We start from the raw sequence: 144,179 nt of genomic DNA, 5'->3' as shown, positions 1-144,179 counted from the left end.
TAAACTGAATAATAAATTGGAGAGAATGGCTTTTGAGCTTTCATTTTAATGTTCTAAGCTTCTTTTTAGCACACAAGGATAATGGCATTTATTTATAGAATTTAATTTTGTTAGATTTTAATATCTACAAATTGTAACTTAAAAGGGAGGCTTTGTTTATGGAATTTATAATTTCTTCCTAGGACTATGATCATTGAAAAATGTTATATTTGTGAAATCTCTAAGTTGTTGAAATTGTACTAGTGGAATTTCTATGCATTTTATTATTGGAATGTCTTGATGGTAGTATTTGATCTCTGAAATGACCTGGGACACCATGTAGGTTGGGAAATAGAATAGGAAATGAACACTCAGCCTTGGATCCAAACTGGCTTTGAAAGTAGTTGAATTAATCTATTTCTCTGACCCACTTCAGAGCTTTCTGCATCAAAACTACCCTACTCACTGGAAGTCCCAGAGGGGTCCTTGGTGGAGGGATGCTTGATATTAGGAGTGACCCCATAAAAGAGGGAGCAGGATTGTCCCTGGAGGGGGGGCAGCCACACTCCTGGCTGCCCGTGGATTCAATGGTGATTTCAGTGGATTGAGAGAACTAAGACCCAGGAAAGACTAGGAAGGAACTCTCTCCACATCAATGACATTTCTTTCCATGTTGAAGTTGCTCCACTAATAGAGGAGCAGTCCTGGCTTTTCTGCCCCTCCTCAACCTCCCCCCATCCAAGTTTTCCAAGGAAGGGTGACTTACCTAATTGGTAAATTTGAGAAGAATAAATTTGGTACATTCACCAGACTTGTCTGCTCACTGATAACCCTTTGGGAGGCCCAGCCCAATGCAGAACTATCTTGACTTGGAACCGGGTAGAAAAGTCTACCCAATTCTACGGTTCATATTAAGAAGTCCATGGGGCTTTAATGCCAACTGATAGTCTTTGTCAGTAATAAAGGTGATATTTGGGCCCCTTAATGTTTGTCTTATATCTCAGTTGACTCAGAACCTAGGCATGAAAGAGTGATGCTATTTGCTGGGCCCCTGAAAGATCCCACCAACGGAGAGAAAGAAGTGTTCTTTCTGCTGGAGTTACTAAATTAACAGATTAGAAACCCGGAGCTGCTGGTAGACATCTCATCATTGTATTTGGGAGTGTGGGAAGTTCTTCCTGAAAACAAGCCCATTTGAAGAAGACAGAGTCAGGAGTGTTGGAAAAAGAGGGATCCTGATGCCCCATACTATGTGTATGTATCCAGCTGGGTCTGATGCCTGTCAACTTTTCAGTTATAGGAGCCAACACATTCCCTCTTTTACTAGGGCCAGTTAGATTGTGGACCCTTGCATCAAAAGAGACTTGACCAATACTGTTTAGGGATGGGCTGTTTTTCTTGACTCACAGTTATGAAAACATCTGTCTTTTAATTTATTTCTGAATTAGATAAAATGTAAATTAAAAAGTTGTAAACCATTAGCATGAGCTTAAGAGGTTAATGGGAACAGAGTGAAATGTGATAGAAAAATTAAATATGCTTCCTTAAAGAAGGTGTCAGAAGAAAAGGCACATTAATTAGAAATTACCAGCATTAAGAGTTTCAAACTGATCTCATGTTTGTCTCATTAGTGTTTTAGGTGTACAAATATGCCTATCATCGTAGAAAAGCTTCCTAATGACTCTCTTATCGAGACTCAATTGTAACACTCAGAATATTTCTCTGGGCAAAAGAAAATCATGTGGAACAGCAGAGGATGGAGATTCTACTAGAGATGTTCTCCACCAGCATCAGAGCCATTGGGTCATAGCTCTGAAATGGCAAACCCACTGCAGTACATGATTTGGTGATCACAAGGGAAGAAAAAAATAGGCCTTAAGAGACCAACAGGATATCTAAACACAGACAACTCACTTAACTGTGAAATTGGTTGCATAATTGTTGGTCTGTCTACATCCACATGTAATCATGCATAGGAACGGGAAGAATAAACAAAAGATGGGGGTGAGAAATAGGCTACCCTTATGCCCAAATTTAGGAAAAGAAACCATGTGTAAATCAGATAACTCCTAGCATTCATAATTAGTTATGTGCTTTATTAGGTTTTCTTTCTTTCCTTTAAATTCAATGGATTCTTAAGGCTATTTAAACATGGTTAACACCACCTCTGAAAGTCACAGGGTGCCTGGGTGGCTCAATTGGTTAAGCATCCAGGTCATGATCTCACAGTTCCTGAGCTGGAGCCCCACGTTGGGCTCTGTGCTGATAACTCAGAGCCCGGAGTCTGCTTCGGATTCTGTGTCTCCCTCTCTTTCTGCCCCTCCCCTGCTCATGCTCTGTCTCTCTCTTTCTCTCTCTCTCTCACAAAAGTAAATAAACATAAAAATAATAAAATCACTGTCAAAATTGAATGGCTTTATTTCATTAATTTTCATTAAATCTTTTCATGAATATCCATAGTAAGAGATTTTTGTAGGGAAGCTGTCATCTCAGTCTTGAATTGGATAAAATGGAAAGTTAATCTACTGAAGTAACACAGGTTGATAAGAAATTCTTTATTTTATCCCTTATCACAGGAACTAGAAAAAATTCACGCAAAACAAAAAAGAAACATGATATTGTGTACCTGACACTAACATAACGTTGTATGTCAACTATACTTCAACAATAAAAATGCTTCAATTAAAAAATTAAATGCTACAAGCAATAAAGAAAAGAAGCCAAGTAAAATCACATTATTTACCCTGGGGAGAAAGTCTAGCTAACTTGGGTTCAATCCATACCTATCAAATGTTAACTGATGTAAAACTGTCAATATTAACATTAAAAATTAGATTCCAAGATACTCAGGGAAAAAAATCCTTAATGTCTATAAAAATGAGACAAAAATTTTGATTGCTTTTTAACTTTATGTCCAATAGATGTGACTTGATATGTCAGAACAGATATTTCTTTAATAACATTCAGGCATAGTGTTAACACTGTAATTTTTTTCTACATAATCTGTATTTTTTACAACTTTAATTCACAATGACAATGAATATAATCCATTTTAAGGAGACTATTTCACATTTCATTTTTTCCCTGAAGAACACGCATGTATAATCATTAAACTGGGCACAGAGGCCTTGCAGTTCAGGCTGCTCAACACGCTTCCAAAAGGGATGCAGAATCAATAAACTCTGACCATTTTGCTGTGTCTTTATTCGGTAAATTAAACTGAATTTGTATCTTGTGTGTGTGAATTGATGTCATCCTCACTGTTACTTGCATACTATCACATTAGTTTGGGTTCTTCACTGCAAGCAGCAGAAACCAACTCAGGCTATTGTAGACCAAAAGGAATGTATTGAAAGAATATCAGGGCTTCCTAGAATCAGCATGAAATTGAAAAACTGGGTTTGGGGTCAGAATCTTCTTTGAGCTCTAGACCTATAACATCTACAAGTGGATTTCTTTTCTTTTCTTTTTTTTTTTTTAATGTTCATTTATTTTTGAGAGAGAGAGACAGAGAGTGAGCAGGAAAGAGACAGAGAGAGAGGGAGACACAGAATACAAAGCAGGCTCCACACTGAGCTATTAGCACAGAGCCCAATGCAGGGCTTGAACTCATGAGCCAAGAGATCGTGACCTGAGCTGCAGACACTTAACCGACTGAGTCACCCAGACGCCTCAACAAATGGATTTCTTAAAGGCATCTCTGAATCACTTCCTCCCCTTTCCAGACAAACTTCTATCCTGCTTAAAACCCTTCTATGGTTCTCCACTGCCCCCAGTATAGTTGGGTATCCTCAACAAGACGTCTGTGACTTTATTGACCTTGAATGTGTTGCTCACACTAAATTCCCCGTCCCATTTCCCAGTCACCTCCCAGTCCTCTCCAGTCCTACCCCTCTCTATTTTGTCGGCGTCCATTCATGCCAAACTTCCCAACTGGTTTGCCAAAGTCCAAAGCGCTTCTGCAAATTGATTGCAGATATGCCAAGATGTTGAGCCTTTGGACTGCCAGAGGCACAAACTGGTCCATCGACTTGCATGCAATGGTGTGAAAACTACCAGGAAACACTGCTGAATTCCAGCCATGCTGATCTCCCTTCAAGTCCACAAATGCATCAGTCTCTCTTCCACTTCAGGGCTTTTACTTTTCCCCAACCCTTCACCCAACTTTTGCATCAGTTCTAGGCCTTCCCTGACTGCCCACATTTGGTTAGCACACCCTATCATTCAGTCCCACAGAACTTTTTCCTCCTCCTTTTGAAATATTTGTGGCACTTAAAATGAAATCACTTTCCTCAATGTCTGAGTTCCCCCTCTATACCAAGTAAAGCAGAGATGCAATCTGGTTCACTACTAAATCCCCAGCAGCAAGAACAATTTATGGAATAGATATTCAATAAACTTTGTGGCTGAATGATTGTTGGCAATCTTGATTTCCCAGATTTATGTAAATAAAAAGAATAGCAATTACTGTCTTATATGTGTGTGCTCTTTTAAAATTGGTTTTATGATTAAAATGCTATCTTATTTGGAAATAAAAAAAAGTGAAGCATTGAAAACAAAAAATTGGCAACATGCCTAAGTGCAACCCACCAGTGGGTGATCAGTAGTGAGAACTTGGGTTTCTTGCCTTTCCTCTGTGTTACTTAAAGGTTGGGAAAACTTTGGGCACATCTGTGACTTTTTAAACCTGAAATTCTGTAAGCAACTAGGATTCTTTTTTCAGAAAACAAACATGTTTCCACAGACAGACTTTTTTGGTAGCATGATGTGTTGGCCTGACAAAGTATACCAGTCACCACATGCTCATATCACTTCCTGCTAGTCTGTCTGAAGTTTCAAGAATTTAGGAGAGATTTGTTATGAAAATTCTTGATTTTCCGTTATCTATCAATCTTGTGTTTGATTTAAAAAATACACCTCAAATGTGTTAATTAATTAGATGGAGGGATCTCTGCATAATGAATACGTAGATCAAATTGCCATGATGTACACTTAAATATCTTGCATTTTATTTGCCAATTGTACTTCAATAAAGCTGCAATTAAAACACAAATAAATAAATGTGATAGGCAAAGTTCTTCTGAAAACTTTAATTCATTCATTAAAAGGGGAAATAATGCATTCAAAAAGATAAAGAGCTTCAAAAATATGCTATTGTGATGGTTAGACAAAGAATTCTTTTTTTTCTCTACAATTTTAGGACATTGCTGGCTCTCCACTTGGGCTTTTTTCTAATGATTCCTCACAATTTACAGAGGTAACCTGCAGGGAAAACCTTCTGGTAAGAAATATAAGGAGGTAAATGATAACAATGATGCATAATTCTGATTTCTTTTCAGTGGATCATGTGACATTTCTGATTATAAATATACAGCAGACGAACACTGGTATGAAGAAATGTACTGTTATGTAATGCATGACAATATGTCAGATGGAAAATGTGAGTCTTTTACTGGAAAGTGAGTTATCTGTTCTTTCCTTTTGTGTTTATCTTCAAAGCCTAAATTAAAAGCAGAAGATGTACTGTATGCATTGAAGATCTGAAAGCCTCTGCGGTGCTCCAGAAATCTCTCGGCAATGTAAAGGAGAGCCTACTCAGCTGGCCAGACAGACTCTTATATTTATTCTCTAGTATTGTTGTGGCACGTTGAGATGACAGGGTGAAGGAAAAATGTACCCTGAAATGAGAATTTCCAACTTCTAAATATTCAACAAGAACCCTAGGGCCAGACAGGGATTATTTTAGACTGTTCACAATGCCCTGGGAGGCGCATCGTGCTGAAAGTTTTCTCATTCAGAAAATATTTCAGTCTTTCATGGTTTTGCAGTGCCTATATGAAAGAGGACTTGATATACGGAGAAATGATCTCCTATATGGCCGCTTGAAATGTATTTATTTTATTTTCATATCACCTGAATAATTTATGTGATGTATTTTGCTACTCACAGAGATGAGGAACTCAAAGGCAATTTTTTAGAGCTAAGAAAGCTTTTTTCTCCCATAAACATCAAGCTACTACTCAGAATGTCCTTATGAGCAATATAATAAAATAAAAGATGAATATTTAATGTATAAGTAGAAATAGAAAAATTCACACTTACATTATTCCCATACACCTCAATGAATAAAAGAATTACAAACCGTGAAACTAAATGTCAAGATGACAAAACCTCCAAAAGGAAGTCGTTCCAATGGCCAAGAATGTATAAATTATTTCTACTTTCAATACTGGAATAGAAAATTGTACCGCACTTTTTAAATTTGGAAACTAGGAACTAATTTTAAGGTAGCATATGTGATGATAACAATGGGGAATATGAAGTGCTTACCATGCTCCCCAGCCCCTCCCACACGTAATTGTCATACTAGCCTTCCTACAAAGCACAGTTCTGAACATATTGCTCCCCAGGTTACAAATATTCAAAAGTTTCTCTTATCTATAGAAGAGTTAAAAACCTTTTTTCTTTAGAGATATATAGGAAATATTTATAGAAAATTAATGGTATGACTGAGATTTGCTTCAAAATAATCTGGGAGCATGGAAAGGTGGGAGGAGTTGGAGACACAGATGGACTAAAACTGGCCATGAGTTGATCATAACAGAAAATGGGTGATAACTGCATGGGCTTCATTATCAGATTTTACCCACTTTCGTATGTTTTATAAAGTTTAAAAGAAAAGAAAGAAAAACTCTTTACATTGACTCAGAAAATTTTCTATAACTGCGACTTAATAATTTACCTTTCCTAAGTTTACAGTCAACTTCCTCAGCATCGGAAGCCATGTTCAAATTCATTGTCAAAAATGTTTTCCCTGCAGCACCTGGGTGGCTCAGTCAGTTGAGTCCAGTTCTTGGTCTCAGCTTGGGTCATGATCTCAAGTTCGTGGGATCAAGCCCCACATTGGGCTCTGCACTCATAGCGCAGAACCTACTTGAAATTCTCTCTTTCCCTCTCTCTCTGACCCTCTCCTGCTCATTCTCTATCTCTCACAATAAATAAATTTAAAAAATAGTTTTCAAAAATGTTGTCCCTGAGTGTAATTTTTCTCAACCCAGTGTCTTTGTTCTAGTTGTTTTTCCTTCCTAGAATGTTCTTCTCTTTTAGCTTCACTTATTTTCTGAGCCTGGGTACCCTCTTCTGTAAAATAATGCTGTTAGACCAGATGACTTCCAACATCTCTTCTACCCTATGATGACTGAGCTTGGTTGACCACTCAATCCTAAAGAAAAAAATTTACTTAGGAATAAAGGCTATATACTTAGGAACCAACTAGCCACAGTCTGATTTAGAACCGATGAGCACCTCCAATATCAAGTTGTTTGGGGATTTTTGATAACATTAGGTTTCCCCCCTTTTTTTATATTTCATAATTATTAACTTCTTAGAAACATATCCCAAATGAAAGCTGTTCCAAATAGTCTCTAATGTCTACTTAACAAGACATCAGATGATTTCATGGAATGAGTGTGCCTTAGGGAGAGAAGTAGTTAGAGACAGAACAGATCACAGGGACTGCCAATAGGAATTTGGCTAAAGAGCATGAGACTATGAAGCATGGAAAGGAAAAATGCCTAACCCGATTTTGGCTGTCTACATATCATCCCAGCACTGTTCCCCTTGTTTCAAATGACTTAAAGGAAACATTTTTGCTGCATGGATTTCCATTATTAAATGTTAACTAAAATTATTTGAAGAATAAAAACTCCTAACAGCCACTGAATTTAACAAAAGAGCAAGATTTTTTCCCCTTTTCAAATAAATGTTCTTATACTCTGATTATAAAAGTCACACACATTTTACTTGTTATAGTTTTATGATAATTAGAGGAAATTCTCTTTTATAATTATTCTTTTCCAAAATGTTCTTAGAGATTGAAACCAAAGGACTTTTGGTACATATCTCCATCCCTCTTTGATGAAAGTACCTCTCTTCACCTCACCTACTGGGGTAAGCATCAACAACAGGCATGTTTGGGCTCTGTGAGTTTATCTGATACTAAATACAGTTGATTGGACTAGGAGTTAGAGATTCTGTCCACCAGGATTCTATAATTGGGACTGAATTTAATTAATCTGGATGGGTAATGCCCAATATTAAATCTGAATTAGAACACATTTGGTTGATAGTAACAGAAATAAAAATTCAAATGTGTTTATACAACATATAAATAACTTATTGGCTCATAAACTTAGAAGTCTAGAGGGATTTTAACTGCTTTGCTGGATATAGGTGTTCAAATGACACCTTCAAGACTGAGTGTCTCCATTTCTGAGTTTGTTTTCTTTGGGCTGTCTTCTTTCCCAGGCAACCTCTTTCCCTATGGAGAATGTTACCCACCAGTAGCTTTACACCTACGTTCTACTATTTTAGCAGCCCTAAAAGAAAGTACAATTATTAATTAATTGTATAAAAATTCTCAGGAAAGATTTAATTGGCCTAGTTTGGATTGTGAGTCCATGAACCAAGAGCAAAGGCTAAGGCATTTCAATGCTCTGATTACCCAGAGTCAAGTCAAAATCCCACATCTGAGGTCATCTATGCCTAAAAATCATAGATGGAAAGTGGAGAAGGAATGGTTCTTCAGGGGAAAGTCAAGGTGTTTATCTCATCATGGGATCATATATTGAAAAAAGAGATGATTGCTTTGGTTAATTGGCTCTTGGTTAATTAGTCTGTGGACTGGCCATGTAGGGCCAGTCTTAGATTAGTCTGTTCTTGGATAGGAAATATATAAACAAAAGTTATTAGCAGAATGGGCTAACCAGATGGCTATGAACCCAGGCTTTTTGTGACCTAAATGGCTATGATGCTTTCCCATTCTTCTGACTGGAGGTTGAGGCTTAAGCAATGGTCATTGTTCATCTTGGCTTGGGTTATGTTGGAAGGTAGTGACTAAGGCATTTGTACCAATCAACTGATGATGAAAAAGCATACATAGTACTCCTGGGTAGTCGAGATAAATATTGAAAGTTCGTTTACCAATTTCCTGGGTTAAATCTCATACATCAGGAACGAGCCTGCTTATCCAATATAACACAGTGTCCTATTATTCCAGTGGGCCTTACTGGTTTGTTTGCTTGTTGCTATGGTCTGAATGCTTGTGTTCTCCCAGAACTCATATGCTTAAATCCTAATGCCCAAAGTGATGGTATTAGGAGAGGGGAACTTTGTGAGGTGATTAAGCTGCACCCTCATGAATGAGATGAATTTTTTATGAGACCAGAGAGAGCTCCTCAGCCCCTTCCATCACTGTGAGGACACAATAAGAAATTGGCAGTCTGCAATGCAGAAGAGGGCTTTCACCAGAATCCAACAACACTGGCACTCTGATCTTAGACTTCCAGGCTCCAGAACTGTGAGAAATAAATTCTTTTGTTTATGAATCATCCAGTCTGTGGTATTTTGTTATAGCAGCCTGAATGGACTAGGCACTTGTTTACTTATCTTTGAAGAAAATGAAATTATACAGACCTAGTATTTGCCAACAGGCAGAATATGTGGATTCAGTGTCCAAAGAAGCAGATATAATCAGTTTCTTATTGCTACAAAATGAACACTTTTTTGTGAATTTGAAATAATTTAGAAAATAATTTCTCCTCAACAACAATTGCAGTTGACCCTTGAATAACATGGGGGTTAGGGGTGCCAACCCCCCACATAGTCAAAAATCCACATGTAACTTTTGACTCCCCCAAAACTTTCCAAATAGCCTCCTATTGATGAGATGCCTTCTCGGTAACATAAATAGTCAATTACAATATATTGCATGTGTTACATATATACTGTATTCTTACAATAAAGTAAGCTAGAGAAGAAAAATTTTTGTTTATTTATTTATTTTGAGAGAAAGTTCAAATGGGAGAGGACAGAGACAGAGAGAAAGAGAGAATCCCAAGCAGGCTCCACACTGTCAGCCCAGAGCTTGATGCAGGGCTCAATCTCACCAACAGTGAGATCATGACCTGAGACGAAATCGAGTCAGATGCCCAACCTATTGAGCCACCCAGGTGCTCCAAGTAAAGAAAATGTTTTTAAGATAACCATAAGGAAACAATAAGGAAAAAAAAGAGACTCCTAACTATAGAGAACAAACTGAGGGTTGATGGAGGGTGGGGGTGGGGGATAGGCTACCTGGGTGATGGGAATTAAATAGGGCACTTGTGATGAGCACTGGGTATTATATGTAAATGATGAGTCACTAAATTCTATACCTGAAATCAATTTTACCATATATGTTAACTAACTAAATTTTAAATAAAAACTTTAAATAAAAAAAAGAAATCATAAGGAAGATAAAATACATTTACAGTACTGTACTATATTTATGAAAAAAATCCACATATAAGTGGGCCCACCCAGTTCAACCTTATGTTGTCATGTTCAAGGATCAACTGTATAAAAATTCAATTTAATTTCATTCAAGTCAAGTTTCATCTCCTTTATAAGTCCTTTCTTGATCACTCTGCCTGTATCAATTTCCTTCCACTTTTTCTTCCATCTTCTTTTCCTCCAAAAATATTATTTATTAAGTTTATTTATTTATTTTGAAAGAGAGAGAGAGAGAAAGAGCATGAGTGGGAGAGGGGCAGAGATAAGAGGGAGAGAGAGAATCTCAAGCAGACTCCATGCTAGCTATCAGAGCAGAGCTCGACTTGGGGCTTGAACTCACGAACCATGAAATTATGACCTGAGCTGAAATCAAGAGTTATATGCTTAAATGACTGAGCCTCCCAGGTGCCCCTCCTCAATAATTTATTAAATGTGTTACTCACTGAGCAATTGCTATGTACCAGGCAGGCACTGTGCTAATAATTTTCATAGATTATCTAATCCATTCAACAAGTAGGATACTGAAGGTGATGCTTGTTTCACAGAACCACAAAGAGGCTAAAAAACCTTGTCCAGTATCATATAATTAGTGAATAAGCATAGCTTTGAACCCAGACAGCTTGATTGCTGAGCCCACATCTTCAGCCACTTCCCAGCTCAACCTCTCACAGCACTTTAGTCTGGACCATTTATTTATACCACAGTGCCTGGCACATAATAAGCAGTCAGTAAATGGTGGTCATTGATTTCTTTATTATTACATTGCAATATTAGGTTCTCAAAAAAATGTCCTGTATTTTCTTCTCCCCGTAGCACAGCCCCCTACAACTTGTTGGGCATGCATAACACTTAATGTGTCCTTGGATTTAATCTATCAAATAGACCAGAAGTGGAAACATTCTAAATATCACTGTCTATTAGCAAGAGTAATGCACACTTTTTTCAAATTTAAAAAGGAGAGGTCGTTTGTAATTTCTTCAGTTCATAAATGTATTAATTATTTCAACTCTTAACTATTTTTTTGCCGTTAGACTTGCTGTTATTTATTGCATACATGTTACCTCCCTTGCTTGACTATTCCAGTTCTTTTTTTTTTAAGTTTTTATTTAAATTCCAGTTAGTTAGCATACAATGTAATATTAGTTTCATGTATAGAATATGGTGATTCAACACTTCCATACAACACATGGTGCCACAAGTGCCCTCCTTAATCCCCATTACCTATATCACCCATCCTCTCACCCACCTCCCCTCCAGTAACCCTCAGTGTGTTCTCTGTAGTTAAGAGTCTGTTTCTTGGTTTGCCTCTTTCTTTCCCCCGCTATGTTCATTTATTTGTTTTGTTTCTTAAATTCCACATGAGTGAAATCACATGGTATTTTCATTTTCTGGTGACATTTCACTTAGCATAATATTCTCAAGCTCTGTCCATGTCATTGCAAATGGCAAGATTTATTCTTTTTTATGACTGAGTATTATCCTTGGCTATTATTTTTAAAGTGGTGCCAGGTAAAAAATGTACCATGGATTCTCTGGAATACATTCTCAGATTCTTACCAGATTTATAATATTTCATTTTATTTTGTTTCCAGCTTTATTGAGATATATTTAACATACAACGCTGCATAAGTTTAAGGGGTATAAGGTAATGATTTGATACACATATATATTGCAAAATGAGATTAATTTTATAACATTTTCCAACTATTTTTAATATTGACTCATGGAATAATGAGTATTATTTTATAATTTAGAATAGAACTAAGGTTAAAATTTAAATGTGTTAGGAGAACACTGACTACATTTAACACATTAGAAAAATTCTCCAAGGGTTGCCATTTCCAAAAATACACCCCATCCTCTAGTGGACATCTTGTACCTGGAGAAAGATCCCAAGTCATGGATAACACAGTTATGATAATTGAGGATTTTACATCCAAGATATTTGGGATCATGTTTAATATATGTGGTAGACAAAATTCTAAAATAGTCCCTTAAGATTTCTCACTCTAATATGATGAACTATCAAGCCCAGATTAGTTACATTATATAGCAAAAGGGATTTTGCTGGTGTAACTAAGGTCACCAATCAGGTGTCTTTGGGTTAATCAAAATGATTATCTGGACAGGCCTAATCAATCACATGAGTCCTTTAAAAGAGAGTGCTTTCTCAGGCTTGCGGCAGAAGAAGTCAGAGATTTGAAGCACAAGGATTCAACATATCCTTGCTGGCTTGAAGATGGAGGGGGCCACATCGAGGACCAAAGAGGAGCTTTGAGCTCCTGGCAACAACCACAAGGAACTAAATTCTACCAATAATCTGACTGAGCTTGGATCTCTGCCCCACCTTGATTTGGGGCTTGTAAGACCCCAACCAGAGAATCCAGGCAAGTACGCCCAGGCTTCTGATATACTGAACTGTGAAATAATACTTAAGTCTTATTTTAAGCTGTCAAATTTGTGGCAATTTGTATACAGCAATAGAAAACTGAGGTAGGATTTTTTTTTAATTGTTATTGATTTACACATATGACATTGCCAGTATTCACTGTTCATCTATAGAAATAACGATTTCATTTCATTCAAAGTAATATTATTTGGATGTGTTCAATCTGTTATTATTTGGCTGATGGGTTCTCATAACTTTGGCATCATAGGAACATAGCCAAAAAAAAAAAAAAATGTTTACCCACTCCCTTATCTTTTACTCTCCAAGATGCACACATCAAAAAAAAAAATGCATATATGTTTATCATCTCATCAGTCTTACACCAGAGAAAATGTCTCCTACCTCTAATTATGTTGTTTCTAACTACTGTTATTACCAATTTTGAGCCATATTAAAGCTTTTGTCTTTTCTCAAATGTAATCTTGAAGTATTTGAGGTCAGAAACTATGTTTATTTCCAATATAATTTTTTTTTACATAAAACTCTCTTAATAAATGAACATTGCAGGGGTGTCTGGGTGGCTCAGTTAGTTGAGCATCTGGCTCCTGATCTTGGCTCATGTCATAATCTCAGGTTCATGGGATCAAACCTCACATCAGGCTCTGTGCTTACAGCGCAGAGCCTGCTTGAGATTCTCTCTCTCTCTCTCTCTCTCTCTGCCCCTCCCAGTTTTTCTCTCTCTCTCAAAATAAGTTAATAAACTTAAACAAACACTGCAATGTTTAGGTTTCCAATGGTGACCTTTTGAAATTCAAAGAGTATATGATTCAGTTATGCAGAGTGATGTGGGGGATTTTGTTTTGGCATGATGACAGTGGGGGTGGGGTGGGGAGGGATGTTTTACAGTTGAAACTGTAGATTGAAACATTTTTTTCCTACAAAGTAAAAAAGCATTTGAGAAGTGTGGTAAGTTCCTATGCACAGAAACAGGACTCCAAGAGCTGATGATTGAGCTGAGAATTTAACAAGCCATCTTTTCAAAACAATTCATGAAAACCTTTAAGAACAAAAAGGAGCAGAAGAATCTTCATTGGCATAAATAATACCAGCAATCGTGTTTTCTTTACAAAACATGTAATTTTTTGTACTCTACATATGTGAACCAAAAGACTCAAAAAGTGAACTCAGTGTAAGTAGGCACGTTTTGATGCCACAGTGAGGATTTTGAGACAAAGACCAAACAGCTCCTCCTAGTTGTCATTGAGGGTGAGGCATTTACTATCAAATCAGGAAATGTGTTTCTGGTGAAGCTTAACTCTGGGATGCAATAAAGAAATTAGTCATGTGTTTTGACCACTGTTGCCTCGATAATGCTAAATCAGTGTAACTCCATCCATCTGGATAAAAAGAAGCTGTGGCTAATTTATTAGAAAAGTTATAGCCAAGACAGTAGAATCCATCTACATATCAAATCTTCAAGACCATGCTTCCAAATTAATAGTGTCCATTCTTTGGGCAGCTTTTGTTCATGAGTTTCCTCTCATAAATTTTAGAATTTGCCAAGTGATTTCACCAACAAAATTTCGATCATTTACAGCATTATTTTAGGAGTAATACATAGAAACTATTTTCAGAAGTAATAAAGGAATACTAATAGTGTAAAATACTTCACACTTGCAATAATCTTTTAATCTTGTTAGAAAATAGATATTGTTCTCAATACTTTAATTTGCAAAAATTCATTTCCAATGGTCCTCTTCTTCCACTTAGCCGATTTTAAATGTTCCTGATTCTTTTTTGTTATTGTAAGCAGAGGCATGATGGTTAGTTTTAGTATATTGTATTAACTAACATAAAAGGGAAAAAAAAACTTTGAAAGAGTTGACATCATTACATATTTCAATAGCTCTTACAGAATATTAGGATTGGAAGAGAATTTGGAAGTCAACCAATAGAATACAAGCATGAATGATTCTCCTTCAAGTACCATCACCAAGTGATCATACAGCCTTTTTGTAACTAAGGCAGCCCATTTCAGTCTTGGATAGCTCTTACCATGAAGAAGTTCATCCTTAGGTCAAAATAAAATCTCTACCTCCCTATTATTTCTATCCATTGTCATGAAGGTCAAAGTGTACTTAAGATTGTAGCTATTTTGTTCTTATCTTGCTAGTTATTATTTCATTATAGATCTTTATCTAGTCACTGAAAATTCTGCCAACATATTCATTCTATCAAGCCATATCCTACATTGTACACTGACATATATTTCCATAGAAGCAATTCCCACAAGTAGGATTTTAATTTCCAAGTGACATACTCTTAAACATTGTCTCAGAAGCCATTTCATTCTTTAAATTCATGGACAGCCATTCTGAAACACTTATGAAACACTCACATGAACTCCAAATTGTGAAAATGAGTTATATTGCCTTTGAAGTCAAAGGTATTTTAATTCCTCCAAATAGAAATGTTAAAACTAAAATGTCAGAGTAAGCAATAGTAATGCTAACACAGTTAATACTGAAGATAAATGTTAAACATGTGCACACATTTCTTTGCAAAGAGCATCTGCAAATGTAGAACCAAGAGTGGTTTCATTATGGACGAATCTACCTGAGAAGTTATATTAGATTGCTTTACATACCATATCTTGGCATTCTCTAAAATTTAAAAAAAATTCACAAAGGTTTATTTCCGGAGAACATAGCCGGTAATGACTATGACCGTACGTTTAGAAAAGAAGCATCTTTACCCTCTTCCTGATGATTTTCCATAAGCACAGTCCTGGTAATTCTCCTTGACCTTTATCTCATTTTGTCTCATCTCTGGAGAAGTGAAGTGAGTTACTGAATTGGTAAATTTGGGAAGAATAACCAGACAAGCCAGCTGAACTCTGCACTCCTTTTTCCCCCTAGGTATGGAGGCTGGTCACTGAAATCTTTTTTGCCTCTCTGCTCCTCCATGCATCTGGCCTTGCTAGGACAGTCATGTGCCCTCCGTGGGTCACTCCAGTCCAGTGGGGCCTTCAACTGGCAGAGGAGCCTCCCTAATTCCGGGCACAGTTAGCAGGTCCATCGTGAATCACTACCTCCATCCTAGCCCTCATTGGCCGTCTCTTTAGGATGCAGGCAGGGAAGAGATGCCTGTTTTGTGAACTGCACTGCCCACCTCCAGGGACCCCAAAAGAGGAAACCATGAGGTAGAGTAACAAAGATTTTCTGATGACTTAAACAGAGGGGAGAAACACAGTTTTTACTCTTGCTAGAGATAAAGCTTTATCTCTTCAACTTTTCTCTTAAAACAAAGCAAGTTCAGATACAAACCCATATTCCTTGCTAAAATATGTATTTCAATTTTCTGGGTATAGACAAAATACGTACATGAATGGTTAACAAGTGTAAATGTGTCATTATTTTATATTCAGCCATTTTTGAAAGTGAAGTTTAAAAATTGCAAGTGATAAGAGCTGTTTTATAATGACGTAATTTTTTTTGCCCAGAAATAATATAATTCAACATACCTGTTTTGCACATAAGGAAACTGAGGCACAAGTGGTTTTTTTTTAAGCATAATCAAGGTGACACAGATGTATGTACTGATAAAGCAAGGACCAGAGTGCCAGTTATATAAAACTGCTAATTGATAAATATGAAGCCAAAAGCTGCTGTAAATGCCACTCTGCAGACCACTCTTTGCAATATACTAATGATGTGGAGATGTAGACAGGTATAATTTTATCCAGTTTTCTTAAAAAGAGGGTGAAAAAATAAGTACTTTCCCTGAAATCATAAGGCAAATGAAGAATAAAATCAATAACCTAATTTTTGTTAGTGTTTCTTATATCAGAGTACACATATTTAACGTTTGACAATTAATTATACATTGAGCAATTATACGTTGCAGTATATACTTTGTCTGTATACAAAACTTTTGGTTAATTGGCAACCCAAAAGCATCTTTGTCTTAGGGTAATAAGGACCCTTAGACTAGGCTGCTCTACTACAGATTTTTAATCATATTCCTGAGTAAATAAAAGTGAAAATAGTTGAGGCAAGAATTATGCAAATTACATATAACGATTGGCCTTCAAGGCAGCTTTGTTATTGTTGTCGATATTAATGACATCTTATAACTCAAGTTTTCGGCAGCGTGCAGCAAACTCTCCCATCTCACCAAAACTGAGCAAGCTTTCCACTGCGTCCTCCTCTTTGTCAGGAACAATAAATAATGTGCCCATTTTCAGTCACATTGTTTTATGCGCTATGAAGTCGTTTGAACCTTACGGCCTTCTTTCACATCAGCGATTCTGACAGGAGGCTTTTCTTTGAATGCTGCTGCTTAGGCAAGAGTCCAACATCGAGGCGGTAGATGAGAAAGCATAAAAATGAATCAGGAAAGCTGAAGTGTCATTTGGGAGAATGGCAAAAAAGAAATACAGCGTCACAAATCAAAACAGATTGAGGGCCTAAAATCCGTGGTTGAGCAGACCTGTCTGTGTGACTCTGAGAACTGACTTACCCCAGGCATTGTCACCTCTGGCTTGTGGAAGCTTCACTATCTAACCTCCCATCGGGACACTAACTGAACGTTTGTGGCGCGTTCCATTCAGCATCCCGTGCTTGGGGAAAGGATACGAGAGAAATGTGAAGATGACCCCCTGCCCTTATGGGGTTCATACTTTAGTTGGGACGAGAATGCCAAACAGCGGAAATAACCAGACTACAATTTCGAAGTAAAATCTCTTAAACAACTTCCACTCCATCCATGCACCGTATTGGCCTGTGCTCTGCTTTCTGTCCATGGAACATAACAGTGATGCCACGCATCCTCAAAGCCATGGTCCTGTCCACATGTCAATCAATGCTCTTCTGCTCCAGTCAGTTGGGTTTACCAGGGCTCAGTTCTTGGCTACCAAACTGTTTATTCCATTTCTACTTGTTTTCATAATCATGCAATTTAATTAAATATTTTTGAACCTTTGAGGTACAGAAGTGTGAAAAGAGCGTTTTCTTTGAAAATTAATTTGAATTACTCTGAAAAGACATGATAAAGTGCAGAATGTAAAGTATTGCTTTGGAATTGGGTGTGAACAAGGCAACTAAAAAGAAGATTAGAAGAAATATTATAGTCATCTGGAAAGATACTTCACTCGGATGGTCAACAAACTTTTTCCTAAAGGGACAAATAGTAAATATTTTCAGTTTTGTGGTCATGTGGTCTCTCTCACTATATAACTCTGACACTGTAGCAAGAAAGCAGCCAAAGGCAATATGCTACAAAATGGGCATGGTGGTATTCCAGTAAAATGTCATTTGTGAACACCAAAATTTGAATTTTATATAATTTTCTCATGTCATAAAGTATTATTCTTTTGGTTTTAAAAATATATGGGGCGCCTGGGTGGCTCAGTCAGTTAAGCATCAGACTTCGGCTTAAGGTCATGATCTCATGGTGTGTGGGTTCGAGTCTCCCGTTGGGCACTGTGCTGATAGCTCAGAGCCTGGAGCCTGCTTCCGATTCTAGGTCTCCCTCTCTGTCTCTTCACCTCCCTGCTTGCACTCTGTCTCTCCCTCTCAAAAATACATAAACATTAAATTTTTTTTTAAATTAAAAATAAAAATATAAAATCTGTTCTTAGATCACAGCCTGCATAAAAAAATGATGGGCTAGATTTGGCTTCTAAATTTGCCGATCTGTGGGTTAGGTTAGGTATCTTTAAAAAAAAAAAAAAAAAAAAAAAAGACAGGAATTTGGGATCGCTGTATTGAAAGGCATGTGCATTTTGTTTCCAGTGCTTATTTAATTTCATTTAATGCAATATAGCCCTGGTATAATTTTGAATATTTTTAATAGGTATACATTAGATCATCAACACATTCTAAAAATAATAATGAACCCTCCCTACAGATTTCTGATCTAGTGTCTATGACAGAGATTGGTTAGGTAGACTAGAGGAGAGATGAAGAAATTGTCAAGTGCCTCGTTGTTCAAATGTCCTCTTGGTCAGGATGTGTCAAGGTATCTGAGCTCTAGGAACAAGACTTTTTCTTCCTTCCCAAAGAGTTGAAATAAATCTTGTTTGCCAAAGACAGCTTGGGTAGTGGATTCTCTCGCTTGTCCTGGCCTCTCATCGTCCTTCCAATTTGGAAAGCTACTGAATGAGAGAAAAGTACAATATCTATCTCCAATACTAGAATTAATACAAATATTCAGTTTAAATCAAGTGTTTTGATAGTTCTTTTTCTTTATTATTTTGCTTTTTTATAATTTTATTCTATTTTTATCAAAAGATAATGAGTAAAATTTCTTTTGAAGTTTATTTGTTTATTTTGAGAGAGAGAGAGAGAGAGAGAGAGAGAGAGAGAGTGGGGGAGGGGCAGAGAGAGAGAATCCCAAGCAGGCTCACACAGTTAGTGTGGAGCCCCACGCGGGGCTTAGATTAACACCATGAGATCACCACCTGAGCCGAAGTCTGACACTTAACCAACTGAGCCACCCAGGTTCCCCATTAGTGCAAAGTTTTTTTATGAAAAACAGCTGTTCTTACCCCACCCCTCCCCATCTTTCCTCCATTACCTTACCCACCCCCTGTAAAGACACTTCCCAATTCCACCATAATATCTAATAAAATCAATATTCAGAGTTTCTGCTGCCCTATTTTTTTTTTAATTTGTGAGTTATTTCTTGCTCCCTGAATGCCCATACATATATAGATTACTAATGTTTTTTTATTCATACAATAAATCTCTTCTCTCTCTACAGTCACTGATTTTCGAGTTTTCATTTATTTGTTTTTCATTTTCTCCTATTTCTTCCATTGTCGCTCATTCAAATCTTTTATTTTGTCTTCTGTGTAAGTCCATTCTGCTCTTTCTTCATGTAAGAGGTTTTCCTCAGATGTTTGGTGACCGTTAGCTGTCTATTGAGATTGAGAATTGAGGCACCAAAGATCTGACTGGAAACTCTGCGCACATGATGAAGCCTAATGACCGACTGACATCACTATAGGTGATTGGGGTTGACATCTGGCTGTTTCACTGTATCTACATATCACTCTCTCCAAAGATACTTAATCCAGAGAGAAATTCTCCCATCTGCCACATGGAGAGTAAGCGTGTCAACTTTCAGTCAATCCTCCTGTTTCAGCACTGGGTTTCCCTTCTACCACTCTTCCTGCTACTGCATTTGGTATTTCTGGGCCATCTATTCAGTAAGCCATATTCCTAGCTCCTGCTTCATGAGGTGAGGATGTAGTGAGTTGGCCCTTGGTTAGGTAGACTAGAGGAGAGATGAAGAAATTGTCAAGTTCCTGCTTATAGAGAGACATTCAAGTACTTCTCAGTCCTTCATTTCTTCCCTACCTTTAGAGGTACCCGGTGCCTCCAATTACTTGTTTTATTATTTCTTTAACATTTGTTCACTTTTAAAAGACAGAGAGAAAGCATGAGTGGGGGAGGGGCAGAGAGAGAGGGAGACACAGACTCTGAAGCAGACTCCACGCTCTGGAGCTGTCAGCACAGAGCCCAACACCGGGCTCAAACCCATGAATGGCGAGATCATAACCTGAGCTGAAGTCGGCCACTTAACCGACTGAGCCACCCTGGCACCCTTCTGGGGCCTCCAATTATTGACAAGAGACATGGCAACGGGGCATCTAAGGAAGACTGAGATAGACCCCCACTGTTGGTTAATGTGAAAGCTGGGCTGCTATAAAAAAAAAAGATGATCAACAACACAAAGGCTTACAGCATAAAGGAGTGTACTTCTTTCTTATGCAATTGTCCCAGAATGAATGGTCCAGGTCAATGGTGAAGCTGTGCTCTGCTCACATGAATAGCAGAGTCAGGTCCCAACCTGTTTCCAAGACATTTTCATCATCTGCAGGGTAAAAGCTGGATGCTTTCCAATCTTGCGTGGTTTCAGCTGGTGGGAAGGAATAAAAGAATCTGGAGGAGGTATGCCCATTGAATTAAGTCCCAGACCCACGGTAGAGACACATCACTTCTCACATTCCATTGGTGAGAACTATTTCCACTGCAACTTCTAACCGCAGAGGAGGCTGTGAGATGTAGTCTCGCTGTGCACAAAGCAACTAACTGTGGAAGAAGAGAATGGATCTGGTTGGACAGTCTCCACCGTATTCCTTACAAAACCTCAAATAATAGAAAATTTAAAAGACTTTCTAGTAGGAGTGAATTCAGTGCTTACCACCAAAGAGTTTACAGTGCTATTGAAGAGAAAAGAATACATGCAGATTTTTTTTCAAGAAGCCATAGAAATATGCCAGTGTATGTAGAAAAGAATGTAAGTGTAATCAAAATAAGAAAAATATCAGATTGGGCCAGAATAATCAGAGAAGGCCTATAATTGTTATCATTGCCACTAATAATCATAATTTTCCTATTGATTTTCTGACTTGCAAGCAGAGATAACAATCAATAACAACTTCACACAGAACACAAGTTATGTCACCTTATTTACATACTAATCATATTAAATGATAATAGATTCCAGGACTATCTATCAATTAGCTTAATAACCATTTAATTCAACACCTAGAGAAGCCCCATGGCTATAACATTTATTTCCTGTGGTGTCTTTTCCATGGATTTGAGCTTAGACTTTCTTCCAATTTCAGTCTTTGACATCATGTTCCAAGAGAAATAAAATTTATTGTCAAAGAGTAAAGTGATAGAAAAGGACATAATGCTTTATTAGCTAAAAGGAAATATGAAGACAATAGTAAAAAAAATCTATGTAATAAAATACTGTCAAAAGTAATATTTTTTATTGGGCACAAAATAAAAGAGACACAAAACTATCTAAAAATGCATATGTAATACATATAACTCCAAGTTACATTTGAAATAAGGCATAGTATTTTTTCAAGTTACTGATTAATATATTTAAAATCTCTGAAAACTGAAGAGCAGTCCCACTCTCAGCTAAGATAGGATCATAGGAAACAAATTTACAATCTCACCCGAAACAACTTTTTAAAAAAGTGGGGGGGAGAGAGAGAGATTGAGAGAAAGAGAGAAAGAAAAAGTGTATGAAACCATGATCTTCAAGACACTGGGTATCAGGCAACAAGGGACAGTGATCCTTAAGAGACTCAAAACAAATGGCATAAGAAAAAAACTGTAAACTGTACTTGATCAAATTAGAAAAGTTTACTCTTCAAAAGATACCATTGTAGAAAAAAAAAAAAGACAAGCTATTCATCAGGAGAAAATATTTTCAAAGCATATATCTGATAACTTGTATCTAGAATATATAAAAAGTTCTCAAAACTCAATACAAAAAAAAAAAAAACAAAAAATGAGAAAAAGGTTTGAATAGCCACTTTACAAGAGATGTATAAATGGATAAGCACTTTGAATGATCCTTAACATCACCAGTCATTAAGAAAATACAAATTAAAATCACAAAGACATCACTACATACTTATTTAAATGGCTAAAATATAAAGGATGGATCATAGTAAGTGTTGTCAAGGATGTTAAGAAAGTATAGTCCTCATACATTGCTGGTGGGGATGTAAAATGGCACAACTAGTTTGGAAAACCATCTGGACTTTTCTTAAGATGTTAAAAAATATATACCTATGATATGGTCCAGCCATTCCACTCCTAAACGTTTACCCACAAGAAAAGAAAGTATATGTTCAAACACTTACATGCAAATATTTCTTGCGGTTTTTATTTCTAGCCATCAAAAACTACTCATATGTCCATCAACAGATCAATAGATGAATATATGGTGGTAAAACTATTTAATTGAATACTATTTAGCAATAGAAAGAATGAACTATCCATAAAAGCAACAGCATAGATGAATCTCAAAATAATTACACTGAGTCAAAAAAGTCAGGTACTGATGAATATATACTGTATGGTTCTATTTATATAAAACTCTAGAATGTGCAAATTAACCCATAGTGACAGAAAACAGCTTAGTGGTCACCTGGGGATAGACAAGACAGGAGGGTGGAAACAAGGAAACCTTTGAAGGTGATGGATAGGTCCACTATCTTAATTGTGGTGATCACTTCTTGGGTGTACACATATACCAACATTTATCAGATTGTACACTTTAAGTATGTGCAATTTATTACATGTTAATTATACCATTAAACAGTTAAAGAATCTTAAGGGAACATTTTAGAGAAAACAGTATGTCCCTGTTTTTTAAATTTTAAAAACTTCTTTAAATACAGCTTTCTCTAAATAATCTGTTATTATTTGGGAATAACCAAAAACACAATTTGATGGAATATTAGAGCTGGCTGTCTAGATTATAACTTTAAGCAATTTTAATTTACCCACAATTAAACAAATTTGGTAAAGAACAGAGAATGAAAAGATAAAGATTTTCACAAGTAAAGGAGAATACTTACCTTCTAATTTCATATTATGTGTGCCTAAATTGAAAAAACTTGGGGCACCTGGATGGATCAGTGGGTTAAGTGTCTGACTTCGGCTCAGGTCATGATCTCTGGGTTTGTGAGTTTGAGCCCCGTGTTGGGCTCTGTGCTGACAGCTCAGGGCCTGGAGCCTGCTTCGGATTCTGGGTCTCCCCCCCTCTCTACCCTTCCCCGGATCATGCTATGTCTCTCTCTGTCTCTCAAAAATAAATAAACATTAAAAAAATTTAAAAAATAAAGATAACTTCCTCAGAGAGGTTAGATAGTATCAGAGCAAATTTAATGCTCTAATCATAATTTATGCTTAGTATTTCTCTCTTCCAAACTGAAATGAGTTTATACTTTAGGGTCTGTAAAAATTTGTATTATTTTGCTTCAAAACTTAATTGGACAAAGCAAATGGGAAGATTAATTAAATGGGTAAGTTGTTAAAGTACCAGGAATCTTTCAAGAATTTTGTACAAATTGACAAAAATGTGACCACTGTGCTGTAAAAAACAGAGAATAAATTATCAAGTATCTTTAGGATGAGCTACAACTGATCACACAGAACTGACAAAGATGTGATACATATTTTGATTTCCAAATTAACAAAAATAAATAGATTCTCTAGGTTTTTTTAATTTTTTATTTTAATGTTTATGTTTTTTGAGAAAGAGAGACAGACACAGAGCACAAGCGGGGGAGGGGCAGAGAGAGGGAGACAGAATCCAAAGCTGGGTCCAGGCTCTGAGCTGTCAGCACAGAGCCTGATGGGGGGCTTGAACTCATAAACCACAAGATCATGACCTGAGCCCAAGACAGAAGCCTAACCTACTGAGCCACCCAGGCACCCTTGGATTCTCTAGTTTTCAAAAGATGATGAAGAGTCTCCAAAAGGTATAAATGATTAGTGATGCATCAGGTCTGTCTAAGAAAGTTTGTTTCTGCATAAGGAATTTATCTACACGAATTTTGGTAAGACCTTGGTATTTACTGCTCACAGGAGTAGAGCAATCCAAACAAGCTTTCCTTGACTTTACAAGCTCTCAGCTAAATTATTTCAGTATCTGAAATGACTTAAAAAGCAAAGCTCATCTTTACACATATGAAAAATGTATAAAAACTTTAGCTTTTCCATACATGCCATTTGTAGATTTATGAGGGATTTTTAAAGATAAATTTCCATTTTTGATGTGGTAAGTCTCTTGATCCCATATTCTTTGTATGAACCAAATTGCTTGGTGGATAAATCAAATTATTTCCAAGGGAGTTAGGAAGTTACAACATATATACTTAAAAATAAAATCTTGTTTTGTTTTCTTTTCTTTATAATTTATAATCATTAGGTCATGTGCTCCTATCATCAGAGCATTTTACTCTGGGAAAGATATAATATTTGAGGGGCACATATTCAGCAGAGAAAAGGAAAACATAAAGGCCAAGACGTGGGAAAAGCAAGAAGAAATCACTGACTGAGTCATATTAGTTGCTAAGTTTGGAAAAGAATTCATGTGTCCTAAATCTATTTGGCTAAAATTTACAACTTAAACCATAGCTTATGTGAACTATTCATGTTATCCTTAGAAACTGTTGGAATCTGTATTGTTAGAGTTCAGCAGGAAATAGAATTCAAATGACTTCCTCTGAGACACTTTGGTGAAGGCCTGTTAAAGAGGTATGGGCATAGCCAAGGGATAAAGAAGAAGGGATGTTTGAGGCTCCCAGGGACCAGGGAGGTATGAAGTTTTATTACTTCTAGGTCTGTCATCATAGGAGGGAGCCAGTGAGGGCTGGAGTATCAGAGAACTGTCTGGCAGGAGACGTCGCTCCAGAGCAGAGTTCCTCCCCATTTCTTTTTAGTTATCCCCACTTCAACTGCCCCCACTCCAAAAATTAAATCTAACTCAAATTTTACCTAACGAAATAAATTAACAACAAAGGAATAAGATTTTATCAGGTAGGGGTGTAGGGGTGAGTTGTTTGGGTTCTTTTTTTTAACCCCCACTCACTTCTCAAGAACCAGTTTTACCCTCTTGGGGGCAATATTGCTCCCTCTGAGAAAGAACGCATGTTCTAGAGACAGGCAGCTGCCCCCCAGAACTGCGGCCCTGAAACAGGAAACAGACTTCAAAAGAAGCACCCTGACCTCTTTGTCCTCCTGCCCTCCAGCAAGCAGAGATTTCTGCCATACAGTCCAAGGGGTCAGCCCCCAGGTCAGAGCAAGGCAGTGAAAAGCAGAGCATGAAGATCTGCGAGGAACCAAAAAAAGTAACCATCAAAGAATTTTTCCAAATTTCTTAACACTTATAGGGAACAGATCTCTTTGGGGGAAGCCTCGTACGCCTTGGCAAAGAACATGGATTTTGTGTCAGGAAGAACTTGATTGAAGTTCCAGCTTTGTCCCTCTCTCACTACACCAGCTTAAGGACCATCTTTAATCTCTGGAGGCTCAGAGAGAAAAATGAGGCTATTTATATCTATTTCTGGCAATTGCTTTGACAATAAACTATAATAACAGAGGCAGAGCACTTAGTAATGTGACCGGCTGGATAAATAATCACTGAGTGTGAATTTGAGAGTGCCTATCGTGTGTCCTTCTTTTCTTTCATTCATAGGTGCCAAGTACTTACCCAATAGTGCCCTGTGTCCAGTACTGGGCAGGCAGAGTAAACAAGACAGAGACTCTGCCCCACCATGCTTGTAGTCTACTGGAGTCAGGTAATGGTCTTCTACATGAGATTCACAATATCAGAACATAGGCTGTTGGAAGGAAATTGGTTCACAAAAGAATGGCCCCAGATACCACAGGTGACAACTAGTAACATATCAGGTAACAGAGATCTGTGTGACATCTTCTGAATAAATTAGTCTTCTGTTGACTAAATCACCCACTAAATTCTTTAGCCAATTGCTTTGCCTATATATTTGTTCCAGAGGAAGATCATTAAGTGATACCACAATTTCAATAGGACTGGCAATTCAGAAAACATCCTTCGAGTTACTTTTCTAAACCTCAGACCCTTATCTGTAAAAGTAAGTGAATAGAGAATAGTATTTACTTCAGAGGGTTGCTGATGGTTGAATGAAAAAAAAAATGCGTGTAAAGCACTTAGTATCAGGTCTGTCTCAGAGTTAAGTGCTTAAAAAAATCTAGCTATTTAATTTATTTCTCTTTTGGTGCTAGAATCTTTAAGACCTGATGCAGATACTTAAACTTGCCTTAGTTTCCCATGTTTGACACAGTAATGATTTTAGATTTTTTTTTAAGATTTTATTTTTGGGGCACCTTGGTGGCTCAGTGGGTTAAGTGTCCAACTTTGGCCAGTTCATGATCTCATGGTTCATGAGTTCGAGCCATGCTTCGAGCTCTGGGGCTGACAGCTCTGAGCCTGGAGCCTGCTTCAGATTCCGTGTCTCCCTGTCTCTCTGCCCCTCCCCTCTCTTTCTCAAAAAAATGAATAAACATTAAATTTTTTTAAAAGATTTTATTTTTAAGTAATCTCTACACCCAACATGGGGCTTAAACTCCCAACCCCAAGATCAAGAGTCACACATTCTTCCAACTGAGCCAGCCAGGAGCCCCAACACAGTAATGATTTTAAATGTTTATTGCATCTCAGTAAAATTTTTATAGTTAATGAGAGAGTATCTTAAATTTATCTAGAAAATGGTTCAGCAAAGATTTAGAGATAAATATATTTATGCTTTCACTTTTATAATTGATTTGAATGTCTTTAATTTATTGTAACTAATTAATCATTTAAAAAAGTTGGTAGAAAGAGTGTCTACTGACCACCTATATGACAATAGCCTTTTGTTGGCTTGAAAATTTATTTAAGAAATAATGTGTATTTTTAAGCATCTGACACAACCTTCATGATCAGCTGCATATCAGAAACTGAAAGTATGTAAATGTAAAAGGATATAAAATAATTTAAATAGTGGAAATCTTTTCAGTTTTTTTAAATATTTTAAGTTTTTATTATTTACTTATTTATTTTTTTAATGTTTATTTTTGAGAGAGACAGAGAAAGAGAGTACATGCTGGAGCAGGGGAGCAGCAGAGCGAGAGAAGGAGAGAGAGAATCCCAAGCAGGCTCCACACTGTCAGTGCAGAGCCTGATGCAGGGCTCAAAACCCACAAACTGTAAGATCATGACCTGAGCCAAAATCAAGAGTTGGACTCTTAACTGACTGAACCACCCAGGCACCCCAAATACTTTAAGTTTTTTAAAAATAATTTGTAATGTTTATTCATTTTTGAGAAAGAGAGAGGCAGAGATAGAGGGAGACAGAGGGTCTGTGCTGTCAGTACAGAGCCAGATGCGAGGCTCAAACCCACAAACTATGAGATCATGTCTTGAGCTGAAGTTGGATGCTTAACTGACTGAGCCACCAAGGCACCCCAAGTTTTAAAAAATTTTTTCAGCCTTTCAAAACAAACCTTTAAAGACACTAACATAAAATAAAGCAAAACTGAAAAAAGAAGCAACACACAAAAATAAAAATTTTCCCAGAAACTGTTACCCATCTTGGGAAGCTGGAAATGTTCTCTTAGCATTGGTTAAGTGTTCCAGCTACACAGTAGTTAGTTCTGTTTTACTGGATGGATTAGACTTCTTCTAAAAGCCTTTTGGGAGTTAGTCTAATGAGAAAAGAGTACTCCTGTTTAAAAAAGTGGCGAGGGGGTGGGGGTGGGGGGGGAGCTTAGATTAAAGCTTTTAAAAGTGCTGATTAAATAATAAAGTAACTTAAAATATAAACAAAATACTTATTAAGTGGAAGCTGGCTAGCTTTCAAGGAATAAATTAACGCCCTTATCAAATATTTTTTCCCTGGTTGTAGGTGCCCTGTCAATTACAGACAAACTGCTTAGACATTCAACCCACGTGGGCTGCCCTTGGGGCAATTTATTTTTCCTTCTCACACCTGTGTTTAATGAGTAGCAGTTTTGCAAGCTTGGCCATTTTCAAGGGAAGAAGATGGGAAGGATTTCATGCCAAAAAAATAAAATCAAGATAAGAAAGAAAACTACTGCAATTTATCTTTCTCCAGCCATGAAATAGAAAAAGACACTACAGTCTCTTAAGGCAGAAATTTCCAAAGGTCTCTAGTCAATGGCCTTCCCTCTAACCTGACTGAAAGAGATTAAGAACAGGATAAAAGCCAAAGGTTTTCAGGAAAAACAGCCTACCTTCCTTTAAAGTAACCTTTGGGTCAAGAAGCTATTTCTTATCAGGGCTAAGATTTTTTTCTAATAGAAGGGTTTCAGCTAGCAAGGGTATTGTCTGCCATGTGTGTATTAGTCTTAAAGGAAACTCATTTTCACTTGGAAAAAAATTGCCTTTTAAAATTTATCCCTTAAATTGTTTTTTAATTTCAATCCCCTTTAAATGACTGGATCTGATAAATTCTTTTTGTGCTTAACCATAATCTTCAACTAATAGTCAATTCAACTCAGATTTCCATAATTGTTCATAATCCTCAATATCCTCCTCTAATAACAAAACATCCAAATAACACCCCCCTCCCCACGCACGAGTATGTGTGTTCCTTTTTAAGTTGCTCTAAATAAATTCTGGGAAAATCCTATCACCACTGCACCTCCATGGAGAAACAAGGCACAGTCCTAAGCAAGGATCTGTTCTGTCTTGAAACATACATGTCATCTCACAAATACTGGGTTTCTTAAGGAGTTTCTGGCATAGAGGGACAGAATCTGCTACTGTATTAAAGGCAAACTTCCTCTCAGAAAGATGAAGAAATGAGGCCACCTTATGTATGGCTGCAGCCTCTTGGGAGTGTGTCCTTGAAACAAAATCAGAAGAGGTACAAGTGAAAAGAATAAAGAAATACTACTTTTTGATCAATTTTGTTAAAAAACAACTTTATTGAGGTGTAATTTACAGAATGTCATAATTTTCACCCTTTTGAAGTTACAACCCCATGATTTTTAGGAACTTTGCCAGGTTGCACCCTTCCCAGCACAGTCTGGTTTTAGAACATTTATTTTCATCACCCCAGTAAGATTTCTTGTTCCCATTTACAGTTAATTCCTGGACCCAGCCCCAGACACCTATGAATTTACTTTCTGTCTCCTTTGTCACACTTTCCTCTCCAAATCAAGATGAGGAAAAAGAAATCCAAGGATATATCCTGCAAGTAGAAGGATACTATTTACTGAAGAATCCATCCTGTCCCAATAGTCTCCAGAATTCTTAAGAAATGCAAGGGAATCTTGGACCCTAGGCATATCAGTTGAGTTAGAACAGAATCAGAGAGGTCTTCAATATTTAATTAACTCGCTAGTAAGAGATACTAGACTTACATAGTTACAAGGGATTTTGATAATGAAAGAATACCAAGGCAAGCCTTGTTATCTTAACCAAAGAAATGTCTCCGTCTCCAAAGTTTAAGAATAACAACAAAAGTTCAAGTAAAAGGGTAAACTTCCAAACATTCCTATAAAATTCAGTCTCATATTTTTATATTTTTGCTTGTAAGATATTACAGATATACTATTTCCTTAAATTATATTTCAATATGATTGAAATATAAAAGTTTCTTCTCAAATGTAAGGTAGTCCTTTTTCCTCCAAGCTCTCATATATATATTATTCTAATGTATTTTGAGTACAGCAAATATATCAAAATATCATGCTGTTGGTTGACAAAATACTTTTCTAACCACTTATTTCCTTCCCCCAGAATCTATATATTTTAAGAAAGCTTTAGTTTCAGGTTTATCTTGCGTACATCCTGATTTCCAGGTATCCTTCCCTCTGGCTTCCCAGAAATTTACTAGGCATTTTACAAGGGGCCCTTTTATACTTGAAAGAGAAAACTGCTTTGTTGAATGATGATGAGAAATTAAACAAACAAACAAACAAACAAAAAAGTCTAACCCAGACAGGACTCTAAATTTGGGGAAACCCATGGCACTCTCTCAACTTGAAACGTTGGTCACAAAGATTACTCAAGGAGTTATTTTATACTACTTGTAAGAAACTGATATTTGCTGTGGGGTTTTTTTAATCCATGCGTTAATAAAAGCAAATGTTAGTTTTGTGTCTTTGATGTGTTGGGTATTTTATAACCATAGAGTTCTTTAACCCATGGCAGTTACTGGAGGTGGAACTTTTGGAGAAAACAAGTACTTGCAGAAATAAACATTTTCCCAGTACTTTTCATAGGTTCTTAAAGCAAACAGGAGGTCTGCACCACGAACATTACTTCTGGAAGGCAGAACTTTGAGTCAGGGTCTCTCTGGAGTTGCTGAAGAAAACTGGAGTCTTCCTTTTGAAGACCTTTTTAAAGCCGAGTGTGACTCCGGTTTGTCTGAAAACAAGCTGTTGTGATGAATTGCTAAATGCTAGTCTTCTCAGATTCCCTTTCAACCCTCTGCATTTAGAGGGAAAGAGGGAGAGACCTTAAATGGGAACTTTCCACATTCTTGGAATATGTAACAATTGAGATGTATTTTTTTTATTTTTTTTTTTATTGGCAGCAGGGGCTGGGGGAAGGGCATTCTGTGATGGAACTGATGTCTACCAAAAGAAAATGCCAAATAAAAGCAAGGAAGGGACTATTGGGAGGCAAGGCTGTGAATGGTCTTTTCTTAGCTTTTAGTGAGTCAGACAAGATCTCTCCCCCCGTGTGCAACAGGCTTGGTGAACGTGGGCAAAGACATGAAGACCTTTCTCTCTCCAGGTTTCAGGTCATCCACGACTGATTTCACTTTGAGTGGAAACAGGCACCCCATCCCCAGGAAAGAGACTTTCCCGCACATTTTTTAACTGCTGCTTTGTCTTTCCAAAAAGAAAACTCGTTCTCTGAATTTCCCCCAGATCCTCCAAGCACCCCGCAGAACTTAGTAGAAGCTCATTAAAGAATCGCTTTCTCCCCCCTTCCTCAGAACCCGGCAGGTACAGCCTTCAGAAGGGGAGAAGTCTTGAATAGGAAGCTGTGAAGGCAGAGAAAGCGAGTCCCAAGTCAGTGCACATTAGACCAAAGAGAGGGAACAGGAGGGAAGCCAGCCCCGCCCTGGGACTGTAAAGTCTACATTCCTCCAGCTGCAAGGTGGTGGCTACTTTATGGTTTTTCCTCCCCCCAAAATACACTCCAGCGAGCAGACTTTTTTTTCTCAGAAGTGATGCAATTCCTCAACTTCCCCCCGCCCCAGTAAAAAAGAAAAGGAAAGGCGGGGGGTGTCTTGCAACCCCTTCGCCTCGCTCAACTCCAGCCCCTCCCTTTCCTCCCAGTCTACCCCTTTCCAGCCGCTTCCCATCCCTCCCCCTCAGCCCCAAGAAAGTTTGACGACCGCAAAGGAAACCAAAAAAAAAGTTCCTTTGCCCCAGTCCTGGCGGGCGATCAGCATCTCTTTTGTTCGCGGCGAACCCACAGTCCCCCTGACGTCACCCGGAGTCCGGGCCAATCGGCGCGCGGTCGGCGGCGGCGGCGGGGGCCGGAGGGTGGGGGGAGCCGGGCGGTCCCTCCTCCCCGGCGCCCTGGGCCTCGTGGGGGGCGGGAGGGGACCGTCCCATATAAACCCTGGCGCTCGGGGCTCGGCCGCCCGCGCCGGCAGCGCTTTGCAGGGGGAGGTGAGGGAGCTCCAGGCGCGAGCGCCGGAGAGGGGACCTGCAGCCACAACTTCTCTCGTCCTCTCCTTCCCCTCTGTCCCTCGGGCCGTCCCCTTCCCCATCCCCTGGCCCCTATTTTCTTGGGGTCACCAACCCACAGAAGGCACTGGAACCTTCTCCCGCAGGTTGCAAAGGGAGACAAACTTGGTGGCAACTTGCCTTCTGGTGAGGGCGTCTCCCTCCCGCACCGTCTCAAGATGCTCAGGGGTCCGGGGCCCCGGCTGCTGTTGCTGGCCGTCCTGTCCCTGGGGACAGCGGTGCCCTCCACCGGAGCCTCGAAGAGCAAGAGGCAGGCTCAGCAAATCATTCAGCCCCAGACCCCAGTGGCTGTCAGCCAGAGCAAGCGTGAGTACCGACCGCGGGCTGAAACAGGCTGTCCCCGGGACGGGACCCTGAAGCCAACCAAAGTTGTGGCTGAAGTTTTGCGCGCGCGCGTGTGCGGCGTGTGTGTGTGTGTGTGTGTGTGTGTGTGTGTGTGTGTGCACGCCTTAATGAGAGTTGCCGAACGAGGGCACAAAAGGCTCGGGGTTTGAGCAGGCTGGTTCCGAGGGCCTTAGAATAAAATAATGCATTGGAGCACAGGGGTTCCCGCAGCGCTCTTGTCAGCGGTACCTATTAAAGTCGTCCTCCTATGAATTCATCCAAACTTGCTTTTAAGGAGGAAACTGCCTTTACATTTTCCATCTGGTATTAGTGTGATCCTTACGCTTCAGATTTTCTTTGTTACTAAATAATTGGTTAAATATTTTCAAAATGGGGGTGGTAGGAGGGTGTCCAAATAGTTACATTGTTCCGAACTTGAAAGCGATGTGATTGGTTCACAGTGCTTTGGGCCCTTCAGGATACTTCTCCAAGAACAGATCTGAATTCCTCTTCCAGTTTTTCAAAGACACACCCTCCTATAGCCTGGGCTAAAGGAAACTGCTTAAAGTTGTCCTTCTTGACTTATTACCCCAGAAAAGCATTGAAGGTCTTTGCATATTTTAAAATGTAATTCCAGGTATCTGTCTTCCAAAATGTTTCCACTCCTTTGATGTAGACCCCTGGCCAGATGGAAATGACATCATTGTATAACATTTAGCTAAGTTAAAAGAGAGAAAAAAGGAATACCTAAATATCTACATGTACGAATTGTGGTTAACTCCTTAGATAGCTAATTTCTATATATTTTAGAGTGGAATATTCTGCTCCTCTGTTGATTAACTTATTTTTCTGTTTGTTGCTTAGTCTTGTCAATTTAGTTGTGTAAGAAAATTCCATAATTTAGAAAAAAGAGAAGATGGAGATGTAATCACTTTTTTCTTCAATCATTTATAGCTGGCTGTTATGACAATGGGAAACACTATCAGATAAACCAACAATGGGAGCGCACCTACCTGGGAAATGCCTTGGTTTGTACCTGTTATGGAGGGAGCCGAGGATTTAATTGCGAGAGTAAACCTGAACGTAAGTGGTGGGAGCCTGGCAGTTAGTATCTTTTGATATATGGAGAAGTGGGTGCTTGTTAATTAAACTTAGCATTGGTAACAAAAATATGTACACCATTTTCCCAGTAGAATTGTCTATCATTTCCTCTTTAAATAACTGTTAATAACTGCTTTTATTTGTCTTTTACATGTTACTTCTACCTTTAAAACCAAACAACTAGTGTATCTGAAAGTAGTTTCTTGAGTCTACTTTTTGTTTTATTCTCTCAAAGTTTTTGATGAGAAAATGAAAGATTTTGTGTTTTCCCTCCAAAGAAACCACTTATAAAATTTTAGTTTATTAGAAAAGAATTTCAAATCTTAAACTACATGTAAGATTACGGGCCAGAAAACACTTTGGGTACTCTATTATAAAGTGATTTGTCAGTTACATAAAACCAGGAGCTGCTTACTTCAAAGTTCTCATTCTTTTATGACCATTTTTCTGTTTCTTGTAAATTATAACAACACCTGGAAAGAAGCACGGATGAGGCTAAAATGGAAATAGGATTAAGACATGACAGTGCCTGGTGGGAGGTGGAGATCTTCAAATTGTTTGCTTTTAGTGTGGACCTTGGTTTGAGTGAGCCAGAGATTACAATGGAAGCCTTCCTTCACAATCTAACCAGTCCTAAAGTAGTGCTTAATACAGTTTTTTTCCTAAGGGCCTGAGAATCCTTTACAATAGAAATTAATTTACAGAAAATCAGAGAACTGGTCAAAGTTCAAAAGTTGAGCTTCATTAAAGCCTGCAGTAAAATCTAGATCTCCCATTTTAATTTTTTACATACTTCTGTTGTACTGTGCTACTCATAGAATGAAAAAGTGAGTTTTTCTTTGGATGGGATTAGTGGAATAAAAAAGCTTTTATATATGTGAGGCTCACATGAACTTTCTTTCTCTCCTCAGCTGAAGAGACTTGCTTTGACAAGTACACTGGGAACACTTACCGAGTGGGTGACACTTATGAGCGCCCTAAAGACTCCATGATCTGGGACTGTACCTGCATCGGAGCTGGGCGAGGGAGGATAAGTTGTACCATTGCAAGTAAGGAAGACATTCTGCAAAATGTCAATAAAATAAATGAATTTCTCCATTACCGTCACTGTCACTTTCTGCTATCCATGACTGGATATTCCTAATTCGGGGCTTTACCCCAGGTGACTGGGTGCTCTTATGTCATCGCCCAACTGGATCCTATGCTTCTGGAAGATGGCTCTGTGCACAGGTGGAAACAGTGTTTAGTTTGTACGGACTTGTGAGTACCCAGTGGATCTCTTGAGTTCCATTTCAGTAAGATATGCTTGGAGGAGTTGTTCATTTTAATTTACCTGGACATCTTCAAGCTAGACTGATCAAGTGATTAGGAAGATGGTCAAGAAGAGGTGAATTAGCCATTGTGTGGTCTGCTCTTCTTGTTTGTGATGCAGAGACTTCTTGCATCCCACAGATACAGTCTGACTTCTTGTGACTTATAGGATTTACCCAGGAAACAAATCTCTATTCCCAGGGATAATATGGAATGGTTAGCCTACTAGTGTTTCCGAGGACCTTTGGGGACTGTGTTGACTCTCATTAATTCCCGTTTAGCTAAGGCAGCCTTTTCATTATTATTCACTAGGCTACCAATAGACTCTATTAACATAGCATTTAGTGGGGCACCTGGGTGGCTCAGTCAGTTGGGCATCTGACTCTTGGTTTCGGCTCAGGTCATGATCCCAGGTTCATGGGATCGAGCCCCACATCAGGCTCCACACTGAGCATGGAGCCTACTTAAGATTTTCTCTCTCTCTCTCTCTGTCTCTCTCTCTCTCTTTCCCCCTCTCCCCTGCTCTCTCTCTTTCTCTCTCTCTAAAAAAAAAAAAAATTAATATATTAATTAAATTAAATTTTAAAAAGAAAGCATTTAGTTTTTTTAATCCATCCTTTAAGTATAAGTTACTTGAAAGGCTTCTGTCCAAAAGAACAAAGCAGTCCTTTGTCAATAGACCCAATCAGCTTTTCCTGTACTTAATGTTAGGGTTTATTCAAGTTTATTGGCAGTCTTATGAATTAGTGGTCCATAGTGCTTATAATCTAATGGACAGTTTGGCCTCTGATGTGCCACTGTGTTTAATAGCTTAGAAGAGTACCCAGATTTCCACACTTGATAGGTGTGCATCTATGTGATTTCCACCAATGTGACATTTTTTATGCTGGGGTAAAACATGGGCTCTCCCACTCCTGAAAGCTGGAAAGCTATGCCCAGTGTGGCCTTTTCATTCCGTCAGCCTCAATCTGCCTGCCAGCCTTTCTTTTCTGCTTTAGGACCCAATTTCCTGTGATCTCTCTGAGGAACCAGGACTTATGACCTCTTTCTTTGCCATTCAATTTTCTGTGTGATTTCCCATCATGCTTAACCAAGACCCAAGTGACCAGACCTGTTAACTTTCCCCCTGCCTCTGATGGGAAAGCTGTTGTCTGTGTTCTTGCTTTGCCTAACCCAAGTACCTATCCTGGGTGGAACGTGAGACCTTTTCTTTCCTTTCTTTCTTTTTTTTTTAACTGAAATATTCTCTGTCTTTTTCTCTAACATTTGCTTTTTATCTTGAACAGACCGTTGCCATGAAGGGGGTCAGTCCTACAAGATCGGTGACACGTGGAGGAGACCACATGAGACCGGCGGTTACATGTTGGAGTGTGTGTGCCTTGGTAATGGGAAAGGAGAATGGACCTGCAAGCCGATAGGTGTGTGGCTCTGAGGGACGATGGAGAGGCGGGGAGGCACAGCCAACATGGTGGATTGCACCAAAGGCCCTGTGGACGCCAGATCTGAATTCCAATTCAAAAAATAGGGAAGTGGAAATTTTATTTCAACTACTGAAATAGTTCATAATCCACAGCCCTGAAGGAATCAGGCCCAAAAGTACTAACATTGGTAGATGTCTTAATTTTGTTTCAAAAGGACAGGATCGAATTGAAAGATTTAGGAAACAGTCATTTCTTTTGTCTACTGTCTCATTGCTGCTTTCTCGTTGGTCAAGATATAAATTATTTAAAAGAAAAAAAATAGCACTTTTGACATCTTTCTTTATTGGAACACGCTGGACTGAAACAATACTGTGTGTGCTCTGTCACACCTTGGTAATTTTTCTTTTTCAAACTCAAACTTTTTGAGCTTCTTTTGGCCTTAATCTTAAACTCTATAAACACAAGTCTAAGTCTCTGCCTGTAGATTTGAATATATAAATTGTTCCTGAATCAGACTTTTTGTGTTGTAGTTATTATAGAAATCAGATTTTAAACAGCTTTCTTGTCTTTTTTTATGCATTCATAATTAAGATCGGAATTGTGGGTGTTTTGTCCCCCACAGATGAATACATATACAGATCCTTTTCACTCAAATACTTGTGTGAGAAATGTTACTAGCTGAATATATATAGTCTATGTACTTATTAGGAGAATAGAATTTCCGCCTGCCGGCTCGTCTTGGGCTTTCTTTCACTTTGGTTACTTACTATGTGCTTAGTTATAGGGCGTGCCTTTCTTTTTGAACAGAGTACCACTTAAAAAAATGTGGCTGGATTTTTGCTTACACAATATACTTTAAATTACAAGGAGCCTGCACAATTCAAAATAACCCTTTCCCCCCCGCCCCTGTTTTTCATCCAAATTTCCTTACAGCTGAGAAATGTTTTGATCATGCTGCTGGAACTTCCTACGTTGTTGGAGAAACTTGGGAAAAGCCATATCAAGGCTGGATGATGGTGGATTGTACCTGTTTGGGAGAAGGCAGTGGACGTATCACCTGTACTTCTAGAAGTACGTCTTAGTTCTTTTGCTCAAGATGAGGCGAGGTATTGTTTTCTGGATTCCTAGAGAGACCTGTATGTAACGTGATGTCACTTATAACACACCCACCACACCAGCATGCTTTGGTAACATTTGGATGGCAAGAAAAATTCCACAATCAACTTATTCTGTTTCTTCAAAGAAAACTATAAAGTTTAATAATAAGGTCTTCGGCTATGAGTGACTAAGAAAGATCCCAAATATGCATTAAAATGCCAAATATGCTGTGGACCTGAAGATTAGTTGCAAATGTTTGATTAAATTATCACTGAGATATTTTCCAAGTATTAAAAGCAAAGAAATCTTTAAAATCCATGCAAATACATCTTTGGGTATGTAGGTACTATTAACAGAGAATGGAGTGAAGCTCTAAAGTTTTAGGTTTCCTTCTATGTTTGAAATTTAACTGGGGCATATTCACTGGCAAAACTGATGAAAATAAAAAGTACATATAGGTTAAAATTATGTGCCTACGTGGGACTAAGGACAGTGTCTCTTACCCAAAGCTCTTAAATAGGCTTCTTAGTGCCATAAAGAAGCTGACCTCTAGCACCCCTGCTGCTCCTTCCAGGATTGTCTGGAGGTCCTACCTGTTGCCCTAGGGACTCAAGGCTCCTCTTTTGAACTTTTCAGACCAAAGGCAACTAGTTTATTGAAGCAAAACAACCATTAATGTTGCTGGTATAAATAAATTCTAAGTCAAATCTCAATATATTGAACCTATTTTGTTTATCTAGGTTAAAGTGTTTAACCATCTTAAAATGTTCAAACTCTAAATTTGAATTCTTTGCTAACAAAAAAATGAGTCTTTCATGGAAAGTGATAATAATTCTGGCAGACTCTTTCCCAGAAACTTGCTTGTTCATTAGATCTTTTGCATTTAGAATGTTATTATGATCATCAGACTTTCAAGACCTTGGTGGCAAAGTTTTAGCTCAAAACAAAGTAAGTGTCTGACTCAAACCCTCATCTATTATTTAAAGTTCTTCTAATAGCAAGCTGGGGGAAAGTTCCTCAAAGAAAAGTCGTGTATTGCATGAAATTTTGTAAGTCCCCAGTTTATACAGGATGGTATAGGAATGCAAAAAATAAATTGGACATTAGTACAGCCTCCAAAAGCACTTACTTAGTCGGTCAGGGAGATAAGAAAGGCTTATACATATTCATTTTCTACAAAGTGTAATATTAAGGGCTTCAAGAAAAATACTGAAAATAGTGCTACGGGGGTTTAGGGAAGTACTTTTCCCTGGGATATGGAGAAAAGCTATAATATCTTCCTCCAGACCTCCATTCTGATGCTAGATCAATGTGGGTGTGTATTTGTGTGCACTTACATCAACCGTCTAATTATGGTCTCTTTCACCTCGTGCTGTGATTTTCTGATTCATACAGAAATCAAATCCTCCCTCCTCACATTGTAGCATATGGGCAAAACTGGATTATAACTGAAACAATCTATTTGTCAGATAATTGAACACATACACTAATGGCAATTTAGTTACAAATGATCACTTTATGTTAATAATTCCATTTTTCCATGAAAGGTTCACACTGAGCCATTCAAAAGAAGCCATTTGACTGGTAATTTTAAATAGGTGTGTGTTGGGGAAGGTTAGAAGAGAACATTTTAAAGAAGTTGGCAGTACTCTGAATTTTCTTACATAACAAATGAAAAAAGAGATGCTACTGTTTTTTATAGCTTCTTTGGGGCAGTTGGGGGGAGACCTTTTGAAACCTGCTTGCCTCCTATTGTTTCCCACTTTCTAAAGAAAGTCCCCTGTTGAAAGGCTGGTCATATCCAGCAATTACTGGGAGAAAGCTGGGAGAGCATGAGAAGGAAAGAGAGGGGGAAAATAGAAAGCCAGAGAATGAATTTGATCCAAGGACCAATGTGAAAACAATTTTTTTTTAAATTAATGGATGAAAGATGATGAAAAAGTCCTTTGGCAAAAGCGAAGAGGAACGAGACTAAATCCTACAAAGTCACACATCTCCCTTTCTGCTCTAACAAATGGAATCCCATCTTTCAGAAGGTTGACACCTGTGGTACCAGAGCCACATAGAAACCTACCACCAGAGAATAGCTCACCAAACTTTAAACCACTACGTTCTTTTTTTAGCGTTGACTTGAGCATTTGCCCAGCTTGACATGACGTGTATATTGAAATGCTTCCTTTCTGATACAGACAGATGCAATGACCAGGACACCAGGACATCCTACCGAATTGGCGACACGTGGAGCAAGAAGGATAATCGGGGGAACCTGCTCCAGTGCATCTGCACAGGCAACGGCAGGGGGGAGTGGAAGTGTGAGAGGCATGCGGCTCTGCAGACCACATCCGCTGGTGAGGCACAGAACTAGCCAGAAACCGCAGCACGTTTCGAAACCTATTTCTGCAAATCCATCTTTCCTTTGACACGCCATTTGAGGATGAGTTTGCCATGTTTCTGCTAATAATCTGAGTTCATTTACAGACTGCTAGTTGTTAAAAACTTTGTTTAATATCAGGTTTTAAATTTTTAAAAAATGAAATAAAAATAGATCTTAGAGGGAACAAAAGGAGGTTTAGCCCCAAGAGATTAAACGATGTTTAAGGCAATGCCAATGTTAAAAAACCCACACAATTAAGATATAGATATATATGTAGATATGCACACATATACATTCACATACATATGCATTTTTTTACATAAGCATTTTTAATACCTAAAGTGCATTTTAATGGAAATGAAAGGGTTATGATAGGTTACACGACTACTTGGTTCTTCTGCTAGGAAAAGGGAAAAAAGTACATTTGTTCTTTTCCAAACTGGAATATGTTTCCTTGTCCTGACATTCAGCTTTCTTTGTAGCGGAAACAATTCTTTATGCGTGGTTTCCATGCTCCAGCAGACTTTGTTGCATTCCATAAAATAATGCACAATCATTTTCTTCATGTATTGGCATTTACAATTCGAGAAATTCAGAGGAGGCCTAGGGATGAGAATGAATGACACAATGTCTAAAGCACTTAAAAAAAAAAAAAGTAGTTTTCATTATTTCTGGCACAAGAGCAAGATCTTTGCATTGTAACTTGTTTTGTAAGAGTCTGAAGACAGAAATAATGGCGATCACGGGTGTGTGCTTCTGTTATCCTTCTTAATATGTTCTCATCAAGTTTTCACTGCATAATGTACTAGCATTATTGTTTAGCCCGTTATCAATCAACCATTTAACCATAAATAAAAATATTATTCGTTTAGATTTTTCTCCCTTTGGTGAATTTTCGTCTTGCTCTGAGCACTTCCAAAGGTAAACAAGATTAGACTTGGTAGTATCTTTGAGTTATTTGATTATTTTCATTTTTATTTTATTGATTGATTGGTTGATTGAGAGAGAGAGAGAGAGAGAGGGAGAGAGAGAGAGAACAGGTGAGGGGCAGAGGGAGAGCAAGAGAAAGAGAGAGAATCCCAAGCAGGCTCCATGCACAGTGTGGAGCCCGAAGGAGGGTTCCATTTCACAATGGTGAGATCATGACCTGAGCTGAAATTAAGGGTCGGACACTTAGTGACTGAGCCACCCATGCATCCTGAGGTTTTTGATTATATCAGTGAAATTACTGCTAACCAAAAAAACAAACAATTATAAACATCAATCTACTGAAATAGTTTATGTTTTATTTTTTTCCCTCCTCCAGCTCCCCTACTGAAATCGTTTAAATTAAAAGGGTAATTGAGGTATAACAGGATAAGGATTCAATAAATGTTATCTATTTTTATTAATATTACTAATATTTTACAGAAAAGGTTCTGTTTAAAAAGTTTGAGAAGCATTGGGTCAAACAAAATGGATCCTGCTTCTATGAGATCTTTGTGTTACTTTGTACTGTGGCTCTTCAGTGGGGTATATACAGATGCCCACTCCCCGGTGTGTATGACCTTGGGACCCATTGTATGTAAAGTGTCTTTGGGTTCTAGTGGTGAGCAGGGCTTAGAGAGATGCTGAATTCAGTCCATCAGTTATTCTGGCATTCATTCTGACTCTTCTGTGGGCCTGGCCTTTGAGAGAGCAGATTTCCAACAATTTAGAGAAAAGATCAACATATTGTGTTGTCTTACTCTGAAAACAAAGCTGTGTTAAGCGGATTGATTGGGTTTAGAAACACACACACACACACACACACACACACACACACACACACACACCGATTCTCAAATAATCCTGGGGGGAAACAAAATGTGGAAGGAGGAACAACTTCTAGAGAATCCAGAATGGCTGCCCAGGATGCTTTCATTGAGCTCAGAGTTAAACAGACGACCACAGGTCTGCTGCAGGGTGTCAGGGACTTCTCAAAAACAATATTGGCAAGAGAAATGCCTAGTTACATTGAACGTATAGAAGCTGCTAAGAGAGCGAGGGTGAGGCAGACCATTCCAGGAGAAGGGAAAGACATGAAGACAGTACAGGGTACAATGAGTGAATGAGGAGACAAGGCTTACACCAGGGAAGGACGTGGTCAGAGGTGAGCTGGAAGAACTTAAGTGTGGAGGATTATGAAGCTGTGGACCATGTTCTTCCTGGATTGAGTGAGGAATCGTTGAGGGCATCTGCTCTGTTGAGTGGCAGGATAATGTCTGTGATTTAGAAATATAATCCAGATAAGCTGGAAGATGGAGACCCTTTGGTTAGACTCTTATAGGTTATTTCCTAGGCTGAACGTAAAAGCTAACAAAGGGAGGGGCATTTCTTTTCAGTTCCAGATCAGTAACACCATGGATTTCAGAGTGATCTGTATGGGACCCTGAAGATCCCCACTCCAGAAAGTAGTTAGTTGGTTTCTCTCACCCAGCTTTATGACTTTCCTTTCTCATGCCCTTAGGATCTGGCTCTTTCACAGATGTCCGAACCGCCATTTACCAGCCCCAGCCTCACCCCCAGCCTGCTCCATACGGTCACTGTGTCACAGACAGTGGTGTGGTTTACTCTGTGGGGATGCAGTGGCTGAAGACACAAGGAAATAAGCAAATGCTGTGCACTTGCCTGGGCAATGGTGTCAGCTGCCAAGAGACAGGTCTGTATTATCTTTTCAAAAAATAATACTGATAGCTTTTTATTATTAAATTTTTGAGAAGCAGTACATTCATTTACAAAAACAAAAACAAAAACAAAAACAAAAAAAAAAACAAAGTAAAACAATAAAGCAAACAAGAAAAGCTTATAATCTTACCACCCTGTGATAACAACCAGGGTTGGCATTTCATATATTTTCTTCCAATCTTTTTAATCTACGTATTTTCTTTCCTGTAGTGGGGATTAAACTGCTATGTATTATCTTTATTTGTCTAAAATGTTGTTATAAGAGGGCTGCTTTCTGAATAGCAAACCAACCATATTTTATACTCTGAATCTCAAATTTTTGGAGCTTCATGATGCAAACTTTCAACAACTTAATACATTGCTTCTGGGCTACAAAAGTGGTAGTAACCACTATAGTGGTATAACTATATAATTGGTAGTAACCAATAACAATTGGTACCTTTGACTTTTTCCCTAGAATAACCTCATGTATTAATTATTATGGCACCAACAGAGTTCTGTATATCACTCCAGTATACTTTGAACAGCATTCTTAACTAGTCTGTATTAATACACCATTGCAAATTGGGAAACTGAGGCACGGCAGCAAAGGTGGCAACAAAGGACATGGGCAGAGGAACTCAGGTGTCACTCTATTCACAAAAGATAGGTTTCCTGAGTAATACATTTAGACTGACTAGGTGATTCTCTGTGCTGGCTGCTTGAAGGCACAAGCTTAGTCTCCATTAAGCTATAAAGAAGCAGCTACTGGTGGGAGATAAATGCAGCTCTATTTACTGAGACCCTTTTGGTTGTGCTTGTAGCTGTAACCCAAACCTACGGTGGCAATTCAAACGGGGAGCCGTGTGTCTTACCATTCACCTACAACGGCAGGACTTTCTACTCCTGCACCACAGAAGGGCGACAGGATGGACATCTCTGGTGCAGCACAACTTCCAATTATGAGCAAGACCAGAAATATTCCTTCTGTACAGACCATACTGGTGAGTCTCCCAGGAGGAAAGCACAGCAGTGAGAAAAACCCATTTCTCACGCCCTATTTTTATTTGCCAGCCTTCTGGGCATTCATCTTGAGGCTGCAAAAGATGTATCACTTTTGTTCAGTCTGGACCCAGGAGATGTGAAGCAAACTTAGCAGCTGAAGATCCTTCCATGTTCCCCAGGACCCTTGGGAAATGACACCGAGGGGAAAGCCCTCCTGTTCAATTATTTCTGACACACTGGGATTATGATGTGATTAAAGATGCGGGTATATTAACATCCGTAGGCAATCCCCCAGTGCTAAAGAATACACAGGATGAATGCCTGAGTGCTTTTGCTTCTCTACTGGTTAACACTATGTTTTATTCAAAGCAACCATTTGATCTTTTCTCTTTTGGCTGGGAAAATGAGAGTGAAATTGGATTTAAATCTGTTTTGAAGGTGAAGGTGAATACGCTAAGGAAGCTTGAGACTATATTATCAGGCATCCTTTCTTCTGAGGTAGACTCCCCGTGAATTAGCTGCAGAGACCTGGCTCGCTCGGAACCTTCCTGTGGTAATTCCCCACTGTAAGCTGGGGTCATATGAAGCTGTATGCTTAGTCCCCACTGTAAGCTCAGTTGTCATATTATTTCTTCCTATTTGTCTGTTATTCTGGGCAGTTTTGGTTCAGACTCGAGGTGGAAATTCCAATGGTGCCTTGTGCCACTTCCCCTTCCTGTACAACAACCACAACTACACGGACTGTACTTCTGAGGGCAGGAGAGACAACATGAAGTGGTGTGGAACAACGGAGAACTACGATGCTGACCAGAAGTTCGGATTCTGCCCCATGGCTGGTAAGACAAAGCCCTGTAGACACCCATTTAGCAGTAAGACAGAAGAATAGTGTCCGGTTTACTCCTATTTTACCCATTAAGTCTTAATTTTCAGACAGCATGCAACTCTGTAAGATATATTTATATACATATAGTTATATAATATCATATATAATTATTATATATTATATAACCATTCATATAATTATAAAATCCTTTCGATATAGTTGAATTCCAAAAACATATAAATGCAATAAAAATGCTTTTTTTTAAAGTCTGGAAATGCACATATTTTACAGGTTTGTCATTTTTAAAGAGCACACAACTTACAGCATTTAATACATAACTGCTGTAGTCACAGACCCACGATATTTACAACATAATTTTGGTTTGATTAGAATAAGCCCGGTCACTTATTAAATACCAAAATGACCAAAACTCTGCTTTTCTTTCAAGTATGAGATCTTTTCTTTTTTAAGGGGGATCTAGTTTGTAAGGATAGAGAAAGGGGGGCCAATACCTTTTCTTTGTTCTCAAATTTCAAGAACCCCATAGGTTACAGTTGATCTTGTAGTTTTGGAACTGAGAAGCCATGCACCGTATGTTGTGGAATGTGAGGCCATGAAACATAAGAAAACTACTTATACTTTTATATCTTTCAACACAAGAGAATGTCGGATTTAGAAGAAATACATGCTTTAGCTTATAATTCTATACCCAAATGCATAGTTTCCCTTCAGGATAGAATAAGCTGGAAGTAGAAAAAATTATGCGGCAGTAGTCAACATCAGTCTTCTACAAAAATGCAAGCCCTCTACATGAATGTGTAGGCATTATTGTGGTTTAACATCCCTCAACCTTTCCTGTAATTATTCCCTACAACATACTTCACCTGTGGACTATGTTTGCTCCCTCTGGTACTTAAAACCCTACACATGCAGAGAGCAGCCCTGAGACTTCTTTGAGGCACACCAGATTGCTTTCCAACCAATTCTTGGTTATCCTATTAGCCTAAGGACTGATAATACTGCACATGTTTTTATACCTTGTGATCATTTCTCCATCCATTTCTATATAGCCCATGAGGAAATCTGTACAACCAATGAAGGGGTCATGTATCGCATTGGAGATCAGTGGGACAAACAGCATGATATGGGCCACATGATGAGGTGCACATGCGTTGGGAATGGTCGTGGAGAATGGACTTGTGTCGCCTACTCTCAGCTCCGAGGTATGCTTGCTTATTAATGAGAGCATGTGAAAGGACCAAGACTGCAGAGAGGACCAAGTTTTGTGGACATTTGTACTTTCCAAAAGCAGGAGAGGAAATGTGTGACGCCATGCCATCAGTCTACAGTGCTAGATAGGTTTGTCATGTTAGGCAGCCAGTGGAGAGAAGCTGGCAGAGCACTTATAAAATTTGAAACATTCCCAGGATGTAAGTACTTAGGCTGAGAAGATGACTTCAAAGGCTAGAACACAATTATTTGATCCTGTTAGCTTTTAGTTACACCATTGGATTCATGTCTAGAAAAGATTGAATAACTTCTGTAAAGAAAAGAGACTTTGCTATTCTAAAAACAGATCCTTGCAGATCCAAATTGAAGGTGACAATCAGAGACACCTATTTCTTTTGCTCAGTTCAATTTTTTTTCCCTTGGATCCTGGGATATAATATAGGGATATCGATTTATGAAAACCATGTTGGTACTTCTGTTTCTTTGATTTGAAGAGTACGATTTAGGTACAACTCTGAACCAATAAATAGTCCATATAACTGGTGTGTTGACCTTGGCCTGAACTTGTTCTCCTTTTGTGGGTAACACAATACCAGAGTAATAATAATTCTACATGATGTTGCAGAACAGAAAGGAAAGACGTACAGACTAACTCTTCATTTTACAGAGGAAGGAGCTGAGACCCAAAAAGGGAAAGTAATTTTCTCAGGATCTCTCAGAGAGTTTGGAACACAGTTGGCCTACTCTTGTGTTTTGTTTTGTTTTGTTTTTAATTTCACAAATGCCATCGATGTTATTTTATTTCCCAAATCCAAATATCTCCCCACCCCAGCCATTCCAGAGATCAGACCATCACACCATGCTGGGTACTCCATAAGTATGCTTAATTTTCCTCCTATTTCTCATAGCACGCAGAGATCTAAAGGACATTATCAAATTAGCAAGAACTTTTCCAAAAGTAAAACATGTATTTGTTTAAAAATTATCTTTCCACAGGAAGGTGTATTTTACCACATTCTTTACTTAGTTGCATAGACTTTGACCTCTGATATTTAAGTTTATAAAAAAGTTGATAAGACAGAGAATTTTTTTTTCCAAATCCTGTATTCCTGACCAAGGTTTGAAAAAATGTTCTTTCTATGCTAGTATAAAAGTTATTTTAGTGGGAGGTGTTGGTAATTTAGTGGGAAAAAAACTGTATGCTTTGAAAAACATGACTTTTTTTTTTTATCTCATCATGAAACTTAAAAAAGTTCTCCACCATCCCACTGTCTCCTAAACAGATCAGTGTATTGTTGACGACATCACTTACAACGTGAATGACACATTCCACAAGCGTCATGAAGAGGGGCACATGCTGAATTGTACCTGCTTTGGTCAGGGCCGGGGCAGATGGAAATGCGATCCCGTTGGTAATTAGCCTCATGTCTCTAGGAGGTTTTGGACGCTGGGACTAGTTAACAAGTTTCAGATAAGGAGAGCCATTTGATATTACATAATGGAAGTTGACTCCAGACTTTGATCAATGGCTTGCAGAGAGCTTTGCAAAGTCTTTTCTCTAATCATAGACCAAGATACCAGTTTGATAGTGACAGTTATCTATTTTTGTTGAGTTTGGTAACACATGCAGGTTTATTTTAATGGAATGGAATTAGTTCTTTGGTTCTGAATCATAAAGAGAATCCATGTTATGAAAGAGAACTTTACTTTGCTGACTGTGCAATAACGCGGGCAAGTGAGCATGCCAGTAAATACCTCCTTCCAAATACTTTATTTTTCTTGGCTGCCCTTTATAATAGATCTAAGCAAATAGTGAAGATTGAGCCTTAAAAGAGCTGTGTGGCCAGCCTTAAGGTAATCCATTAATATTCCCTTACCAAAGGAGACCTATTGCTCACCACGAAAACAAACTGATCAGATGAGTTTGTTTGACATGAGATTATCAAAGCTGAGAGAGAAGCCTGAGAGGTTTTTTTTTTAGAAACTGCTCAGCAAGTAGTCGTTGTTAAAATCTAGTTCATCCATGTGCATGTAAAATTAAGCACTCCAAAATTTAAAGAGGTATATAAAGTGATCCTTTGTTCTTACTATTCAAACGGTAAGTTAGTGCATCAATATAGGTTAAATATAATATCTAATTTATTGTTCCAAAATTGATATTCAGAATGTCAGTATATACTGAAATCTAAATAATAAATTTTTTATTTAGAAATACCGTCTTTTTTGGGGCACCTGGGTGGCTCAGTAGGTTAAGTGTCTGACTTCAGCTCAGGTCATGATCTCACGGTCTGTGAGCTTGAGCCCCGGATTGGGCTCTGTGCTGACAGCTCGGAGCCTGGAGCCTGCTTCAGATTCTGTGTCTCCCTCTCTCTCTGCCTCTCCCCAACTCATGCTGTCTCTCTCAAAAATAAATAAAACTTGAAAAAAATAAAAAATTAAAAAAAGAAATATCATCTTTTTAGAAAGCTAAACATTTCTCCCAATGGGTACTTTTTTTTTTACTACTACTAATTGCTCTGTAAGGTAAAAGATATGAACAAAACATTTTGTAACCACATATATTTGTAAGGACAGTTGCCTCTCTGCCCCTCCCCAGCTCATGCTCTGTTTCTCTTTCTCTCTCAAAAATAAAAAACATTAATTTTTTTTTAAATGTAAGGACAGTTGCAAGTTTCCATTAAAATTAAGAATATATGGTCTGAAAATTTTTAAAAAAGGAGGGGGAGGCGTCTGGGCTCAGTTGGTTGAGCATCCGACTTTAGCTCAGGTCATGATCTTATAGTTTGTGGGTTTGAGCCTTGCATCAGGCTCTGTGCTGACATGACAGCTCAGGGCCTGGAGCCTACTTCAGATTCTGTGTCTCCCTCTCTTTCTGCCCCTCCCCTACTCACACTCTGTCTCTCTCTCTCTCTTTCTCTCAAAGATAAATAAGCATTAAAAAATGTTTTTTAAAGAATATAGGAGCGCCTGGGTGACTCAGTCAGTTAAGCATCCAACTTTGGCTCAAGTCATGATCTCACAGTTCGTGGGTTCAAGCCCCGCATCGGGCTCTGTGCTGACAGCTCAGAGCCTAAAGCCTGCTTTGGATTCTGTGTCTCCCTCTCTCTCTCTGCATGTCCTCTGCTCATGATCTGTCTCTCTCTGTCTCTCAAAAATAAATAAACCTTAAAAAATTAAAAAAAAAAATAATATATGGTCTAGCACACTGAAATGAAATTTGTACCTCCCTGTCTTCAATGCTGCTTCTTCTGCTTGTTTATATTTTAGACCAATGCCAGGATTCAGAAACCCGAACATTTTATCAAATTGGAGACTCCTGGGAGAAGTACGTGCATGGTGTCAGGTACCAGTGCTACTGCTATGGCCGTGGCATTGGGGAGTGGCATTGCCAACCTTTGCAGACCTATCCAGGTAAGTACCTTTCTTAGTGCAAACTGAGAGTCTTTAACGGAGTTTCCAAAACAGAGCAGCATCAGTATTTTTAATACTCTGATGCCTGCATTGGCCTCCTCTCTATTTTCTTTTTCTCATGTCTCTAATAATCAGATGTTTGACTAAAATAATTTTCCTTTCTCCTCCATCAAGTTAAAGGTGTGCTCAGCTGTGAAAATGTGCCTGTGTGTAAATTTGTTCCTGAACACTATAGAGCGTTCCATTAGGTTAAAACACTCTGGCTAATTTCATCTCATGTCCCCACGTGGAAATAGAAACCATACCGTGAACTATACTGGAAGTAACGTGTGGGGTTGTATGTTACAGCTCTTAACAGAAAGGTTGCCTAGAGAGATTATGTGAAATACAATATAGGGTATGTGTGTTCACTCACCATTTCATCTGGGGCTTCTTTGTGTCAAAATTTTCATTTGTTTGATCAGTTGGAGTCTAGAACAAAGTATCCTCGGTCAAGAGTTGAGTAATTTGGTCAATTTTCTGCCTACGCAGTTCAAATATTCTCAAATGTTTATTGCTGGGTTCGTTTTTTTTTTTCTTTTCTTTTTTTTTTTTTCTTTTTTTTAGGTCACAGGACATAATGCCTAGCTGGAGGTGTGATTAATTCATTTTAGACAAAAAAACATTTTTTAAATTTAATTTTCACTGAGTGATTATAATAAGACACGGTGAATTATGAAGCTCAAATTTTTAGGCACCAGTTATTTGAGCAACTACTAAGCTGCAAAATCTCCTAGGCCTCTGTTACCCTTAGACCTGAAACATGGGCTACATTCAGAAACAAAAAGAAGTTGGGAGAGCATCAGATTCTGCCTATGACAGAAATTAAGATTAAGTGAACTAGGGACACCTGGGTAGCTCAGTCGGTTAAGTGTCTGCCTTTGGCTCCAGTCATGATCTCACGGTTTGTGGGTTTGAGGCCCATGTCAGACTCTTTGCTATCAGTGAGGAGTCTGCTTGGTATCTTCTGTCCCCCTCTCTCTCTGCCCCTTCCCTGCTTGTGCCCTGTCTCCCTCTCTCTCTCTCTCTCTCTCTCTCAAAAATAAACAGAAAAAGATTAAGTAAACTAAATCCCTCCATAATGTCATAAGAGATTAGTATCTCTTATTACACATTCACTATCACAGAAAACAGGATATGGAACAATTTGGCCAAAGGTAGAGTTTGCCAAGACATGGGTCCTGGCTGTAGGCTGTGAAAGAGTTCCATGTCAAGCTTCACTCACTAGTTTCTCATCTGTAAAATGGGGATATTAAAGTTGATTGCCTTTAAAGTTCCTTCTAGCACAAACAACCTAACAATCTCTGATCCTAAACACTAACCGCCCAGATACACCCTTCCAACAAACTTGGAAGAAACACTGCTCTCCCCAGTCCTCAGTCACTGCCAGGGCCGTACAAGGTGACTTTGCTTAAACAAGCTCACAGCACAAATTGACCTGGCTCTTAAATTGTATTCATGGTGAATTTAGGTGTAGGAATCACTTAAAATATATTTTTTTTATTTAATAACGTTTAAAATATCTGATTGCAGAAGAACCTTAAGTTCAGAAATGATATATATATATTTTTTCCTTTAATGAGGCAACTAAAGGGTAGAGCCTTCTAAAGAAATGCTCCTGAGTTTCTATGTTTATGGTTGTTATTGTTGTGGCAACTTGTCGAAAATTGTCCTCAATGATTTAGAGAAAAAATTTTTTCTCACCCTTTTACAATGAGCCTATTCACAAAACTGCTCGCTGGAAGCATTTAGGTGAACCGGACAGGGGTGAAATCTACATGGGAAGGAAGCCTTCTGCTTTGGAGTTTACTTGTTGACTTTGTTCCTATTTTTTAAAAAGGGTAAGAAGAATGCTCAGGGAACACAGAGAAGGAGATTTGGAGAGGGGATTGGTGTTTGCCCTCAGTACGTGGTTGGGTGCTTATCTCCATGCCTGGTTTGCTCAGTGGTTCATGCCTAGCGCGCGGGGCTTCATGAGGTTGGGGAGAATAAAGGAACCACAGATGACCAGTAGACTGTCTCTGAGCCTTGCCCTGTTTGCTCCCATCTACAGAGGATTTGGTGGAGTTGTTCAAACTCAGAGAAGATAAGAGGCATTTGGTTTGTCAATAAACAGCCATGGAAGCACAGATCTCAGCAAACAAAATAGAGAAAAAAGGACTGAGTCACAAACTCATAAATATTTAACTTCCCCAGGGTCATCGTTCCTGGAAATGATTCATTTTGGCCTTATTTTAAACTGATTTTAAAAGCATACACATTGTGTCATATCTTTACTTAACTATTTTATGGTTAGCCTGAGCAGATTGAATAAGAGAGGGAGTAAGGTTTTTACTGGTAATTGCTAGTATATACCAGTTAGGTTAATTTTATTTTACCAAATCTAACCAATGTAAATGATGTCAGAATTTTCAGATGTCCTGTCTTCAAATCATATGTAGATTCAAGTCTAGTGGTAACCAGAATTTAGTTGGCCTTACAAATGATGGACACGGGCTCTTTACTCTCTGATAAAAAATACACTAAATGCATGAAATCCACACTGATGTTCAGTGGTCTATGGTACAAGCCTAAATTTTAAAACCTATAATTTCAAACCAGTGCTTGAAAGTTTAGAAAGAGAAAAAACTTCTGTAGTTTTGCTCCATCACTGAGGTAAAAACAAGTGAGTCACCTTTTTTGTTTCCCTCCCCTCTTGTTTATTACCTTGTGGACCCAGGAACAGGATTAGGGTTAAAGGTGGACAGTAATTGTCATTTGTATTGTCTTTCTAAAACTTAACAGACATTCAACCATCATAAACTTTTTCTTTTAATTAAAAGCTAATTTTTTTCCGAGCAGTTTTAGGTTCATAGCAAAATTGAAAGGAAGATACAGAGCTTCCCGTACAGCCCCTGCCCCACACATGCCCAGCCTCCCCTATTACAAACATTCCGACCCAAGCGGTGCATTTGTTACAATCAATAAACCTGCATCAAGACACCATTTTCACCCCAGGTCTTTGGTTTACATGAAGGATCACTCTTGGTGTTGTACATTCTATGGCATCATAAACCTTTTCCTCCCTCAAAATCATGACTGCCAAATTAAATAATATACATATCAGAGGTCTCTTTACCTAAGGAAATTATAGTAGGAATTCTTTAAAGGATTGATATTTGAACAACCTTATGCCAATTATTGTAAGTAATTTAAGGACCTGATATTCCTGTATTTACTGATGTTCACGGAAGTCACATCTCTAACATTTTGCTTCACCATTTGTCTTTAAAAATTTATTTGTATTTTTGAGGAGCTTCATGAACAGAAGGGGTAATTCAAAGAGTGACATGGAATTATAGAAAACTAAGAATTCTGTACATGGATTTTGATATTTATGTGGCTTAGAAATAGGTGCATTAAATGAAATTAAGATTCAAAGAATCTTAACTTGTTAGTTTTCAACCACTTTGAATTATTCTCAGTGTGGAAGTGAGCATATTATTGTAAAACTTTTAAGTCTATGCAGAGATGCAAGTTATATATTTGTTCTGCTACAGAAAACTTTGTTTTCAAAGAGAATTTGACAGCAAAGATAATTAGGTTTGAAAATCAATATTTTTTTTTTCCTAAGAGCTTTCAGAAAACCTAAATCTGTTAACAATCTGGTGAAATACTTTACTAAACTTGCAAAATTTTGCTGTCTTTGATAGAGTGGCAGTTAGAAATTCTTGGAAAGGTTATGACAAGAAACTTTGTTTTCATTTCAAAAAAGTTGAACATTGACATCATGAAAAAGACAGTGTTTAGGGAAAAGATGTGTTCTGCTCAGCAAGCATAAATTTTCTGGGTAATTCATTATTATCCTAAGTGGAGTCTACACTATTAAGAAATTAATTCCATTTTCCTTATATTGTTTTTTCTTTAAAAAAACATACTTTAAATTTTGTAGGAAACAATAATACATACTGAGATGTGGAAATACTGAATTTAGTATATACTTCAACCTGTCATTTCAGCTGATAATTGCTTTTCAAAAAAAAAAAAGTTTGATCTCTTAATAACATGGCCCATCAGTGATATGATTTTAGAGTATACTTACTAAGTAAAAATAAAATGAAAACTTTTTCCCTAATGGGATGCGTAGGCTGATAAGAAATAAAACTGAACCTGTAATTACTGCTTTTGTGTATTCATCTAGGATTCTACCCCATTTAGAAATATGGGTGTTTTATATCATGTCATATGACCTTTAGAATGTTGTTTCCTTCTTAGTGGGTGGATTCATTCTAGATGAAAGGCTTCACAAATGAGAATTTGTTTTAAAGAAGCTTAGTATGATAAATAAATGGGAGTTTGGGTTCTTTGTTACTTTATTTGGGTTAGGGTAGTTTGGCAATTTTCTCAATTCTTATTTTGAAAATGGAGACAAAATAAAACTAAGGCATTTTTCAAATTTTATTTTATTTGCTATAAACAAGTTCTATTTGCATTTCTCATGTGAACGACAATGACTTATTGACTAAAAAGGATTTTATTGCATTGATTTCCAAGGGCAATATGTAAAAAAGTAATCCCAGAATTTTTTTTTAACTATATTCACCCTTACTGATAAGCAAAACTATCTTTTAATGATGGCCATCCACGTGCACTTAGTTTTAAGTTGAAGCAAGTGAATACCCAAGATCACCAAATCTCGCATTCTCATTTTCAGGCACAACTGGTCCCGTCCAAGTCATCATCACTGAGACCCCCAGTCAGCCCAATTCTCACCCCATCCAGTGGAATGCACCAGAGCCATCTCACATTTCCAAGTACATTCTCAGATGGAAACCTGTGAGTATCCCACCCACAAACGGGACATTGAGGGTTCTGAAACAAACACATTCTAAATATTTGTTTTCCAGCTTTCAAGCCAACCGATCTGATGAACTATCTGTGATTTGATATATAGATTTCGCTTTTTTGGTATTTAGAAGGATTTAGAAAGATTTGTTATTTAGAAAGATCTTCTTAACAAGGAATTAGAGATGATAATGTCTGAAACAACTCTTCCCCGATATGGGAAGGGAATCTAAAGGCTTCGTATATCTTGCACCTCTGTCAGAGGAAGACAGTTATTGGCATCATTTCCATGATTTGAAAAAATTAATATTTAGCTATAGAGGTTCACTTTTTAAGGGATCACTTCTTAAAATGTTACTTTTGTTTCTCTGAAGTTATTTAGGTAGAGGGGGAACAGAGATGATTCCAGGGAAGAAAATGAGGGGTGATAGTTGGCTTGTTTAAAAAGTGAACCTTCTGAGTTTTTAATGAGAAGCATCTAGAAATTGAAGAAATCATACTGAGGAAGATGTTGATCTAGTAAATTTTAGTATTTCTTACCCTTCAAACCTGCCTGTTAGATCTCCAAAATTCATGACTCATAACTTAAGAAACACTCTTTTAAACCCAGGAAAAAAAAAAAAATGTCCACTTTTAGTCACAGCTGTTAAATCCTAGCAATTAAAAACAAAATAAAACAAAATGCTGGACCAACTCAGGCAATTGTATTTAAACTCTTTGGGAAAAATTCAAGCTGTGAAATCATTCTTTTTTTAAAAAAATTTTTTTAAATGTTTATTTTTGAGACAGAGAGAGAGAGAGAGAGAAAGAAAGAGAGAGAAAGAAAGAGAGAAAGCATGAACAGGGCAGAGGCAGAGAGAGAGGGAGACACAAAATCCAAAGCAGGCTCCAGGCTCCGAGCTGTCAGCACAGAGCCGGACATGGGGCTTGAACTCATCAACCATGAGATCATGACCTGAGCTGAAACAAAGAGATGCTTAACCAACTGAGCCACACAGGTGCCCCAAAAGCATTCTTTTTTGTAGTATACTCAGTATTCTCGTCATAGTGTCCAGAGCAGCCATTTCCAGAACTTTGCATTTAGTGATGTTAGCCAGTGGGATTACTGTATTTTCCCCTCCAATACCTTCTTGTCTCTCATCTTTACATCTCACTCCCAGTTTTATTTACTTTAAAACTAATTCTGAAGTATTGCGTGAGATCACTGTAATAAGGGACATTTTATAGGGAAGTCATAAGATGTACATTGAATTGGAAAATCTTCAAAGAAGCAGCAGTGATTAATTTCTTTAAGATTTTTAACGATGAAGAATTTTCAGGTTTTTCCTCAATGGATATTATCCAAGAGTGTATTTTTGAATACTTTCTTCTGATGCCTAACCTTCTAGAACTGAATAAAACAGTTATCATGAAATCTGATCTAATTGTAATGACTAATTTGAGATTTTTTTCAACGTACTTGAGTTAAAATTTAAATTTAAAATATACTACGATCCATTTCATTTATTTCAAAAATATAAATGGGGGTGCCTGAGTGACTCAGTCGGTTAAGCGTCCGACTTCGGCTCAGGTCATGATCTCACAGTTAGTGAGTTCGAACCCCGCATCCAGCTCTGTGCTGACAGCGCAGATTCGGATTCTGTGTCTCCCTCTCTTTCTGCCCCTCCCCCACTCACACTCTGTCTCTCTCTCTCTCAAAAATAAATTAACATTAAAAATTAAATATATATATGTATATAAATGGACACTTGAGTATTTGAATTATTGAGGAACTGGTTGATTGGATAATTTTAAAAAGTCGCTGGGCATTAAAAATGTATTTTGACTTAGCTTAGAATATTTACACTTAAAAGGATCTCATCTTGTTTGAAGTAAGTGTTTTTCTTTTCCACACATTTTACTGCAATGAGTTTTGTGATCCATGACATATTAATGAAGCTGGACGGATGTGAAATGTAAACTGGAAGCAAAGATTAAATAAACCGAAATCACATTCTTCTAGAGTCTTGCCCAAAGTTGGCTAACCGCTTTTGATGGGGTAAATCATATCCAAGAATGAGTCATACAGCCAGACCAGCTGAACCTTATATGTGATGGTTGCAGGAACTGAGTCACAAAGTAATATTATATCTTTGACTATTTCTGCAAGGCAAGAAATTTGTATCCTACTAAGTGAGAAGTAGAATATCTGGCCGTTTCCCACCCAAGAAAAGAATATATCTCTGTGCATCATAGACATTTAAAAAATGGGAGAGGCAAAACTTAGGCTCATCATATTTTCTTGCTAATATGAAATAAATTCGTCTGGCAAAAAGGAAGGTGCCCCGTGCCTGTGACTGTGTGACCTTGGGCATGTCATATAACTGTTTCTTCACCCGTAAAATGAGGGCATTTATACCATGAAGTTGGAGAAGGGAGAGATGAAGACTGAATGACAGAATGCAAGTAAAAGCACAGGGTGTGGTACACAATAAGCTATCAGTAAATATTAGCCACACTAATAATTATTGTTGACATTAAACTCTGCTACAGGTCCCTATTCTGATTTCAGTTTTCCACGATTTTCCTCCACAATGGAGCTGCACAGGTCCCTCGTTCTTTGAAGATTACTCATGATCATCTCTGAATGTTCACCCTTGTGAATACTTAGGTGATTTTTTTCTTTTAAATCTTTAGAAAAATTCCCCACGCGGTTGGAAGGAAGCCACCATTCCTGGCCACTTGAATTCCTACACCATCAAAGGCCTGACCCCAGGTGTGGTATATGAGGGACAGCTCATCAGTGTTCAGCACTACGGCCACAGAGAGGTGACACGCTTTGACTTCACCACCACCAGCACGAGCACAGCAGTGACTAGTACGTACCCGAGCCATCCTCATGTCCATGCCTGTGTTCCTCAGAGCTGCGCTGTCCTCAGGGAGTGGTTTGCTTCTCAAGTCCTATTCTTCCATGGATGACCCCAATACTGTTTTTAAAAAATGGTGTTCTGTGGATGACAGTAGGACATTTTCTTGATGGCTGAAGGCTCCCTCTCCCCTTCCCGTGGCTGTCTAGGCAACACTGTGACAGGAGAGACGACACCCCTTTCTCCCGTTGTGGCCACTTCTGAATCTGTGACCGAAATCACGGCCAGCAGCTTTGTGGTCTCATGGGTCTCGGCATCAGACACCGTGTCAGGATTCCGTGTGGAATACGAGCTAAGTGAGGAGGGAGATGAACCACAGTACCTTGGTAAGCTAAATGTGTTGCCATGACAGCTTTTGAGTGGCTGATGGTGACTCTATGTGTATGTGGGTTGGGGGACCTCCAAGAAGGTGTTCATTGAGTTTTGGAACTAGTTGACTGCTCAGACCAAACAAACTTCCAATGTGAGGAAGGAGAACAGCTGACCCTTTCTAGAACTGAGCTTGGATTTTTCCTGAGCCATGCTCACATTTTCCTGGTCCCAGTGTGAGCTGCTTTACCCGTTTGCCTGGGCACAAGTCTGTACAACCATAGTGTTTTCTCCAGGGAAGTGATTGCCAGTATGAGGACCACAGCAGAAAATGTTAGCCTTTGGGGGTGTACTCATGCTTTTCAAATTCTCATGGTTAGGGGCTTTTTAAAAACTTTATTGTAGTATAATATATCATAGGCATACAGCTTGATGAATTTTTATAAAGTGAGGACGTCCATGTGAGCAGCACCCAGATTAAGAAAAAGAACACTCAGGGGCATCTGGGTGGTTAAGCTTCTGACTGTTGATTTCAGCTCAGGTCATGGTCTCACAGTTCGTGGGATCAAGCCCCGAGTTGGGTTCTGTGCTGTTAGCAGAGCCTGTTCTCAATTCTCTCCCTCTTCTCCTCTCTCTGCCCCACCCCCACTCATGCTCTCTTTCTCTCTCTCCCCCTCTCTCAAAATAAATAAACTTAAAAAAAAAAAGATCATCCCTCCTACCCCACACCCCCTTGTCCCCTGACCATAACCGCTACCCTGACTTTTAACTACAGAAAGCTATTTTTATAAATTTGGGGGTGGATTACAAAAATTATATATCTTCAGAGAAAAATTTCAGAAAAAAAATGGTAAACAAAAGAAAAATCTCATAATGTATTGATAATTATCGATTACCCATTAGTACATTTCCTTCTAGACTTTCCCCTTCCCTTATGAATGTACAGTTTTAAAAATATCCCCTTTATAGGTTGGAGTGATTTGAGGGATTGGTTTGCTCTGATTGGTAACCTTTCCTTTTTTACTTTAAAGATCTTCCAAGCACGGCCACTTCTGTGAGCATCCCTGACCTGCTTCCTGGACGAAAATACATTGTAAATGTCTATCAGATATCTGAAGAAGGAGAGCAGAGTCTGATCCTGTCTACTTCACAGACAACAGGTACATGTGTACTACATGCTGTGAGAAGAATTGTTTGTCTGCAGAACAGGCCTAGAGTGATATTTCCTGACTGTTTTCCTCATTTGCCCTTTTCTTCTTTTTGTTAGCGCCCGATGCGCCTCCTGACCCTGCCGTGGACCGAGTCGATGACACCTCGATTGTTGTTCGCTGGAGCAGACCCCAGGCGCCCATCACAGGTGAGCGTGGCCTCCTCTCTCTGGCTGCCATGTTAGTCTTGATGGAGTAGGTGGCGAGGTGGCCGATTCTAACCTGTGGACAGGGAGGTCACGTAAATCTTCTGCATAATTACTAGTCTAGGGTAGAGGGGTACCTGTGTGTGTGTGTGTGTAATAGTAATTCAGAATGTGATTATCATCAAGGCTTACAGCTCAATTTTCTTACAGATCATTTCCCATCATATCCATTTTATTGACCCCCATACACACAGACACACACACACACACACACACACACAATTTCTTAAATTTTTTTTAATGTTTATCTTTATTTTTGAGACAGAGAGAGACAGAGCATGAGTGGGGGAGAGGCAGAGAGAGAGGAAGGCACAGAATCTGAAGCAGGCTCTAGGCTCTAAGCTGTCAGCACAGAGCCCGACACGGGGCTCGAACTCGTCAGCTGCGAGATCATGACCCAGGCTGAAGTCGGACGCTCAACCGACTGAGCCACCCAGGCTCCCCAACACACACAATTTCTAAAGCCAGCTCATGGACTTATTTAACCAGGCATTTCTGAGGCCAAAGAGGGTTAATTTTTCTGAAAACCTCATTCTAAGACTTATTCTTAAAGAGGTAGCTCAGTTGCCTTCTTAGCTCATTAAGTGGCTCAGCTGCCTCTAAAGTTTCTGAAAGAGACAGTGCTAGACAATCTGCGCTCAAGGTAGTTCACTAATTGCTTTCAGTGCTCAGAGCTCAAAGAGAAGAAATCATTTTAACATGAGTATTTTCACCTCGTGGCATCTCTAATAGACATTTATTAAGGATATTAGGTCTTCAAGGATGATATTTATTATTTAAAAAGGTTTGCACGGCTGCTCTTATTTTACCTTTGTACTGAATAGTCCTTATGAGAAGTGGCAACATCACTGGTTCTTAACTAATCAAGCAAGATGCTAAGGGTTTTTCTGATAAGAGATTTACGACTTACGAAACCTCTGTTTCATAAAACAGTGTGGCTAACGTTTCCCCCTTGAATCTGCAGGATACAGAATAGTGTACTCGCCATCAGTAGAAGGTAGTAGCACAGAACTTAACCTTCCTGAAACCGCCAACTCCGTCACCCTCAGTGACTTGCAACCTGGAGTTCAGTATAACATCACGATCTATGCTGTGGAAGAAAATCAAGAAAGTACTCCTGTTTTCATCCAGCAAGAAACCACAGGTGTCCCGCGTTCAGGTAACTTAAAGTCACTTCTTATGGCATTGTATCTCTTAGGGCTTAACGAGGAAACACGACTAACTGCTCTTTTGTTGGAGAAATAAAACTATCCTTGGACTGTGTTCATTTCCTTAGCCTGCTAGGGAGGACCAGAAATGTTAGACGAAAGAATAGTTGTTTCTGTGGGAGGGTTGCTTCGTCTCTGTCAACATTTCTTCCATGCAAGTGATCTTATAGATTAGTTTATCCCTAAACTTAAGAAATATGACTGAAATGTCCACACTATTAACTGACTTATCAAAGCTGGCTATTGGCCTTCCCGAATAAAAACTGACACCTTAGTGTCTTCACATTTTTCTCTAGAAACTTAGGCTCACTTTCTCTGTTCCTTTGAAATACTATAAAATGGTTCAGTAAAATACAAACCACATTTTTTTCTGTTGTCACAATAAGGGTTTATTTTATTTTATTATTGTATTATTGTATTGCATTGTATTGTACTGTATTTTTTGCATGTTTATTTTAAACTACTTGATAGGACACTTAATATGTTGGAAACTCTTCGGTTAACCTACATATTTTAGATAAAAACTTCAAATGTTCTATGTAAGCAGTATGTCAGAACCATGAAAATATAAGAAAAAATTCATATTTTCTAGTTAAGAGACAAAATTTGGCATTAGTTTGGAATGAGAGTCCCTGTATATAATTTCCTTATATACATCTAGGAAATTGGCTTTAAAAAAAAAACAAAAAACAATAGTCTTCAGTAGGAATTGTGACTGACCAGTTGGCTCTTGTCTGTTAGATAAAGTTCCCCCTCCCAAGGACCTGCAGTTTGTGGAAGTGACTGACGTCAAGATCACCATCATGTGGACACCCCCTGAGAGCCCCGTGACGGGCTACCGCGTGGACGTGATCCCCGTCAACTTGCCTGGGGAGCATGGACAGAGGCTGCCCATTAGCAGGAACACCTTTGCGGAGGTCACCGGATTGTCCCCCGGGGTCACCTATCACTTCAAAGTCTTCGCTGTGAACCAAGGGAGGGAGAGCAAGCCTCTGACGGCAGAACAGACGACCAGTATGTTCTGCTCTCCTCCATCTCCACCCCGAATCCTCCACCCTCATTCCCAATCTGGGGTGCATGTGCAGCAAACCATTTACTCCTAGGTTTATGGTTAGAAATAGGGAAATACCCAGTGGGTAAGGAAATGCAGAGTGGACGTAAAGCACATCACACCTGAAAGCAAAACTGAGACCCGCTCCGTCATGCTAAATGGTAACCCGTGCCCCAAATTCATGCACCCACGTAATGGCACTGAGAGAGGACAACTTCAGAGAACCTAATTTTCTTTGCTAACAGACACATGGATTACAAACCTGAGTATATTTTTTATAACTACATTTGTCTCCGTCAAACTTGAAATGTATGCTCTTAACCCTTCTATGAGAGAATTACTTACGAATAGTGATTGCTTGAAACATTGCTTATTAAGTGCCAGGTCCTCTGCTCAGTTCTTTACAAGCGTTGTCCTTATATTTAATACTCTTTTGGATCTAATGAGGAAGGTCTTATTATCCTCATTGGATTCATGAAGGAATTGAAGCTCATAAAAATTTCTGCAATTTGTAAAGTTCCAGAGCTAGGAAGTGATGGAGCTAGATCTACAAAGACGTAATGGCATTTTGACTCTATGTCCCATTCTTTCAGTGATTATCCTTGACTATCTCCAAAGCATTCCCTTCATCTGAAAAGCATTTTAAATTACTGCAGGGAAACCGCTAGTAATCATACTCAAGGAAACTCACGATGTGTGTGATTCTTTCTGATAGTGCACACTCACCAGTGTCTTACCATGATTCTGATGTATATGTTATAATTATTACCTGATAGGAATCATGGGAAAATTACTTTTATTTCTCTAGCAAAGGACTAGTCATTCAATAAATGCAGAGAATACTGTTTCTGTTCCTTGTAGAGGTTATGTCTTGCCCTCATTTTAGTGGGCTTGTCTCTCATTTCTTAACCTGTTTGGCTCAGAGCAGAGTCTAATTGTAGCCTTCACAAGTGTTTTCGTTTTTGTATTTTTAATGCTATCTCTATAATGTTAGTACAATTTCAGAGGGTGATGGAAAAGTCAGGATGGAAAATTAGACCTTCCTCAGGATCAAAGTCAAGCAAAAAAAGAAAAAAAAAAGCAGCAATTTCTCATGACTGACACAGTTTTGCAAAGTTCTGTGTAGCACTCCATTTCTTAATGGCTCAACATTTCCAAGGTTTTGACTTTTGCTTAGTTTCAACCTTGAGAAATCTTTAGAAAATTCAGCTGGGCTTTTAAGTTTCAGTATGAGCATTACCAAGGTTCAAATATTTCTTGATGTGTTTCATCTTTTCTTTCTAGAATTGGATGCTCCCACTAACCTCCGATTTACCAACGAAACGGACTCCACTGTCATAGTGACCTGGACTCCACCTCGGGCCCGCATAGCCGGGTACCGACTGACCGTGGCCCTGACCCGGGGAGGCCAGCCCAAGCAGTACAACATAGGGCCCTCTGCCTCCCAGTACCCACTGAGGAATCTGCAGCCTGCCTCTGAGTATACTGCAACCCTCATGGCTGTCAAAGGCAACCAACAGAGCCCCAAAGCCACTGGAGTCTTTACCACCCGTAAGCCAAAGTTTACCCTCTTTTCTTAGTGATGTCATAGGTTCTTTTACCTTTATTTACATTCCCTGTTCTTCATCCCACTTTTAAAAAGTTAACTTAAAAAACCCTAGTATAAGGGGCGCCTAGGTGGTTCAGTCGGTTGAGCTTCCAACTCTTGGTTTCTGCTCAGGTCATGATCTCACAATTCGTGGGTTTGAGCCCCACATCGGACTCTGCACTGACAGTGAGGAGTCTGCTTGGGATTCTCTCTCCCTCTCTTTCCCTCTCTGCCCCTCCCCCTACTCTGCTCTCTCTCTCTCTCTCTCTCTCTCTCAAAACAAATAAATAAACTTAAAAAAACAAAAAAAAGGAAGATTTAAACCAGTGCTACTCAAAATGTGGTCATGGAGCAGCTATTTGAACCATGAATTGTTTCTTATTGGACAATAAGGAGCTTGTGCCATAATATAAATCATGAAACACACCATTCAGTTCAGTTGATTATTTTTCGAAGCAAGATTTTCTTGATGAAGGTAGCAGCATGTTAAAATACAAATGTTGCCAAGCTTCTTCTTTCCTCTGGGACCACTTTGAGTAACACAGTTTAAAGCACCTAGTTATTTGAAAATTGAATGCTATTGTATTAAATGAATTTACCAAATCCTAGTTAAGGCAAGGAAACAGCACCTATGTCTACATCCTAATACTCTGGGTGTTGAATGATAGCAGTAAATGTAGAATAAAAACATTTACCAACTGAATGGAAACCAACAGACCAAGAAGATAAGGAAATGATTTTTCTTTTTTTTTTTTTAATTTTTGTAATGTTTACTTATTTTTGAGAGACAGAGACAGAGCACGAACAGGGGAGGGGCAGAGAGAGAGGGAGACACAGAATCCGAACCAGGCTTCAGGCTCTGAGCTATCAGCACAGAGCCCAATGTGGGGCTCAAACTCATGAGCCATGAGATCATGACCTGAGTTGAGTCGATGCTTAACCAGCTGAGCCACCCAGGTGCCCCAGGAAATTATTTCTTTATGAGACTGCAGCAGATCAAAGTATTTCTGAGGAACAGAGTAACTTTTATTTTCCTTTTATCTTTCTTAAATTACTCTTGAAGTTCCACTTCAAGAGTTCTTAATAAGAGAGAAAATACTGACAATTTTTGGTCACATCTATCCTTTTTTATTCAACCTTTTTTTATAGGAAGTGGCCTTAAATCTCCTATGTATCTACATCACAATAAAGACCTATATTCATAAACTGATTTCTATTAAAAACATTCTCATTTATATTACAAAGAATTACGAGACCCCTAATTTCTAGCTTTATTGGTTATTTTTAAATCGACCTTTTCAGTTACAGAAGCACGTAACACTTTTTGACATATATTACAACTATCAACTAGTTTACATTTTTCTAAAAGCTTTTAAAAATACAGACGTTAATAAGCATTCAAAAAGTGAATATAAGTTTAGTTGTAAATAACTATGGAATTTACTTCCCAAAGAAAATTCATTTTCCTGTAGGAATTCATAATTTACCAAAAATTTAATTCCATTTAAATTTGGTGTATGATTTTTGTTAGTGGAGTCTTTTTCTTAAGTAACTACTAATTGTAAGCAAGTGAAGTCTTTTTATTTGTAAGTTAACCTTTAAATTTTGCTATTTTATGTTACATGTTACTAAGATACTCTAGAATCCATTAATACGAAACCAGTGTTTTATATTTCTTGTAAATATCTATTTCTTACAGATGCCCTTTATGAATTAGAATGGAGATTTCAGTAGATTTAGCCTTTTTCTGACCACATATGATTCTACAAATTATCATTTTTACTTTTTCACTCCTTAACATGATACATATTTTGTGTAGTTTCTTTTGTTGGACTGAGTGCCCACGAAAGAAAAACCATTTTCACTGGTACTAACAGTAATTAAGTAGAGTATGGCAGGTCAGTGTAGACTATTTGGAGACTTTGATATATTGGACATGTTATTTTTATTCTCTGCACAGTATATTTATATAAAATAAAATTATATTTGAGTTAAGGGAAGTACTGATAGTCAAAACTAATTTTATTAGATAAAGGTTAACATAGTGCCTTGCACACAGTACGCTTTCAAAAAATATTCACTGAATAGATGATTGAGGGAAGAATGAGAACGAAAACAGTTCAACCAAGCTTCAATTTAAATAAACCTACTTAAGTAGGGAGTTCCACAACTTCATTTGAACTTGGAGAACTCTCTGAGGCTATAAACATCAGTAGGGCTTGCATATTTTTGAAATTGCTGTAAGTTTCTGTAGCTTTTTACTGTCTTACGAAGCTTAATTCTGGGAAGAACTTTTCTGGATTTTACAACTTGTGCCAAATTCTTAAAAGCAAATGTGAGGGTGGGGGTGGGGGGCTGTTTCTGGGGAAAATACAGCTTATTCCTTTATAAATAGGGCAAATTTTATTTCTTTAACAGCTAGGCTATTCTTCATGTATGACCTGCCAGAACCCATAATTCATACTACAGTCACATCCTTTGTTTGACATCAGTTTGTGGGTTTGTGGTTTGGAGACTTTCCTGTAATGGTCTTCCCAGGCAGAGAGCATCATCTTAAACTTAGGAAGATTCTAGCTGGCTGGCTCAAGCAGTAGAAAACACCCAGTCTTGAAGCCCAAGACAGTTGAAAAGAATGTAATTTGTGAAAAAGTTGTGGCTTTCACAGATGTTCAGTACAAGAAGCTGCTTGCTTTCTGAATTTTTTTTTTTTTTTTTTGGTGGCCATTAACATGGTCACTCAGGGCTGGCCACGGCATTTTGTCAAAGTCAGCAGCAGCCAAGTGGTGTATGATTTCAGAGACTCTGGGAAGGCACCATGGATTACCCATCCTGGTTCCCCCCAAAACACCCTTGAAATAATAACATAGTTAGGAAAAAGCTCACTAAACCAGTAGAACTTCAATTTGGCCATTAGAGTAAGTAATTACAAAGTAGCCCACACACATATTTTATTTTTCCCCCACACAGTATTTTCAAAACAGTTTTTAAAATCACACATTAAAGTCCATACTGGGGAGTGGGGGGAAGGAAGAATTGCAATGGTGCCTGAATTCCCATGTGATCACAGGGAAGATGAATGGCGCTGAGTAGTGAGTGGGGTCTTGAGACTTTTAATTTCCATGTGTGTGCCTCTGGGGGATGACTGTCTCACCAGCCATTCACAATTTAGCATAAATGCATTTAATAGTTGTTTCCCCCAGTGGGCACAGAATTTGGTTGGTACATAAAAAAGAAGGAATTATGAAGACACCAAACACGTGATCCGAGCTGGCAACACACTTGAAACCCTTGAATTTGACACTTGCCCTGTTCAAATGTCTTGGCTTTTGAGACCTCACCTTTCCCATAGCAGCCAGTTATTGAAATGCTCATTTCCTTATTACAAGGTTTAGTTGTTCAGCCGATTATATTTTAGAGATTCTAATTCTGTAGTAAGATTCATAGGACTGTTGAAAATGTCTATCTTTTTTTTTTTTAAGTTTATTTATTTATTTATTTATTTACAGACAGAGACAGTGCGAGGTGGGGAGGGGCAGAGAGAGAGCAAGAGAGAGAATCCCAAGCAGGCTCTGTGCTGTTGGCACAGAGCTCAATGTGGGGTTCGAACTTGTGAACTCATGAAGTTGTGAACTCATCGAACTCATGAGTTGATCTCATGACTCAGGTCGTGAGATCATGACCTGAGCCAAAACCAAGAGTCAAACGCTTAACCAACTGAGCCACCCAGGTACCCCGAAAATGTCTATCTTAAGTTTGTGTACACATACTCTTTCATCCTTTCTCTTCTTGTTTTTAAATTTGTTTACTGTTTATTTATTTTGGGAGAGAGAAAGAGAGAGTGTGCATGTGAGGGGGGGAGGGGCAGAGAGAGAGGGAGAGAGAGAATTCCAAGCAGGCTCCACACTCAGTGCAGTGCCCAGTCCAGGGCTTGATCTCACAAACGATGAGATCATAACCAGAGCCGAAATCAAGAGTCAGTCGCTTAACCAACTGAGCCACGCAGGCACTCCTCTTTTCTGTTTTTTTCTTTTTAAAGTAATATTTTTATTAAGAGAAATAACAGTGAGGTTAGGATGTTAGGAGATGCAAAATTAACTTTTGTTATAATTCTTAATTTCAGTGGCAGATTACTAAATTTTTTCAGTCTGATTATCCTAAATGGGTAATCACATATTTAAGGAACCTTTAGAATTTTTAAGTGTGTCTTTAATGGCAGATTTTGTTTAACTTTCATGTGGCATTTCTTATTGCAACCAAAAATAATTGACCATAATTATGGAATAATTCAACTTAAGGCTATTTTCAGATCTCATCTGTAATTTAACTATTGTTCTCAAATTAATGATTTAAAAAGCAGAATGATAATCAATTTGTGGTCAGTTTCATATTTCAAATGGGATTCTCCAGGGAAATTAATTGTCCTAAAATTCAAATCCCAAACTTGATGAAAAGACACAAATCATAGACTGCAAGGACTTGAAAGTGTCTTCTTTGCCACTTAGCTCTTTGTCACTCAAGTACGATGCATGGACTCAGCATCAGCATTCCAGAAATGCAAACTTCTAGCCCCATGTTGGTCCTACAGAGTCAGAACCTGCATTTTAGCCAGGTGTCAGACAACTTGTGTGGCACAGAAAAGACTGAGAAGCGCTGACCTACTCCAAATTCTCACCCAGTGAGGGTGTTACATTCAGGATCCACTAGCTGAGTAAACAGAGGTTCTCCATAAAAGTAATTGTTACTGGGGTGCTTGGGTGGCTCAGTCGGTTGAGCAGATGACTCGAATTCGGTTCGGGTCACGATCCCAGGGTTGTGGGATTGAACCTGCGTTGGGGTCTGTGCTGGGTGTGGAGCCTGCTTGAGGTTCTCTCTCTCTCTCTGCCCCTCTCCCCACTCTTGCTCTCTCTTTCTCTGAAAAAACAAAAACAAAACAAAAACAAAAAAATTGCTACATGCATTCTGTGCAATAGTCTGTGATTCCAGCACATTGAACACATGCATTGATTCTATTTCACAGGGCAGCCTCTCGGCTCTGTTCCACCTTACAACACAGAGGTCACTGAGACCACCATTGTGATCACGTGGACACCTGCTCCAAGGATTGGTTTTAAGGTAAATTGCAGATATCCCTAACCTCTTGTGAGACAGCCCTGAAGTGGCCTTATGTTTCTGAATGTGGTAGAAACAGGATGTTTGGGAGTCAGGAGACCTGGGTTTTATTCGCTGCTTCTGTCTGTGCCTCTCTGACCGCATTGTCCAGGTATAACATTACTGTGGCCTCACTGGATTTCTGGAAGGATGGACTGAGGCTGTGGAAGTGCTTCACAAAAGGATAAAACATTAGTATGGAACTGTTGTTGTTATCTGATTTTCTCCATCCTTTCCCCCAGGGGACTGCATTTTAAAATATATAAGGAAACGCCATTTGTTGTGTTGTTCTAAATGGGTGTCAACAAGTTCACAAAAACCCATTTAGAGAGACCAATTAAAGTCAGAGTCACTTAAAAATCACATTTTCATCCAATCATTTCATCTCAACTTGTTCAAAGCCCCTTGGGTGAATTTCTTAATAGAAGTTAAGATTAAGGTCTACCCTGTAGATATCTGGATTCATGTTCTTTAAAGTAATGATATTAGGAAAGTGATGAATACAAATGAATATGTTTAAAAGAATTCCTTTCTTTGGCATTTAGAGTATAGGGAGAGAAATATTTATTATAATTGGAAATCAAGACTAAATCCCAATGACAGCTTGTTTAAAAAAATACACCAAAGGTCACTTCTTTTTTGAAATATGCAAATAGCCATATTGATGATTATGCTACTTAAATATAGAGAAACGGTTTTTGAAGATTACCTTTCAAATTCTCCTTAATCGTGTCATTCTGACTTTCAGAAGCCTTGTAACCTACAAAGGACGTCTCTAGAGTAGAACACTGTTTGATGATACGGTATTGCCTAGGTTTTGAAATAAAATATTAAAAAATTGAAAATTATGGGCACATTTATTTTAATTCTTCTTTTGTAATATACTGTCCTGCAGTTTAAGCTATGAACATACTTCTTCAAAAGAAATGTTTCTGAAGTACAAAATGTTAAAGGCTCTACTAACCTTTACATTGAATGTTCATAACTCATTAAAAAAAGTGCTAGAGGATTTCTTCCAGCAAAAAAGAAAATAGAGGGGCACCTGGGTGGCTCAGTCGGTTAGGCATCTGACTTCGGCTCACGCCATGATCTCACCAGCCATATGTTCGAGCCACGTGTCAGGCTCTGTGCCGACAGCTCAGAGCCTGGAGCCTGTTTCAGATTCTGTGTCTCCCTATCTCTCTGCCCCTTCCCCGCTTGCTCTCTCTCTCTCTCAAAAAACTAAATAAATAAATAAATAAATAAATAATAAAAAGAAAAAAAAGAAAATAGAAATGAACTGCCATGTTGCCTCAAGCCTCTGTGTACTTCTGGTTTATATCAGGAGATTATTTATCAAGCAAAACCTTATGTAATGACATTTCTCCAGAGACTTCCATTACAAGCCAATGTAATGCAGTTTGGGAAGATACCTCTCCCACCTTGCGCCCCCAGTCCAGGGAGCTTCCAGTTGAAGAATCTAATAGAGCGAAAGGCAGGCGCCAACTCATTCCCTAATAAAAGCACAGCATGCAGTGTGCATAGAAGCTCACATTATACAAAGCATGACCAAAACCTCTTGGCAGTAACCTAGCTCTGGAAATATTTGCCCTTGGTGTTTATTTTGCTTTCCTTCTTCTAGCTGGGTGTACGACCAAGCCAGGGAGGGGAAGCACCACGAGAAGTGACTTCAGAGTCAGGAAGCATCGTCGTGTCTGGCCTGACTCCAGGCGTGGAATACATTTACACCATCTCGGTCCTGAGAGATGGGCAGGAGAGAGATACACCGATTGTAAAGAAAGTTGTGACACGTAAGAGGAGTCCTTTGCCTCTTTTCTTTTAGCTTTTAAAACTGTTCCAACTTGTAAAAATAACTGATATCAGTCTTACTTTTTGCTTCTGATGACGGTGTAAGAGGAAGATCCCATGTCTCCTTATCTTATTAGCTATTTCTAAATTTGGAGCAGCAAGTTCAACTCTTGTCATATATTCCATGGCATCAGAACTGTTCTTTCTAATGTCAAAAATATTTATGAACTGGAAAGACAGAAAGAATGTCAATAGTATTTCAAAATTGTTAATTGTAAAAAAAATGGTCTCAGAGAATTGCTGTCCACCATGGTTTCATAGTATAGCTTCTATTATGTTTTTACTGATTCTTAAAAAGAAGGGATGGAAGGAGGGAGGGGGAGACAGAGGAGAGAGAAAAAAGAAAGAGGAAAGAAGGAAGGGAAGGGGAGGGGAGGGAAGGGAAAGGAAGGGAGGGAGAGAAGGAAAGGGCAGCAAGAAACATTCCACAGGTCAAGTGCTTGGTGTTAGCTTTAACTTGTAACTTAAACTTTTTTCTGCATAGCATTGTCTCCACCCACAAACCTGCACCTGGAGGCAAACCCCGACACCGGTGTGCTTACAGTGTCCTGGGAGAGGAGCACCACTCCAGGTAAGCCTGGGATGTATCAAGGGCAAGTCTGTGTGGTACTGTCACAGGACAAAGGTGTTGGAAACTTTGAGAGAAAGGGTCAACATTATAAGTACCCAGCTTTCCATAAAAAATATAGTACGTGAGCATACATCACAGAGTGACATGTAGAGTGTTTCACTGCATGTGTCTTTAGAAAACAGGAAAGTGAACAAGGCAGACCCTTATCAAGCTGTAGGGAATCATGAGGGCTGACAGAAACCATTCTGGATGGTACCTATTGCTCAGTGGCGCTCAAAATTGCCAGAAAAAAAAAAAGGCTGAAATCATACTGCAGAAATTTCCTTTTGTCTATTGTTAGAGAGTCTAAGTATACTATTCAATGAAGTTTTACAAATATTTTGTCATGAGAGGCACCACAAAACTCTAAAGGTGATGAAAGACAGAAATGACCTCCAGTTTGAAACTTTAAGCTGGCAAGTCGTATGCTTGTTTGAAACCAGATCATTAACATTTAGTCTTCGTGGATGGTCTAGGCTGCCTGTCTGGATGGTCACTAGCAAATGTAATGACCTAAACCTTTATTTCCATCCACTTGGACTTTCTTGTCTAGACACCATTTTCGTGTCTAGCCTGTTCCTCACCCTTTAGTAAGTTTAACTTAAACATATTTTCTCATTTAGTCTGGTCCCTGTGGATCTCTAATTATCACTGTTTTAATTTGAATGTCTCTCTCTTCCCCCTCAACACTCTTACTGCCCAGTTTCTATGATTCCTTACATCTTCCACAGTGAGCATTTTTTGTATACAATATAAGTATAGCCACTTTTGTTTTTCACTTTGTCTCCTTTCCTTATTCCCTTCCTGTAAATCCCATAGGTTCAGACCTTGTAAATTAGGAGAGCCCACATTGGGGAATATGCTTAGGGTTGAGAACCATTCCAGACTAAGCAGGTAAAATGGAGGATTCCTCATCTGTCCTGAAGATGATCTGTTAAGGCAAAGCAGGGTATAGTGAGTGGTAAAAGGAACCTGGATTAGGAGTCAGACAGCCTATGGTAATCACTCCCCCATTCCAAGATTTTCTTTAAACGGAGGATATTAATACCTGCCTCAAAGGGTTGTTGTAGCACTGAATAACAGGAGAGTCCTCAATAAATGCTGGGTCCTTTCCCCATTCCCTTCTGTGGGTCCATCATTGGGGTCTACTTTGATTCAGCCTGGGTCACAAATGCTCTGTGCAGTAACTTCCTCCTTTCTGTCCTCTCTAGACATTACTGGTTATAGAATTACCACCACCCCTACAAATGGCCAACAGGGATATTCTTTGGAAGAAGTGGTCCATGCAGATCAGAGTTCCTGCACTTTTGAAAACCTGAGTCCTGGCTTGGAGTACAATGTCAGTGTTTACACCGTCAAAGATGACAAGGAAAGTGCCCCTATCTCTGATACCATCATCCCAGGTAATGGAACAATAAGCAGTTATCCTAAGAGTGGCAGATTCGATGAGAGTGGGGACTGATATCTTAATCCCCAGATGGCTGAGTGTGTCAGATACATTTGGGATTTAATTCTGACCTCCCAACCACACTCTCCCAAACCATGAAGTCAAAGCAACTATTTGGACAAATGCTTTTGCTGTTAACACCGCTTTACTTTCTGTGCTTCACTGGGATGCTGTTTGTTGCGATGGGTATGTAATGGAGTGGCAACCATGGCCTTCACTCTGTACTGTCAGCTCACGTGGAAATATTACTAAAACAGTGTCATGTGTCTGTCCTCTGTACTGACAGGCTAAAAGTAATATGGTAAATGCATCCCATCGGTACATCTGTCCCTGATTTTACAGTCCATATCCATTTTCAACAGCTGTCTGTACAATCGTACCTATCTCCACATGTGAGCATTGGCTTAGCACTTGGTTGACACGTCCAATTCTTCGTCTTGCAGTTTCAAATCCTTCCTTCATAAAACTGAAGAAAAAAAGAAAGGCCATACCTTCGGGTGTTCTTTCTGGTGGATTGAAAGACAACACTGAAAAGACCTATCTAGGGATAGGTTTTTTATTTGCCCCAAATTGGATTGTGACCGAATGAAAGCATTGGACAGGCGGTGTTCTCCTTTGCCCTGTTTGGTAGAATGCTTTTACTAATGCTAATTAAATAACTTTGATTATGAATTAAACAAGATATTGGCAATAGTATTGGACTCAAGTCTGTCTTCCACCTGAATGTGCTTTTGAATGGCACATTTCACACCATACAATGATACTGCATCAGCATTATGGCCATAATGTTGTCATGAATTTTTGTATGGGAAAAGAAAGAAAAACCCACCGATGTTTTTTTTTTAAGCTTCTTCATGCAAGCTCTATTTTCCTACTAAAACAGTTTGGATTTAAAAAAAAAAAAAAAAAAAAAAACAGCATTGTTGATACTTACTACAGATATCATGTCTAGGTTCTAAAAATGGTTTTGACCTCCTAAATAGGCCTATGATTTTTAGGAATCTGAGAGGTTCAAACTCTACTATTTAGAGACACTTCTAAAATGCAAGAAAATCCCAAAGAATATTGTAACCTGTCTTATTCTCCCAGGAAAGCAAACTATTCATGATGATTAGGATGTCTCTTCAGAAAATTTGGAAAAGATTGCATATTACCATCATTGCTTTAACATTCCATCAATTATTACCACTGGTAACCTGATGTACACTGCTTTATTTTTTCCTCTTTTTTGCCTCTATTTTCCTTTTGCCCCTCTTTGCTTTGTAACTCAATAGAGGTGCCCCAACTCACTGACCTAAGCTTTGTTGATATAACCGATTCAAGCATCGGCCTGAGGTGGACCCCGCTAAACTCTTCCACCATTATTGGGTACCGCATCACAGTAGTTGCGGCAGGAGAAGGTATCCCTATTTTTGAAGATTTTGTGGACTCCTCAGTAGGATACTACACAGTGACAGGGCTGGAGCCGGGCATTGACTATGACATCAGCGTTATCACTCTCATTAATGGCGGAGAGAGTGCCCCTACTACACTGACACAGCAAACGGGTGAATTTTGAAAACTTCTGTGTTTGAGACGTGGACGGTGTTGCATGCTGCCACCAGTCACTCTGGTTAAATATGGATGTTTCGTGGGAAAAGCCAGCGATTTGCCAATGATTAAGAAAGAGAGGGTGGGTTGAGGCCCGGGGCGAAGGAATTGAATGTATATGCTACACTGATTGGATGCAGGCATATGCAAGTGGTCTTAAAGACACTTTCATTTAAGCCACAAATGTGTAGAAAGCTAACGAGATCTGATCTGTTGAACACAAAATGGCAAAGGTTAAATGAATTTGCAGACTTGGAGTTTTTACAAAGTATCTCACATGAATACCAACTCGGATAATGAGCACCAGTTTATGAGAGAGGTACTTATAGAATGTGCCGTTATGCTCTTCTTTCGACTCCTTGATAAACCCTACCATGTTCCCTCTTTGCAGTGGACTTAAAAACCCAGTCAAATTTAGGGCGGGTTGGAAGGGGGTTGTCTTGACATAGGAGAAAAAGAAACTTTGGGGCACTGTGGATTGCATTGCCATGGCTAGGTAAAGAAACTCCTCTTTAACCAGTCTGGGGCCAAGCATGCAACATTCCGAAGGTTCTCTGCCCTGCATGGTAAGAAACATGCTGAGAACCAATCTGCATGAACCCTTTGCACTCGTAGGTAGAACTCACGGAGTGGGATCGTAGCGATGCCGGTAGCTGTAGTCATCTCACATCAGGGGAAATGTAGGACCTCTTGTCTTTTCGTCTGTGTGCATGTGTTTGAAAAGTACCGCTGTGTTTCTCTTTGCTGTGTGGCAACTTCAGCCTCTTCAGCCTGGGATAAAATAACTGTCACTGGTGTTAATAATGTACTTACAATCAACATGTTTGAAAGTAGATGAAAAGTATTCTTTGAAATGTACTGATGGCAGAAAGGTTAAAGAGGCCTAACAGTACTGTGTGTAGTGTTTTATTTTTAACAGTAGTTCACTATGATTTAGATCAGATTTAGATTAGACTGTTTGCATGATTCTGACTCATTTCCTTAATGCATGAACTATTGGTTTTACCTTTCCAGCTAATTTTTGTTACCTTTCATTTTAAAAGTGACATTGACTCCGTCTTCCTTCTTATTTGAAACCAGCTGTGCCTCCTCCCACTGACCTGCGATTCACCAATATCGGTCCAGACACTATGCGTGTCACCTGGGCCCCACCTCCGTCCATTGAATTGACCAACCTCCTGGTGCGCTACTCCCCTGTCAAGAATGAGGAAGATGTTGCGGAGTTGTCCATCTCTCCTTCAGACAACGCAGTGGTCTTAACAAGTAAGCAGTCAACTGTATCTGTTCCATAAATGCTAAGCTAGAGCACGAGGAGAGAATTCCGGGTTCTCAGGGAGGAGCAACTAAGATCAAGACAGCTACAGCAAAACTACAAACAAAACCCCAAATGTGATGTGTGACTCTGTACACTTTGAAAGATGTCACGTTTGTCACTATTTTAATGTATGTATCTTTGAGATCCACAACTTTTTAAAGATCACAGTAGAAAAGCACCAGCAGCGAAGTTCGAAGACTTCAAATAAATTCTGCTTCCAAATAAGCACATACAAATAAATGAATGTCAAGAGAAAATAGAGGACTAAATTTAGATGTTCAGAGAGAGAAACAATAAGGATTGAAAATAGTGTCACCATATCTGTTTTATTCTCATTAAAAAAAAAAAAAAATTGCCAGTGGGTAATCTCCAGCTTCTGAAAACACAGAAACAGTGACATGTTACCAGGATAGATCGGGATGATGCTGTTTTGAAGAAAGAGCCAGAAGTGTAATTGGTACTTCAGAAAGAATCTTTTGGCAGGATTTCTCTGAAGGCTGAGGACCCAGAAAACAGCTAACATTCAAATAAACAGCAACCATTTATGTGTCTTTCTGGATCCTACCTTTTTGAAATAGACATTGTTTATTAAAGAAAATAGAAGGAAGCTGCAACACGGTGCTGTTTTTCCTGTAAATGTTGCTTCTTATTATTTTCACCATAATAGTAAAATAAGCACATGAGAATAGCATAGGTTTCTACGTAAGGAAAGAAAGAGCTCACATTTAGGTATATTACCAAATGACGGTCTGAAAATATCCTCTATGTTGCAGACACATTTTAGAAAATGAAAGGCAGCTAGCTCAACATGACTATAGTCTTGGCTTCTCATTTCATGGCTGAGGGTGAGAACATCCTTAGTTCTGCCTATCAACAGGGCTATTGTTTCTGTTCTAGATTACTCTGGAGTCAGTAGTTACAGCATTGCTCATTACACAGCTCCTGCTTCAGGACCACTGTCTGCCCCACTGACTGGTCACATGTTCATCACACATTCTAAGATCTTATTTTAGATCCTGCTCTAGATTGCAAGGTAGCCATCCCCCCCGCTGCCCCCCCAGAGAAGCCATTATTACCCAATTTTACAGATGAAGCAACCGAGGTCTCTAGTGGCTAAGTCAATTGCCCCTGGGCAAGCAGGAATAAGGGAAGTAGAGTCCAAGTATCCAGCTCTTTAGTCTGGTGCTTTCCCAAACCTTGCGGCCTCTGTACAAAGGCTGAAGAGGAGATGGTGTAGAGGGGAATGAGGTCTACTGAGTAGGAATTCAAAGGTTAGAAACCCTACTCTGTACCTTTCTGGGGACCTCAAAATTAAGAGTAGAGGATACTCAGGAATGTGTATGTAATTTTTTAAGTAGTCTGTTCTTCCTTCAATATGGTGGAACCAATCACTTTCCTCATGGAATAGGACTCTTTTCCAGTAAAGGTTAATTATTAAGACCACTGGTCTTGGTCTGGGTCAAATCCTATATGATCTAGGGTAAGTACACCAAAGAAGATGACTTTTCTGCACCTCAGTTTTCTCCTGTGTAAAATGGGGATGGTTATAAACCAAACTTTTGGGGGAAATGGGTACTTTCGTTGTTATGAATGTGGTGATGTTTTCATAAGTTCCTACATACACCACAACCTGTCAAAACTGTATACTTTAAATATTTGTAGTTTACTGTATGGCCATAAGTCCACTGTCAATTGTAGCAAACTACTTCCTGGGGTTGTTGGTGAGGAGTAAATGATAATCCACAGTGCCACGGTCATTATTACTATATGCCTTCAATAGATACCATATTAAGTGGATGACAGAGATAATATTACATGGCAGCGACCATCTTATTGCAGACGGCTGAATCACTCTCAGAAGTGGAACTGAGGGCAGAGCTTAGAGATGTCACAGGGTGAGGTGACCTTTCCTTATCACCTTGTTACAGCCCATCTCCAGGTAGCAATAGTCATGTCAGTATAAGTCAGTTATAGGACTGAACCTTTTTGTATTTTATCAGTTGAAATAGTCCTAAGGGTGCTTTGCTTTTTCATGCTTTTGAGCACAATTTAAAAGTAAGTGCCACTTGCCTCTTCAGATCTCCTGCCTGGCACCGAATATTTGGTCAGTGTCTCCAGTGTTTACGAACAACACGAGAGCACACCTCTTAGAGGAAGACAGAAAACAGGTGAGTCATGTTGGCAGTATGCTTATCAAATAGCTCTCACCTACCAATTTTAATAGTAAAGTAGAATACTGCTTCTAAAACTACATCTCCATTCTTGTGATGGTAGTGGTGCTATAACCTTGTCATTCCTTTTTGATCACCGGTCTTAAAAATTAAATGATACTTCTTCAAGTATTATCCTGATTTCCAGTCACTAAGATTATACTCTCTGCTTCCAGAGAGGACTCAAAATAGTCCAGGAACTTTGTTATCTGTCCTTGTAAAAAATCACCCAAGAATAATATAATCCCTATTTATTTAGAGATAGCGAACATTCCTTTTCATTAGGTAGCTCTAAGGCTGACCCAACACTGTCCTTGTCATGGAAGTCTTTTCCCTCCTTTGCTAAGCCAACAAGTTTATCTTTTTTATCTGCTTGATGAAATATGCATGCATAATGTAAAGAAGTTGATTTGAATCCCATAATATTACATTAAAGTCCTTAAATATGAGAGCTTCTATTAATTATTCCTTTTAAGAAACTGCAATGTGATGTATCCATTAACTTATGTATTATAATCCACTTGCTTCCCCAAAAAAGTTGTGACATCTCAATTTGGTTTGAATATGTTATTGAATAGAATAAGTAATTATTAGTACTAAAATAAAAATTTTCTGGTAGTCCCAGAGAGATTAAGTGACTTGAATTTGAGATAAACTCTAAATTCTGATTACTTTTTCCATGGTACACTAAATTTTCAATTCATGAGGATTTACCTGCATTGTAATTTGTCCAGGATGATGTCTTGTTTTAGTTTTTGAGAGCTTTATGTTTGGCATTATTATCACTCCATTGACCTATCAGTTCCCTTTGAGTATAGAAAACTTCCTTGAGAGCCAAAAGCTTGAGAGTGGGCATAACTTGCCTTATTTTGAGAGACACAGGATAGAAACGTGGAATACTTGAACACTGAAGCATTTGAAAATAATTCCCAGGATATCTTAAACAACCATCTTTAAGAGTGATGCAGAAGCCTAGAATAACAACACACATACATAACTTGGATTATTTAGCAAAAGAAAAAAGAGCTTGAGTTAGCCATTTGGAACTGAGTCAGTTTAGGATTTCGAAATTTGTGTGTGGCTTAGAATCAGTGCTTCATAACTTGAGGTTTATGGCAATATGTTGTGTTAATGAGAAAGGACAGACAGAAGGCTGTGTGTTACCTTCCCTGCATTCTTCCTCACCTTCTAAACTGGTGGTGTCTTTCCCCATCCCCACCTTTCTCCCCTGGGTGGGAAACACAGGTCTCGATTCCCCAACTGGCATAGACTTTTCTGATATCACTGCCCACTCTTTCACCGTCCATTGGATTGCTCCTCGAGCCACCATCACTGGCTACCGGATTCGCCATCACCCTGAGCACACTGGTGGAAGACCTCGGGAAGATCGGGTGCCCCCGTCTCGGAATTCCATCACCCTCACCAATCTCATTCCGGGCACAGAATATGTGGTCAGCATCGTTGCTCTTAATGGCAGAGAGGAAAGTCCTCCCTTGATTGGCCAACAGGCAACAGGTAACTTGTTTTCTGGTCTGCAAAGAAACTCCGAGGACTTTCCTGTGCAGGGGTTGTCTTCTGCGAAACAGCTTTGTGTTGTCTGAGTCATTGTCTCTTAAAAATAGATTGTGGTTATGAGACATGGAGAGAGAAGTGAGAGTGTATGTGGAGAAAATCTCCTTCTTAGACTGTATCAAAGATCATTTTTTAATGAACATCTTAGTTTTTATTTTTTGAGAGAGATAGAGAGCGTGAGCACAAGTTGGGTAAGGGCAGAGAGAGAGGGAGTCATAGAATCCGAAATAGGCTCCAGGCTCTGAGCTGTCAGCACAGAGCCTGATGCGGGGCTCGAATCCACAAACCGTGAGATCGTGACCTGAGCTGAAGTTGGATGCTTAACTGACTGAGCCACCCAGGTGCCCCGAAGATCATTTTTTTATTGCAAAAAATTTCTCACTGAATTTAGATATTTATATGTTTCCAATACCTAAAGTTTTATTCAAAATATTAAGAAAGTCCCTGTTTCAAAGTTCCTTTAAAAACACAATTATTTTAATGTAATAGTGTCATTATTTTTAGGAGATGGATACTGAAGTATTTGGGGGAGAAGTAGCATGATGATATCTGTACCTCAGTCTCAAGTGGACTAACAGAAAGACAGAGACAAGCAAATGTGGCAGATGTTACCAATTAGCAAATGCCTGTGAGAAGGGGATATAGGTGTTCAGTATATTATTTTTGTGACTTCTCTGTTGTTTTACAATTTTTCAAAATAAAAAGTTGAAGAAAAAAGCACTATGATAAATTTGTAATAATGATTTCATCACAATTTGAATTGCCTTTTTAACCCCTTAACCGTGAATTGTTCATAATTTTTAATTCTACTAATCTTGCATAGTATTTACATTATTATATGGGAGAATTATAAAGGCGCTGACTTGAAAAATGAGCGAAGAGTGAATCTGGGCATTGTTTGAAAGTTATAGATGTGGCAACTTTCCCATGTTTTTCTAGTTTCTGATGTTCCGAGGGACCTGGAAGTCATCGCCGCCACCCCCACCAGCCTCCTGATAAGCTGGGATGCTCCCGCTGTCACAGTGAGATATTACAGGATCACCTATGGAGAAACAGGTGCGTTAGGAAGACGCTGTTTCATTCCGATCAAGTCGGATTGTGTTGTGGGTAACCTGAACGCCCAGCAATGGATACGTATGTAAAGAAACTTTGGCAAGTCCATTCAGAGGAGCCTTGTCTTTTCTAAGATGATGTGAAAAAATACGTATGCTATAATGGGTGGCAAAATCAAGAAAAAAAATCAAGAAAAAAAATGTAATACTAAAGGGGGAATAGAAGGGCTGAGGAAGAAAGAATTCAAAATTCACAAATATATTATCAGTGGTAAAATGATAAGTGATTTGTATTTTTTTTTTACTTTCCTATATTTTCAAAATTTTATTTATCTATTTATTTATTTTAATATTTATTTATTTTTGAGGGAGAGAGAGAGGCATTGAGAGAGGGAGGCAGAGAATCCCAAGCAGGATCCACACTGTCAGCACAGAGCCCGATATGGGGCTCAAACTCATGAACTATAAGATCATGCCCCGAGCTGAAATCAAGAGTCGGATGCTTAACCGACTGAGCCATCCAGGCACCCCTTCAAAATTTTATTTAACATGAATATATTGCATTAATATTTTGAAAAAGGAACACAGTCTATGCAGTCTGGGTTGAGGACTTACCTTCTTTCTTCTTCTAATCTTAACCCACAATTCAGAGACATTTTAAAGCTGGAATGTTAAGCATTCCACAGTTAAGCATTAACTGTGATTTTCTCCCAATTTTTACACACTTATTAAGGTTCACTATATGCATAAATAAATATGTTTCTGTTTAGGCCCTATTAATAGCACTCTTTTAAGAGGAATAAGAAAACGTGTGACTAACTGCTGTCTCAATATGTTATTATAGTTACTCAACAATCACCGACTATTTCTTAGCCCCTCACATTTTGAACTAACCTGTTTTCACACAGGAGGAAATAGCCCTGTCCAGGAGTTCACTGTGCCTGGGAGCAAGTCCACAGCTACCATCAGTGGCCTGAAACCTGGAGCGGACTACACCATCACCGTGTATGCTGTCACTGGCCGTGGAGACAGCCCAGCAAGCAGCAAGCCAATTTCCATTGATTATCGAACAGGTACCAACCCCTGCTCTGAGGTGACATGGGAATATTTACTTAGTTTTACAGAGTTCTTCCAAAGTACTCTCCTCATGTGGAATTGGTTTTCTTTTCTTTTCTTTTTTTTTAAATTTTTTTTTTTTATGTTTATTTGTTTTTGACAGAGAGAGACAGAGCATGAGTAGGGGAGGGGCAAAGAGAGGGAAACACAGAATCTGAAACAGGCTCCAGGCTCCGAGCTGTCAGCACAGAGCCTGACGCGGGGCTTGAACTCACAGACAGCGAGATCATGACCTGAGCTGAAGTCAGGGGCTCAACCGACTGAGCCACCCAGGCGCCCCTGGTTTTCTTTTTTAATAAGAAACAACATAGACAGCCAGCAGAGTTTTGAGCCAGATATACAAAGAAGTATCACCAGATATACAAAGGGATTTTTTGTATTTTGTTAATGGATATATTCCATGTGCCTGCAATAGAGACAAGCATAGAGGGTGTTCAATATATTCGTTAATGAGTGAAGGAATGAGGTGATAAGAAGACAACACCTACTTGGAATATAGTCTTTGTGAATGAAGCAGCCATCTTGAAAATAGGTAATGGCATCTAGATGCATGCCCCACCTCCAGAAGGCAATCTCTGTGTTTTTGCAAAAGATACACCTGTGAGTCGTTTAATGGTAATAAGAGATGATTCTGTACATACCAGAACTGGAAACAAGACTTGTCCATTCTTGTCCCCACGGACTGGGGCTTCACTGATTTCTCCTTGTGTTTATGTGTAGAAATTGACAAGCCAGCACAGATGCAAGTGACTGACGTTCAGGAAAACAGCATTAGTGTCAGATGGCTGCCTTCAAGTTCCCCTGTTACTGGCTACAGAGTGACCACTACTCCCAAAAATGGCCCAGGACCATCAAAAACTAAAACTGCGGGTCCAGGTAAGAAAAACCAGCATCTCACATACATCAGGATAAACAGAATAGGGTCACACCATATGGTTTTTAATATAAATGGCCACCTAGGTCTGAAGTACTATATATTTTCATATCATGCATCAGAGATCCCCATTTGTGAACTCAGGGCTCAAGATTGTTACAAACTCCCTCCATGGTAGCATTTTTAGGATAAGTGTGTTTCTACTTTTACATGCATAGTTCTGTTTGATGGTGTGAACATCTTACATGATTAGATCTATCTTTGTGGGTTTGTTTATCATGCACACCAAAGAGAGGGATGGTCTAACTTTTTAAGATCCTTTTAACTCTTGTTTTTGTTTTTATATAAAATGCTGGTGAAATCAGGATCCCAAGGTAGTATCTTGAGGTCAGGCTAATTTTCATTTTTTCCAAGAGCAGCATCCTTCATTGTTGGAGACATCATATTAAATTTTAGAGTGTCTCCTTTAGTTTGACTTTACTCCAGTATGGCAGTTTGTATTAGCAAAGAACGTGTTTGTCCAAGGGAAATTCATATCCGACTCATCCATGTTTTCATGGTAATTCTGCAAATGAAAATTCTGGGCCACCGTGTGTTTATTACAGAACTCTGAAAGTCACTGAGCTGACCTTACAGTGGATGACATAGATGCATTTGCTTTTCACTCCCTGTGCAGATCAAACAGAAATGACCATTGAAGGCTTGCAGCCCACAGTGGAGTATGTGGTCAGTGTCTACGCTCAGAATCGAAACGGAGAGAGTCAGCCTCTGGTTCAAACTGCAGTAACCAGTATGTAACCGATGCTTATTTCCCATTTTCAAAGTCAATTGTGTTCTTAGGCAAATGAATGCCCTCTGCACATCTTTTGCGATTATACCTAGAGAAAGCCAACTTGGTTAGTTTGAATCTTGAGCTGAGCCCTTTACGAACATTTTTCCTTCTTGGTGCCAAGCAATGAACATATAGGGAAGGAAGTTTGTGGAGCTATCATAGTTGCTGTGCTTTGAATTTCTTTTGCTCAAATGGCCTCAGCAAAATCTTGTTTGCCTATAGCAAATCTACAAAATATTTTGCCTGGACCTATTTTTCTACGACTGGATGGTAAAGTTGATTGCGGCATGCTTCGTGAAGCTATTATGTTCGGAGCATGTGGAAAACTGTCTGGACCAGTGATTAATGTAAATAATAGAGTGGGGAGAGAAGAGTTAAAGAAAGGTTGTAATAATCTGACTCTAACATTGAAAATCAACTTTACCGCTTCCAAGGTATAGAAAATTCAGGTCTGTGAGACTAACATCACATTGCAAAAACAAATCTGTAAAAACAAATTGTAAAAAACAAATTTTACAATATCGTAAAATTAATAGAAATAAATCCTCATTGTGGGGACATTTTACCAGGTGCCTATGTGTCTCACATACACCTATGTTTTGATAAGTGATGTAACATTAAATAGTTTCTAAAAAACCTATTCAGGTGTCAAGTAATTTTCCATTTAATAGTGGGTTCACTGGAATTTAATTCATCAGAGAAAATGGTATCTGCAAAACTGCTTTGCATGTTGTAAAAATGCTTATTTCACAACTTGCTTTTCACATAACCTCTTACCATTAATTTGCCTAACAGACATTGATCGCCCTAAAGGACTGGCATTCACTGATGTGGATGTCGATTCCATCAAAATTGCTTGGGAAAGCCCACAGGGGCAAGTTTCCAGGTACAGGGTGACCTACTCGAACCCTGAGGATGGAATCCATGAGCTATTCCCTGCACCTGATGGTGAAGAAGACACAGCAGAGCTGCAAGGCCTCAGGCCGGGTTCTGAGTACACAGTCAGTGTGGTTGCCTTGCACGATGATATGGAGAGCCAGCCCCTGATTGGAACCCAGTCCACAGGTATATCGGTAACTGCACCAGTGGGTGCTCATGGGAGCAGCGGCTTTATGCCCTGCTGAATGAATTATACTTTCTCGGGCTATTGATTCCCTGGAAGGGGGTTAAAAAAAAAAGCAGCCTCTCTAATAGAAAAGACCCTCTTTAGAAAGGAATAGTAATAAGCAACAAAGTTTAAGGGATATTCAGATACAGTCTCATAAAGGGAAGTTTTAGAGTGGCTTGGCTTATAAATAAGGCCATAAAGTGAGACAACTGAAGATGGTTCTAAAATTGTGAATTATTTCTTAAACCGGGATTCCCTGCGGTCACACTCGCCGTGCATAAAGGAAAGGAGTTTGGCATCCTAGAGCTTACTCTAAAAAAGGAACCCAAACTGGGCTATTTCCTAGCAGCATGATTCTGAGAACACGTAGGTAAGACCTTCCTTCTCTGGTTAGATATCGTGTGCTGAGTGCGCAATTTGCTTATGGGTTTGGGAGTCAGACACAGCGGAAACAGTTTAGGGCAAATGCTTTCCACTATACTTTATCCGCTTGTGCTTTGTTTCTGAAGCAGAGTGGAATGCTAAATTTGTGTCTGTGTGGCACCATAAACCTTGGAGGTGACTATCTGTATTATTGCTCTTTGCTTCTCTTTTCTGCTTCTGTTGTGAGCCAATTTTCTTCTTATGCTGCACCACAGAGAATACTTCAAATTTAGCAGCACTATCTGCTGTGGGGTTCAAATAAAGAGGATAAAGACATAATTCTGTCTTTTGGGGATGAAATACTCTGTGAAGTGGTTTTCTATACAAAGATCACTTATCCAGGAAAAGGGCTATTGCTCATCTTTCCATACAAAATGGAAAATCAATCCTAATGGCCAATAAGCCAACTTGACTTTTTTTTTTTTTAATGTTTATTTTTTTAAGGGAAAGCAAAAAAAAAACAACTTTTCAAACCCAAAGACCCTTAGACTTCTGGCATTTTTCCAAGTGTTTCCAGTGATTCTGAGAATTGGTGGATATAAAACACATTTTTTTCAGGAAACATTTTCTTTGTTTTGCATCCCTTCTTGTACTTTCTCATACTGAATCTTGACTTGACCAGGGAACCCACCTCACCAAACAAGCACAATCTATACTTCTCGGAATTCACTTTAATTTCCCTTTTCCCCAGTTCCTATAATATAACCTCTAATTAATGACCATCCCGACAGCCATTCCTGCACCAACCAACCTGAAGTTCACCCAGGTTACACCAACAAGCCTGACCGCCCAGTGGACAGCGCCCAATGTTCAGCTCACTGGATATCGAGTGCGGGTGACCCCCAAGGAAAAGACTGGACCAATGAAAGAAATCAACCTTGCTCCTGACAGCTCATCTGTGGTTGTATCAGGACTCATGGTATGCAGTGCCCTTTTTCATTGGAATAAAATAAAGTTGACCCTTGAACAATATAGATTTGATCTGTGTGGGTCCACTTATATATGCTGATTTTTTATAGTACAGTACTATAAATTTATTTTCTCTTCTTTATGATTTAACTAATAACATTTTTTTCTCTAGCTTACTTTATTATAAGAGTACAGTACATAATGCAAATAACATACAAAAATATGTGGTGATCAACTGCTTATCAGTAATGCTTCTGGTCAATAGGGGGCTATTACTAGTCAAGTTTGGGGGGCAGTCAAAGGTTATAAACAGATTTTCAACTGGGCAGGGGGGTTGGCACCTCTAACCCCTGCATTGTACAAGGATCAATTGTAATCATCCCTTACACATTTTAAGGTGTGGAGATAAAATATCATAATAAATCTATTGTGTTTTGGTGCCTCTGCCACCAAATAATTTTCTTGTAATTCTGTATCTGAATTATCTATAGTGATGTAAGCTTTTCCAGATGACTCTCTCAGACAGAATTTTATAAACAGCTTTGGATATTGCACAGCTCTTTAAATGTATTCTGTTTATTTTAAAAGATTATATGTGTGTATGTGTGTGTTGAGGGGGGCAATTCATATATCCATAGGCTGAATGCATAAATCCATTTTGGTTATGCATTTTTTGAGCTCTTTTATCTTGGCAAGGAATATTCTCCAGTGTGTACCAATCCAGCCTGACTCTCCCTTCATTGAAACATTTTTAATCCTTCTAGATAAGCATGTGGAAAACTAGCCAGGAGTCTAGGATATGGATGGACTTCTTAACATAAGGCCAGTTTCAGGAGAAATGACAGAAAGAGGGTTCAGAGATAGAGTAGAGTGTTCTTTCTGCCTCTCGGTGGTCAGAAAAATTCATGATTGGCACCTGTCAGATCATAAAGGAGAAAAACAGGCCAATACCTGCTTTCCCCACTTTGTATCAGCTTTGTATCAGTGTAAGTATGTAAGTTAAAGCTTACTTTAACTTGACCCCTAAGCACATTTTTAAATTCATGTAATTAACACGTCCTGTTGATCATCTGCAGTGCAGGAATAAAACTCATCTAGGAATTTATGGGTTTTGCTAGTTTATTTTTTCTTTTATAACCATTGTGCTTTTCTAATGCTGTAGTGAAAATGCCTCGGCTTCAGTAGATCACGTTACTAAAGCTTACCGTGTCCTCCTTTCTAGGTGGCCACCAAATATGAAGTGAGCGTCTATGCCCTTAAGGACAGTTTGACAAGCAGACCAGCTCAGGGAGTCGTCACTACTCTGGAGAGTGAGTAATCAGGCATTTTAATGTCGGCAGATATTCTGCATAAGCAAAAATGAAAGAATGGTAAATGATTTTCTAGATCACCAAATTCATAGAAGCATTCGCAATATGGAAACTGATTTGCTTGCCCATCTTTTTGACTGCCTACAGTCACCTTTTATGCCCTCCAGAAAGTGGTGTACTGGCACATAAATGGAATCACTTCAAAATGTGATAATGTTAGTGTTATGAACTAGGACTTACATTTAGTTTATGCTCTAGTTGTTGGAAATTGTCTTCATAAATGCGGAGGCTAGACACATGGACTTCTGCTGTACCTTAACAGTACAATAAGTATTGGACAAAATCGGGTCAAAATTCTAGTTTTGTGCCATATCAATAATTTATAGTATGCTCTTTCAAAAATCACATAAAGTATCAAAATTTCCTAATCTATAAAATACAGTTTCCATTGCATATGTTGAGAGAAAAAAATGAAGCCATATAAAAAGGACAAAATACTAGCAATACTATATATGTTATTGCTGGCTGGCCATATCATTGTAACTCCTACCACCCATATTTTATGTTAGAATAAATTAGTAATTTTAACACTTACTAAGATATTTGTAGATACTGTAAAGTGAGACTCAGAAACCACTAGTAATATCTGCAAAGGTTTTTAGTTTTGCAAAAAAAAAAAAAAAAAGCATGACAGGTGAATCTTTTCATACTTTCTAATTACTGTCAACCTTTCTCTCTGGATGCAGGGGAAAATCTACACATTATTAGTTATTCATAGAAATGGATATATCTGGTGTATAATAAAGAAACATTTTAAAATATCAAAACCTTATCTAAATGAGTCAGCCGGGTGCTAATCTCCAGTTGTGATCTGTGCAGATGTCAGCCCTCCAAGAAGGGCCCGTGTGACTGATGCTACGGAGACCACCATCACCATCAGCTGGAGAACCAAGACTGAGACAATCACTGGCTTCCAAGTTGATGCCATCCCAGCAAACGGCCAGACTCCAATTCAGAGAACCATTAAGCCAGATGTCAGAAGCTACACCATCACAGGTCAGGGAACTCACTGGACTGATCCCGTTTGTTGATTGCCATTCATGACATAAATTAGCTTCTCAGTTACTCTGCCACTTGCAATGATTAAATTTACTGTCAGTGTTTTACAATAATCCAGATATAATATTTAAAAACTCACTTTCATACTATGATTAGAAATCATTGTATTCTGTGAATGCCTGATTTTGTCTAATGTTTGCCAAAGAAATGGCACAAGTTCCATTTATTAAATTTAAACTTTCATCTTATATAAAAAAATATATATAACATAATGCTTAAAACCAAAAGAAACTAAATAGTGGCATACAGTTCGTAACATTAATATTGATTATAAAACATAAATTTTAAAAAGCAAACAACACTACTTCATAAAAATCAAAGTGGTAGTCTGAGAGTGTTCAATATCTGGGTCAATTTAGGTCTGGTTACCAGCCAGTGACTGATTACAATAAGAGAAAACACACTCAGCAGGTGCTCGCCCCTTATTCTCCAAGACGACCACTTCTAATAGCATTTTTTTAACTTTAAAATGTATTTTAGCCAATATCTTTGTATGCATCAGTGATTTTCTTTTGAGATATGTTTCTTATTAGCATCCATGCCACGCTCTAATTTACTGCTCAAACGTGGTCTGTATGGGATGGTAGAGGAACCATAAATTGCACAGGAGTTTGAAAATTCTCCTAAAAATTTAAGATCAGATAAAAAGCATCTGTTTACAAATCACAGGTTTACAACCCGGCATGGACTACAAGATCTATTTGTACACCCTGAATGACAATGCTCGGAGCTCTCCTGTGGTCATCGATGCCTCCACTGGTAACTACTTTTTTTTTTTTTTTTGTAACTACTTTTTTACTGAAGAAATGCCATCAACTTATAGGTGATCAGTGATGTGAGCTTAAGAAACATAAATGAGACTGACGTGGTATTGCAGATCACAAGTGAATCATTTTTATAGTTCTAGAACTCTCAGATTCTCTCAAGTCTGTTGATAAGGGAGGGAAAGGAGTGTGGGAATAATTTCCTTGCTTACTCACTTTCTTAGAGACTTAATTTTGTTTTCTTTTAGCCATTGATGCACCATCCAATCTGCGTTTCCTGGCCACCACACCCAACTCCTTGCTGGTATCATGGCAGCCACCCCGTGCCAGGATTACTGGTTACATCATCAAGTATGAGAAACCTGGGTCCCCTCCCAGAGAAGTGGTCCCTCGTCCTCGCCCTGGTGTCACAGAGGCTACTATTACTGGTATTGGGGTTTCCATGTTGCTATTTTCCTCCAGACTCCCTAGGACACACAAAGCACTTAGCAGATCCCAACTATGCCTTTGATGCTGTATCACGAGAACAAGAAGCCCTGTTTCTGATACCTTCAAAAAGCATTCTCTGTGGAAGAGCTGTAGAGCTCAATACATCTGAAAATACAGGAATTCATGAAAATGCAGTAATTCTAATACTGTCATAATGGCATAACTAGATTTATTGGCTATATGTTTGCCAAATACTTGTCAGTCCAGTCCTAGAAAAAGACATTTTTCAAAACAAACTAATTGTGATCCTGTCCTCCCATGAACTCCCTAAAGATCTGATGATCTTACAGGACTTGCCAGAATGCCACCTGCCATTGCCCTCATTGCCCAGTTTCACAGACTAGGTCTTGAGGCAAAGTGATTCCCAACCACCCATATTGGGGAGAATGCCTGGAATGGAGAATAAGAGTTGTGCATCTCAGTGGGAAAGATCATAAGCCTCTGGTATTATTTTTGTTCCAGGAGATTAAAATTTTAAACTATGTACAGGATATCATCTGGATTTTAAAATACTATGGAACACAGAGAAACCAGAAAGAGATGCTGCTTTTTTAGAAACTTTGGAGGAAGGAAAATAGAATCAGATGTGGAAGGAGTTGAATTGGATACTTCCTACAGGGACCACACAAAGATTGGCTGCTTTCTCTTACAGAGTACTTACCTATAGTCTAACTTTTCATTGATCCTGTCACTGAGGACCATCTGGTTATTAGGCCTAAGTAGATTCATGTATACAATCTGCAGTGATCTCCCCCAAATGTGTATTCCACCAGTGGTTTATGATGCTGATAGACTTTCTTGAATTCAAAAGGGCAAATAAGACCATGTGTTAAAGGAATACCCACAAAAAACTAGCATAAACATGTTTACTCAGGTGTCGGATTTGGTAGGAAAATTATTAATTTGCCAAGTGGTCATCCTATGTGGAGTATTTGGGTTTTGCAGGAAAAAGGTGAAATCTGTTTTACTTTTCAGGAGGCCAAAGGCCAGCTAGAGAGAGGATGCTTGCTCCCCAGTAGCATCAACTTCCATTTGACTAGCTGAGCATACAGACTTTAATGTGATGATCTGTCCTTCCATCAGGTCTGGAACCAGGGACCGAGTATACCATCCAAGTCATTGCCCTCAAGAACAACCAGAAGAGTGAGCCTCTGATTGGAAGGAAAAAGACAGGTAAAGGGCACCTTCTGGGTAGGAAGATAATCAAGACAAAACTAATTATAAGTGATAAATTCTGCCGTGAAAAGGTTCTCGAGGTTTTGATACCTTTCTCCTGGAAATTGTTTCTTAAACAGCTCAGCATGTATATTGTGCTCTTTGATATCATGAATAACCTAACATAATCGGCAACATTCAGTTTTTTTTTTCTTAGCCAGTCAATATAAAGCCTTCTATTCACTTTTCAAAAATGTAAGCCAGTTATTAAAATGTAAAAAGCAGGTTGCTATTACTGCTCTTCTTTTATACCTTCTGTTGAAGTTAATGTGAAACAAACAAAAAACAAAAAAGTAGGGACAATAATCCCTCCTATTTGTCTTTATTTATTATTTGGTTTCTGAAACTTGAGCTAAATAGTTTTTTCAACTTTATGATTCCAATTTCAGTTTAATTTGAAGAAAATGCTATATTTACGCTATATGTTTATATATATATAAATGCTATATTTACGATAGGAGAGTTTTAGAAATAAACATGTATGTATTTTTATCATTTCAATTCATGAAAAACTGTTGAGTCAGACCTCTGGAATTCTCATACTTCAGATGCTGAAATAATTAGTCTGGATTCTAGTCCTTATAACATGATTCTCAAATGAAAAAAAGAAGAAAAAAGGCTGCACATTTCAGTTCCATTAGGCTTAATTTGAGCAGAAGCAGCTTCTATGGGGCTCAGCGGTTCAAAGCTTTATGTGTATGATAAACTCATACGAACGCTTTTTCATTCTAAACTATAAAGAAACCTTTGAGAAAAATCATAAAGATTTCTTTTTGGAAAAAGTGTTTTGTGATTTAAGAACTGCTAATTTTCTAAGGGCTTTGATCAGATTGATAAAGAGTCATTGTTGCCTGAATTGATAACGACTACTGCTGCTACTTTTGGGAGCTTAACACGCTTTGCTTTTTTGGCTCTAACCTCTCTCGGCTAGATGAGCTTCCCCAACTGGTAACCCTTCCACACCCCAATCTTCACGGACCAGAGATCTTGGATGTTCCCTCCACAGTTCAAAAGACCCCTTTCATCAACCCTGGGTATGACACTGGAAACGGTATTCAGCTTCCTGGCACTTCTGGTCAGCAGCCCAGTGTTGGGCAACAAATGATCTTTGAGGAGCATGGTTTTAGGCGCACCACACCGCCCACAACGGCCACCCCTGTAAGGCATAGGCCAAGACCATATCCGCCGAATGTAAATGAGGAGATCCAAGTTGGTCATGTCCCCAGGGGAGACGTAGACCATCACCTCTACCCTCACGTTCTGGGACTCAATCCAAATGCCTCTACAGGACAAGAAGCTCTCTCTCAGACAACCATCTCTTGGACCCCATTCCAAGAAAGCTCTGAGTATATCATTTCATGTCATCCCGTTGGCATTGATGAAGAACCTTTACAGGTAATTGCTTTTCCTCTTTACTTCTGAGTTGCCTGGAAATAAGTAAGCTAGGTAACTGAAGTGACCAGAGCTCAACTATAAAGTGGCTCTATTTCTAGTACCTTTTAGAAAGGTGACATGCGTAAGCCCTGATTCTTCTTTTTAAAATCTCAGGATGCCTTACTTTGGGGGATGTGCCAAAAAGTATCATTAACTTTTGTTTAGTAGAGAAAATAAAATAACTTCTATTATTCTCACACATTTGGGGCTCCTTAGTAATACGGACAAAAAATTATCTGAGAAAAGACAGATCAATATTCTGCCTGAACTTACATTTGTGCAAGAAGGGCTAAAATGCCATCCTTGGGACACCTGGCTGGCTCAGTTGGAACAGTATGCGACTCTTGATCTCGGGGTCGTGAGTTCGAGCCTCACGTAGAGTGTACACGTTACTTAAAAATGAAATCTTTATAAATAAATAAATAGCCACCTTATAGTTTGTCCATGAAGAATCCCATTATCTACAATATGTCTAAGGAGAAGGAACTTAAGTGAAGCCGTGCATATCAGCTGTTACAAGCGATGGATTCTCTAAAACTTTTGTTCTTTGTCTTGCTGGTATCAATTTTCATTGTGTTCTTATTTTTAGAAAGTGGAAGAGTTAAAAAACAAAAACAAAAACAAAAGAAACTGACCACACCGTGAAAGTTTCATGAGCTTAGAAACATGAGTTTGAGGATTTGCCAAAACGCTTTAAGGCCCCCATCTGGGGGTCACATGCCACCTTGCATAGGATGAACAGATCTCCCTCGTGGCACAGTGCCCACATTTTATGTGAAATGGGGTGGTGAGGGTTTCCAGTGGGCTTACACAGACCTGCGATTACAGCAGGACGAAGAGGAGCCTGGCTATTAAATTACTGAGGGCTCCTGATAACTAGGGAGCACAGAGGGTAGATTTTTGGCAGGTCAAATAAAAAAGATGGCCTCTCCCCCAAGTTCCATTTCTCTCTACGGCTGGTTTGAGACCTTCCCACTGTCCTTCCTTGTTTGCTTTATTTACGTAGCGCGGGTTACTGATAAGAGAATAGGGCAAGTCACATGAATTCCTCACTATAACGCTCTTTCCGTCACTTTGGATGTGCCGATAATTGCAGTTCCGAGTTCCTGGAACTTCGGCCAGTGCCACCCTGACAGGCCTCACCAGAGGGGCCACCTACAACATCATAGTGGAGGCACTGAAAGACCACAAGAGGCACAAGGTTCGGGAGGAGGTCGTTACCGTGGGCAACTCTGGTACGTGCATGCCTGGTTACTCAGGCACAGGCTCCCCTCTGGACTACCCCAGAGACCCTTTTTCTCTTGACTGAATGTTCCTTTGTCGCTGTTGTCTTTTAACTTTGGGAGGTAATGCCATTAAGTAAATGAGCAACTTTAAATGCAATTTTTCCCTCATGATATCCAAGTATCTTTGTAAAATGCATCTACAAATAGTTTCAAACAGTGTATGATAATAGACCTGGAAGGGACCTCAAATATTATTTAGTCCAACATTTTGACTACCTGCCAGTGAGTATCTGAATTGATACAGGGCACAAGTCTCCTGATCTCTTTTCCCAGGCCCTCTGCATCTCACCATGTTGCTGCCTCTTCAGGGATTTTTAAGTACTGGAACTGATTACCTGTAAAGGAAATTCCTTATCTGCAGACATTAGCGACTGCTGGTTTTTGTTCCTCATGTAAAATGCTGCCAACATAGCCCCCTTCTGTTCAAGGAGCTCCCTTAGTCCAGTGTTATTTCAGTTTCTTTTTCTGATTATATAGGCCCAAAGCTGAAATAGAGGTTAAACGGTCACCGACTCCTCTTTGCAGCACTTGCAAAGTCCTTTTAAGCCAGTAGTGTATCACCTGCTTTTCAACCTGCATCAGCTGAAGATTCACCAAGGAACATGAGATAGGGAATAATCGAAACCATGAACCTTCCATCTTCCCACCAGAGGGTTCTCTATCCCACATCAGCAGGGAGTGCTAAATTCTATCCCTGTCAAGGGACGGGCTTTATTCCAGGGTCAGCTGCCGAATGTGTAGTACACAGATGACCATGCTACTTTACATGTATAAATGTCTGTGAATTTAAGCAGTTGACTAGTTGGTGGGGGGATCATTTTGTGCTTGTTGTGTTAGTATCCATGGTAATGCATGCCTTCTGCCTTGCGTGGTTTTACTAGTGGGGAGCCACATGAAAGGAATTTTCAAAAGCACAGAGGTCTTTGTGCTTTTCCACATCATTTTTTTTTCTTTAAGATTCCATCTCCATAACTTAAGTCAGGTGGAATTTTAACTCCTGGCTATTTTTAGGAGGGTTACCGAAATCCCTAGTAACACTTCAGTTTCCTTTCATTTCTCTTTCCAACCCAGTATCCCCAGCAGCAGTATTCTGCATTCTAGCCAGGTTCTCCTGGCTTTTAGACATGTCAGACTTCTTAGTTGCTCTCAAACTCTAGTTTCTTCCAGGGTGATGCCTTTTAAACTATTAGCCACTTGAAATATCTATTGCTTTTGAGATTTTGATGTTTGCACTATAAAAAGAAATAGACCCGGTGGGATTCAAAGTCACCGAAGTTAGTTTATTTAATTTTTAGAAAATCATTGGAAGCATGCTTTGTTTGCACAGATTACTTTAAGTTTTCTCAAAACATAAAGACCAAGATCTGAGGCAACATGAAGAGACCTCATTACTCATTCCTGAGTCGTTCATATCCCTTGCTTTCTCTTATTTGAAACAGTTGATTTTATTGCTAAAGTAAAGCAGTCCTACTATTATGATAATAATGTACAGAACCTAGGATTTTTGCACTATTTTTGCACGGTTATGCAAAGCAAAAGCTGCAATAATAAAAGTGAATATTGCATTCTAATGGTATATAAGAATGGCTGAGACCTTTGCATTAAAAGCAAAAGATGCTCTCAGGAGCACCTGGGTGGCTCAGTCAGTTAGGCATCTGACTTCAGCTCAGGTCATGATCTCACGGTTTGTGAGTTCAATCCTCACATCGGGCTCTGTGCTGACAGCTCAGAGCCTGGAGCCTGCTTCAGATTCTGTGTCTCCCTCTCTCTCTGCCCCTCACCTGCTCACTCACTCTCTCTCTCAAAAATAAATAAACATTAAAATAAATAAATAAAAAGCAAAAGCAAAAGATGCTCTCTAATATTTTTTACTTGTTGAGCACTTTCTAAGTGTTAGCAATGGACCAGTGCTTTGAATTCATGCTATAATATCCACCTTCACAAGATCCTGAGCAGGTAGATATATTTTTATTAGTATCCCCGTGTTGCAGGTGAGGGAAGTAAGACAGAGAAATGCAAAGTAACTAGCGTAAGGTCCCTCAGGTACTCCTGGAGAGACAGTCCAGCCTCTGCATCCCGCTCAGGTTCTGAACTAGCTTAAAATGCCTTGAGATGTGTTCCATGTTTTGCCAGAAATGAGGATTTTTTAGAAGTGATGGCAAAAATGAAATGTGGGCTCCTTTTAAGGTGCTTGGGCAAGTGTTCACTGGCAGCATCTAAGCACTGTTAGAGCAGCTGATGCATTGGGTAGAACAGAGACATGTTTCTTAATGCTGCTGGGATTTCTGGTTTAGACTAAGTCATTATAACCGTAATTCGGTTTTCTCCTTATGCTCCAAAACCACCAATAAGATGTCTTTTCTTTTTCTTTTTCCTCCTTTTCTTCATGTAGTCGACCAAGGCCTAAACCAACCTACAGGTGACTCGTGCTTCGACCCCTACACGGTTTCCCATCATGCCGTCGGAGAGGAGTGGGAGCGGCTGTCTGAATCTGGCTTTAAGCTCTCGTGCCAGTGCTTGGGCTTTGGCAGTGGGCATTTCAGATGTGACTCATCTAGTGAGTAGCTTGCTTTGTCCATCTCCTCCGGTTCCAGGCGTTAGCACAGTGTGCCAAGCAAGCATGTTTGGCAGACAAGGGCTCTTCCAAACATGAAGCAAATGAGGGGAGACTGCTGGCCTCAAAGTAACATTTTGCATCATAAAAAATGATGGGAAATTTTACTTGTTAACTCTTGCCTCATTTCCAGGGTTATGGGGCAATATGACTATTAATTAAGAATATATTTGTGATGATAATGTGATTTTTTTACAAAAATTTTCTGTTAAGATAATAAAGTCAAATTCTCTGGAGCCAAGTCTGATGAAGAATAGCAGAGACATGAAGGAATCCCAAATCTTTTTTAATCTTTAAAGTTGAGTAAGCTCAGAGGTGAACATTTATGCTCATGCTCTCTTTCAACACACACCAATCATACACATATCATAATATATACACACTCTCATGCATACACACCCTCATATCACACATCCATGTACACACATCAGGTAGCTTGAATCTTGCCACGTAATGTAGAGAGAACAGATACTCATCTCTACATAATTAAGAATCGACTTCATTTGAAATATATTTGAGTTTCAAACTGTAAAAAGATTGTAATATTTTTAATTATACTTTCAGTTAAAATGATCCTAGAAATAACTTATTATGCTTTGAGATTTAACATTAGAATTTATAAAACTCTCATTTCTGCGTTGTTTTTTTTTTTAGGGGATGTGATTGTTATGGACAATTGGTTTCTTTTTATAGGTGTTAACCATTATGGCTTATAAACGAGCCTCCTACAAGACATATCCAGAAGTTGTATTTGGGGAAATCCAACATAATAGATTTTTAAGAGATTTTCAGACTAAAATGTGAAGTGGTTTAATTCAGACTAACATATGAAGACAACTAATTTTTTCAATGCAGGCTGGTGTGCTTGACCATCTGAAAATGGAAAGATGGAGCAGGTGTGCCCTATGCCGTTCAGTAGGAGTTGGAGCTTTTAGCATTTGGCATCATTTAGGTGGCTCTTCATTTCTGAAACTGAACTATTTTAAGTTTGTATATTTATTACCAAGCTAAGTACTTAGGCGCAACTGTGGGAGCGGAGCTATAAGGATTTATGTGATGCTTTGGCCCAACTCACATGTCCTTTGCTTATGTGTCATAATTGCCAAAGTAAGGAGTGACCGACTTGATAAAAGGGAAGAACTGGTATACTGTTATACACACTTCTGAGGTGCGTTTTGTTTTGGAGATTAAAGACATCTTTTATGTGTAGTAAAGATACAGCACTGTGACTTTTAGATGCTCCTCAGAAGCAGCCTTGTTTGTAGGGATAATAACCAGTGATCTATCATTTTGTTTGTTTTTGTTTTGTTTTGACACACAGGCCTATTCGTTTACCCTTTCCATTTACAAGAAACAGGCTGTGACTCGTGGAAACCAGCTGAGCTTTGTTTTTTGGTTAATAGAACTACTTTGTATCCAGGTTCTCTGCAAATCCAAAAAGTGACTTTTCATCTATGATCCATTCCCCAAAGACTATTTAAATCCTACTTTGGTTTCCAGTAATTTTAAACCTTAAGAGTGAGAATGCAAATGAAGGTCACTGACAATTCTTATGACATGATTTTGGCGGAATACATCGCGTCTTAAAATATCCTAGAAAATGCGAAACTGTAAAGATAATATTTTAAAATCCAACCCAAAACTGGTTTGTCATGGAGATCATGACTTTCAACTTTTCTTGCCACTCCTTCCAGGTTGCCTGGCGTTTAAAATCCTGTGACGTGTCCCAGCTCACGCACTGTCTTGCGAGTCAGAACACCCTGGTAACTCTCTGCCTCTGACTTTCCCCACCCTGCAGAATGGTGCCATGACAATGGCGTGAACTACAAGATTGGAGAGAAGTGGGATCGTCAGGGGGAGAATGGCCAGATGATGAGCTGCACCTGTCTTGGAAATGGAAAAGGAGAATTCAAGTGTGATCCTCGTACGTTGCCACACATCATTTTTAGTGGCTTATTAAGCACTCCCACTTTTATTACTGAGCTGCAGCTCTCATTCACAGAAATGATTGGAGACTTTAGGTCTCCTTGAGGAGTGAGCAGTGGGTTTGTTAATCTTTTGATTTGGGAAAGTGGAGACAAGCTTCAAAAATGAGCCATGATTTAATGTTATTACAGGGCACATGAGCACTTTTCCTCAGTATTTTGACCATAAGCTGCAGTGAAATACTACAAGAAAGCTTTATGGTTCTTTAGATCCAACTTTTAAAATACGAACCTTATCCAGTTTATCAGATTTAGTTTCTGGAAGTGCTGCCCTAAGATCTATACAGCAGTACCTCTCCTAACAATGGTTTTCACAAACATGTAGGATTTTGGCTGTGATGATGCAAATTTTGGAGAGAAACAGAACCCACCCTCTTTAGGAAGGTGAGGTCTGTTTTATTCTCAATTTTACATGAGCTTCTGACTTGTGTCTCCGCGCAGATGAGGCAACGTGCTATGATGATGGGAAGACATACCATGTAGGAGAACAGTGGCAGAAGGAATATCTTGGTGCCATTTGCTCCTGCACATGCTTCGGAGGCCAACGGGTAAGGCCAGCCTCCCTCTAATTTAAATAAGACAAAGAGGGGGCTCCTGCACTGGGGATTAAGAGGTCAGCTTCCTGCGTGTATGCTGTACACAAAGGTGTGGTAGTGCCAGTTATGAAAGTAGAAATACCTCATTTCCTGTTGGCACATAGCTGCCAACGTTAGGCCCCTCTACACCCCTTCCCAGCTCTCCCCTCCGTGGCAGCCCCAGCCCTTCTTCTCACACCTACTATTCTCGGGCTGTCTCAATTCTTCATCTTAAATTAAAGTGTTAAATGCTGCACAGCACTGGGCCTCTAGATCCATTCTGATAGGTAGGTGTTCCCGTGGCATTGCTGTTAAATATTCTGAATAACATCCTGGACCTAAGAAATTACCACTTTCTTGTATCCTCTCTCAATCCAGTAATAGATCCCTGCTGTTGGTCTAGCACTGTGCTTCAGGAATATGGGACAGAGGGAAGGAGAAATGGTCCTGGCTTTTCATGATATATTTGGAAACATTAAATTAGCATACACTGAAAGTCAAGGTGATTGAGTTTCTTAGTGAGTCTGACGAATACTTTCTAGGTAGGCTGGAATCAGCAAGAAAGTCTCCATGGAATGAGAAACATGAACTGGCTGGGGTTTAGGATGTTTCATTTTTTGTTTTTTTTAAGTTTATTTATTTATTTTGAGAGAGACAGAGTGTGCGAGTGGGGAGAGGCAGAGAAAGAGGGAGAGAGGGAGAATCCCAAGCAAGCTCCATGTGGTCAGTGCATAGAGCCCAGCGTGGGGGCTCGAACTCACAAAACCTGAGCCAAAATGAAGAGTCAGACACCTGACCGACTGAGCCACCCAGATGCCACTAGATTGTTTAAAATAGGTTGAGGGAAGAGGAGGAAGCAGAGAGACCAGAGTAAAGCACCTGAGAAGGGAAGGGGCTGGCATAAGTGGGGTCCAGGGAGCCACCCGTCTGCAGAGCGTCTTATGGTAACAAATCAGATGAGAAGAAGTGGGAAGCCACTTATGGAAAGGCTTGGAAGTCCATCATTTAAACTGGAACTTCTCAACCATTTCCTTTTAAGTTTATTTATTGAGAGAGAGAGCATGTGCACGTGTGCACGCAGGGGAGGGGCAGAGAGGGAGAGAATCCCAAGCAGGCTTCATGCTGACAATACAGAGCCTGACTCAGGCTCCAACCCGCGAACCGTGAGGTCATGACCTGAGCCGAAATCAAGAGTCAGACACTTAACCAACTGAGCCACCCAGGGGCCCCTCAACCATTTCTAGTCTGTGCTCTACCTCAGTATGATAGAAAATGCTGTGCTTTTCTCTAATATTATTTGAAATTTCAAAATAAAATGGTTCTTATAACTCACAAGCCATGAAACATAACACTCCTTTTATTTTCAATGAAAACACACCCTCTCCAACAGCTCCTCACATTCTGATACATGAAGAGCATACTCCCCACCCCAGGGTAAGATTCACTGGTTGATGCCTTTGGTATTAGCCAACTGTAGGTACCCAAGAAGAAAAGGAACATGATGAAAATGGTTTTTAGAAAGGCAGGGAAGGGTCTTCGGGTGTCTGCCTCTGTCCCCACCTGAGGACCTGAGCTCATGGAAAGTACTCTGACCTCCTCCCTCTGATGGAGGGAACCTGTGGAGGTGCTCACTGTCTCTCATTAAACAAAGACTGTGATCATAGAACTCAGGCATTTCTGGTAAGTGGTTGGTATAGAAATGTGTGATGGAAAGTTAATTTTTAGACTGTGGTCTCACTTCAGCATCTCCTCATTATTTACGCACATGAAACCTTTCATTTGTGACACCTGTTCTGTTCTAAAGAAAGTGCTAAATGAAACACTAAAGACAGCAGTAGAAACTGTTACATTTTTATGTGTGTAAAAGCCAGATTCAGTGATTCTGTAAGTAGGTATTTACCTGTATTAGGTATTAGGAGGAATATGCTTTTTTTTATAAGTTTTATTGAGAGAGAGCAGGGGAGAGGCAGAGAGAGAGGGAGAGAGAGAATCCCAAGCAGGCTTTGTACCACCAGCGCAGAGCCCAACATGGAGCTTGAACTCCTAAACCGCGAAATCATGACCTGAGTCAAAATCAGGAGTCAGATACCTAACCTACTGAGCCATCCAGGCGCCCCGGGAATATACTTTTTAATGGAGAAATATGTCTGGAATATTTAAGTGACAGTAGAAGAAAGTGATTGTATTATTTGAGGTTCTTTTGGTTATGAGAGGAAAGCTCAGCTCAAGCTGATGTAGGCAAAAAAAGACTCACAAAGCTGAAGAGTCCAGGATCGACCAGCTTCAGGGCTGCTGCGGCAGTGGCATTCAGAGTCTCTCACTCTCTCATATGCTTTGTTCCTTTGTATTGGCTTTGTTTTCTAGAAATTCCTGCTGATAGTGAAAAAGATGACCTCTGTCAGCTCCATGTTTATCACCTACAGGCTTAGGAGCAACAACGACAAAGAACCTGTTCCCTAACATTTCTAGCAAAACTCTCAGGGAGGAGTCTCAGTGGCCCCGCTCTGTCCTGTTCCCATCTCTCATCCCGTGTCTGGCCAGATGAAAGGCTACAATGCACACTAGGCATGGAAATTTAGGAAGAAGTGACAACAGATAGAGATGGCCAGGAGTCACGCAGCTGGGTGGCAGCCCCAAATCCACCGGCAGTTCAGTACGAGGTTCTCCCACTTGCTCTGTGCAAGTAACTCTTTGGGCCTGAGTTTCCTTATCGGCAAAATGAGGGTGTTTGTCCCTGTGATCGCAAGTCCATTTTAAAAAGCTCTAGGATTCTAGGAAAACCTCTCTGTCTTCTAGTGCAGAAAGCTTACTTAGGAAGTTGGGACCGGAATGACCCTTAGCAGATGGGTGGGGTTTGAATAGGGAGAGAAGGGAGAACATTTCAGGAAAAGCATAAGTAGACAGGGGCAATTATAAGATATAAGCAATAAGCCCAAATGTATTCTACAAGTTGTAAATGCATAAAATCCTCATCTAAGCTCCCTCAGTGGTTAACCACTTATAGCTTATACTTTGCCAACGTGGAAGACCTAAATTGTGATGCTCCCGGGTTATCATAAACCCCATCTGACTTCATGCCTGTGTTCTCTCAGGGCTGGCGCTGTGACAACTGCCGAAGACCAGGGGCTGAACCCGGTCACGAAGGCTCCACCGGCCACTACAACCAGTACTCGCAGAGATACCACCAGAGAACGAACACTGTACGTGCACCTGCACCTCGACTGTTTCTTCCCTAAACGCAGTTAGACACCTAGTAGGGAGTCTCTTTCTGTAGCTACCTTTCTTCTGAATGAACCAAATATTCTTAATTTTTAAAAAACACCTTTTTTTTAAAATATGAAATTTATTGTCAAATTGGTTTCCATACAATACCCAGTGCTCATCCCAACAGGTGCCCTCCTCAATACCCATCACCCACCCTCCCTTCCCTCCCACCCCCCATCAACCTTCGGTTTGTTCTCAGTTTTTAAGAGTCTCTTATGCTTTGGCTCCCTCCCTCTTTTTTTTTTTTTCTTCCCCTCCCCCATGGTCTTCTGTTAAGTTTCTCAGGATCCACATAAGAGTGTGTACCCTATGACATAATTTAGGTTCAGACTTATTAAACTCTTAAACATTTCCTATTGCCCGGTACATTGATAAGTTGTTGAAGCTAAAAATCATCTATCTATAAGTGGTTGTCATAAAATCCTCCCCGCCTTTTTTCTGTAACTTTACAGGATTTTTTTATAAATTTTTCTTCTATTTTAACCGAATGCTGCTTTTTTTTTCCTTTCCTTTTCTGTTTTAACAGAATGTCAACTGCCCAATTGAGTGCTTCATGCCTTTAGATGTACAGGCTGACAGAGAAGATTCCCGAGAGTGATATTTTCAATCCAGAGAAACAAGCATGGATTCTCTGCCAAGGTCCATCCAAACTGGAGTGATGTTAGCAGACCCCATCTTAGAGAGTTTCTTTCTTAAGCCCTTTGCTCTGGAGTGACTTCTCCAGCTTCAGCTCAACTCACAGCTTCTCCAAGCATCACCCTGGGAGTGTTTTGAGACTTTTCTCATAAATGGAAGCAGTACATCACCTGTTCTGCTCCGAAGTATTCAATACCGCTCAGTATTTTAAATGAAATGATTCTAACTTGTGATTTGGTTTGGGATCAATAGGGAAGCATAGGCACCAACCGACATACAAAATGTATTGAAATGATATTCTCAAATTTTTAAGTAGGAAAGTTACCCAAACACTTCTGCTTCCACTTAACTGGCCTGCAGTATTGTAGGGACGGCATGTCCTTGTAACTGTGGTATTTAAAATATCCACAGTATTCACCTTTTCCAAATGATTCTAGTAATGGTCTAGAAATATCTTTCTCTTACCTGTTATTTATCAATTTTTCCCAGTATTTTTATATGGAAAAAATTGTATTGAAGACACTTAGTATGCAGTTGATAAGAGGAATTTGGTATAATTATGGTTGGTGATTATTTTTTATACTGTATGTGCCAAAGCTTTACTACTGTGGAAAGACAACTGTTTAATAAAAGATTTACATTCCACAACTTGACTGTCATGGCTTGAATGTCGTATAAAGGAATTTGGGGTAAAGAAGAATCCCCACAGATGTTCCTTTTCAGGGGCGCCTGGGTGGCTCAGTCAGTTAAGTGTCTGATTTCAATTCAGGTCATGATCTCATGGCTCATGAGTTCGAGCCCCGTGTTGGGGTCTGTGCTGACAGCTCAGAGCCTGGAGCCTGCTTGGGATTCTGTGTCTCCCTCTCTCTCTCTGCCCCTCCCCCACTCATGCTCTGTCTCTCTCTCAGAAATAAACAATAAAATTTTTGTTTTAAATGAATGTTCTTTTTCAATTCAGCAAACATTGGAAAACCAATGATGTGTACAGCTTCCCCCTTGGCGATTTACATACAAAATTTTCTAAATCTGTCACTACAAAAACAGATTCATTCTTATCATTTCATCTCTTCAGTAATGGAGCTAGTTTTATATTTCTGCTTTACCAGATTTCAGTGGACTCAAATATTTATTTAGCTTGCTAGCTGGTTCTTCAGAAGTGGGATTGAAAGAACCTTTAGTTGTTTTTTTCCAACTATCATTCTTCCTTCCCTCCCCTCTCCATGCCATCCTTCATTGAATAAACACCCATTCAAAGAGGTTCCCTGCAAGGAAAACCAGGAGGCCTGTGATGTTAAAACTGCTTGAACAGTATATCCTAGAGCAGTTCTGTCTTAAGGAGATGCTGTGATAGGAGAACCTCAACTCAGCTCTGCTTGCTTCCTGCCAGCTGACACTTTTGAGGTGCCCCAGCAGAGCGGGGAACAGAGTTTGCACACTCCTGACCTACAGAGGACATCTCCTTTTCAGTTTAACTTTGGGGAAACAATAAAACTTTGAGATCAGATCTGCCATCTAAAACAGTAAATAATGGTGTTGGAAACAGTTGATTTCTAATTAGTTAAAAATTAGTAATTCATAATATACAAGAGATGGAAAACATTTTTTTAAAGTTTATATTTGAAAGAGAGAGCATGCATGCACACACGCGAGTGGGGGAGGGGCAGAGAGCGAGGGAGAAAGAATCTCAAGCAGGCTCCACACTGTCCTCGCAGAGCCTGACACGGGGCTCAATTCCAGAAACCGTGAGATCATGACTGGAGATCATGACTTGGGCCGAAATCAAGAGTTGGACACTTAACTGACAGCCACCCAAGTGCGTTTGGAAAACATTTTTTATACACTGTTGAGTAACAGAAGAAAATATTTCAATAAATACTTGCCAATGAATATTAAGACTAAATACAGAAAGAGATTTCCTCAGGGTTCATTTGTTGAAAAAAAAACATCTCACATCTGAATTGATTTATGGTTTATAAAATGCCCTGACATTTAGTGTCTCACTGGGACAAGGTTTTACAGTCTAATTTTATAAAGAATGCAGCTCAGATCAGTTTTCCTTAGCAGGACATAGAAGCCAACCCTGGGTTTCTGTTTAACGTTCCTAATCTTTCAGCTTTATTAGGCCAGTAATGACCAAGACAGCAGCTCTGAATACGTTTAAAAAAGAGAAAGGGAGATAAATCACAGAAGAAACAGATCATGGTGATATTAAGTGACTCTCTCGTTTGTCATCATTCATCACTAAAGAGAACATGTGATTCGATACAAATCTATGCACACTGTGCAGTGGATTGTCCCACTGAAGGTGCAGGCCTACCTACGAGAATGCACACAGGTCCCTCCATTTCCATATGTGAAGAGGAAGCCCAGGTAACACGTGGGTCAAGGTCTACACCCCGACTCCATCTTGCTTAACAGTCTTTATATTTTAAAACATGACAAAAGAGTAGCTATCAGTGAACCATTATCTGCAACCTAAAACTATCTTCCCAAATGTGAGTTTAGGTAAATCCACTTGGACTGTATTGATTAAATGGACAGCAAAGCCTCTTGACAACTTATACACTGATATGTAAAAAAAAAAAACACAAGCTCCATATTTAAGATTTAAAAATACCACGTTTTCCAAAATGTCTGCTAGATTCTCAAGAGCAATACATTAATTTTAAAATTAAACTGTTTCAATAGCGAACCGGTTAACTACATTCAAATAATTAGAACAAATTAAACAAATTTCAATGGCCTTTTATGTTTTGGCATCACAATGCAAGAATGGTAAAACTTTGTTTTACTATTTCTCAGAAAAATCATTCAAAAACAAGAACCAAGAGGATTTCCAAAGTTCTTTAAACAGTTTTTACTGACTCATGATACTTCTTCCTGAGACCTGTCTTAAACAGACCAGGTTGAAAATGCATAATTAAAAGACCAATCTGGGGGCACCTGGGTAGCTCAGTCAGTTGAGCATCCAACTTTGGCTCAGGTCATGATCTCACGGTTCCATTGAAAGCGAGTTGAAGCCCCGTTATCAGGCTCCCTGCTGCCAGTGTGGAGACTGCTTGGGATTCTCTCTCCCTCTGTCTCTGCCCCTCCCCCACTGTGCATGCACTCTCTCGCGCTCTGTCTTATTCTCTCTCTCAAAAGTAAAATAAACATTAAAAAAAAAAAAAGACCAATCTGGATTCAGGCAGGAAATTGCCAATTTAAGAAAAAATCAGGTAAAACTAACAAATATATCAGAATCAAAAAGAAAAATCATAGGTTTGAAGCTTTACCTTGCCTTGCTGCATTTGATTTGCAATGAAATTTATTGTGTATTTATATTGTTTTCAGCTCTAATGACCTAAGTGAATGATGCAAATTAGTCTGTATAATAATATCACTATAAGTCTGTAAGGCACACTTTCTAAGGCAGTGAATAAAGAAATGATCAGGTGGAAATTACAAGTATAGGAAATGACTTTTCTATTTAATTATATTTCCATCGAAAATTCTATTCCATTTCTGGTTGCATGAAACTCATTAAAGTGATTAAGAAACATCACATCAGCACATTTAAATGCTGAAATTGCTTCCTATTCAGTAAATTCCCATTACTGTGGTAGGGAAAGTGGCAAGCTACAATTAAAAAATCCCATTTTCAGGAGATAGATTTCAACCATTAAAAAAAAAAAAAAGACCACTCTTGGGACTTCTCGTGTTCAGGAACACTTAAAGATAAGCATAAAGGCTGATAAAGGAGAACAACACAAGGATGACCTTGCCTGCTGTGGGTTTTTCAGGCTAAGAACATTATTTAAAAAAAAAAAAAAAAAATTTTTTTTAACGTTTATTTACTTTTGAGACAGAGCCTGAACGAGGGAGGGGCAGAGAGAGAGGGAGACACAGAATCGGAAGCAGGCTCCAGGCTCTGAGCCATCAGCCCAGAGCCCAATGCGGGGCTCGAACTCACGGACCGCGAGACTGTGACCCGAGCTGAAGTCGGACGCTTAACCGACTGAGCCACCCAGGTGCCCCAGAACATTATTTTTAAAGAGTATATGGCACTCACATTTGAAATGAGAGTTATAATCATTGCCACATTGGCTCACTCCATAAGTTCGCTGAAATAAAAGATTAATTTGAATTGCAAACAAAAATCTATATAAATCACAAAGGAAGAAAATACTCTAATAAAACAGCAAGAGAAATGGTGCTTCAGCTGAAAGCAAAGAATGGAAATTCCTTTTCTAACATTCTTCACTAGGGTCAGGTAGAAGATATTAAAGCATGTTTTACATTTCCTTGAATTCCTTTTTACTTACTCTTTAGAGACATGCGCGTTTTAACAATCTTAGGAGCCAAATTTATCTCTAAAATAGCTCTTGTGTGGAGCCCCGAAGACTCACAATTAGCACTGCGTGGAGGCCGAGGGAGGCAGGCAGCTCGGGGCCCTGGAACACAAGTCTGCACGCTGCCTGCCACAGGAGGCTCCTCTCCCACATAATGCAGTGAAGGCCAAGGATTTTCCCTTGGCCTTCTCTTTTCTCTCCTTGCATTACAGTACTTTGGAAACTGCCGTTTCGTTCCAGAAGGAAACGTTGCCTCTGCCAGCAAACGGCTGGACGGGACTTTACAATGAAACCTACTGATCTAATTAATTCAGCATTAGTTGTAAGATGCTGAGCCAAGCACTAAAGAGTTATATTTGCCTCAAAAACATGCAGCTTTGGTACAGAAACTGAAACCCTCATCCATTGCTGGTGGAAAGGTAAAACGGTCCAGCTGCTGTGAAAATTTGGTGGTTCTCCAAAAAGTTAACCCCAGAATTGTGTAGAACCCAGTAATTCCACTCCTAGGTACATACTCTGGAGAACCCAAAACATATGTTCACATCAAAACCTGTACACGAACGTTCATGGCACCATTATTCCTAATAGACGAAAGGTGGAAACCATCCAAATGTTTATCAACTGATGAATGGATAAACAAATGTGGTGTGTCCGTACAAGGGAATAGTATTTGACTGTAAAAAGAAGTGAAGTTCTGATACACACTACAACATGAACCTTGAAAACACTACGCTAAGCGAACGAAGTCAGGCACAAAAGGCTATATATCATGAGTCCAATTATATGAAGTATCCAGGATAGGCAAACCAAAAGAGAAAGTAGATTAAAGGGTACTAGGGGCAGGGGGAAGGGAGGAATAGAGTAACTGCTAATGGGAACAGGCTTTGTTTTGGGTTGATGACAATGTTCTAGAACTAGGCAGTGGTGGTGACATAAATTTGTGAATATATACACTTAAAAATCACTGATTTATACAAGTTGGAATTGTTAAAATGGTCAATTTTGTGTTATGTGACTCTTATTTCAAAAAAAAAAAAAAGAGGGGTCCTGAGTGGCTCAGTTGGTTGAGCGTCCAACTTCAGCTCAGGTCATGATCTCAGTCTGTGAGTTCAAGTTCCACATCGGGCTCTGTGCTGACTGCTCAGAGTCTGGAGCCTGCTTCGGATTCTGTGTCTCCCTCTCTCTCTACCCCTTCCCCACTCCCACTCTGTCTCTCTCAAAATTAAATAAACACTAAAAAAATTTTTTTTTTAATTTAAAAAAAGAAAAGAAAATGCCTCTTTACTTACAGAAAGTCTCTGCAATATCTTTTTGCCTACTGGTAAGAAGTAAGGTGTGGGGAAACAGAGTCGATGAAAGGCTGAAGGAAATCAGACATCTCTTGGCTACCTATTTGGAAACTGAAATAAAATCTTCCACAAATATACACTTACTACTTTTGAAGCAAGTTCCATGCATTAATGTCATCCTCCACCACCTTCCATATACACAAAAAACACCAGGAATAGTAACTAGCATTTTTTACAGTATTTATTATGTTCCAGGTGGTATTCTCAGTGTTCTTCACATTGTCTCACCCACCCCTCGTAACAGCCCTATGAGGTGCATAGAGACAGAAAGTGAGGCAAAGGCTGAGTGCATAGCCTAACATCACTCAGCTTGTTAGCAGCAGTGTTGTGACTTGAACCTGACAAACTGGCTTCATGTGTCTTTAACCAGAAGTACTTTTAACCAAGAGCTACTCAGCCTTTCCAGAAGCAAATCCATCCTTATTTTACAAGTGAGGAAGGAAACAAACTGCAAGAGTGCAAACCACATGCCCAAGATCACCCAACTGGTGAGAAGCAAAACAAGTTATTGATTACCATAAAAGGCACATGGTAGTTTCCTGGAGGGAAAAATGGGAAAATAATCCAGAACAGGCTTGGTGGGGCTGCCGGCAAAAATTACTTTCCTTAACCTAGTTGATGGTGACATAAGTGTTTCTTTACATGTTCTTTTTTTTTTTTTTTTTTTTAAGTGTATTTATTTTGGGAGACAGCAAGTGAGCAGGGAAGTGGCAGAGAGAGAGGGAGAGAGAATCCCAAGCAGACTGGGCACTGTCAGCACAGAGCCCGATGCGGGGCTGGAACTCACCAACCGTGAGATCGCAACCTGAGCCAAAGGCAGACGCTTAACCGAGTGAGCCACCCAAGCACCCCTGTTCACATATTATTCTTTAAACTGTAGATGTTTTATGCACTTTCCACAGGCATGATTTGTTACAATTTATTTTTAAAAATGAATTTGTCCCTAAAGAGACCACAACACTGCATACAATTTCTACATGAGAGAAAACGCAGGAGAAATGGCAAGAGGTATGCGAAGTAGTTAACAGAAACCTCGGAAAGATTGTCTTTAAATTAAAAAAAAAAAAAAAAAAAAAAGGTAGGAGAAAATGTCTCTCTCTAACCCTGAATTGAAAATCTGGGATTAACATGGGAGTTTTGGGGGATGAGAATGGAGAAATGTTCTTTAAGCAGGAAGAAGTTCTTATTAGGGGAGAAATATAGAGTTACCAGTTTAAAGCAGTAATACAGGAAGGGAATAAAAAGTGGTTTGAACTTTATAGATTGGATGGTAGAAATAGGGTCCAAATATATCAATAATTGACATGAATACAAATGAGCTGAAAGCAAAAGGAAAGGTTGGCAAAGTGCATTAAAAACAAAAACAGGTTCCAGATGTATCTGCACCTATAGTGTAAGAGCACCAAAGAAGAATGAAAAGTGGTATTAGACATATATAAACCAGAAAAAGAGCTAGTCTAGCTATGTTCATAGTAGATAAAATAACTTACTTTATATATTTTATCTAAGACAAAAATTGCTAGTAGGATTGTAGTACATAATAAAAGCACTATGAAAAATAGTAACTTAAAAATGCAAGCACTTTTTTAGCTTCAAATATACAAGAAGCAAACATCTATAAATCTGCAGGGAGTAACGTAAACTCATCTTCACAGAGGGAGGTTTCAACCGATCTTTCTCCACTGTTGATAGATCAAACTTTAAAAAAAAAAAAAAAATCAGGGGCGCCTGGGTGGCTCTGTCAGTTAAGCGCCCGACTTCGGCTCAGGTCATGATCTCACAGTCTGTGAGTTCAAGCCCCGCATCGGGCTCTGCGCTGACAGCTCGGAGCCTGGAGCCTGCTTCTGATTCTGTGTCTCCCTCTCTCAAAAATAAATAAACGTTTAAAAAAAATCATTAAACTACAACTAACACTTTAAAAGAGATTAAAAAAAAAGAGGCACAAATAAAATAAAATGACATTATATGAAAGCAGTAACAAAATTCAGAATATCAGAAAATCTATGGAACCAAAAAGTGGGCATCTTCAATAATCGACTGCAAAAAATAAATAAAAATAAAAAAGGAGAGGAACCAGTCAACTAACAAACTTGAGATGTACCAGCCAAATGCAATGTGTCTCAGGCTCAGATCTTATTCCCAACAAACTAAGGGGAAAAAAAGCCAGTGTGGAAGATCTGGACAGTTACTGGGTATTTGATATTAAGAGTGGTTAGGTCTTTCAGTGCGATACTTGAATTATGGTGATATACTTAAAAACAGAAACAAAAACTTATTTGCTAGTAGTTTGATTTACAGAAAAAAACTGTGAAGATGGTACAGAGTTTCCACATACCCTACACCCACTTTCTCCTTGTTATCATCTTACATTATTATGGTACATTTGTTACAATGAATGAATCAACACTGACCCATAATAAACTACATACTTCAGACTTTTAGTTTTTACCTCATGTCCTTTGTTCAAGCAGTCTATCCTGGGGACATTACATTTAGTGGCTGTGTCTCTTTAGTCTCCTCTAGATAGTAGTCCTCAGACTTCCCTTGTTTTTGATGATCTTGAGAGTGTTAAGCACTGGTATTTTGTAGAATGTCCTTCAGCTGGGAGTTGTCTGTTTCTCTCATGACTCAACTGGGGTTACAGGTTTTTGGAAAGACCAGAGAGGTAAAGTGCCACTCCCATTTTTAGGTATACATACACTAACAGCGTGACACAGTGGTTCAACCTTCACCTGGCCAAGGTGGTGGGCAGCTTTCTCCACTGTAATTACTCTTTCACCCTCCTTTCCATGCTACGCTCCTTGACAAGTCACTATGCAGAGGGCCCACACTTCAGGGGTGGAAAGTTATGCTCATATCCTTGAAAGTGCAGTATCCATATAAATTACTTAAAATTCTTCTTCATGGATTTATTCTTCATATATTTAGTCATTCATTTATGTCGGCGTTGAACTCAGATATTTCATAGATTGGGTTATAATCCACCACTACATTATTTTGTTGCTCCAATGATTCCAGCTTTGGCTATTGGGAATTCTTTTCGTTGGCTCCCATGTCTTTTGACATACTCTCATTATATTTTTGTTTTTAAACCAGTTCCTTAACTGAAACTAAGATGCTCCAGGCATCCATCTCATCTTGTATATTTTCTGCCCTAGTCTTAGAGTTGGCTGTTTCTCTAAGGAGTCCTGGTTCCTTTTATTGGATAGCATCAGAAACCAAGAACTCGGCATTAGGCATGTTCTTTGCTACTGGGGTATTATTATTTCTTGGCCCCTTCAGCAGATAGATTGATTATATATTTTAAAGAGTAAAAATACTTTAAAATTTTATAGAGTCACTTTAACTGAAATATTTACAGAGGAAATACCTATATTGTATTTCACAATAATCAGTGTTGAGGAGTGGTTAAGTGGGCAAACAGATAAAACTAGTGATCATGAGTTACACTTGGATGACAGGTACAGAATTTAGCTGATTTGTGTCCATCCCAAAACCTCCATAATAAAGACCCTTTAAAAATTCAAAACAATATAGCCATGTGACAACGATCTTGACAACTTAAGACAAAATGGTCAAATTCCTAGGAGAAAAAAAATATTCTTTCTAGAGTTGACTCAAATGTATTAAAAATTTGTTTATTTACTTTTGAGAGAGACACAGTGTGAACGGGCGAGGGGCAGAGAAAGAGGGAGACACAGAATCTGAAGGCAGGCTCCAGACTCTGAGATGTCCGCATACAGCCCAATGCAGGCCTCGAAACCACAAACCACAAGATCATGACCTGAGCCAAAGTCAGACACTTAACTGACTGAGCCACCCAAGTGCCCCTAGAACTGACTTAGAAATTAAAAAAACAAACAAACAAAAAAAAAAAACTTAAGAAATGGAAGCAGTGACTAAAAATTTTCCTATGATGTTCACTGGCGTTTCTGATTCTCTTATGGGTAGACTATACTAGACTAACTCTCCTACAGATAGTTATAAACATAGAACAAAAATGTTACAAAATATTTGAAACCACTGGAGAGGAACCAAAAGGTGGTAGAAACCAGAGGGGATCAGCCTTCACAGGGAAAGAAGGGAACATGTCAATTCTCCACAAATTGATCTATGGATTCAATATCATTCCAATCAAAATGCCAACAGAATTTTTTTTTCCCCTGAGAGAAAGCTCAAGTGGGGAAGAGGGAGAGAGAATCTTAAGCAGGCTCTATGCTCAGCACCAGCCTGACACAGGGCTTGATCCCACAACCCTGGGATCATGATCTTAGCCCAAATCAAGAGCCATACATACGCTCAACCGAGTCACCCAGGCACCCTCCAACAGGATTCTTTATAGAAATAGAGTAGTTAATTTTAAAACGTATAGGAAAATGCCAAAGCCCTGGATTAACCAAAAAACAAGTTTTAAAAAGGACGATGATAAAGGACTTCCATTATCTGATTTCAAAATTTACCACAAAGCTGTAATTTTTAAGATAACGTAACACTGGTGTTAGGTCAAATAACTATGGAACAGAACAGAGGCCAGAAACAGACCCATGCAAATAATGGTTAACTAAGCAAACAAGGAAATCCAACAGGAAGTTTTTCCAAATGATGATAAAACACCTGGATGAACGTATGGAAAGAAAATGAAACTTGACACATACATCATCACACTAAAATTTAAACAGATCTTACATGTAAACTGTAATAATAAAAACTATAAATTGTCTAGAGCAAAACATAAGAGAAAATCTTCCTAATCTTTGGGTAGGTAGCAAACATTTCTAATTTTTAAGTTTACATAAAAATGTAAAGATTGACATGGGATTCAGGATGAGGTTATCTTGGAGGAGATAGGATAGCGTGGGGGAAGAGGGGGACACCAAAGGGCTGGATTCTAAGTTATTGTCCAGATCCTAGATTTTGTCCTGGAGATGAAGTCACGGCCCTATAATGTTATTAAGACCATGTACATAAACCAGTCTGTCATGGGCTAAAGATTATTCTAATTCTGTGTGCCTGAAGTCCAAAATAAAAACTTACCTGGTTTAAAAAGTTTACTCTTTAACAGAAATACTCTTAAAAGCATTTTGGGTCTTTAAAAATACCGCTTTTCTGGGGGCGCCTGGGTGGCTCAGTCGGTTGAGCGTCCAACTTCGGCTCAGGTCATGATGTCACAGCTCGAGTTTGAGCCCCGCGTCGGGCTCTGTGCTGACAGCTCAGAGCCTGGAGCCTCCTTCAGATTCTGTATCTCCCTCTCTCTGCCCCTCCCCCGCTCTCTCTCTCTCTCTCTCTCAAAAATAAACACATTAAAAAAATAATAAAAAATAAATTATAAAAGAAAAAAATACTGCTCCTCCATATCTGGGAAGTAACGGAGGGTGGCATTTCAGCTCTCACACAGTCCTCTTCTGCAAATGTAAAACAGTAATTAGAGAATGAATGAATTTGATGAATTTGCACATTGGTGTATCTAAGTAGGATATTTTGTAGTACCGTTCTCAAGAATATTTGTGCAAGCATGGATAGGCAAGACAGTGTTAAATACAGCAACCACTGTTTTGATAATTATACCCTTGATGTTAAGTTTTGGTAAAGTTAAAGAACACTCAAGTTGGGGACATCGAATGCACACTTAATTTATAAGCCAAAACCTAGGTTAGCCACCTATTACTAACAAATCACCCTCAACCATCGTGGCTTTAAGCAAACATGTCTCTGTTTCTGTGGGCCAAGAATTCACGAAAAGCTCCTTCGCACACTTGTGTCTCAGGTCTCTCAAGAGGTTGCGGCCAGATGTTGCCTGAGATGGGAGCCGGAGGACCACTTCCAAGACAGCTGGCTCCCAGAGCTGGCAGGTAGTGTTGCCAAAACAGCTCCTCTCCCCGTGGAGGGCTGCCTAAATGTCTTCACAACATGGTGTTCGCCAGTCCCAGGTCAAGTAATCCAAGAAACTAAGGCTGAAGTTGCAATGCCTTTCAGGACCTAGCCCCAGAAGTTGACTATTTTTTTGAGTATTTTATTGGTTACGCCAAGTCAGCCTTCTGTCAATGAGGGCTGGGAAATTAGTCCATTGCATGACTAGAAGGATGACCTTAAAAAACACAAAAGTTTCAGAACTTTCAATTTAGGGAGGAGGTAGATTAAAGACATAGAAAAAGAAGACCCCCTCCATTACGATGAAAAATCACAAAAGGTTTTAGTTGGCCACAGGTATCACATATATCAGCAGTCAGGGCCACCTGTGCAGGGCACATAAGGGCACCATTCTGTGATGTGGGGAGGCACTGCCACCCCACTGTGCTCTACTTTCAGTAGTAAGCCTGTACATGGAATGCTGGGTCTACTTTTGAACAGCAAACATTGATTATGTTTCTACAGACCTCCAGAAGGGACACGAAGGGCTTGCTGATACTGCAGGTAACTTTTTATTTAACACGAAGGGAAGAGTATGGACTAGTATTACTCGTATATGTGGCCAACAGAAGACTTATTTATCCCCTTTAAGGTTCTAGGCCCCACACTGAAAGGTGCTGTTTTAGAAAGGAGAAAACCAAGCTTCTTAGAACTGTGGCTAAAAAAAAGGCTGCATGAGTGAAATCCCCTATGAGGAAAGCAGTGAGGCTGCAGGCTGCTCATGTTATCTAACGCCAGTGTCTGCTTGGCTTCTCTGGCTTACTTGATGATTTTTAATGTTTGGTGCAGGCAATGTTTTGGGAGGAGCTGAGTTCCAGGAGGCAGGGATATACCTGTATTTCTTACACACAAGTATTTGTGGGTAATGTTTGTCATGCTAGAGAGCCTGTAACTTCAAGAAATTAAATACAAACCAGAAGCTGTGCATCCAAGATAACTAAGACTTAATGTTTTATTTTTTAAAAAAGGCATCTGTCAAAAGGTCACATGCGATTTTTCACCTACACATGAGCAAACCATAAAATACTGTGCAACGAAATCAGTGATGAAAGAGCCGAAGATTCGTATGAGCGAGAATTATTCCCAGTTCATCACAAGCCTCTATCACAACTCTGTCGGCAGCAGAACCAGAAGGAGCAGCGATGTATGCCACGCCGCTCTGTGGGGAGAAGAGACATTGACTTTCAAGACACAAGTTCAGGTGAAGACACTCAAGAACCAAAATCCTCCTCTACAAAGCATAAGCTAACAAGGGTTCACAATACAGACTGATTCGCTCAGCCAAAAGAGCAAAAGAACATCAAATGGAAAAGTAAAATACTTAAATATTACTGATCACACTGCCATAACTTGGCTATAAAACTCACAGAACTTAAACACCAAAAGCAGGGTTTCTGAAGTGGTTTTACATCATAATCAATTCTGTGCAAATGCACATCATTTCCACACTTACCCTTTTAGCTCTGTCTACGTTATCTCTGAAAGGAAAGAAGGCATCAGAGCTGATAGAAACTTCATTAAGTTTGTCAACCCATTCTTTCTTCTCTGCTTCATTTAGCAGTTCAGGGACTTCCTCAAACAATGCCTTCCACTTTACCAAATCTTCATCCTATGAGAAGGGGGTGGAGAGGGGAAAGAAAGATTTTGGATACAATCTTTAATACTATCTGATGCAAATCAGAATGCCAGAAAGCACTTGGGCATTTGTCCCAGGATTTAATTATAAATAATGGCTCATTCCAATTTACATCTCCAGAATTTTTTTTGATGCTTTTAACATTTCATTAAGAAAAGTAATTCTAAGTGTACCAAATAAAGATTATACCATTTACTTTCAAAATCAGTTTATTCTAAATATATTTTGTTTCTTAATCTCTGCCTAAATTAAATCTACTATTTTATATCCCTGTATCAAAACAAGCAAACAGATGATGATGGATGTTCTAGAACTATATTTACACAGCCTCAAGTCTACAGTCAGTCATACAGATGAAATCAAGGTATGATTCACGGTATTCACATTTTTAAAAAGGTGCTTCCATTTTGGATGATTTGTTGGCTAAAACAACATACTTTTAACTCTTGTTCACGTACATATAAAGATCCTTCCAGAACTACGAGCAAGATTTCACTAGTAATATTAAACAGGATAATACCAATATTAGAGTAAAAAAAGAAAGGCTTATGTTTTAAGTACTTTATGATTATAAGGCACACTTATGTGACACTTATGATGTCACGGATTCCTGTCCCTGATCCTGTGGACAACGTAATGTGGTTAACTCACCTCCTCAGGAGACTATCGAGTATCCGATTACCAGACTTCTCTTTTGCTTTCCACATAGGATTTATTGACATTTGCTATGTCCAAATATAGGTTTAAATTCTAGATCTTTAGCAGGCTACTTGATAGCTGCAATTTTACTTATTTATTTATTTTTAACGTTTATTTATTTTTGACACAGTGCAAGGGGGGGATGTGCACAGGGAAGGGGACATAGGATCCAAAGTGGGCTCTGCACTGGCAGTCTGACAGCGGCGAGCCCAATGTGGTAATCGAACTCATGAACGGTGAGATCATGGTTTGCTCGACTGAGCTACCCACGTACACCAACAGTTGTCATTTTAATGCACCCGTATGCTTTCTTCAAAATAGAAGACATTAAATATGAAATGTAACAAAAATTGAGTTGTTAATGACTCTGGTAGAAAGTGTAGGGGAAAGGGGCACCTGGGTGGCTCAGTCCGTTAAGTGTCTGACCTCGGCCTGGGTCATTATCTCACGGTTCATGAGTTTAAGCCCCACACGCGGCTCTGTGCTGACAGCTCAGAGCCTGGAGCCTGCTTCCGATTCTGTGTCTCCCTCTCTCTCTGCCCCTCCCCCATGCACTCACGCTCTTTCTCTCTCTCTCAAAAACAAACATTAAAAAAAAGAAAAAAAGAGAAGAAAGTGCAGGGGGAGAAGACACTGGTTACCCGCTATCAGATAATTTGTATTTCATGTTGAATACACACCTATCATGCAGAAGCATCATGCATGGTTGGCACTGTGAAAGAAGCCTCAGGATAGGTGAAAAATAGTCCCTGCCATCAAAAGTTCAAAACCAACAGGGAAAGTACAAAGTTATAAAACTAAACCAATGGTTATAATTTTAAAAGACAAGGAAGGTCTGTGGTATCAGAAAGGGATTAACTATGAACAAAAAAATTAAAGACAGCAGACAATGGAGAATTGGTAAAAAGTTTAGAATTACAATTTTAGACAATGTAAAATTTTAAGAAAAATACCTGTTACAGAAAAGAGTGAACATACCAGTATACTCCACTCACAAACCCAGTGACTTTTACCTCGCCAATGGTTCCAGTAACATACTGATCAATGGCATTGGAGATTTCTGCTCTCTTCACTCCAGTTTTAAACTTCATTGAAAGCACTTGTGGATGATGTCTAAGCCACCAGTAGTTTGCCTTATCCCCTGCAAGGCGTGTGCAGTGTATTCGAGACTGCTGTCCTGCTCCAATGCCAATAACCTGAAGAACATGAACATTAAGATGAATCTCTTTCGATATTTTTTTTAAACAGGTCTTTTGTGCACATTTCCTAAAATCTATCTGTGAAATTCTGATCTGTGAAATCTATCTGTGAAAATTCTGTGAAAAAAACAGTAGGCCAAAATACAAATAATTCTTAAGTTATTAAGGGTGAGAGTAGATGTCAGTAACTACTGTTAACACATTTTACCTCTTTGGTGACATTTGAAGTATGGCTATTAATACTCTGTAAGTTTCTAGAACTCCTGGACATCAGTAGTGAGGCACAGTCTTACTGGAACTTATTAGAACCCGACTCCAAGAACACCAGTAGCCACAATCCCCCCAAGTTTTTGTTAACAGAGACAAGCAGTCTTTTAACAGTTGACAATCACTAAAATTCTGAATTTCAAAGTCTTCCAGGTCACATGCTAATGAATATCCACACTTTCCCTCCCCCAATTATGGGACAAATAATTTAACAGGTGCCAAGAAGAGCTCAAGACACCGTGAGAAGGGCTCCCAATGCCGCGGAAGCTATGGCGAAAGCAGAACCAGTTCAGTCCAGAGTTAGAAGAGACCCCCAGGAGGAGCTGGCTCAGTGCTGCTTTCTACGGCTCAGCCCACTAGGAAACAAGTGAAATATCTCGCTTGACGTCTATAAGAAACATTCAACACCTTGCTCATGGTAGTGGTCATTCATCGAACTACATAATGTGGGCAAACTGCTCAAAATTCAACACTTAAAAAGAGTAAATTTTATTGTATATAAATTATGTCTCAGTAAACCTGATTTTAAAAGATCACGTTAACTTGCAGTCTACAGATTCTTGGTAAAATAACCTTAGAAATAACGCAAAAATATCCAACAAGCTACAAAAATATGGAGTAATAGGTAGCAGTACTATTCTTGACTCTCTCTTCACTGGAAATATCACAGCCATCAGGAGGAGGGGAGTGAATAAACTAGTTTTATAGCGGCTATTACAGTCCCACTAACCCAAATGTGCCAACTCAGTCTGGGCAAGAAGTAATACGACCAATTTTAATATGTCATTCTGAAGATACTTTGTGATCATCACTAGCTCTAACGGTCTACCACATTACTGAGTAGATACTAACAAACCCAGAAAAGAAAAACCTGGCCAATTTTCCTTTCCAAGCAGTCTATCACCTGAGGGACGAGTATCATTTTGAAAAACAACAGTCTGCCCGAAGTGCGTTTGAGAGTGTGGTTACCTGACCATTCTTGGCATAGCACACGGAGTTAGACTGTGTGTACTTCACAGCAATGGTGGCTACAATGAGGTCTCTGAGCGCAGACTCTGGCAACTGAAAAGACACAGGGCGGTCAACTACAGTGGAATTTGTAGCTCCAATGGAAAACGTTAAGCATCTTACAGGTCATTTTCTTATAGACCTATGATGTAGTTGTACCTTTCAAATGATAGAATGGAGTTAACTGTTCATAGAAATCACTATTGTGTTTTACTGAAAAAGATCAACATTCAACATACTTGTTGTGGTACTCAGCAGTGCCTAATGCATCACGGACTCAAACTAATGCCATTTTGCAGCAACTCCGGCTTAAGCGTGTTTACATATCATGCTGTGAAGTACCATATCCATTCCTAAACCGACAAATAATACTTTCTCTACCACAGTGCCAAGGAACATATATGGAAACATGATAAAGTTTATGTTGAGAAAGAACATGGAGAATAATTGTCACAGATATAACAAACAACTGTGATGTCTACACAGAGCCACGGCTGTTGAGGAAAAATCAAATTACGATCATTTTCTGCTTTGTCTAGAATATTCTAAGTAGAAACTATTCAAAAATACTTGTGAACTACCAGTCCTAACAGAATAAAGCAATTGCTATAGCCAGAAATGTCACTATGTTTAAAATTTTTTTTAATGTTTGTTTATTTTTGACAGAGAGACAGACAGAGCATGAGTGGGGAGGGGGGCGCAGAGAGAGAGGAAGACACAGAATCTAAAACAGGCTCCAGGCTCCAAGCTGTCAGCACAGAGTCCGATGTGGGGCTCGACCCCACGGACAGTGAGATCATGACCCAAGCCAAAGTCGATGCTCAACTGACTGAGCCACCCAGGCGCCCCTGTCACTATGTTGAATATAAAGAGCAAATACAAACTGAAAAGAAGGATTATCTATGTGGACAAAGACTATAAGCAGCTAACTGATCAATTAGCTAAGGGAAAAATCAGACTTCATCAAAATTAAAATGAGACTTCAAAATTAAAACTTCTGTTCTGCAAACTGTATGAAGAGGATAAAAAGACAAAGTACAGGGGCACTTGGGTGGCTCAGTCGGTTGGGCATCGAACTTCAGCTCAGGTCATGATCTCATGGTTCATAGGCTCAGGCCCCACGTCAGGCTCTGTGCTGACAGCTCAGAGCCTGGAACCTGATTCGGATTCTGTGTCTCCCTCTCCCTCTCCCCCTGCCCCTTCCCCACTCATGCTGTCTCTCTCAGAAATGAATAAACATTAAAAAAAAAAAAAAAAGTTAAAAAAAAAACAAGACTAAGTACAGACTGGGAGAAAATATTTGCAAACCACATAACCAAAAAAGGACTACTATTTAAGTAAGTAAAGACCTCTCAAAACTCCGTGACAAAAACAATCTAATTAGAAGATGAGCAAAAGACACAAAGAAACATTTCACTAAAAAGGATACACAGACGGCAAAATAAATATGAAAAAACACCCATCATTAGCCATTAGGAAATGCTAATTAAAATCACAAGATACTGCCACACACTTAACTAAAAAGGGCGACAACACTAAAAGCTAGTGAGGATGCAGAGAACTGGGTCACTCACATGTTGCTGGTGTAAAACACAAAATCACACAGGCTCTCTGGAAAACAGTTTGGCAATTAAAAAAACTAAATATGCAACTATGATACTACCCAGCAGCCACTGATGATACTCCTGGGCCTTTTATAACAGAGGAATATGAACTTATGTTCACAGAAAAACTCACTCATGAATGTGCAATGAATGAAAATTATAAAAGGGGGAACAGATTACATGTTATCCAAGGTTAAGGAGGGGGTGGAGGCAGGAAGGAAGGCAGTGTGATTGTAAGAGAGCAACATAAGGGATCCTTGTGGTCGTGGAAGCATTCTTTCTGTGCCTTAACTGTATCAATATCATTACCATGGTTGTGATACTGTACTGCAGTATTACAAGGCATTATATTACCATCAGGGGAAATGGGGCAAAGGGGACATGGGAATTCTTAACAGTGCCTGTAATCTATAATTCTCATTTTTATTTCAAAATTAAAAGCTCAATTAAAAGAATTTCTTAAGAATTTCTTATTCTAAGATAGTATTAATGTAGTATATCCTTTCCTGTCTGTATCTGTTTGAGTCACCAACTATACATTTTATTCCTTTGGTTCTAAGAAAGATGAATAACATAAACCAGCTTTCCTACAGGTCTGCCCTGAAACGTAACCCTGGTATTCTGAGACAGGATCAAGAAATGTGAGACAAGACATCTCAAGGGAAGATGGTATGGGGATGGGAGTGAAGGAATCCAGTCATATATACAAGGCACAAATAGTTAAAACAAATTAAAGCATTATTTAAGAAAAATGGAAGAGGAAATATTTCAACCATGTTCACTAATTCTTAATGCACAATCAATCCTTATGCTTCTCCCACTGTTCTACACCTCCAAGGATTTTGAGGCTGAAAAGTTAACAAAACACTGCTTTCAAAGGAGAGGGCAATACAAAGAAAGATAAAACCATCACTCTTATGCTTCACTTTCCAAATTTCTAATTAAAAATACATACGAAATAAGTAGAGAAGAATTTAGATAAAAGAGGCATTAAAACCATACTTCATTCCTTGTAAAAAAACATCTAAGTTAGTACAGTCAGAGGTACAAAATCTATCAAATACTGTTAAATTATTCATCTGTCCAATACCTACAAACCTATAAGGAAAACTTACAAAAGTAAGAGTCTCAATAGGCAGGCAGGGTTGTCAACAGAGGTACTATGGAATCTAGGTCAATACTGTTTCAGTATTTTAAAAAGACACATTAATCAGTCAGGTTAATAAAGTAAGAAGAAAAAGAGCCTCATATTACTATGTTATAATGTGAGCTGCCTACAGTAACAATGGTACAAAACCATGCTTCCATCTGGAAATCCCAGTACTTAATAGCCTTGACCAAAAGAGTAGATTGCAAAGGACTGAAAGCTATTTCTGTATGAAATGCCTACCATGTTCCTTTACTTCAGGGCACCACTGATTTTTAAAAATAAAGATGGAAGAATAAAACAACAACAATCATGTCTCAATCACCATATACTTATTAACAGATCAAATTATTCCAATAAAGGCTCTGAGGTTTACTTTCAGCAACTCTACCTAAAGCCTCAGGAGTCAGACCTGGGAACAATTGCACCTCCTCATTTTCTATTTCTGTTACAATGAATGACTTGTTACGAGACTAAACCTTTTCCAGGAACAAACAGGCTCAACAGTGAGGTAGTAAAACTGCAAGTACTGAGAGGCAAAGATCCCAGAGATAAAGGAAGTAGGAAGAAATGAGTGTAGCCGTATGCTTTTTGCTTCAAGCATTTTCTAAGTTGAAAGGCAGTAAGCTAAAAGGTAAAGGAACTGAGCCCAAATTTTGGCAGTGTTACAGGAATAAGTGGCAAAAATGGAGTTTAGTACACCAGGGAAAAGTGATACTAGCAGACCCTTGATGCTTTCAGCAGAGCAGGGGTGAACCGTAAACAGACTGGTCCTCACAAAGATTTAAGCCCAAATTCAAGTCAGCTTAATTCCTGCCAGGATAAAGATGGTCGGACTCCATCTGATCTGCCTGCCAAAAGGAGAAGTCAGCTCTTTCTGGAGGGAAGAAAAAAACACCACCCAGACCTTCAAAATAGCTCTATAGTTTTCTCACATTCAATACCCAATCATTCAATCAAAAATACCAGACATACCAGCAGGTAAGACCACAAAACAGTCTAGTTACACATCTTAAGTACTTGGGCGGGGGGGGAGCTGTTAGAACCAGCAAAAATATCCTTCAAAATCGAAGGTCCAATTAAGAGATTTCAGAAAAGAAATACCAGCTCATCCATTTCCATATCATGCAACCTTGGACAAATTTCTTAACTGTACCTGACGTCACAATTTTGTGATCTTTACAATAGAGATGATCGGGTAGTCACCTTTCCCCAACCCCCACATAGAGTGCTATGCATATTAAATGATAGGGTATATATAAATACTAGAAAAAAATCACCACTATCATCCTAGGAATGTGTCCTTCCTAACAGATGACAAACAGCACAAGAACAAAAACTTGACTACGTGAACACACTGATCACAGCACTGAAAATGGAAACAATCTAAGTATCTATCCTAGTACATCTATACATGGATCGCCATGTGGCCTTTTAGATGAAGATGTGGATCTACACTTACTGATATAGAAAACATATTTGCAGCTTAGTGCATGGTAAAAAGGCAAGTTATGGAACAGAATCATAAAAGATACGATGCCATTTATGTAGAAATGAAGATAAATATCTCTATGTACATACACACATTAGCTTCTAATATCATAATTTATTCTTTTTTTAAGCTCTCAAACTTACTTGATAACTTAAAAATGAGCTAGACATTTGCACATCAACCATTTTTAAATGAGTCTTTAAAAATGTATAAGCTTATAAATATTAAAAATACTGAGTAACTAGCATACAGTTCAGATATTTTCAAACTTACATCTTTATTCTTGGTCACAACATTGCTAAACAATGACTTGTCAATGACACCATTATTTCTCTTCTGACTTAAACGAAGACCAAAGAGAGTTCGAACTTCGTTTTCATCTGGACTGTAAGACGGGTCCATCTAAAATACAAATATAGAGTCAAAACCAACACATCTACAACCTTTAACATTTTTCATTTAACTTTACAAAAAAATCATTATAAGCAAGCTTATATTCGTTTTTTCTAATTTAAGCATGTGTAAGATCCTTTCACTATGGGTATAATAGAATGGCCAGGCATCAATATTGATCTTAGACTATGGGCTAGTTTCCCTAATACCTAAGAGTGTGTAAAAATCAGTAAGGAAAAATCTCATCAATTAGAAAAATAGGCAAAGAATATAGTCTGATAATTTATAATAAGGAATAAAAAATACTTTAAATATGAAAAGATGTTCACCACACACATAATGGGAAACTAAAGCTGCAATGAGATGCCATTTTTATCTCCTATTGATAAGAAGAAAAAGTTAAAGAACACAATGCTGGCAAAGCTATTAGGAAATCCCATTAAGACATAAAATTTGATGGGACAACCTCAAAGAGGAGCAGGACCTATCACAGACTGACCCGGTCCTAATTCACTGCAGAGCGTGTGTGGTGGCTAATGACTGGGTGACTGGCTACATAAGCTACACTCATACCGGGCAAACTTCCAAGATGGTCAGACTGTATGCATTTGTGTCAGGAGGAAAAAAACAACAACAAAAAGAAAAAGAAATGCAAGTATTTCCTAAAAAGTACCAACTATTTCAGAAAAGACAAGCAAGAAATTTAAAATATTACTTTTAAAGAGGTAACATAGTGGCAAAAAGGAAGGATGGGGAGGCCTTTCATCAAATGATATTTAAATTTAACACCTTTTGAATAACTTTTTTTTTTTAATTAGAATTTAAAACTAAGACTAAGGAAGCTACCCTCATCTTAAACCAAAAAATTAACAGTAAGAAAAAAAACCCTGTAGGATTAAAAATTAAAGAAACTTCAGTAAAGGGTAAATTCAAAGGTTGTCATCATAAAGAAAAGATTAAACATGGGGGAAAAGAAACATAAGATAAGAAAACAAATTACTATTTCAAACATGAATTAAACTAACCTGAAGAACACAGTAGCTCCCATTTTTCTTTTTAGAGAGTATTTTCAAAGCTTCATCTTCATATCCTGGGGCGACGATACCATCAGATACCTATAAATATATTAAACATTAATTTTTTTAAAGTTTTTATTTTGAGAGAGGGAGAGGTGTGGGGGGGGGAGGAGAGAGAGACAGAGAGGGAGAAAGAAATCCCAAGCAGGCTCCATGCTCAGCCCGGATCCTAACACAGGGCTTGATGCTGGGTTGAGCCAAAATCCAGAGTTGTACCCTTAACCGACTGAGCCACCCAGGCGACCTTTAAACATTAATTTCTATTTTCAAAAATTAGGGAACATTTCCTAAGCAATCTAAACACAATTATCTGTCTTAATGCAGCAGCATTTTCTGGTTTCTCTCTCCAGCAGATAATGCTAGTACCTATACCTGGAAAAGATAAGCCTATATTAGAACACAGAGTTCTACAGCGGACTTTATCTCACTTGCTCTCCTTTCAGGGTTTCGGGCTGTTTCAGTTTTAACTAAGAACAAACAAATGATTCACAGTAACACATGTACCTTAAGAAGAAGAACGATTTCTCACTATCCTGTTCATGAAGTGTTTTGCACTAGAAAGAGCCCGCTCTAGTGCCCTCTCCAGTGCCCTCTCCGCCAGTACTAGCAAAATGACCTTCGGCAAAGCAAGTTCCACAAGAGCAGGGCATGGGGATCAGATTACATCTTTGCTAATAACCTTAGGCAAAGCAAGTACCTCAACAGCAAGACAAAGGGACCATATTTAACATCTTCGAAAGACAGCGAAGTCCTACTACAAAGCCTTATGCTAGAACATAAAACACAGCAGGTCAGCTCCACTACCATGGGGGTGGTAGAGGGATGGTAATGGTCATGGGGAGAATCCCCAAAGCAACTAAATGTTGTCAAGCTCATGTAGCCTTCATTACTACCTATTTGTTTTCCCTCCAAGCTATCTTCTTTTTCTTTCAGTCTGTCTCCTTGCCCCAAAACCCACCTTTCCAGAAGGCTTGTTTGGTATCCAACTAATGGGGGTTAGTTTTTCAGAGTAGTTTATAATCTTCCCCTATACAACATCTTTCATTACAGATCTACAAAGGTTTACGGTAAGGCTATCATTATTACATTATCCTCTGCTCTTTAGAAACATTAACTTTGGCATTAAGATAATGACTACTAGAGAATATAAAAAAAACCTAAATATATAAATTAAAACTTTATCATAATAGCAAAATATTCATTTGAAACACTCACTAAATCTCAAAATTACAATTCAGTCAAGGATTCATGTTCTACATAAAATATGAACATTCTAAATGATAAACTTAATTTAGAAATGGTGTAAATAAATATGAGAAGTTATAGTTTCAATGAAAACTATGAACAAATAGAGCTTTACTCAGTTATGCCTGGATCAAGATACAGGAAAGTCCACTAACCTCTCTGGAGATAATTTTGGCAGTAGGGACATCACAAATATCAGATAATGCGATAAAGTCACCAAATGAAGACATCCTATCAGCCCCTATAAAAATAAAAATGAAGTGTTACAAATGGTCTCTGCATAGAAAAAGATGTTCAAAAAACCCCAATGTGATCATATAAAATCCATTTCTCTAAATTTAACTCTATTATTTATATAAGATCTAAATAACAGATTAGTAAGCCACTTAACTGAAATGATCATAACAAAGTATTCTTTAATTTTAACTTCTAAGGCAGCATTTGGCAAACTTTTTCTGTGGAAGGCCTGATAGCAAATACTTTTTAAGCTTTGCAGGCACACTGTCTCTGTCACACCTACTCAGCGGTGCCATTGTAGCAATCAGTCCCATCAACGAAGGGACTTGGCCCTGCTTCAATCAAACTGTATTGACAAAAGTAGGTGGCAGGCTGGGTTTATTTCGCCCATGAGCCACAGTCTGCTAACCCTGTTGTAGAAGGTGAACAGTGCTGTCAAGTTTCTCAATGATCTTCCATAAATGTTACAGTAATATTCACAGGTTATTAACCTCATGAATTAGATACTTCTGAAATACATAAAAAATAACTCTAACCAAATGTAGTGTAGTTAAAACAACCATATAGTTTTAGTCATATATTAAACAATGTACTCAACAGCCTAATGTGAAATCAGATGCACCAAATTCTAATTATGTTTCCATTTATTACATTAAAATAGGAGCACACACTTTTATAAACAAATTTATTCTAAGGCACTCATAGAGTCATTCCTAAGTATTAAAAAAAAAACAAATTAAAGACAACTTGGAATCTCTTACTGAAAAAAAAAAAGATATTACTACTTTATTCTACTTAGGATAAAACATTCTTTTCTCTTTTTCAAACAAAGAAACAAAAACCCTTTTACTGTTCCGACCTCTTGCTCTTGCATACGCAGTTGATATGGGTGTAAGTGTTTCATACAGATCAGAGACCATGCAGACTCTGGCCTCATCTTCACTTAGTGGAATTCCAACAGCAGCACCTGGTATGGAAAACCATAAAATAAACCCCCACACGTTACTACTTATCATCTCCTAAATCAAGACAATATATATATATACATATATATATATATATATATATATATATATATATATATATGTGTGTGTATATATATATATATATATATTTTTTTTTTTTTTAAGTAGGCTTCGTGCTTAGCGCAGAACCCATTGCGGGGCTTGACTCACAACTGTGAGATCAAGACCTAAGCTGAGGGGCGCCTGGGTGGCTCAGTTGGTTAAGCAGCCGACTTCGGCTCAGGTCATGATCTCACGGTCCGTGAGTTCGAGCCCCGCGTCGGGCTCTGTGCTGACAGCTCAGAGCCTGGAGCCTGCTTCAGATTCTGTGTCTCCCTCTCTCTGACCCTCCCCCGTTCATGCTCTGTCTCTCTCTGTCTCAAAAATAAATAAACGTTAAAAAAAAAATTAAAAAAAAAAAAAAAAAAAAAAAAAGACCTAAGCTGAGATCAAGGGGTGGACGCTTAACAGGCTGAGACACCCAGGCGCCCCAAAACAACTTTTCTTAACATCTGGTCTATGCAGCTAATTTCTAGTGTCCATGCCAAATTACACAAAAATCTGGCCAGATAATTAAACAACAAAAATACAGTTGCAGGGGAGGGGGAGGAGGGGGGAATCTCTTCTCTCTGCCTTTTGAAAACAACCACTGGGTCTACCAGCACCACACATCTACAAAGTTAGTTTGCTTCATTACTGACTCCCTCCACCCGGCTTGATACCCATACCATTTATTTCTTTCCTGTTTATATCACCTTAGTATCAAATAAGCTTCAAAGAATTATGTGTTAGATTTGACTTAGCCATAGAAGTAAAAATGTATCTTATACAATGGCTATAAAAAGTTACAGATAAGGTGCCCCTAGAACTTCTTTGTATCAGTTCTATTTCAACCTTGTGGAAAAATATTTAGCCATATTGCATTAAACCATTCTACTTTATTTTTTGTTTCCACTATAAAAAAGCATTTTCCTGATCCTATTATCTCACAGTAATGTTACAAAATTACATACACATAAATAACATCTATGTATTAATTTACTACCAAATTTTGTCATGCTACCACATATCAATATTGTTAACAGACTTGAAAAAAGTGGTTTGAGACTTCACATTAGAACATGTCAATTCTTTCTAAAATTAAAAAGTGCATTTTGAACAGTTCCAGAGCATTCAGAAAGCAGTGCTTTACCTGCTGGGCTGACATGTTTGAAAGAGGCAGCAGCAGGAAGGTCTAAAGCTTCTCTGAGTTCCTTCACCAGCTGCCAGGCATTCAAAGCATCACACAAGTTTATAAATCCGGGGGCTCCATTTAGAACTACATATGGAAACATACACAACATGTTACCAAGCAGGATCAATCAAGTCAGATATACAGTGCTGAAAACATAACCTATGTCAAGGCTGCACGAGTGTGTTTTCAGAGAAGTATAATTAAGAGGCAAAGACATATACACAAACATAAAAGAACCTGATGAAAACAGAGACCAAAACACTAGAGCCTTAGCCTGCCTCACCGGCCCCCTGCCCAAAAAGAATATACAATACACACTCACATATGCTATATGCTACTGAAGAAACCAAATCTAGCCAATCTAGAAATAAACCAACAGTGATTTTAGGAACAGGAGAACAAGACCAGTGATCGTCAGGGATCCACTTTAGTATAGAACTAAGAACAGTCATGGCAATTCTAGAGGTAGTACAAAATCTAATCCGTAAACAAAAACATTATTACAAACTAATGCAAGAGCTGCGGATGGGGGAAAATGTATTGGATTTTTCCTCTTTTATACCAGCCTCAGTAGGTTCTGCCTAAAATGCAGTTAAAAAGATTACAATTTCAGAGTTTCTCATTGCCTATTTTCTTGACAATAGCAAGATAAATATTTATATATATTTATATAAATTATAAATTCAGCACATACAAAAAAATGGCAGCCATTAGTTAAAAGCCAATTTATAACTGCATTTCCTTTGTATTATCTTGGATAATACATACTTCTAAAAATAAAACTCTGACAAATATTTACTGAGTGCCTACAACAATGTTGGGCACTGTTGTAGGTAATGGGGATAATACATCAGTGAATAAGCTAGCCCCCCGCCCCCAATGTCTCATCCCCCAATCACTGTCTTCATAGAGATTATGGGAGAGCCAGAGAAGAAACAAAATAGGCAATAAGTAGAAAACGATAAGAGAAAATATTACATACTTATACAAATGAGTTGAAAACATGTCCACACAAAAACCTGGACTTGAAAGTTTTTAGCAACTTTTTATAACTGTTAAAAATTGTCTTTCCATTTTTGATGTCCTTCAAGGGGTGAATGGATAAACTATGATACATCCTTATACCATGGGATATTGTTAAACAGTAAGAAATGAGCTCTCAAGCCACCAAAAGACACAGAGGAACTTAAACGCATACCGCTAAATGAAACAAGCTAGCGTTAAGGCTACATACTGTATGACTCCAACCTTATGACATTATGGAAACAGCAAAACTATGGACATGGTAAAAATATGAATGGCAGCAGGAGTCAGGGAGGCAGAATGGACGAAATTTTTAGTTGGTGAAACTATTCTGCATGATATTGTCAAGGCGGATATAAGACATTATACATGTCAAAACCACAGAATACACAACACAAAGAGTGAGCCCTAATGTAAAGTGGACATTAGTTAATAATGAATCAATACTAGTTCCTCAATTTTAACAAACATACCATACTAATACAAGATGTAAAAGGGGGAAACTGGGGAGAGGAGATGCAGAGGGAGGGAATGTCTGGGAACTAACTCTCTGTACTTTCTGAGAAATTTTTCTGTGAATCTATTAACTACTTTAAAAGATAAAATCTACCAAAAAAAAAAAAGTTCCTAAAAAAGAGTTCCCTTGACCAGCACGAACAAAATAGCTTTTGAAAATGAAAAATACGGGAACTGAAAGTACATGGAGGTATCTCTTGCCTCAGAATCTAAATGGGAAACATTATAAGGAGGAAATACCTGAGAATAAAACAGGAGAATTTCTTCTAAGAAATCTAAATGTAAAAATTCATACAAAATGTCAAATTTCCAGGTATTCATTCAATAAATACTTAGGAAACATGCCAAGCAATATTCTAAGTACTGAGGATGCAGCGATAAACAAAAAGCTATGAAAAAAGCTGAGGTTTCTATTCTCGGGAGAAGATGATTAAATGGGAGGAGACAAGTAAAACATAAATACAGTAAAACCTTGGATTGTAAGTAACTTGTTCTAAGTATCCCACAAGACGAGCAAACTTGCAAAATTAGCAAATTTCTAATACATTTTAATTTGATAAATGAGCAATGTCTTGCAATGAGTAGTATGTGACTCCAAATGTCACAGGATCACAACAAAGATAATGGTTCTTCTCTCTCTCACTGCAGGACTGTGGGGTGATTGTCTCCCATCCTCGGATGCTCCATCTCAGCTCGCGGTGTTTGGCAGAAATCAGGGATTTTTCAGAACATCGGAAGGTGCCCACAACTGGCACCAGTGTATTTTTTTGTCACGTCAAAGCACCTCTGGACAGTCCTTTGCTTTTCCACACAACAGTCAGCTTAGGAACTTTGCTTCATTCCTTCATTCAGACCCTTTCCTCTGCTGCCTTATTGCCAGTTACATTCAATACAGTGTATGACAAGAATTTATTAATACTGTACTGTAGTCAACATCCGTGTGAGCATATGCAATGGCCCCTACGCAGAAAAAGGTTGAAAAGAAAGGCGCTAAGACGATGATTACAGTGGAAGAAGAAAATCATCGAAAAGTACGAATGAGGTTATGTGAGTGGCCAAAATTGCAAGACTTTATAAGTCTAAGTCTGTGTCTCATCTGCAGAGGAGAAGAAAAAGGCAGAGGAATCCCTCACTTGCAATGAGATTAGGGAGATATGTAAAATGTGGAAAACAGTGCAAAATTTTGTAGAAAAGCACCACCCAAATAAAGCCGCAGCAGTGTGAGCGATGAATCTGCTTAAGGACAATGCAATGTCAACTTTCCATGAAATCCTCAAAAGGAGGCAAAACCAAGTGTCATTACATAGGTGCCTTGTTCAAGTTGCATAAAAAGAAGATGCCACTGAGCCAACAGACAGCAGTGATTCCCTTAGCGATAGTCAAAGTCGTCCTATACAATAACCCTCCTCTCTCGTCTCCTTCACATGAGCAATGAAGGTTTTCAAAGTAAGTACAGGTTAATTTATTTTTCTTTGTATTTTGTATTTTCTTTATTATTTTGTATCATATTACATTATTGTAATCATTTTTATATGAGTATTTTTCAGTTGGGGAAGAAATCGCCCAAGTTTCTATTATTTCTCATAGGGAAATTCACTTTGATATACAAGTGCTTTGGATTACAAACATGTTTCCAGAATGAATTATGCTTGCAAACCAAGGTTTTACTGTATATGCAACCAAGTCGTGTTGTCAGAAAAGTGTGATGGGCAGCTACTTCAGTCTGGGTGATCAGAGAAAACTTTGAGGAGGTGACTTTAAGGTGATTATCTGAATGGCAAAAAAGACCTCGAAGACCAGAGCAAAGGCCGCAGACACTGTGCCTGTGGACCAAATGGAAACAAGGCGCTGAGGAGCATGGGGTAGGGGAGGGTTGCCACGGAAGAGCAGTCAGATAACAGGATTTGTTACCTGCACAGGCATTCAAGTGGGAAGGAAAGCCAATGCATGGTCTCAAATTGGGTGTAACGTCACCTGATTTACATGGTTAAGATTACTCTGCCATGAGTAGAAAAGACAAAGCAGAGAGAAATTAGATTGTTGCAGTCTGGAGACTTTTGGGGAGACTGAGGGGGCTGGCACAGTATTAGAAGAGATTCCAAATGTATCTGAAGTAGGGTAAAAATAGGACTGGATCCAGTGAATGGGAAGGGGAAAGAAAGGAGTATTTGAAATTCTCCTCAAATCTCCTACCCTGCTCCCTGCTCCTCTCTCTCTGCTGGTAACAAGGGAAAGGAGAAGCAGACAGGAGTACCCGCATTTTCCTGCCACCCCATGTACCAACAAGCGTGCTCTCGCCCTGCTTTCCCAGTGTATGAAGAGAGCTGTCCTTGTGGTCACCCGAGGCCCGCACTCCTACCCAAGGCCTTCACACACACAACTCTCTCCCCTGCCCTCTGCACGCATGCAATCCACCCCGCCCCGTCCCCAACCAGACAGGAGCACGTGTTCTAATGCCCACCTCAAGAATAAAACAGGACAAAAAAGTGAAAAGCCTCTTTTAATTCTACAAACCCATGGAAGTCCTAACTGATTTTCCTGTTCAAAGAACTATCTTTATTATTGTTATCTCCTAACCTCACATTCCTATCTCGGCCAACTTCAACTGGGCTTCCAGAACCATCATTCCAAGGAAATTGCTTCATGAAATTTTTCCGGGATCAAACAGTCACTTTCCTGTTCTTAGCAGCACTCCAAACCAGCTGGAGCCCTGCCGGTCTTCTAGCCTTGTGTTCCTCAGCTGGTCCCTCCACATCTTGACCTCTTCTAGGAAATCCATCCATCCTGTCCCACATCTTCAAAATCATCTATATGCCAAGGACATTTCAAACTCCATCTCCAACCTGACCTCTCTCCAGAACCCATGACTGTCTCAACAGATTTTGTTCATGAAACACCTAGCACCTCAGACTTCCAGTGGCTTTAAAAGGCATGATGTAATTTCATTTACCTTTTCAATGTGAACCACATCAGATATAATACAGAGAAAGACACACACACCCACACACAGCAAACTATGCCACCTAACACACATCCTTTACCTGTGATGGGAAGCTTGGGCTTCAGCGTGTATAACTGGGCAGGAGTTTGGTGAGGATTCATTCCATACCTCAAGGGCATCTGAGATATTCCTTTACTATACTGTTTCCTGAAGTAATCTGAAATCGCTTCATCATATTGTGCTGTATGAGTGAAAGCCTACAAAAAGGGTAAGTTTTGTGAAATACCAGCAGCATTTACCAAAGTTGGGGCGAGAGGGTTTCAGGTAGCACAGAGCAAACCACACTCCTTCCCACACATGTCTGTGCAAGAAAGACACCCACTATCACTAAAGAACACAACAAATCATTCTCTTTTCAAGTGTCTTTCAACTTTTTGACATTATACCTCTGAAATGCTTGGTTCTCTTCACTTACAGGAAAAGGATTTCAGCTCCAAGCAGAGGCCTGATGAGTGACATGGTCTTTAAAAACTGAACACCATTTGGTTTGGCAAACACTTTGCTCGATAAAAGTGCATCCCCACCTTCAAGGCTAACTGGCGTCTAGTCTCCAAGGAGGTGTCTTTACTGTCGGAGTTCTGCATCTCTGTGCAAACGGCCACATAGTCCTCAGGTTCACATACTACTGTTACTCGAGCGTGGTTTTTGGCTGCTGCTCTCAGGAGGGTTACTCCACCTTAGAAGAACAAGACAATTTGTATTTCCATGACTTTAGCCTCCTTTAAATAAAGTCACTGTATACGTATTTCTACCTTAATTTTTGCCTTAAAAAAATAAGGAAAATGTACCCCAGAGGTATTTCTATATAAAGAAAGAGCTTAGAAAATATAGATGAATTATGGTCATCCCAGAACACAATCTTGGAGCAGTAACTATTTTCTGCTCTCTCAATTTTTTGATTTTCAGTGAACATCAAAACAAAGTATCTTTTAAAATGTAAACAGCCAGTGAGCACCTGGGTGGCTCAGTCAGTTGAGCATCCGATTCTTGATTTTGGCTCAGGTCATGATCCCAGAGACACGCGATCGAGCCCCACGTTGGGCTCCACAAGCGTGGAGCATGTTTAAGATTCTCTCTCTGCCCTCCAACCCCCACACCTGCCTCTCCCTCTCTAAAAAATAATAAATAAAAAAAAGCAAAAAGTAAAAATTAAAAAATGTAAATAGTCCAAAAATAAATAAATAAGATATAATAATCCCCCCGTCAGTCTTCAAATATGTTTTTTCTAACTTACCAATATCAATCTGCTCAACAGCCTGTTCAACAGTTACATCTGGAGAAGCCACTGTCTTCACAAAGGGATACAGATTACAGACGACAACCCTAAGCCAAAAAAAAAGGATTTAGCTGCCATTAGAAACACAAACTTTATGGGGTTTACATGTAAGTCAGTCAGTAGCTTTAACAAGACCAAAGAGTCTAAAGATGTAAAATATAAGCCTGGCATTTTAGAATTCTAAAAAGTATGTTGAGACATCAGGAGCTCCCACTGTTGCAGAACATAGGTAAATATAAGTGGCTTCGGTCAGCAGGTACTCTCAAAACATATTTCCCCTAAATCATTTTGCAATGTTGCTGTCCAGGTACACTTAGCTCCTATGATATGATCCAGTCATTAAAAAATTTGGTTAAATTTTAGCAGAAATGCAAAATACAAGGCTATAGATAACATCCTCATTTTGGAATACAATCACTATTACCTTCGACATTCAATTTTAGACTCTATTTCCAACGGGTTAGGTATAATGATGAAAAACGATAGACCATTCTAAGAGTGAAGTATTTGTTTATTTGTTTTGTCTTCAGAGAGATCATATACAACAGCAGCAACAGTAAGGCCAAAAGAATAATTTAAGATACAAAACTAATCTAAAATTAACCAGTGGAGTAGAGTTCTGTGCCTGGGCCTGCAACGTGAGGGGCTCTGTGGGCAGGTTCACACACAGTGAAATAAGCACAACTGGTAAAAACTGATAAAAACAAAAAATTCCTCAACAAAAACCTAGCAAACTGAATCCAACAAAATATAGAAAGAAGCACACATGGCAGCAAAGTATGGTTTACCCCAGGATCGTAAGGTTGGTTTGCTATCTAAAAACCAGTTAATGTAATAGCCCATGTCAATAAGACAAAGGACAAAAACCCACCTACCTCAACAGATGCACAAAAAGTATTCTGAACATCCACTCATGATAAAAACACTCAACAAATAGAAAAGAACTTGTTTAACATGATAAAAGGTAGTTAAGAAAAACCCTAAAACCCATAGCTAACATCATATTTTTTTTTTTTTTTTTTTTTTTTTTTTTATTTTTGGGACAGAGAGAGACAGAGCATGAACGGGGGAGGGGCAGACAGAGAGGGAGACACAGAATCGGAAACAGGCTCCAGGCTCCGAGCCATCAGCCCAGAGCCTGACGCGGGGCTCGAACTCACAGACTGTGAGATCGTGACCTGGCTGAAGTCAGAGGCTTAACCGACTGCGCCACCCAGGCGCCCCGCTAACATCATATTTAAAGGCAAAAGGCTGAATGCTTTCTCCTAAGATCAAGAACAACACAAGGATGTCCACTCTCACCCCCACTATTCAAAATCGTATTAGAGGTTCTAGCCAGGTCAATTAACAAAGAAAATTAAATAAAAAGCATCAAGATTGGAAAGGAAGAGGTAAAGGTATCTCTATTAGCAGATGACACTATCTTGTATATAGAAAATCAAGGTATTTCACATACATGCACACAAAAACTATTATCTCTGAATTCAGCAAGGCTGTAGGACATACAATTAACTGAACTACACACACATCAGCAATGAAAACTCGAAAGTGAAACTAAGAAAACAATTTTACTAACAGTACAATCAAAAACAAAAACTGTTTAAGAATAAGTTTAACAAAGGCATAAGACGTGTGTGCTAAAGAGTACACATTGTTGAAAAAATTAAAGAATCTAAACAAATGAAAAGCCACCCCAGTTTATGCCTCAATATTCAGATGGCAACATCTCCCAAATTGATATACAGATTCAATACAATCCTTATGAAACTCCAACTCTGGTTTTTGCAGAAATGGGCAAGCTGACCCCAAAATTCATGTGGAAATGCAAGAAACCCTGAATGTCCAAAATGATCTTGAAAAAGACCAACAAAGTTGGAGGACTCACACTTCTCAATTTCAAAACTTGCCACAAAGATAAAACTAATGATGTGGTGCTGGCTTAATGACAGAGATATAGGCCAAGTGTCCAAGACCATTCAATGGGGTTCTGAAAGAAGTCTTTTCAACAAACGATGCTGGGACAATTGGACAGCCACATACAGAAGAATGAAGTTGGACCTCTAACTCACACCCATATGTAAAAAATAACTTAAAAAAAAATCAAAGACCTAAGCATAAGAGCTAAAACTGAAAACTCTTACATCTTTATTATCTTGGATTATGCCACTGCTTTTCAAATATAACACCAAAAGCACAGACAACAAAAGAAAAAGTAAAGTGGACATCAAAATTTAAAGCTTTTGTGATAGTCAAAGGACACCATTACAGAAAGGAAAAAACAATCCACCTAATAGGACAAAATGAACTCTTACAGCTTAATAATGTTATTAAAAACAATTAAAAAATGGGCAAAGGATTGCAACAGGCTATACAAAATGGCTAATGAGCAAATGAAAAGATGTTCAACATCACTAAGAAAGGCCAGTAATAATCACAATGAGATGCCACATTATACCCACCAGAACCACTAGAATCAAAAGGCTAGCTAACAGATGTTGGTGGGGATGTGCAGAAACATCCCCTACAGGGAATGTAAAATGATAAGCACCTTGAAAAACAGTATGGCAGCTTCTAGAAGGGTTAAACACAGTTACCAGATGACCAAGGAATTCCACTCCTGGGTATATAACCAAAAGAAGTAAAAACACATGTCCATACAAAAACTTGTACGTGAATGTTCATGACTGCCTCATTCCTAATATACAAAATGTGAAAAGAATCCAAATGCCCATCAACTGATAAAACAATAAATAAAATAGGATATATCTATACAATAGGTTATTTTTTAGTAATAAAAAAAATGAAGTATTAAGACATACTAGGACATGGATGAACCTTGAAAACATGCTAAGAAGTCCAAGGACCCCACATTATCTGGTTCTATTGGTATGATATACCTGTACAGCTAAATTCAGACAGAGAAAACAGATTTATGGTTACATAGGGTTAGAAATTTGGGGGGAAATGAAGAATGCATGCTAATGGGTGTGGGGGTTTGGGGGTGAGGGGGATGATGAATATGTTCTAATTTTAACTGTGGTGATGGCTGTACAAATCCGAAATCTACTAAATAACACTAAATTGTATATTTTATTTTTTTTTAATTTTTTTAACATTTTATTTTTGAGAGAGACAGAGACAGTGTGAGCAGGGGAGGGGCAGAGAGAGAGGGAGACACAGAATCTGAAGCAGGCTCCAGGCTCTGAGCTGTCAGCACATAGCCCGATGCGGGGCTCGAACTCACGGACCTCGAGATCATGACCTAAGCTGAAGTCAGATGCCCAACCGATGGAGACACCCAGGCGCCCCTAAATTGTGTTTTAAATTGGGAAATTATATGGTATAGAAATATCTGAGTAAAGGTGTTATATACATTGAAAAGAAACAGTGCATATTTTTATGCAAATAAGTACACCGTTAATATGTATCAAAATGTAGGTCATAATTTCTTTAAAAAAAAAGTTCTTTTTGTTGTTTTCTTTTTGTTTTAGTTTAAACGTGAATTTTGGTAATATAAACTTGGCAGAACTAAAAATGCTCACGTATGTACAATGTCACATAGAAGGTATTCAATAAACGTTTACAGTGAGTGAACAGAAAACTAAACCTATTGTTAACCTTAGTCTTAAAAGGGGGGCACCGTGTTTGTCATGGTTACAATCTTTGATTCTCAACGTATTAAAATTGCAACTCCAAAATTTTTACCTGATAAGATCGAAATCAAGTCTAGCCATGTCAGCATTATCTTCTGGGATATTACGAGCCAAGATTCCTAATTTAACAAAGTTAAAGTATTAAGTCAAAAAAAAAACACATTATAATAAGGTACTTCTTTCCAATATGGTCCCATCAATCAAGTTAAACCCTCTAATACTGCCTGATAAAGAAAACAAAATAGTGAAAGATTAGTGGGCATATTTAAAAAGCTTTGTTATAAGTTCCTCATTTTCCCTTTTCTTAAGATTTCTCATTTTTAAGTCATCTCTATACCCAACATGGGGCTTGAACTCACAACCCTGAGAACAAGAGCTGCATGCTATACCAAGTGAGTCAGCCAGGCACACCGATTATTCCCCCTTTTCTTAAGCAACAAAGTGTAAAAGGAATTTTCACATAACCATTGCCAGTTCCATTAATCTATGTGCTCCCAAAAGTAAGTGGCTTGTCTGGTGATCCTCCTTAGCTTAAGGATTTTATTCTGCCAAATTTTACTATAACTGTAATTAGCAATACACCTATCTCTTACCGTTTTTGGTTAATACGTAACTCTTGGTCTCAGATGAATAAACAAAACTAAAGCACTTTAAAAAGAATTATTTTGATAGTCAGTTACACTGTGATACTTTATCCTAAGTGTGGAGTGTAATAAATCTTTTCACACAAGAAACTGAAACATTTTCATTAACTACAGAAGGAAATAACACTTTTAGTTATCAGGACTAAAAGCAAGCAGAGGAAAACGATGTGAATCCATCACATAATAAAGCATTCTAGATTCTAAACAGTGTCTAACGTAGTATGAACTTTAGCAGCAAATGTGACAAAGCCAATACAGACTCACAGGTAATTTTTGGGGGGGCTTATCACCTGCCTTTTTCCTCATTTATTCTATAAAGTAGTCAACCAAAATATTCCTGAAGACCACTGATTGTTTTGAATTGAAGATACCAACCACTTACCAGCATGGACTGCAGGATGCAAGGTTTTCACACGCCCCCCTAACATTTCAGGAAATCCCGTCAGCTCGGAGACATCTCTGAAAATAGATGAACAGAATATTGCTGTTTCCACTGAACTGTCATTTTTCCATTTTATGCTATTCCAAAGCATCTTTCAACATTACGTCCACAGTTCTCATTTGGGGGGGATTTTTCAGGGCCTTAATTTTCAGAATTCAGAAACTGAATTGTAAGCCATGCGTTCAATTGAAAACTAATTTAGCAGTATATACAAAAAAGCACTAACAATCCCCTAAATATCTCAGAATCAGACTAAAGTAAAAACAAGAATTCAGTTTTAAGAATAAACAAGCATAAAGATGACATATCAAATGAGTGGGAAAATAAAACATTGTGTTTTAGTAAAGTGATATTCGTAATTGGAATAATCCGAGTTTACTACACATAAAAATAAATTCCCAATGAATCAAAAGTCTGATTATTTAAAAATAAAAAAATGTTTATTTATTTATTTTGAGAGAGCATGCACATGCAAGCGAGGTGGGCAGAGAGAGAGGGAAAGAGAGAATCCCAAACAGGTTCACAGCCTGACACGGGGGTCGATCCCATGAACTGTGAGATCGTGACCTGAACCGAAATCAAGAATCAGACACTGAACTGACTGAGCCACCCAGGTACCCCCAAAGGTTTGAGCATTTAAAAAAATCACAGAACTACTAAAATTAAATACGTAAGGTGTGCATTCAAAGCATTAAACAAAGAATTAATAGATCTATGTAAAATGTTAAAAGTTTCACACAGAAAAAAAAGCTGGAAAAAACAATCTCAAACTTTGACAAAGGGCCCGGCCAAATGCAAAACAATGTTTAAATATCGATTCATTATCACCAAACTGACATGAACTCCCCTATTCCCCAGCCTGATTTACAAGCAAATTTTAATGACATGAAGAATGCTGACAATATGTTAGGTGAACAAAATCAAGAAGCAAAACTATCTTCTGTACGAGCTATGAAATTAAACAGATGTTTATAAAAAGACTGGAAGCATATCAACTGTTAAACAGGATTATAAACTATTTATTACCTTCATTATAATTTTCTACATTTTTCAAATTTTCTACAACCAACATACACTGCCTTTATAATAAAAAAACAATAAATATTTTAAAGCAGCAAATTCCTGGGGCGCCTGGGTGGCTTGGTCGGTTAAGCGTCCGACTTCGGCTCAGGTCATGATCTCGCGGTCCGTGAGTTTGAGCCCTGCGTCGGGCTCTGTGCTGACAGCTCAGAGCCTGGAGCCTGTTTCAGATTCTGTGTCTCCCTCTCTCTCTGCCCCTCCCCTGTTCATGCTCTGTCTCTCTCTGTCTCAAAAATAAATAAAAGTTAAAAAAAAAATTTTAAAGCAGCAAATTCCTGGGCACCTGCATGGTTCAGTTGGTTGAGCATCAGACTTCAGCTTAGGTCATGATCTTGTGGGTTTGTGAGTTCGAGCCCCACATCATTCTCACTGCTGCAGGTGCACAGTCTGCTTCAGATCCTGTCTCCCTCTCTCTGCCCCTCCCCGCCCCTTTCAAAAATAAACATTAAAAAAAACTAAAGCAGCAAATTCCAAAAGGATACAGAATTTCCTGGGTACAGTCTCCCATGAAGGGCCATCTGCAGATGACTGGTGTTTGACTAATGACTCACACAGTTCCAACATACACTAAAAACTGGTGACATGTTGTCCAATTCAAAATTCCCTTTCCTGGCATTTGGGAAATAAAATCCAGTTTCTCCAACTGAAGATGATTGCTAAGAACAGAGAAGGCAGATCTATTCTTAGAATGAAAAACCATGTGGGGTCATTAAAAAGCTTGTTGCTCCTTTGTATTCCAGAATTTGCATGCAGCAGCTGCAGTCTTCAAAGAGTCTCGGTATGCCCACTGCTGTAGAGTCACCAATTAAAATCTCATCAGTTTACCTCAACCTCCAGGTTAACTTCCTGGGATAAAATCTTGGCTCTGCCTTTTACTAGCTGTGTTAACTGTTACGAACTCGGGCAAGTTACCTAACTTCTTTGTGCCTCAGTTTCCTTATTTATTAAATGGGGATAATACTACCTACACTTAAAAGTTGTTAGGATTACAGGACAGTGTGTGTGTGTGTGTGTGTGTATAATATGAAGTGTGAACAGTCTCACGCTCTAATGGGAGAGAAATACATTTACATTCCCAATTTGTAAGAAATACATAGTTATAATGGAGGTAAGCAAGAAGTGAGTAGAGGCAGAGATCAAACAAGACTCCACAGCTGCCAAGTATTTAAACTGAAGAATGGATATGCAACATGAAGACTTGTTACCTTTTTCTACTTTTGATTATGTCTGAAACGGTCCCATGAAACAAAGTTTGGTGGAGAAAAATAGGCTATAGAAGAGGAGCTTGCTTAATTTGAAAGGTCCAACTACAACAGCATCCATCATGCTCCAAAAGAAAGAACAGCCAAGATACTGGATTCTCACCCTGCTGCTCTTCAGAAAAGGCTGGCCTGTCTTTCACGATTCTTACAGGGTTCTTATGAGAACATCAGAGAGATGATGCAAAAAGACTTCGGAAAATAGAAAGCATTTATTTAATAAAGAAAATAAAGCATTCTCGCCATCTGAACTTGTCAAATTTAGGAAAGCTGGCTACAGAAGGCAGGATTACACAATGAAAAAGGTAGTAATCCAGGGGCACCTGAGTGGCTCAGTCAGTTGAGCATCTGACTCTTGGTTTGGGCTTGGGTCATGATCTCACGGTTTCACAAGTTGGAGCCCCACGTTGGGCTCTGTGCAGCCTGCTTGGAACTCTCCCTTTCCCTCTCTCTCTGCCCCTTCCCCACTTACAGTCTCTGTCTTTCTCAAAATAAATAAACTTAAAGGAAAAAAAAAGTCACTGCCATTTATTAGAGCTTTCCTACAGCCTTATTCATTTTCTACCCCTCAGTAGTTATCTGCCCACTCTCCCACCAGAATGCCAGCTCCTTGGGGTCAGGAATGGCAGCTGATTTATATTTTATTCATTCCTTCTTCCCATCACTCAGCCAGGTAAGGAACAGCTTGTGAAGAAGGGAATGAATGAAAGATCCGTGCCTTCATATCATTAAGAGGTGGTAAGGGAACACAGGAAGACTTGAATCTTAACAATGTCAACAGTTTCTCTACAGAGCCAGTCCAAACATATCACGTGAATCGCGTGAATCAGGTAATCTGGGTTTTTCTTTAATAACAAATGGCCTGCCGAAATTAATTTTCTATAGGAAGGGGCTAAGAAAGAGGGCTCTGAAATGGGGTCTCCTGGGGCTTCAACCCTTAACTCCTCACGGTGCTCTGTAAACTTGAGCACAAGTTACTAAATCTGAGCCTCACTTTCCTCTTCTGCAAAGTGTGTAAGTAGTGTGCCAACCTCCCAACACTGCTGGAAGGAGTAAATGACTTCTTTCAGTCTCTGTGCTCGGAGTGCATTCCTTTCTGGTCAACGGGATCACATTCCGTTCCTCGGATTGGACTTACCTTAAAAACTAAGCTGTGCCTTACCTGACTGCCAGACCTGCATCCCTGAGAGCTTTTGCAGTCCCTCCAGAAGCGATCAAATTCAAACCAACAGAAGTTAGGTTTCTGGCAAATTCCACGAGGCCCGTTTTGTCAGAGACACTAAATAAGGCTGAAACAGAAGACATCTCCCCTCACTACTCGCAGTACATTACACGAAGTCCTTCCAGGCCTTGGGGAGTGGGGGGATCGGCTGGGAGGACGGTCACGAAACTCAAGGCCATCACGGCGGCCCACACTGGTCGGGCCTAACCCGGAGCCTCCCCCGGGTCAGACACCTGCCAGCCGCGCTACAGCGAACGGACCACGAGCCTGCAGTCACGGCGCGCAGCCCGGCGCCGCCATTGTGAGCTGAGGACGCCGCGGGGAAGGGACGCGGAGGGCGTGGCTCCGCGAGGGCGCGCGAGGGGCTCACCGAGCTGGCCGGGTGCCATGGCTGCGGGCTGCGGGGTCCCGGACGAGCGAGGGCAGCTGCGGGCACGCCACGTGCGGAGGGGCGCCGAGTGCCCAGAACGCGCGCGATCAGGCAAGAGGGGCGCGCCGAGCGGTCACCTGACCTGCCACGTGACCCAGCCGCCCTTCCGGGCGCCCCCGCCCTGTCAATTTCAGGCTTGAAATTGGAGCCTCGGGGTTGAAGGGGAAGGCGCAGCGAGGTTGGCGCTGGCCTTCCTAGGCCCGGAACTTGAAGGGATCACCGTTGCAATCTCACGTTCTAAGCGTGACTTGTCCCTTTCCGCAAAAGTGAGGTGGCACAGGACCTCAGGAGCAAATGCCAACACCCTGTCCCCAGACGCTGGAACGCGGCCAGCAGTGTCAAAAGCACTGGGACAGAAAACGAGCAACACAAGGAATAATACCTACAGCGGCGAAGATAGAAAGCATCTTAGCAATCACCGACTCCGTTTTAATAAATTTAAAAAAATAAATAAAATGAAGACCTGATGGTTAAAGATTAAAATGCTATTGACACCACGGTTCACGTAATAGAGGCAAAACAGTGAAATGGACACTTGTTTAAGTTTTTGATTCTACATTTTGAAATAGTCTGAGATCTGCTTAAAGGTGGTGACTGGCTTGCATCAGTAAATAATACTTGACTTAGCCTGGATGAAAGGAATGATAACGGTTAAGGGGGAAGGGAGGACATCTTTCTTAATTCATTAAAAATAGGAAAAGCAACACTGCACACTCGTTTCATTTTGAAAATAACACTTTCCAACAACATAAATTCATTTTGATGTTTACAGAGATTTTTTAAGTGTTCCTTCTTAGGATTATATTACAAAATAGTACTGCTTATCTTTTATTCTTAGTCTAGGGCTCACAGATGCAGAAAAGAGAGTATTTTCTTATTACGTATATGCTATTTATTTGTGTTTTTTTCTGGTACCCTCTGTAATTCTTCCAGGCTTTTTTACTCAACCAAATGAGTATCTATTGGCCAGAATCAAGAGCTCTGAATATGTGAACTTCTTGCTCTGAATATTTCTCACATTTCTGAAAGAAATATTATCACAGTGTCTTCAGATTGTGTTTGCCAACTTTGAATTTAAAGAGACAAGGTTCAGGGGCGCCTGGGTGGCTCAGCCGGTTGGGTGTCAGACTTCAGCTCAGGTCACAGTCTCACAGTTTGTGAGTTTGAGCCCTCCATCTGGCTATGTGCTGGGAGCCTGGAGCCTGCTTCTGATTCTGTGTGTGTGTCTCACTCTGCCCCTCCCCTGTTCACACTCTGTCTCTCTCTCTCTCTCTTTCTCTCTCAAAAATACGTAAACATTAAAAAAAATTAAAAGAGACAAGCTTCATAGCTAATAATAAAGGAAATCTCACTGCTCAGTCACCATTAGGTTTTCATAGGAAATAGAAAGCAGAGAGAGGAGAAAATAATGCTGAAATTAGTGATAAGAGAAAAGTAAATAGTATTTAGGCATTGGATATTTTTCCTGCTGATGAATTTCAAATATTTAATTTAATAAATATTTATTGAACCCTTTCTGCCTGAGTGGCAGATGAATATTACCTAATCACTATCCTTAAGGGGCTCATGATGGAATGAAGGTATAGATACATAGTTAGGTACGAGAATATATTAATATAAAGAGAAAACATGGGATTAAACTGATTTTTGTAGTGGTCTTTTGTAATGTTGTTCTAGGTACTAAAAAAGAATGGACCGTGGGTTCCAGACCAAGACACAGCTTTTTCATTTAAAGATGTTTACTAAAATGAATTCTGACTAATACTTCCGTGGTTTTCAAGTTCAGACTTGATAATCACCTCATATGTAAATGGCAAGATGAGTAAATGAATTTTTGGCTAGCTTTGTGATCCTAGCCACATGACTTCAACTTTAGGACCATAGTTACCTGTTACGTAATATGGATATAACATTTGTTCTGCAGTCTACTTCAGATCGTAAGAAGCAAATTAATCTGTTGAAAGTACAAACTGTAGGGTTCCTGGGAGGCTCAGTCGGTTGAGCTGATTTTGGGTCAGGTCATGATCTCATGGTTCATGAGTTTGGGCCCTGCGTTGGGCTACGCACTAGCAGTGCAGAGTCTGCTTGGGATTCTCTCTCTCTCTGCCCCTCCTCTGCTTACGTGCATGTTCTCTCTTTCAAAATAAATAAAAAGTAAGCACAAGCTGCAAAATGACTGATGTAGGTAAGAAAGAACTTGTAATTTCTTTTTTTGTTCCATTCACCTGATGCAGGTGAATAAATGTGTATCTCTTTGGGCTTCAGAATACAGCCTCCTCAAAGATGCTAGTCACAAGCAAGCCAGTGTATTAGAAATGGGAGATGTTGAATTCCTCTATCACTAGCATTACTGTTTAAGACAGAAAAGACATGCATGCACTATAATAGTTACATTTTCATTTCTTCTCTTACTTGACACCCGTCCAGAAGGAAGCTTGAAGACCCAGGGATCATCTTTATATACGGTAGTTCCCCCTTACCTGTGGTGGCGCTTTCCGCAGTTTGTTATCCGAGGCCAACTGCTGCAGGGAAACAAATGAGCCTCCTTATGACGAATCAGCAGAAGGTCAATAGTACGCTAGCTCTACTTCACAGTTGCTACGTCATCATCATCGCGTCACGTCTCGTAGGCATTTTATCATCTCGCATCATCATAAGTGTGAGTACAGAATAGTCAAATATCTTGAAAGCAAAATTTATATAACTATTACTACAGTATATTGTCATAGTTATTCTATTTTATTATTAGTTGTTGTTAATCTCTCGTGACTAATTTATAAATTAAACTCTATCATTCTTACGTAAAGGAAAAAACATACTGTGTATAGGGTTCAGTACTCTCCGTGGTTTCAGGCATCCACCAGGGGTTTTGGAACAGTAGGGGGGACTACTGTATCTAAAAATATCTAATATATTTATAAGTGATTTCGGTTCCTCAAGTGTGCTTTAATCTGTTTTGCCTATATGCTGTTTGTTTCTTGTGTAAACGTAACACTTTCTCCAAAAAGCCTCTATCGCGTTTTTAAACCTGGAATTTCCTCTGGCCTCTAAGGATTAGTAAAGCTGCTCCATTTTGAGTTAACTTATTCCAAGCAAGAGTTCACCCACTCGTGTGGATGTAGTTTGCCGTGTGAAGTGATTCCCAGGAGT

General features: G+C 39.0%; 2 protein-coding genes across 14 annotated transcripts; one reads left to right on the top strand and one right to left on the bottom strand.

Moving 5' to 3' along the window:
• Nucleotides 1–31,833: 31,833 nt before the first annotated feature.
• Nucleotides 31,834–101,300, top strand: FN1 (fibronectin 1). Of its 12 annotated transcripts, none has more exons than XM_042950064.1 (46): nucleotides 31,834–32,094; nucleotides 33,067–33,195; nucleotides 34,125–34,262; nucleotides 35,811–35,942; nucleotides 36,879–37,016; nucleotides 39,233–39,391; nucleotides 41,906–42,097; nucleotides 42,927–43,106; nucleotides 43,767–43,943; nucleotides 45,001–45,153; nucleotides 46,444–46,572; nucleotides 48,428–48,571; nucleotides 53,304–53,425; nucleotides 56,111–56,291; nucleotides 56,490–56,666; nucleotides 57,681–57,809; nucleotides 57,917–58,006; nucleotides 59,028–59,222; nucleotides 60,013–60,285; nucleotides 61,607–61,873; nucleotides 66,928–67,022; nucleotides 68,680–68,848; nucleotides 69,391–69,477; nucleotides 70,728–70,919; nucleotides 72,238–72,510; nucleotides 73,634–73,816; nucleotides 75,947–76,036; nucleotides 77,324–77,593; nucleotides 78,590–78,706; nucleotides 79,611–79,775; nucleotides 80,539–80,694; nucleotides 81,369–81,482; nucleotides 82,320–82,589; nucleotides 83,787–83,974; nucleotides 85,187–85,274; nucleotides 86,154–86,330; nucleotides 87,063–87,152; nucleotides 87,406–87,585; nucleotides 88,730–88,819; nucleotides 90,150–90,256; nucleotides 91,392–91,530; nucleotides 93,974–94,138; nucleotides 95,994–96,119; nucleotides 96,622–96,728; nucleotides 99,848–99,955; nucleotides 100,546–101,300. In XM_042950064.1, exons 1-46 carry the CDS (start codon nucleotides 31,947–31,949, stop codon nucleotides 100,615–100,617), a joined length of 7,071 nt encoding a protein of 2,356 aa, XP_042805998.1. In that variant the 5' UTR covers nucleotides 31,834–31,946; the 3' UTR covers nucleotides 100,618–101,300. The 12 variants fall into 12 exon arrangements, with proteins under 12 accessions (XP_042805998.1, XP_042805993.1, XP_042805992.1 ...); XM_042950059.1 differs by having other exon boundaries at nucleotides 89,868–90,256; XM_042950058.1 differs by having other exon boundaries at nucleotides 89,793–90,256.
• Nucleotides 101,301–113,169: 11,869 nt separating this feature from the next.
• Nucleotides 113,170–143,570, bottom strand: ATIC (5-aminoimidazole-4-carboxamide ribonucleotide formyltransferase/IMP cyclohydrolase). 2 transcript variants are annotated; one of them, XM_042950054.1, is made up of 16 exons: nucleotides 143,510–143,570; nucleotides 140,540–140,666; nucleotides 136,979–137,055; nucleotides 136,005–136,071; nucleotides 132,258–132,346; nucleotides 131,548–131,699; nucleotides 131,064–131,220; nucleotides 126,442–126,567; nucleotides 125,105–125,212; nucleotides 124,164–124,249; nucleotides 122,713–122,802; nucleotides 121,568–121,696; nucleotides 117,013–117,105; nucleotides 115,591–115,773; nucleotides 113,696–113,851; nucleotides 113,170–113,401 (listed from the first exon to the last, which is right to left on the bottom strand). In XM_042950054.1, exons 3-16 carry the CDS (start codon nucleotides 137,022–137,024, stop codon nucleotides 113,282–113,284), a joined length of 1,602 nt encoding a protein of 533 aa, XP_042805988.1. In that variant the 5' UTR covers nucleotides 137,025–137,055; nucleotides 140,540–140,666; nucleotides 143,510–143,570; the 3' UTR covers nucleotides 113,170–113,281. The 2 variants fall into 2 exon arrangements, with proteins under 2 accessions (XP_042805988.1, XP_042805987.1); XM_042950053.1 differs by lacking the exon at nucleotides 143,510–143,570 and adding an exon at nucleotides 140,970–141,105.
• Nucleotides 143,571–144,179: the final 609 nt, after the last annotated feature.

Source organism: Panthera leo, chromosome C1, assembly GCF_018350215.1.
Source record: "Panthera leo isolate Ple1 chromosome C1, P.leo_Ple1_pat1.1, whole genome shotgun sequence".
Lineage (NCBI taxonomy): Eukaryota > Metazoa > Chordata > Mammalia > Carnivora > Felidae > Panthera > Panthera leo.
The sequence above is the reverse complement of the archived record's forward strand: the minus strand, read 5'-3'. Positions and strand labels throughout refer to the sequence as shown.

Bases quoted from the DNA above. Each gene is read 5' to 3' on its own strand.
- ATIC (XM_042950053.1), bottom strand. The intron at 137,056-140,539 runs GTAAGGCACAGC...ATCTATTTTCAG, and splicing joins GATGCAGGTCTGGCAGTCAG to AGATGTCTCCGAGCTGACGG. The intron at 124,250-125,104 runs GTCGGAACAGTA...TTATTTTTATAG, and splicing joins TGCGTATGCAAGAGCAAGAG to GGGCTGATAGGATGTCTTCA.
- FN1 (XM_042950058.1), top strand. From the start codon at position 31,947: ATGCTCAGGGGTCCGGGGCCCCGGCTGCTGTTGCTGGCCGTCCTGTCC. The intron at 43,944-45,000 runs GTAAGACAAAGC...ATTTCTATATAG, and splicing joins CGGATTCTGCCCCATGGCTG to CCCATGAGGAAATCTGTACA. The intron at 91,531-93,973 runs GTACGTGCATGC...TTCTTCATGTAG, and splicing joins CGTTACCGTGGGCAACTCTG to TCGACCAAGGCCTAAACCAA.